This window comes from Telopea speciosissima, chromosome 6, assembly GCF_018873765.1.
Source record: "Telopea speciosissima isolate NSW1024214 ecotype Mountain lineage chromosome 6, Tspe_v1, whole genome shotgun sequence".
Classification (NCBI taxonomy): Eukaryota; Viridiplantae; Streptophyta; class Magnoliopsida; order Proteales; family Proteaceae; genus Telopea; species Telopea speciosissima.
The window spans coordinates 63,132,148-63,251,342 of record NC_057921.1 but is presented as its reverse complement, the minus strand read 5'-3'; the positions used below and the strand labels follow the sequence as shown (position 1 = coordinate 63,251,342).

At 37.8% G+C, this 119,195-nt stretch overlaps 12 protein-coding genes, 2 non-coding genes and 1 pseudogene across 15 annotated transcripts; 7 read left to right on the top strand and 8 right to left on the bottom strand.

The window, feature by feature from the left end:
- The first annotated feature begins 17,384 nt into the window (after positions 1-17,384).
- LOC122664417 (UMP-CMP kinase-like) lies at positions 17,385-27,376 on the top strand. Its single transcript, XM_043860219.1, has 9 exons — positions 17,385-17,539; positions 19,293-19,346; positions 19,896-19,950; positions 24,397-24,514; positions 24,619-24,775; positions 25,427-25,507; positions 25,627-25,734; positions 26,145-26,204; positions 27,254-27,376. The coding sequence occupies exons 1-9, from the start codon at positions 17,474-17,476 to the stop codon at positions 27,266-27,268; spliced, it is 714 nt and encodes a 237-aa protein (XP_043716154.1). The 5' UTR covers positions 17,385-17,473; the 3' UTR covers positions 27,269-27,376.
- Positions 27,377-30,462: 3,086 nt separating this feature from the next.
- LOC122664416 (glycylpeptide N-tetradecanoyltransferase 1-like) lies at positions 30,463-35,157 on the top strand. The gene is made up of 3 exons (XM_043860217.1): positions 30,463-30,481; positions 30,642-30,750; positions 33,531-35,157. The coding sequence occupies exon 3, from the start codon at positions 33,555-33,557 to the stop codon at positions 34,863-34,865; it is 1,311 nt and encodes a 436-aa protein (XP_043716152.1). The 5' UTR covers positions 30,463-30,481; positions 30,642-30,750; positions 33,531-33,554; the 3' UTR covers positions 34,866-35,157.
- A 1,703-nt stretch (positions 35,158-36,860) lies between these two features.
- LOC122664418 (ycf20-like protein) lies at positions 36,861-40,059 on the bottom strand. Of its 2 annotated transcripts, none has more exons than XM_043860220.1 (3): positions 39,913-40,059; positions 39,293-39,494; positions 36,861-37,338 (listed from the first exon to the last, which is right to left on the bottom strand). In XM_043860220.1, exons 2-3 carry the CDS (start codon positions 39,478-39,480, stop codon positions 36,864-36,866), a joined length of 663 nt encoding a protein of 220 aa, XP_043716155.1. In that variant the 5' UTR covers positions 39,481-39,494; positions 39,913-40,059; the 3' UTR covers positions 36,861-36,863. The 2 variants fall into 2 exon arrangements, with proteins under 2 accessions (XP_043716155.1, XP_043716156.1); XM_043860221.1 differs by having other exon boundaries at positions 39,895-40,048.
- A 1,815-nt stretch (positions 40,060-41,874) lies between these two features.
- On the top strand, positions 41,875-47,864 carry LOC122664736 (protein GRAVITROPIC IN THE LIGHT 1-like). The gene is made up of 3 exons (XM_043860701.1): positions 41,875-42,011; positions 42,647-42,696; positions 46,430-47,864. Exon 3 carries the CDS (start codon positions 46,492-46,494, stop codon positions 47,755-47,757), a length of 1,266 nt encoding a protein of 421 aa, XP_043716636.1. The 5' UTR covers positions 41,875-42,011; positions 42,647-42,696; positions 46,430-46,491; the 3' UTR covers positions 47,758-47,864.
- A 4,881-nt stretch (positions 47,865-52,745) lies between these two features.
- Positions 52,746-53,581, top strand: LOC122665088 (21 kDa protein-like). The gene has a single exon (XM_043861154.1). The coding sequence runs from the start codon at positions 52,782-52,784 to the stop codon at positions 53,379-53,381; it is 600 nt and encodes a 199-aa protein (XP_043717089.1). The 5' UTR covers positions 52,746-52,781; the 3' UTR covers positions 53,382-53,581.
- A 5,874-nt stretch (positions 53,582-59,455) lies between these two features.
- Positions 59,456-59,958, top strand: LOC122665090 (annotated as a pseudogene).
- A 6,791-nt stretch (positions 59,959-66,749) lies between these two features.
- Positions 66,750-67,370, bottom strand: LOC122666037 (21 kDa protein-like). Its single transcript, XM_043862153.1, has one exon. It carries the CDS (start codon positions 67,368-67,370, stop codon positions 66,750-66,752), a length of 621 nt encoding a protein of 206 aa, XP_043718088.1.
- Positions 67,371-69,154: 1,784 nt separating this feature from the next.
- TRNAS-AGA lies at positions 69,155-69,236 on the bottom strand. The gene has a single exon. It is a non-coding gene; the product is annotated as a tRNA-Ser (tRNA).
- A 3,621-nt stretch (positions 69,237-72,857) lies between these two features.
- On the top strand, positions 72,858-72,930 carry TRNAE-CUC. The gene has a single exon. It is a non-coding gene; the product is annotated as a tRNA-Glu (tRNA).
- Positions 72,931-73,240: 310 nt separating this feature from the next.
- On the bottom strand, positions 73,241-73,855 carry LOC122666036 (pectinesterase inhibitor 7-like). Its single transcript, XM_043862151.1, has one exon. The coding sequence runs from the start codon at positions 73,853-73,855 to the stop codon at positions 73,241-73,243; it is 615 nt and encodes a 204-aa protein (XP_043718086.1).
- An 11,087-nt stretch (positions 73,856-84,942) lies between these two features.
- On the top strand, positions 84,943-91,842 carry LOC122665084 (elongation factor G-2, chloroplastic-like). The gene is made up of 4 exons (XM_043861150.1): positions 84,943-85,250; positions 88,769-90,183; positions 90,607-91,119; positions 91,529-91,842. The coding sequence occupies exons 1-4, from the start codon at positions 84,998-85,000 to the stop codon at positions 91,694-91,696; spliced, it is 2,349 nt and encodes a 782-aa protein (XP_043717085.1). The 5' UTR covers positions 84,943-84,997; the 3' UTR covers positions 91,697-91,842.
- Positions 91,843-93,869: 2,027 nt separating this feature from the next.
- On the bottom strand, positions 93,870-99,301 carry LOC122665089. The gene is made up of 6 exons (XM_043861155.1): positions 99,166-99,301; positions 98,931-98,986; positions 97,462-97,585; positions 97,266-97,372; positions 94,292-94,361; positions 93,870-94,050 (listed from the first exon to the last, which is right to left on the bottom strand). Exons 1-6 carry the CDS (start codon positions 99,245-99,247, stop codon positions 93,971-93,973), a joined length of 519 nt encoding a protein of 172 aa, XP_043717090.1. The 5' UTR covers positions 99,248-99,301; the 3' UTR covers positions 93,870-93,970.
- A 2,250-nt stretch (positions 99,302-101,551) lies between these two features.
- Positions 101,552-103,512, bottom strand: LOC122665091 (endoglucanase 8-like). Its single transcript, XM_043861156.1, has 5 exons — positions 103,263-103,512; positions 102,685-103,185; positions 102,399-102,590; positions 102,031-102,309; positions 101,552-101,915 (listed from the first exon to the last, which is right to left on the bottom strand). Exons 1-5 carry the CDS (start codon positions 103,485-103,487, stop codon positions 101,583-101,585), a joined length of 1,530 nt encoding a protein of 509 aa, XP_043717091.1. The 5' UTR covers positions 103,488-103,512; the 3' UTR covers positions 101,552-101,582.
- Positions 103,513-107,248: 3,736 nt separating this feature from the next.
- On the bottom strand, positions 107,249-109,493 carry LOC122666035 (endoglucanase 4-like). The gene is made up of 7 exons (XM_043862150.1): positions 109,281-109,493; positions 108,794-109,204; positions 108,613-108,705; positions 108,322-108,516; positions 107,979-108,087; positions 107,720-107,883; positions 107,249-107,641 (listed from the first exon to the last, which is right to left on the bottom strand). The coding sequence occupies exons 1-7, from the start codon at positions 109,491-109,493 to the stop codon at positions 107,315-107,317; spliced, it is 1,512 nt and encodes a 503-aa protein (XP_043718085.1). The 3' UTR covers positions 107,249-107,314.
- A 2,603-nt stretch (positions 109,494-112,096) lies between these two features.
- LOC122665085 (hsp70-Hsp90 organizing protein 3-like) lies at positions 112,097-117,638 on the bottom strand. The gene is made up of 7 exons (XM_043861151.1): positions 116,720-117,638; positions 113,946-114,234; positions 113,148-113,233; positions 112,801-113,024; positions 112,626-112,692; positions 112,484-112,543; positions 112,097-112,389 (listed from the first exon to the last, which is right to left on the bottom strand). Exons 1-7 carry the CDS (start codon positions 117,605-117,607, stop codon positions 112,276-112,278), a joined length of 1,728 nt encoding a protein of 575 aa, XP_043717086.1. The 5' UTR covers positions 117,608-117,638; the 3' UTR covers positions 112,097-112,275.
- Between the last annotated feature and the right edge of the window lie 1,557 nt (positions 117,639-119,195).

Below are 119,195 nucleotides of genomic sequence, written 5' to 3'. Positions count from 1 at the left end.
GTCAAGCCTGGAACTTCACTCCGACGATATGAAATGTTCTTTGAATCCCATCATCGGCAGGTTTCTTTTCTTCTCCGGAGAAACTCTAAGGATTTATTTTGGGTTGTTGGACTTGGCTGACCGTTGATTCACTACCTCCTCGAATCAAGTTGCAGGAGAAGAATCGAAAATTTTTATTGAAGAATTGCAGAAACTCTAGTTCTTGATTTGTTGCGCTAAACTCAATCTCTGATCTCTGATTTATTTTGTCGAAAGGGCCAAACAATCAATTACATTTTCTATAATATATGATCTTATAATGTGGAGTTGGGTGGATCATGGATTAATTGATCTAAAAATCGATCTAAATTTGAGATTCAGAACCCTTGAGCATCTCTACGGGTTTAAGCACATCTCAGATGAATTTTCTCGAGGTCAAATGATCAATTGCATCCTCAATGATGTGTTATGATGTCTGACCTCGTGATTTTTGAACCACGAATTAGAGATTTAGTAGATTTTTCTGAGTTTCGGATTTCATTGATCAATCTCTATGCGTGATGGTCCGAATATATGATCGAATGTTCGTCACGAAGGTTCGATTGAAATTTACACCAGAGATGAACTAGGATTCTTGTTGTGCCTTTCAGATTTTCAGGATACCTGCAACTCATCTTCCCCAAAATCGATTGGGGAAGATGAGTTGCAGGTGTTTTTTTTTTTTTTTTTTTTTTTGTAAGGGCAATTCTGTCAGTTCAAGTCTAATTTTTAACAGTGTTAGTCATGAACTGACGGAATGGGCTTATTTGTTACCGTTTGCAAACCTCAGGGAGTACACAGAATTTTCCAAACTTGGGGGGTGAAAATATCCTTTCGTCAAACCTCAGGGGGGTATGTGTAAATTTCCCAATAATAAATGTGATGTGTAAATTAGACCTGAATTAGGTAAATAAAGTAATATTTAAAAGTCAAACTGAATGATACAAGTAAAAGAAACTTCTCCAAACTTTTTTCAAATCAATAGAGGTCTCTAATGACTGCCATAGAAGTCAAAAGTACAACCAAAGAAGACACTCCATTCCAAGCTAGCTTTCCCACGCCACTGCCAGCCGCAGAGGATCCTGTCATAATCCACATTATTGTATAATTAGAGGGAAGGCAACCATAAGATTTAATCTCAAGTAAGCTCAAGCACTGCATTTTCAATTAACCATTTAAGGCTTCTTTTTCTTTAACTCCCAATTAAATTTTGAGTTTGCTTGATCAATTAATCCCAATCAAGTTTTTAATTTGCCTTTTTTAGTTTTATTTTTCCTACTTGCACATTGACTTGAATAGATGGAAAAAACCATAAATCAAAGAGCTATTTAGATGGGCAAAAAATAAAAACAGATTGAAGAGATGATCTTGCCAAAACTACAAGTGTTTTTCCTTTCTTGGATACTAATTTGATGGATTAAAAGAAGAAAATTTTATAGATCATGCCATGTAGAGACCAGATGGGTAAAAATAATCCAATCAAATTGATTGTTGCTCTGGAAAAATTTTCAGGCAAGATCATCAAATATAGAAAGAGAGAGGGAGCTATACCTGGAGTCGATGGAGTAACAGAGGCAGTTGGCGAAGCAACAGGTGAAGATGCAACTGTAACAAGACACACAAAATTACGAATAAATAAGCTTAAAATTCTGCAAGAAATTGTTCCCGCAGTACAAAATTACAGAAATAATAATAAAACAATTCAATTCCAAAAACCAATCCGCTGCAGCGAGTTCAGATTAAACACAACAGATTTCCGACAAATCCCAATTAGGTATACAGAATAAGAACGAACATCGATCACAAGAAATTCAACGAGGCTACTATCATTCTACTAAGGTCAATCGCTCGATCGATCGGAATTCAGAAGCAGAAACAGAGAAAAATGGAGAAGAGGGACATGGGCAAGTAGTAAACTTACATTTGTCGCAAGCGGCGACAGTATTGCTCATGCCACAGCGCTGAGGAAGCTCAAGGGCTTGGGTTCTATTGATGTGGAAACTCTCCAACACGGAGGGGTCTGTGAGGAGATTGCAGAGGCACTGGAGTTGAGTGTTCACAACTTGCTTGAGAGGGGTACAGCAAGAGGCCGGTGGATTCGTAGCGTTGAGGTAAGCCTCGCATGGCACCAAATCCGCCGCACACGAATTGCTTTGTCCCTCAACCATCCCCGCTACCATCATCATCGCCACCATCATCACCATCCCAAGATTTCCCATTTTCATCTTCTCTGTTCCTCTGTAATTCTCTTCCCTGCACTTAGTTTCCCCAGTCAATTCCCACTCTCTCTCTCTCTCTCTCTCTCAGATTAACTTCTCGGAAACTTTAGGTTCTTCTTCACTTTAATATTGAATTTCCAACTGCCCACATGTGCTTTTATAGTGTTTTTTGGACTGTGATTTCTTAAACTTGAAGACCCTGGTTGGTCGTTAACGTGCCCGCCTGATACAGTGTATAATGATATTTTATTATACGTCGCTACTATTGGAAGGTGCAGTCGTGCAGGGCCCACGTGAAAATAAAAAAATTTTATAAAAAAAAAACGTTTCAACAAATACTCCAAGCGGACCCAATTGGGATTCAGATCTTCTACGGCCTTGAGAAGAGTGGCCATCGTCCTGCCTCGTCTGATGAGCCTGCCACGTGGATATTTCTATATCTAACGGCTAGATTCAAACTGGGGTAATTAATGAGGGTCTGAAACCTTAAACCAAAACCAACCACATTGAACCACCCACTACCCACTCGGTTTTGGTTCATTAAAATAAACAAACCCCAATCGTGTGTACATCCATCTAAATCCCCAAAAAACGAAAGCCGTCAGTCTGCAACTCAAATTTTCTTCTTCGTCACTCTTCTTTCCCGTCGCTCTGCAGAACTCCTGAGGCCCAACTTTCTGACTGAAAGATAGTTAACATATGCGGAGAAGGAAAGGTTCAGAGAGGGAAAGAAAAGTAATGTGCACTGAAAGTTCAGAAGAAAGGTTGTGAAAGGGGGAAAACAGAGAAAGGGAGAGATATAAAGGAGATGGTCGGCGAGAGGAAAAGTGGGTGGGTTCAAGTCTTTTGAGACAGACAATGCAAAATTATTCACTACCAATGCTTGCCAATGATGAACAGTGGGAGGCAGATAGGAGATTCCTGTAATTCTTAAAGAGATTTCTGTGAAGCTTTGTTATGTGACTATGTCAGCAGAAGAGCTCAAATAAGGACGGTGAAGATTTGAGTTGCAGATAGGAGATTTCTGTGAAACGTTCGTTTGACCATTTCTTCTTGTTATTATTATAGGAAGGAAACTTTTCTCCATTATTAAATATGGGTTTTGACCTTTTGTGTTTGCCATCGTTTCCATTGACCCTTTCTTTCATTCTCAACTTGAGATTATGGAGTATGGAGTGTATGTCTCCTCTGTTTTCCCATTCTGTTCTCCACGGTAACTTCCCCGATGTTACACACAAGCAAATCGCCGGGTTTCTCCATTATTAAATATGGGTTTGGGCGGTGAAGATTTGAGTTGCAGACGGGCTTTCGTTTTTTGGGGATTTAGATGGATGTACGCACGATTGGGGTTTGTTTATTTTAATGAACCAAAACCAGGTGGGTAGTGGGTGGTTCAATGTGGTTGGTTTTGGTTTAAGGTTTCAGACCCTCATTAATTACCCTAGTGTGAATCTAGCCATTGGATACAGAAATATCCACATGGCAGGCTCATCAGACAAGGCCAGACGATGACCGCTATTCTCAAGGCCGTATAAGATTTGAATCCACCCAACTGCCATAGGATCACTTGACAATGGACCTACACGCTCGAAGGTCCAAACCACTAAAGACTTCTGTTGATAGATGTAGATACAAGACAAGAGACTAGTATTGTATATCAGAAGACTTGCCGTGTCTTTTGTAATTATTAGTTATGGGAGAATGTTCTCTGTGTCATAGCGTAGGCTGTGTTCATACACATGGGCAGTCTGTGCAAGGGGTAGGGTGGTCATTGCGCCCACCCCCATGTGCCTGAATGCAGTCTGCGCTACAACACAGAGAACAACACCCCATTAACTATATAAACTCATACCTGTCTTGTGTTTAACAGAAGTGATTTTTAATATATAATAAAAAAAAAAGTGATTGACCAACTTCCATTTACAACTTGTGGAATTGACTAATGAGCAAGCCCAAGATACCCCAAAATTAGGAGAATATCCCCTCTTGAATACTACTAAACCCTTCTTTCAATTAAAGGGATTAATGTTAATTTGGCACAAATGTTAACTTGACAGGTAAAAAAATAAACAGAAGACAAGTAATATGAGAGAGAGAGCCAAAATAGAAAACCAAAATCATTTGGTGATGGTTATTTTCAAAAAATAAATAAACAAAATCATTTAAGTAAGGGATTTTCTTATTGGCACCTCCTAAGGTATCATATATAACTAGTAATTTATTTACCAAAAAAATATATAATTAGTATTTTTTTTAAATTTTTTATTTAACAAATTTTTTCAATGAGGGTAAATCTTGTCATTTCACATGTCTTTAAGTAATGACATGTGAAATCGTTCCTGCCACAAAGCATGGATCCATAAAATGCACATTTAACTATTGACTTGACTTAGCAAAGCCAATCACTACTAATCACTACTATCCTTTTGGTCAATAAAGGGATAAATGCCAATTTGGTACAAAATATCAAGTTGATAACTAAAATTAGGTAGTGATTGGCTTTGCTAAGTCAAGTCAATAGTTGCATTCATTTGTCATTTATTTATTGGAAGGTTTATTTATTGATTTATTTAGAGGTTTTTTCTTCTTCTTTTTTCAGTAAAAGATTATAGGGTGTTGCTCATCTATGTGCTATTCATGCTGTTACTATAAAAAATATTTCATTTGAAGATGGTGAGGATGCAAATACATATAGTGCCTTTAACTCAATTTAAGTTGAAGAGACATATTCAATGGTCTGTTTTTCCAATAAATGTTGGTTATATTTCTTTATGTTATTTATAACTGTAATTGTTTTCTGGGGTTCTAAACCTACGTACGTGCCTGTGAATCTGTGATTTCGTTTAGTATGAAATCTGAGTAGCTGGAGATCCTCTTTTTGAGAGTTTTTACTAATAAAAATATTATGTGAAAAAAAGGTATTCATGCTTAAATGGAGTCTTAGGATTCTTGCACAGACATAAAAAAATAAAAATATATAATTTCATTTGTCAATATTTATTTTCTATTTTATTGAAATAATTGTCAATATAAAGGTGTGAAAACTAATTGAGAAATATTTAAAAAGTTTAAAGAGAAATAACCAATTAATAAACATGGAAAAAGCCCAATATATAATAGACAATACAATTAAAAAACACATGGTCCAGTCAATCTTACACATGGAATGACAAAAACATCATATATATATATATATATATATATATATTATTTATTTATTTCGGGGGAGGAATAAAAACCATCAACTTGTGTTGGAAACAGTGATATCTCAATCAAATGACAGTTAATTTTTTTTGTTGGTATTTAACAATTGACAGTTACACTAACAGTTTTATTTAGCAGTATCGGTAAGGTAATTCGGTATCACACGACATGTATCAGTATTGATATCAATAGCGACGCACTTGTAACATTTTTTAATCCATTTCACAAGGGTCATATGTAATTCTATAGCACTATTACTATTTTGAGAAGTACTTTTTGTTCGGGAGTGTGGCGTAGCTATTTCTCTCCATCTTAAAAAAAGGGGTAAAGATGTCTTTTTATATGAAAATGAATGTGGTAGACTTGTAAGCCAGCATTCCTGGACAGAGTTCGTTTTCTCTACTATTATATATATGGGAGAGAGTTCTTTGTCCAGGAGTGTGGTCTATGCAGCACTCCCATGAATCTATCTCTCTCTTCCTCATATGAAAAGACAGTTCAGTCCCTTTGTTTTAAGAAGGAGAGAGATAAATACATGGGAGTGCTGATGTAGATCACACTCCTGGACAGAAAACTTTCTCCCTCTATATATATCAGATCAGTGCAAGTTGAAGTTTTTGAACAGAATAATACAGGAGACCTGATTGTATTATTCGAGCTAGGAAGTAACTCAGCCGTGTCAAACTTTATTATTGTTGGCACTTTTCTGTCTGGGTACACTCTGAGCCGACATACTAGTGGGGTTTTCTTTTTTTAATGGTAAAAGACATATTAGTGGTTCATTCCACCAAATTCTGATATAAACACTTTTTTTGGATGAAACTGATATAAACACTTTAATATGTTCCCAAAAAGACCCCAAAAAAAATATATATCTTTTTTTTTTTTTTTTATTTATTTAAGGATTGATTTTCTGTCGCAAATCGTAATGGCATGGAACCGCCTGGTTTACAAGCTTAGAGATGGTGGTAAAATCGTAGACGACTTATGTTGAGAAAACTGAGGCTTCCATTTAAACGATAAAGAATCCCAAAGGTCTTGGGTAGAAGATCTATGTGCAACAATAGCAATATCAAATGAATAGATCTCCACTTAAATGTTGTACCTATAAATGAGAAGATATGATAATTGTGAGTATTGGATATCAAGGAAATAATGTTGATTTGTAATATGTCAATTTTCATATCGAAATTTAATATATTTTCTCATCTGTATGTATATTTATTTGTGTATTTTTATACATCTTACAGTAATCTTTGATTTTTTTAGTACATTTGTATTGTCGCTTGCCAAACTCGGATTGGAGTGAAATTTGACATGTGAATTCTAGAACTTAGGTCAACCTGTAAACATAATTTGAGTCCAAACTGAATTGTCACATGACAGTCATTGCAGGGTGCACAGATCTTCTTCTGGGTGAGGGCATGTAGACTCTCTGAGCCATCATACACCCCCTCACTATAATCTTTATATTATTTTTTTAGTAAAAAAGAATATATATACCAATTGCATGTGAATGAGATCCCATTCATTGAGGGTTGGAAGAGGATGGGAATGGGTATCGAGATTTTAAAACATATTAAAACCCTAGGATGATGGGTGAACCGTCATTTATGGGTAGAGGAAAACTTTGTCCAATAATAAATGTGATGTATAAATTAGAGCTGAATTAGATAAATAAAATAATATTTAATAGTCAAAATGAATAATACATATTAGAAAAAGGAAATCAACCCTTTTCAAATCAATAGAATGGACAAAGGGGAAGGAAGAAAATCCGCAAACAAACAGAATTCTGGATTTAAAGCACACAGAGGTCTCTAATGACCGTCATAGAAGTCAAAAGTACAACCAAAGAAGACACTCCATTCCAAGCCAGCTTCCCCACGCCACTGCCTGTCATAATGCAAATTATTGTATATTAGAGGAAAGACAACCATAAGATTTGATCTAAAGTGAGCTCGCATTTTCAATTAACCATTTAGGGCTTCTATCTTTAACCCCAATCAATTTTGAGTTTGCTTGATCAATTAATCCCAATCAAGCTTTTAATCTGCCTTTTTTAGTTTTATTTTTCCTACCTGCATTGACTTGAATAGATGGAAAACCATAAATCAAAAGGCTATTTAGATGGGCAAAAAAAAAAAAAAAAAAAAACAGATTGAAGAGATGATCTAGCCAAAATTTCAAGTGTTTTTCCTTTTCTATTTTTTTTCCTTTCTTGGGCACTAATTTGAATGGATTAAAAGTAGGGATGTAAATGAACAACCAAAAATCCGAATCCGATATGAATCCATATCCGTTAGGGGTATCCGTATTCATATAGAGATATCCGGGGAAAAAAAAAATCATTCGAACAAAAAAATCTGATTACTTAATAATAAAAAATTAAGTAAACAATAATCTTGAGGTTTTTTGAAGATTCAACACGTTCTAAAATATGTGGAAAAGATAATCATGATTTAAGAGATATAGATTGAGAGTGAATTGTATCCATCTGCCTTGGGGGAGGAAAGTTCGGGTTACACAAGGCAGAGATGTAAACGAATGGTTGAAAATTCGAATTCGAATCCATCCAAATCCGTTTAGAGGTATCCGTATTAGGAATCAGTATCCGAGCCAAATCCGATCCATTTACATCCCTATTTAAAAGAAGAAAATTTAATAGATCCTGTCATGTATAGACCATAGTTGAAAAATCAGGTTTTCTCACTCAACTAGTCTTCTAGAAAAATCTAGTGATTTTGCCTGGTCATACCTGATCAAAGTGAGTCATGTTTTTAAAAAAAATTAAATGCAATAAATATATAAAAATTAGTAAAAAAACCAGGAAAAAAAAATGAGAGAACCAGAAAAAAATAATAATCAAAGAATCACATATCAATGCATTTTGAATTTATACCATTGAACAAGAGAAGAGAGCGGAGAAGTTGAAGGTTTCTCACTGTTTTAGAATACAGATTTACTATTTTACTCATCTCAGTTTTAAGTGAACCGATTTTATGATTTTTTAAACTCAATGGAGTTTGTCATTACTTGGGTAAACATATCAAGTCTTATTTGAATCGGGACGATTTATCAACTAGTGTCGTCATTTTGTCATTTTGTACACTGACCTATCATCAAATATAAAAAGAGAGACAGAGAGAGAGGGAGAGACAGCTGTACCTGGAATTGTAGGGGGAGAAAGCGATGGAGTATAAGAGGCAGTTGGCGAAGTTGCAACTGTAACAAGAAACACGAAATTAAGAATAAAAAAGCTTATAACTCTGCAAGAAATTCTTCCCGAAGTACAAAATTATAAGAAATTCAATGGAGGCGACTATCATTCTACTAAAGTTAATTGCTCGATCGATCAGAATTCAGAAGCAGAAACAGAGAAAAATGGAAAAGAGGGAAATGGGCAAGTAGTAAACTTACATTGGCTGCAAGCGGCGACAGTATTGTTCATGCCACAGTGCTGAGGAAGCAGAACAGCTTGGTTGCTATCGATGTGGTAACTCTGCAACACGGTGGTGTCTGTGAGGATATTGCAGAGGCACTGGAGTTGAGTGCTCACAACTAGCTTGAGCGAGTTACAGCAAGAGGGCGGTGGATTCGTGGAGTTGAGGTAGGGCTCGCATGGCACCAAATACGCCGCACACGTATTGCTTTGTCCTTCAACCAATCGTGTCATCCCCGCTACCATTACCATCGCCACCACCATCACCATCTCCATATTTCCCATTTTCATCTTCTCTGTACGTTCCTCTGGAATTCTCTTCCCTGCACTAGTTTCCCCAGTCACTCTCAAACCCAATAACTCTCTTTTGGGGTTCTTCACTTTAATATTAAATTTCCAACTGCCCACTTATCCTTTTATAGTGTTCGTTGGACTCTGATTTCTTTTAAACTTGAAGACCCTCATCGGTCCTTAACGTGCCCGCTAGATCCAGTGTATAATTATATTTTATTAAACGTCGCTATTAAAAGGTGCAGGGCCCATTAAGAACCGGGCCCACTAACTAAATAAAAAAATAAAACTCGTTTCAGGAAATACTCTAAGCGGCCCACCTGCGATAGGATCACTTGACAATGGGCCTACACGATCGAAGGTCCAAACCACTAAAGACTTCGGTTGATAGATGTAGTAGATACGGGTCAGGAGACTAGTATCGTATGTCAGAGGAATTGTCATGGCTTTTGTGGTTCTTAGCTGTACAAAACCTTTTAATTACCTGTCTTTAGGCTTTAGCTGCAATTTGTGTTTAACAAAAGTGATTTTTAAATATATAAAAAAAAAAAAAAAAAAAACACAAAAGTGATTGACCAACTTCCATTCATAACTTGTGGAAGTGACTAATGAGCAAGCCCAAGATACCCCAAAATTAAAGGGATTTATGTCAATTTTGGCACAAGTATCAACTTAACAACTTAACAAGTAATATGAGGGAGAGAGAGAGAGAGTCAAAATAGAAAACCAAAATCATTTGGTAATGGTTGTTTTCAAAAAATAAATAATCAAAATCATTTAAGGAAGGGATTTTCTTATTCGCACTTCCTAAGGTATCATATAATTAGTAATTTGTTTATCAAAAAATATATATATAATTACTAATTTTATTTTTTTTAATCCTTTTAATTAACATATTTTTTCAATGAGGGTAAATCTTGTCATTTCACATGTTTTTTAGTAATGATTTTTTCATAGTATCTCCTTTTGCAAACTCTTTTGGTCAATAAAGGGATTAATGCCAATTTGGTACAAAATGTCAAGTTGATAACCAAAATTATTAGGTAGTGATTCCTTTTATAGATTGGCTTTGCTAAGTCAAGTCGATAAATTGCATTCATTTGTCATTTATTTATTGGATTTTTTTTTTTTTAATATTTATTGGTTTATGTAGGTTTTTTATTTGGGGGGGGGGGGGGAAAAACATTTATTTAGGGTTTACTTGAGACTACCACAAGGGCAACTTACATTTTATGTCAAAAAGGAGAGAAAAAATAATAAAAAATTTATATCTGAGAAACTTATTTATATTACTTAAATATCACGAGTGGGAGCAAGGGTTTGAACATAAACCTATTTCATATGATGAAAGTGGATGGCGAATTGAGTGTCGCTTGTCTATGTGCTATTCATGTTGTTACAATAGAAAATATTTCATTTTTTTTTTGGTACAAATAGAAAATATTTTATTTGTAGATGGCGGAGATGCAAATGCATATGGTGCCTCTAATGCAATTTTAAGTTAAAGAGACTTATTCAATGGTCTTTTTTCAATAAATGTTAGCTACATTTCTTTATGTTATTTATAACTATAGTTGTTTAATAGGGTTCTAAACCTACATGCTTGTGATTTCGTTTCGTATGAAATTTGAATAGCTAAAGATACCTTTTTGAGATTTTCTAGTAATAAAAATATTAAGTGAAAAAAAAAATTATTCATGCTTGGATGGAGTCTTAGGATTCTTGCATAGACATAAAAAAAATATATATATATATATAACTCCATTTGTCATTATTTTATTTTCTATTTCAATGAAATAATTGTCAATATAAGGGTTTGAAATTAATTGAGATATATTAAAAATATCTAAAGAGAAAGGACCATTTATAAAACATGGGGAAAAATCCTATACATAACATGGTCCACTCAATCCTACAGTTGGAATGACAAAAAAATATTTTTTTTTTTAATTTTTTTGTTGGATAAAAGCCATCAATGTGATGGAAATGGTGATATCTCAATCAAATGATTGTTACCAGTTTTATTTAGTAGTATCGCAAGCATGATACATATTGAACCGATATCAACGATATGTATCAATGATATCAGTATCGGAGTACATGTTATATTTTTCAATCTATTTCAAAAGGGGCATATGTACTTCTATAGCATTATTACTAGTATGGGAAATAGTTTTCTGTCTTCGAGTGTGGTGTAGCTATTTCTCTCCTCCTAAAAAAAGGGGGTTGGGGTAGAAATGTATTTTTCATGTGGAGAGAAAAGAGAAAAATTCATAAAAATGTTGGTGTAGGCCTTACTCTCAGACAGAGATTTTTTTTTCCGATTTTTTTTTCCTACTATCATATATCACACCAGTGGAAGTTAAAGTTTTTAAACAGAATAATATTAGATATTTGTTTGTATTATTCGAGATGTGTCAAACTTTATTATTTTAAGCTTTTTTTTCTTGGTACGCCACATATATCTATATATATATATTTTGGTAAGAGGTACGCCATATTCACTGTGAGCCAACATATTAGTGGTTCATTCCTCCATCAAATTCTGATATAAACACTTTTTTTAATATAAATCCGACCTGTGATAACACCAGCTGTACCCAAAAAGAAAAAATGAAAAGAATCTTTTTGTTTTTTTAAAGGATTCTTTCCCTCCACTGGTTAAGGTTGAAAATACTTTTTCGCAGTCCAATTTGAAAGGTCAAGAGATTCTATTTTCATCGTGGCTCTCCCTCTGTCTCTTGTTTGTTGTACTTATCATGGCTTTCTGTCGTAATGGCATGGAACCGCCTGGTTTACAAGCTAAGAGATGGTTGTAAAGTCGTAGACGGCTTCTGTTGAGAAAACTGAGGCCTCCATGTTCGACAGAATGCCATAGTGGTAACGAAAGAGGCCCTGTGTACATTGTGAGATTTCCATTCCAAAGGCATTACGTAGTCAGTGGGTTGGTACCACACTGCTTTTCGCTGCAATCATTAAGTCGTTGTTGCGAAGAGACAAAATGCATATTCTCTAGTGAACGGGACACCACTTCTAAACTTTCAACCTTCAACGTTGAGTACTTACTGACTACTGAACATGAGATGAGAGTCGAAACGAGACGAGACTCGATCGAGGGTAAGCATATCTATTTTCTGTTCACTCTTGATTCAAAATTTCAACTTTGGGCTGTGAGGTGTCATCGCCGTTGTGAAAGACTGACATTATCGCCGTTGTGGAAGACTGAAATTTTCCCCCATGGGAACAACTTTTTCTACAGCCTTTTAAAATCAATACGGGATTTGTGGGTTTTTTTTATCGCATGAAATTTTGCTGTTACACTAGTAGAAGGAATGACAAGGCTGGCAGCCAAGGAAATGGAATCTTAAGAGATGTTTTAGAAAATACTAAAACCTAGGAGGGTATTTATGAACCCAAAGGGGAAGTGGATTATTCTATTTCCTTGGTTGCTAGCCTTGTAGTAGTAACATTCCTCCTATGGGCGTAGTAGCAAAATTTTTTCCATTTTTTATCTGTTCCATTTCCCCCAAGTTCCTCTAATAGAGGGGGGTGGATCCCACCCGAGCAATGTGTTTGGGCAGGAGTAGGGTGGTCATTTTTACCCCCCCTTTATTACAAGAACTTGGGGAAATGGACCTGCCCAAGAAATGGAGCAGATAAAGGTCTGGCTTTGTAGTTAATCCAATTGAGTGTTTTCTACACCCAAAAAAAATTAGGCCCCGTTTTGTTTGTCAAGGTGGGAAACTTATGAGGGTGAGTCTCACATGTTGTGGGTTGGGTTGACAAAGAACGGAAATAATGGAATATGCATTTTGTAGTGCAGTGGGATATACTGGAAGAGAGAGGAAATGGACAGGGGGTGAGATTCTATTGGAAAGAAAAGAAATAGGAAGAAGAGAGAGATAGACTCAAAAATAATTTTTCCGTGAATAATGCCAAAGTCTTTGAAAGTGAATGGGGTGGGAATACGAGGGGTGTCACCTCACCTGACAAAATAAATGCATTTAATGAGTTTGTTTGAAAAATTTTCACCCCATGTATCCAAACACACACATCTTTGGTATTTTATGGGGGAAAAGTACATTTTTCCCATCTCTTTTTGACTATCCCACTTTTATACGACAAACAAACGGGCCCTGAGTGTTTTTAGAATTCTCACGATGAGAGCGTTTCCATGGGAAAACGAAGGAAAATATCTTTTTCTTCAATGGAGATGGTTAACTGTTTCAACGCCCCCAAAACATCTATCGAGAAGGACCACCTATTTGTACTTTTGTACATGCGGACCACACGAAGCATCCACACCACAATAAAAGCAAAAATTACCACATCGGGTGGTGTGATACCTCTGACTTATGGTAGACTATCTCATGCATGGTTGGATCATGAATCACCATGGAAAATTATCTGCTCCATTTCCTGCCCGGTCTAGTTCCCCAAGTCCCTCTAATAGGGGGGAGATGGATCCCACCCAGGTAGCGTGTTCAGCAGGGATTGGATGGTCATTTCCACCCCTCTAGTAGAGGGACTTGGGAAAATGGAGCAATCACCACATGGGGAGAGAATCTGGACTTGGAGCAAGCTTCTACTAATGATATCGTCTCATGCGCTGCCATTGATGTGGTGTCGATGATTCCTCATACACTTGGCAATATAAGGAACCTTTTCCCTTGTAAGTTTTTATTTTTTTAATCTGAGTTGACCAAGGAAGTTTGAACCATCGTTGGTACCTAATGCTAGTTAACAAACCCTCTAAGTTGGCATGAAGGGTGTCAAAATCAAATCAAAATTGTTTATCAAAGTTGAACCAACCATTTACACCGGAACTATGAAAACCTTGATATAAAATATGAGACGGTTTAAGAAACGATTCGATTTTCATTTTAGTCATTTAAACCGTTTAAATCGACTATTTTTTCTATTTATATATAAAATAAATAATATTTGAATCAGACTATATTTTGAACGGAAATCAGTCAAACTAACATTTAAGGTAAGGGTGTTAAACGGTCTAGTTTCGTAAACCAGACCGTTTAACTAAACGATCTCATAATCAAAACCTGGACCGTTTAGTAAACGATTTTTAAATGGTTTCGATTAAATGGTTCTATACGGTTGTACACAGTTTCGGTTAGACAGTTCTATACACATTTACTACTCTATTTACTAATACTAGTTTTTACTTAATAGTTATTACTTATTACTTACTAAGTTAGTAGTTGCTACTTGCTAGGTATTGATTTTTTGTTTATCAAAAAATAAAAATAAAAAATGTTAGATTTTTAAACGGTTAGACGGTTTGGTTATAATCGATTTTAATTGGATTATACGGTTTGAAACCGTTGAATTAATCGGTCTAAATTGAACCAAACCATTTAAATAAACAGTATCATTTCTAAAACCATAATCGGACCATTTAATTAAACGGTATGTCGGTTTCAGTTTAAATGATTCGATTTGGTTTCGATAAACGGCTTTGGTTTGGTTTTGACACCCTTAATTTGAGGTGTGTCTAAGGAGGCAGCCAATGACAAAGGTTGAGCTAATTGGCATAGATGATTTCCATGGTGATTGCAACATGATATAACGTTATTTCAGACTTGTACAAATAAAGGATGAAAATCAATGATAACATTCACTATGCGAAGAATCCAATCATAACATCAAATCACCTGATTGAAGAGATTCTCTCTTCTTTCCAGTGGTGCCTGAAAACTTTATCCAGATGAAAAAAATGAAACAATTTGAAACCTTATTCTGATTGGCACTCTAGTTGGGTTTTATTTATTTCATCTTTAATTTATATTTTTGGGTAAAGTGTTGGGGATTATATTTTGGTAGCATTCAAATTAATCTGATCTTTTCCTCAGTGATCGGATTAATAAAAAGGGGATGAGCTTCTAGTTCAATGGCAAACCTCCACCCAGCAGGAATGGAATAAGTCTAGAGAGTCTAGGGTTCGACTCCTAAACCCACCCTTCTTGACATATAGTAGCACCAGTGGATATAATAAGTATGGCCTTATGCCTCTGTGTTGGCTCCTTGTGGGTCCTTCTCTGGCTACAATGTAGGCCTAGCACCAATAATAATAATAATAATAATACATCCTGACTTACTTGAGGGGTATGCATTAAAGAAGATATTTGTAGGCTTCAAACTCATATTGATCATAAATTGGATATACACAATTACATATATCCCTTATTCTTAATCCTTTCTAATTCATTTGAGGTGTAAAAGTAGCTGAAGTCTACCACTTGCTCACTTGGTACTTAGGACTGTACAAAATTACCACTCCAACCCCAAGATGCACTTTAAAATTCAATTCAATTAAAAGATCCCACGCGTGCACTTATTAGCCCTTGTGCTAGTGCAGGCGCTATGCGACCAAACAACAATCTCTTGCCTTAAATAATTTTAACTTTTCAGCACCTCTCGCATGATAGAGCACTACCAAAAATAATAAAAAAAGATGAAAACCTTTGCAAATATCTTGACCGAGGCTTTACAACCCGAAACCAAACATGGGATTGGCCTCTCCCAATCTAAAATCCGAAGCTCAACATAGGATTGACCTTATTAGGATTCATCTAAAATTTTATACAAATAGAATCTTAAAGAAGAGGCAAAAAATTGTCATTTTTTATTCTTTTACTCAAAATTTGGTGCTACTTTAATTATGTTTTATTATTTTACTTCTCCAATGGTGATGTGATGGTGTGGGGTGCCAAAAGTACCCATGGCTACCAAAAATAATAAAGGAAAATATTCTTCACATGGAAGTGCAGGATGCAATCAGACACATGGGGCTGAGTGAAATGATCGCCCAGCCCATGTGTCTGTGCTCATCCTATGCCCCCATGCATTGCGATGCAGAGAACACCATCTCAGCAAATAAAGTGTAAATTATGCAGACCCCCATGAAAAATTTATAAATTACAATTTCCCCCTATGTTTCTAAAGTTACGATCCCCTACTTTCCAACTTGATTAACCCTTAAAACCATACCGTTAGTAGAATCTGTTAGTTGCTAATGATAGGAACTTATAATAGTTTTTATGACCATTATTCTTGAGAGGGTAGAATTACAAATTTATCCTTATAGTTACCCCTAATCCACCTCCGCCCTTACAAGTTGCAACCCAGCCCACCCCCAACTTCTTCAAATTAAGAGTTGTTAAGCTGAAGACGAAGAATGAAAGCTCCCCATCCGAATTCTGATGGAAAACCAGTGGGATGGGGTAACCTTGAGAGACTAGCGGTTGCTTGAAATGGAGTTGCAGGTAATCCTCCACAGTCGAGAGGATGGGGTTGAAGTTATTTAGAAGAAAGGGCAATTTTGTCACATACAGATATTTTATTACGTCTGTAATTTTTAGAAACACAGGGAAAAATATAATTTATGCATTCGTCAAGGGTGTCCATGTAATTTATTCAAAAATAAATAAAGAAACTATGTACCAAAATGAATTCGCCCGATTTCAGTTGATTTTCAATCTGGAATCGGAATTCAAATCGGGTCCAATCGATTCCAGAATCGGGAAAGAACTGAGGAAACCCTAGAAAACATATAAAGTGGGGAGGCTGATTTGAAACTGGGAGATCGAAATGACGAAATCTATTCCAACCGATTCGAATTGGAGTCGGCCAATTCGACCGATCTAATTTTCTTTTTTAATCTTTCATCTCCACGGAAAATTATCACCTCCAGTTTGCTGACCGGCCCAGTTCCCCAGTTCCTCTAATAGGGGGATGGTGGACCCCACCCGGGCAGGGTGTTTGGGCATGGGTAGAGAGGTCATTTCAGCCCCCCCTTTGTTAGAGGAACTGGGGAACTGGGCCGGTCAGCAAACTGGAGGTGATAAAGATCCCTTCTCCACAACCAGTTTTGAAACGCATGCTCGAGACTTTCTTGAGTGCCGTTTCAAATCCCGCCATTCCGCCGACACCTTTTGGCCTTTGGATCTCGCAGGATACAAACCCACCTTGAAAGCCTCCGGCCAAGGGGGGCAGTGGGAGTTGAGTGGAGCTTGGAGAGGGCCCGAGTTCGAAACCCAAACGCATGTGCGAAATATCTGAAATGTTTACCAGTAGTGTGATGTCAAAAAAGTCCACGCGAAATGCCACGCCATTTTACTGTTTTCATTTCCACGTTCCGGTTCCGCCAATTCCTACGTGATCACTGTAGCTTCAAACAACCCTCTATAGATTTTCGACCGAACTATGTTTGAGAAATCGTCTCTTCGAAAGCTGAAATAGGAAGCAAAGCGCAGAAGTCAGAGTTCCAAGAACTACCTAGATGTGGAGGCGCGTTGCTTCCCTTTCTCACATCCTTTCTCCGTCCAAATCGTCTGCTCTTCACCAGGTGCGGATTACTTTTCATCTATTACTTTTTCCTTATTTAATTGGGCGTTTTGAGCTTGTTTTACTGCAATAAATTTGAGATCTAATGTTCGTTGCGTCGATCGATCAATGATTCACTCGATGGACTAAGAATAAATCCCGTCAATAACTAATATATTCTTCAAGAATCTCTTATTGAGAAATAGAATTATACATGTGAATCACATGACTTAAAGCGCATATAAGATCCCAGTATTCTTTCATGGAGATCTCCCACTTTAGAAGATTCAGTTGGCTCTGTCCACCTTGAGGTTTCTTATTAAGAAAGATGATTCATTTTATTCCTTCTTGTACTAGAACTGATTCATTTTAAGATTTGTAAAGGATATGGTTGTCTCATGAAATTTGAGGTTTTTTCATACTCAACATGTGAACACCCCATCACCTGCACATTCCTCCTGCAACTCGAGTATTTTAGGATTGGACTGACTCAGAATTCAGTGCATTAAGAGGCAGTCTCCTTGGATAATTTCAATATTTGACCTTTTGAATTCCATGTGTTAGGTATCTGGCAAGATTTCCTGCTCAGCCTCATTAAACTAGTTGATTATGCATATTTGTCCGCAGTTCACTTCCTCCCCCCCCCCCCCCCCTCTCCCCCCAAATCTATTGGAGTATTAGAATTTTGGTTTTATCTGCTGCTGCCTAATATGGATGTTATCAGTTCTTTTTGGGGGAGGGGGTTTAGTACGTGCACTGCTTTTCCTAATCCTTTAGAGCCATCCTCGTGATTATTCAGGAAAGTGTTAAACACAAATTTGCAGCTACAGACTGAGACATGCTGCCTCTCTTCTTTAAATTCTTCACCATAAAGTGATACGTTTGTCACATAATGAACCATAAGAAAGATAAATAAACAATGTGTGAACTTACAAAAGGCAATTTTGGAGCATAAACAGTGGAATGTATCTAGTTGTGAACTTGCCCCTGTTTTTGAAAGATACAGCCGGATTTCCAATAGAAATATCAAAGATAGTTTGGCTTCTTGGAAATAGTACATTGATGGACAAACATCCAAAAAAACTGAAGTTCATAATCAACTCTAAGACTAAGGATGGAAAAGCTCTTATTTCTTTTGTCTTACTCCGTAGAAGATTTAGGCTCCTTCATCTGCCAGCTAAGGAGATCTATGGTTTTTTTTTTGGTGACAAAAAGGAGGGGAAACTTGATAGAATAGTTCTTCTTTTCTTTAAAGTAGCAAATTGGTGAAAATAGATGCAGCAAAAAAGTCTTCCTTTGGTTTTTCCTTAGTTAATTTACATGTGAATTGGGCATGATTTGCCATTTGCTCCGAATGGAACAGTTTTTATATTGGGGTATTATTATCTCTAAGGCATGCATGTACCTCTATGTCTGGCATACACTAAACTAATCTTGATGTTAATCAATGGGGAGTCCATGACAATCTTTTTGCCGCAGGCATTTAGATATTGAAATGATTTACTTCTTTTTGAAGCTCAGGTCCCTGGTTAAGTATGTAAATATTACTAAAGATTACAAGAAAAGGTTAACACACTTAAAATATCTTTATGGCTTAATTTATTGTTTGCATTTGTTGCACGATGTGGTATATCTGTGTCTCTCTATGCTTCAATATGATTCTGAATTCAAGTTGAAGTTTTTTTATTCTTTTACATCCTTTAGAAGTTTTGTTGTCTTTGAAAGCCGCCTACTTGTATAAAGCTATAACTTATTCGTTTGTGAATTTAATGCAGGGCATATGTAGACGGACAGTTTGGGAAGCTTTCACCACAGACATCATGCATCCGGTACTTATTGTTGCTTTTTTCTTATTTATTTCCAGACCTTGAGGGATATAGATTACTTATTGTGGTGGAGATAATCTAATAGAAGTTTGATGAGATTCTACGTGTTGGTTGGATGAAAATCAAAGCTTGAGCAAGTAAATTAAGTGCATTAAAAAACTTTGCCATGCTATTCCTGATGTTTTATATATTTTATTCGATATTATGTAACTTGTTACTTCTTGTTTTTTTCCTCATATGGTATAAAATTTGGACCTATGTGGCCTGTTAATTCTTATATTAGTTTAGCCACAAGGAATCCTGCAGTTCCCTTGTTTTTCATTAAAAGGATGAATTTAGCGGAAAATTTGTTTTTTTTTCCCCAATGGATTTCATGTGAATAAGATATATCCTCTTTTTCTCCTGTTAATTCTTATATTAGTTTAGCCACAAGGAATCCTGCAGATCCCTTGTTTTTCATTAAAAGGATGAATTTAGCGGAAAATTCGTTTTTTTTTCCCCAATGGATTTCATGTGAATAAGATATATCCTCTTTTTCCCTTTTGAATGTAGGCCATAGGTGGAGTTGCCTCCGAAGAGAAGAACCCACTCATAACTTTTGTCTTAGGTGAGCAGGGCATGTTGTTTGATAATTCAAGTTCAATTTGTTATCTATAGACCTGCACCTTGTTACTCAGGATTGGTGTTTTAGATGGCATCAAAGCAACTTTAGAGGCTCCAACTACCTAACTTCATAGTTCATGCATTGAGTCTTGCCTCCTTCCAGGGGTGTGTGCCTCTTAGAATCAGTGTATTTTATTCTATTCACTTATCTAATTTCTTTATATTGACTTTTTATTTCTGATGATATGTGTTTAACTGTAAACCCTGTCAAGGCTTTGTTAGACAGTAAGCATTTATCTAATTTGCAATCAAGGGATTTGGAGGCATCAGTTACCATTAATGCGGCTTTCTTAAATATTGGAATGAACCCTTTTTATTTAATAAATTTCAGTATGAGCTGATGGCGAGCATCATTCAGTATGCAAAATAGCTAAAAAGATAATTTTAAGTGGGGAATTTTATCGAGAATTGCTAGTAGAGTGTTGTGTTATCAGTATACCAATCAAATTGAAAGGAAATTTGTAAGACAACCAGAAGAGTAGAAGACTATCCATGTTTTGTGGAAAAGAATGTTGGGCAATCAATTAGTTGTTGAACTTTGCTCGTCACTGAGAGGGGGCGAATCAGTGATCCTTTTAAGTTTCCTTTTTATCTGCCCAACTGTCACTGAATGTCTGCCTTGACTCACAAAAGTCATGCTACCCATTGTTGATTTCAAGCATGTAAATGCCCACACACAGAGTTGTGTAACACACCTTGTTTCTCAACAACAGATATTCACAACCATGTGACAAGGTCTACCCGGTGTGCTCACTGCACACCCATCCTGCAAAAGAGGCACTCTATATATCCACACATACAATCCACAAACAACCACCCACAACACAGGATTTTTTACGTGGTTCGGAAGTGTGCCTACATCCACAGAACAATGCCCTAGATGGACTTCATATATGCTTAATACAGTAGACAATAGCTACAACTATTCTGAAGCTCCTCATATAGGTTTTTTTATGACTCAAATTGTAAGGGAGCACCCACTTGACAGGCTAGACAACAGTCAAAGAGAAAAATGGGCTTATAATCAATGCCCCAATACAAGCACAAGATTGGTTCAGGCTTTTAACAAGCACGTAGCTTAACCAGACAAATCTGAGTACAAGATTGAAAGGAAATGGCCAAGATATGAGAAATCTTACAACCCTTGCAAATATTTCAACTTCTGGTACTCTGGGAAGCCAAATAACTCTCAACCAAGCCTTGAATGTCTTCTTGACATGATGTAGAGGGAATATCAGATGAGTATTTGAGCTGGTTGTACCAGCAAAAGTCCATTCGGAGTGATCGGAGGTACTAAACATGAGGGGTCGAATCATATATCAAATCGAAGATCTCGATGGCTTTTTTGGCCATCCGGGCACGTTTTGAAGGCGAAAAGGCCTGCTGAAGTTTTGAAATTTGAATTTTGGCACAAAATTTTTGAATTTTGAATTATTAGCACACTTTTTGATTTTTGAATTGTATTCGCCTTTATAAAAGGTCATTTTAGGGTTTGTAAGGATCATCCTGAAATCTATTGAAAAATTGACGTTTTTTTTCCTTTTCTCCTACCTTGTGGATTCGAGGTCATCTGTGCTAGAACGATATCTAGCCCACCCTTCTTCTACTGCGTCATGACAGCTTCAAGTAGGACCCAAGCCTAATGAGGAACTTTTCTCTTCTTTTCTGACTTAATGCTTTGAAAGGTGGTGAACAAGGATTCTTGATTTGGAACTCTTCCTCTCTCAACCTCTGTTCTTTTCTTCTTCTTTCAAGCCCTAAAACCCTTTCTTAATCTTCTCTCTACTTTTCCTTAGAGTTCCAACTCTTTTGGTCGGCAAATCCCGCAAACATGACAAACCCGATCTTCATTTCCTCTCCCGTGGTTCGACCACCTTTGTGCACTTCCGGGAAAAGGCTATAACTCCTCCTCTCGATGCCGGATTGACCTAATTCTAGAGCCATTGGAAAGAAGACTTAGGGCTCTACAAATTTCATGTTTTTAGCTTCAGCAAAAGTAGAGTGAAATACATTGGAAAATGGGTCCAAAGTCACTGCATGTGCAAAATGGGTGTTCTGGACACAATGTGCTGCATCTACATTCGAGATCACAACTCCCTCATCCGTTCTCAGATCGACCCAATTCTTGAGACATTTTAAAGCTTACTCATAAGGCTGGAGTCTAGTTTTGAGCTACAACTCAGAGTTAGTGGAAGGGGTCCAAAATAAAGCTTGAAGCCGCTGGACATGCAGAAACAGTCTTCTGAGCAACTGTGCCACTTCAACTCTCCAGGCCACTTTACCTTGCCTTCACTCCAAGCTCTGTCCACCTCATCATGCCAACTCACTGTTGTCAACAGTGTCCAGCTCATACAACTGTCCACAACACATGGATGACAGTTCACTTTGCATTTGACCACAATCAGCTGGTGGCAACCGGTCGGCCAATTCCATCAACCGGTTCCCTGACCTCTGCTCACTCAACTGGCCATTTTTATTTCTCCAGAGCTCCGATTGATTTGATTCTTTTTTCCACATGAAATCTAACTCAAAGTGATACAACTTTCATGTTTGCATCTTCAACTCAGGTTCAATGTACTGGTCCCAAAACTGAGCTTGAATCTGATGCACATGCAGAAACAGCTTCTTGAAGTACACGCACCATGTCTGCTGATCAAATCATAACTTCCAACTCTAATATCGGATTGATCTAATTCTTAAATGGTAGGAAATCTGACTCAGAGATATACCTTTCTCAGGTTTTGAGCTTCCACAGATTCCAAATAACGGACAAGTCAAAAAATCCGTGAAGTTACTGCACCAACATAAACTTGCAGTGTTCCTCAGTTAACAACATCATTCACCTTCGGCAACATTACCTCATGCACTCTAGGACCTGCACCTGTCTCCTCATCATGCTAAACACATTTGTCAACTGAGAACTCATGATGATGCCAACTATACCAACCTACTGCCAACTGCTAACCAGCTCATCAGCTATGCCAACAGAGCCATCTCACTGCCACATGCCATAATACAGCAAGCCTTCACAATTGCTCTGATCTAGCCATCTTAAGAGCTCAAGTCAACTCCGAAGATTGCTCACCTGTAAAAGCTGCCACTGCCTCTACCGACTGTGCAGTCATGTCGGCCATTTTAACTTCCAAGCTAGCTTCTCACTGTAGCCTTCAACTTACAACTGCCAACTGTCATTACTGACTGCAAACAACCAATGCTTCTACACGCTTCCAGCTGTGCTAACTCTGCTCGTCTTCAAATTGACCATCCATATGCCTGCATCTCAGCTCAACTAAGTGAATGTGTTGACCATCAAGAATTCCAACACAAGCTCACTGCTCAACTGATCTTTCCAGCTGACCGTGTTGACAATAATTACAACAATAACACAATGCAAGCTGTGTTCAACATTAATGACAGCTCCACAAAACGAGTGCGGTCTAAATAAATATGTTAATGTAGATGACTAAGTAGAAAAGACAAGATTAGACGTGATTCCTAAAGGGGAACATAGGTGAAGTCCTATTGGGTGAAAGCATGAGGAGAACTCGACTTAGATGGTTTAATCGTGTTTAATGACGGACAATGACTGCCTCAGAAAGAAAACTTAGCTTGATGGAAGTTGCAAACCTAAAAGAATTACAGGTGGGCAGTACGGATGTAGGTTGAGTTAGCAAGGAAACACATGATAACTTTCGATTTTAGAGAGGATACAGTCATACAACCCTACACAGAGTGTGGATGGTGGAAGAATTTTCATGCAGCCACACCATATAGTTGGGATGAAGTTTTGATGTTTGTGTGTGGGTTTCTCATTTGTTTTTTCTAAATCTCTTGTTTTAATACAAATTTTTGGTACTTATTAAGTGGGTCATTCTGGATTGGAATATATTTTTTAGATAAAGACGGCAAGATGATAGTTTCTTTGGATTTTCAAGCATCTGAATGGACTTGAAAGTTGTTACACTTGGATGGAATTAGAGCCCAGTCCTTCTAATTGAGAAGGATCAATCAATTGCTTAATGGTAACTTGTAAGGAAATTAATTGGAGCCCCTTTCCATATTTTGTGGAATATATTTTTCATGTCCATAGAAAAATAAATCTTGAAACAGAGTAAGTTACAGAATTTTTATTAAATGTGCTTCATTGGAGTTATATATCAAATTTGCAATATTGATTTTCCTTTTGAATTTTGCTTCAGTTTGTAACCCATGACATTTACACTTTACATTTGACAGATAAAGGGAGATATATTTTTTAGGGGGGGGGGGGTGAAGGTTATGATTTTGTAATAGTACCAAAATTGCATTTGCTTGAACGATTTCTGAAATTTGGTAGTTTGAACTATTAGTAATGTACCCCCCTCAACTAAATTCTGTCCTATGTTTTCAGGAGGTCCTGGTAGTGGAAAAGGTACACAATGTGCAAAAATTGTAGAGACCTTTGGATACAAACACCTTAGTGCTGGAGATTTGCTAAGGAAGGAAATATCTTCTAATAGTGAAAATGGGTATTAAATTTTGTCGCATGTTATCTCGCTTTAGGGTCTTTTTCTTAGCATCATAGTTTAAGTTGCGCTAAGTTCCTTGATGATGATTGGGGTTTTGGTTACAGTGCGATGATCCTTGACACAATTAAGGAAGGGAAGATTGTTCCTTCTGAAATGACAGTGAAACTAATTCAGAAGGAGATTGAATCAAGTGATAACCATAAATTTCTCATTGATGGTTTCCCACGTTGTGAGGAGAATCGCATTGCATTTGAACAAATTGTGAGTCAATCTGTATTGTTCTGAATAAATTGTGAGTTATAATCTACCTGTATAAATGAGAGCTGATAAAATTATATTTCTTTACTGTATTTATTATTTTTCCAGGCATCCCCCCCCAACTCTTTTTTTTGAGAATTTGCTCATCTTAAGAATTAAGAACTGTCAAGGGATAATTAACTACAGAAGCTATACAACTCTTTACGACTACAGTGGCTCCACCTTCCAATCTTAACTGCACTTTCGGCATATCAAAATCTTTCTTAACCTCATGGAAGAATGGACTTCCAACCAATGAAATAAGATGTGTGAGTAAACAACACCCCAACCTAAGATGTGTAAAGTCAATAGCCTAGCCGTTGGAGCCTGATCCCTTCCCAGTTTTTTAAGAGGGATTGGTCCCAATACATGGGGTATGTTTTTAATTCAAGATAAAGGTACAATGTTTACACATTCATATGTACAATTTTCTTTTTTCAGTATGCTACTTTAGAACTCAAAATTTTAGAAAGCATTTAATATTTTTGAATCCGGCAATTGTGAACTTGTTATGTAAACTGATTTCTATTCAAGTTATTTGGCACTAGTTCACTTCTAGTTTGATGATACTGCTTGTTCAAAGTATTATGACTATTTTGTTTGTGGTTGTTACAGATTGGTATGGAACCAAACATTGTGCTTTTCTTTGACTGTCCAGAAGATGAGATGGTAAAACGAGTGCTAAGCCGCAACGAGGTTGTTACATTTCATAATTCAAGTAGCCATTTGCTGTTTGCTGTTTGCTGTCTAATCTCTATAGGTTTAATCATTCTCTGATTGTAAGTGTAACATTATACTTGTTCTTTCAAACTTAGGGACGAGTTGATGATAATATAGATACAATCAAGAAGCGTCTAAAAGTGTTCGCAGCATTAAATCTTCCTGTTATCAAACACTACACTGAGAAGGGTAAAGTTTACAAGGTATTCTTCAAGTCCTTTTGCTGAACATTTTTATCGGTGCAGAAGAACTCTTGTTGGATAGGGAAACAAGTCTAGTGCTATTTTGCTTTATCAATGTTTTGTCACTGTTGGTCCTTCATCCATTGAAACAGCAGCAGTTGCAATTACCAATCGTTGATAAAAAAAAAAAAAAAAAAAACTCGGACAAGCTTTATCATTTTTGTGGAATTTGGTTGCTTCGCAGTAACCCTATTGTGACAAAGTGGTCATGAGTTCTAGTCTGGAAACAGCCTCTTTGCGAAAGCAGGGGTAAGGCTGCATACATTATGGCCCTCACCAGACCCCGCAGTAGCGGGAGCCTCGTGCACTGGGTAGGTCCTTTTTAATATTTATTTCAGTTTTACAATAACTGATAAAAAAAATGTGTGCAGATAAATGGAGTAGGAACAGCAGATGAGATATTTAAACAAGTTCACCCAATTTTCACTGAGGTATGCTCTTTCCAATCCCTCGATATTTTATTTTACAAAATTCGGATGTACTTGTTGATGCAGTCAGTCAACCCGGATTCTAGTTAAGGAATCAAAGTTCAAATTGTTTGCTCCATAGACCCAGATATGAAATATTTTCCTGACAAACCATGGGCTAAAATCGTGCTGGTTTTTATATTCCAGATGCCTGCGATATGGAAAAGAAAGAGAGAATAAAGAAGAAAAGAAAGAGAAGAGATAGAACAGAAGAAATCAGATCAATGGGGAGAGAGAGCAGAGAAGTCTTCACGCACGCACTTTCAAAATTTCTATATCAATACTAATATATAGGGTAAGTGGTTACATATTTATAAGAAAACAAAAGAAAATCTTCTAAATTTAAAACTTTTAGACAGCTAGACTAAATTAACAAGGATTCAAAAATACTCGACTAATTAGAGTTATTGAAGCCTATCTAAATTTTCTAGATAACTAGGGCCCATACTCAACTAACCAAAAGAGAAATCTTCAATGACTAAATCCAACTGCATTACCTAGTGGATCCACTACTAATTAAATATGAATTTTGTGCACCAGTTTATAATTCAACCTATTACAAATAAGACCCAAAGATTTAAAAACCCATACCTAATAAGTATCAAAATAGTACCAATTTTTGGACTGCACCGGCATTACTTGTTCAACTATATGGGATGGAATGGTAAAATTAGCATATACTCGATACAATGATAATTATCCATGGTTTATATTGCTTTGTAAATCACATATTGTCTTTTGAGTTCCTAAGGTCAAATAATTCCTCCCTCTAATAACTAATGATCATGTAGAGGTATTATATTATAGTTTCAGCTACCCATGTACAAATGTGCCACCACTGACAGGTTGAAGTTGATACTACAGTGGCACATCATGGTTTTTCTTCCAATGCTTTATGTCTGTCTTATGTCAAGTTATCGGTGAATCCATGCTCTCCTTGTGAAAGCATGTAAAGCATTACCTTATTTTTTATATTCTAAGGTCAATGACTCAAATTTTATATCCTTCTGCAGCTGTTTGTTAAATGAAGGAAATTTGGAAACGAGAGCATGAAGAGAAGCGGTAGATGTACCCAAGGGTTAGGACTTTTGATCCTAGACTTTGATTGGAGTGCCCCTGCCGAGATGATGCCCTGATGCTGACTACACCACACCGTTTTTGCATTGGAGAAAGATATCCTAACCATGTAATAACCCAGCTGACAATGTAACACTTGCTCAATGCCTTTCTTTTTCTACAAATAATGTTGTTTCCCCCAACTTCCTTCGGTCTGGAGACCGTTGTTGGATGTGGAAACTATTCCATAAAGTGAATTGAAAAAAGTGGGTTCTACCAGTGCCTTGGTAATCCAAGGACTTTTCAAAAGAAATGCAAAGATTGCAATGCCAAGAACAAGAAAAAGAAATAATCAAATTAATTTTCTCTCCAGATACATCTTTGTTAACATGAAGGACTGCAGAGATCTTCAATTTGACTAAGAACATAAAGCTGTTGAAGAGTAACCTCAACAGGTTCTTTTAAGGAGAAGAACAGGGACCATTTACAATTACACTACTCCTAAGATAAAAGAAAATAACGGATAAAAGATAAAGATAAATTGCAAATTGTTTGATTGATTTGTGGATCCCTTCTTCATCGTCATCATCACTTATATAGTTGTAGCTGTCTATCTCTTGTAGTCATTAGATGGTTAAGTAACTTCCCATCTCCATCACTTCACATTTGAATTTAAATTTGAACACTTATAGGTGGTTATGTAATTGTATATAACTTCCTTCACCACCTTCCCACTTTGTTGTTTAAATTTCAAAAAGGAATCCATTACATGACACGTGCAATGCATGGCATTGAAGTATGCATGGTTTTTCGGCCATTGACTATTTTCTAACAGTTTTTGGTCATGATCGTTTTTTCGATCACTAATTAATATAATAGTCTTGACTGAAATATATTTTGGTCTATTTCTCTATTGACCGAAATAGACTGAAAATGAGGTGTAAACAAATGTATACTATAAGAGTCATTACTCTTGTTTCTTACTTTCGTTGCTTTCTTGGTAAGTTCTTTGAGATTGATTTTCATCCCTCTCTAAGACATATTAATAACCATAGTTTTAAAAACCAGATTGTGCATTGAACCCAAAAGGTGCCTGCTACCCCTTTTTCCCCAGGCTTAACATGTTTGATTATGGTTTTGAGTATTTTGATTGGACTGAAAAAAGAGGCCTGATTCAGTCAAAGCTGGCTCAAACAGCCAGATCGATCTGGTTTTCAAAGCTACATGGATTACAAGTGGACCCCCTGGCATAAAAGGTCACACGAACAAGCTATTAGGTAATATAAGACGGGAATTTTTATCCTCCTGATAAATTCATGTCATCTGTTGGCTGGTTAAAATGGACGCTCTGACCTCTCGTGATAAATTCAAGTTAAGAGAGTACGGTCTTTTTTTTTTTATGTTTTTTTGATAGGTCAAACGACTCAAACTAAGAAAGTCGTTAACGGTTAACCCCGTCGATCGTTTCCCCTTCCGGATTCCTCCCCTCGCAGTTTGCTTCTTCTAACCAACCTAACCCTTTCTGCTGCTACATCTCCTCTCGCATCCTCCCTCTCCAACACCTCTCTCCACAACAAGACATCGATGATCCTCTCTATTCTTCTCTCTTCTCTCGTCCTCTCTCTCTCTCTCCCTTCACCCAAACCCATTTCCCTATCGACCCTCTCTCAGTGCTTCTACGACTCGCTCTCCGCTTATAAGACCACCAGTTACTGCACTTGGTCCTTCCGTGTAAACCCTAGCAGCGATAATCTCCAACCCCACCGACGCCTACGTCATAGTCCCCCAATCAATTCTCTCTGTAACTCTTCCTTTTGTCGCGCATTACGCCCCGAAGGAGTATTCTCTCGAGCTTTGATTTTTAACCCAAATTCTTCCAAGGTCCGTTTTTGGTGGGCTTGTCTTCAATCTTCTGCCGAGAGGCTTAAAATCCCTTGGAAATATGGGGAACGCGCGTTTCGGTACTGTAACCATGATAATTATATGGAGATGCAAAATACAATAGTAGGATTCCCTAAAGATAGGTATCTCTTTTCTTTCATGTCTAGGGTTGGTTTATGGTAAACTTCGACATTAAACCTGGCCAAGCCAATGTTAGATGAGCGCCAGCTGGTGCCAAGCCAATGATTGATGTTGGACGGACTAAGTTGGCTGATTTGTTGCTGGCATCGGGGAATCGTTATCCCCTCCAATTCGTTGTCCCCTCTAATTCCAGACATGGGGGTAGAAATGACCACTTTATCTCCTGTCAAAAAACACTGCCCAAGGTGGGGTCCATTTCTCCCTATTAGAGGAATTGAAGGAATTGGAGGTACCTGCGAATTAAAGGGGACATCGGGATTTTTCCTTTCACACTATCTCTCTCTCTCTCTCTCTTTTGCTCCTTACTTGATATCTTTGTTTGCCTTAATTTCATTATGCTTTTGAGAGTTTCTTTGTGAAAGGCCTTAGGGGTTGTTTTATCTTGAAGGTTGATTCTCTTTTCATTGCACCATAGGGGGTATGCGGACTACGATCTTAAGGAGAGTGACACGACTTAACCCCACCAAGTTTTGATTGTGACGTTTGTGTTCTATATCTCTTAGTGCTCGATTGTTCATGGTTGTTTCATTCAAAAGAATTGAGTTTTATAAGATTAGTTCTATTTTCTCAATTATACATTCCAACAATTCATAAGATGGTAGTTCTATTGAGGATAAAGAAGTATGGTTTCTTCTAATTTCTCCCTGCCCCCATGAAAAGGTGGAGATCCCACCCAGGTCAATGCTTGAGCGTGCGTTCCCATTGACCAACGTGCATGTGCAGGCTCTAGAGGCCTAGACAGTGTTCTCTTGCCTTACCAATATATTAATCGGTCCAAAAACAACCCTAATCCATTTGATGGCGGGTTACACAATACCCAAATTTTATCAAATAGGAATTGCAATCTTATCATGGAAGATTCCATCTCAACGGCTTTAACTTGATGATATAATAACGCAGTATGTTACACGCTCCTGGTGGAAAGGTGTTGGCTAACAGAGCCGGCAAGGGCATTGGGCTATATTGGCCGATTCTAGCCAGGTCTTCCTACGTATTGGGCATTTGGGGGCAGTGTTTTAAAAATCGGGATCGGATCGTCCTATTTTCAACTAGTGGAAGTCACTCACGCCAGGAGCATGAAGAGGCTCTTCTTGCTGGCAGGGGTGAGCACTTGGTTCTGTTCTTCATGTCAATTTGTTCTTCTAGGGTTTCATATCAGAGAAATTCGTCCTTATTATGCTACTCTTTTTTATTATCAATTAATACCTTAAATTGTTGGCAGTGGTTTTTCCTGATCTGTAATCTGGCGCTTTGTCTGTTCAGGTTTAAGATGAAGATGTACTTCAACTTCCTATTTGCTCTTTGATAAACGCCATTGCGTCCACTCAAGGGTCTTCTTTCACTTCTCTTGAAGCTCCGATTTTCCACCAAGGTTAATAATTCTTTTTAACTCTTCTGGGTTTTCATCCAATTGGGTTTAATATGTGGGTCATTTGGGTTGACGGATCTGAGTTTCTTGTTCAATTTGGTTGGTTTCGAGATTAAGTTGCGTAAATTTCGTTAGATCCGGACTGGAATTTTTGTATTCTGCTTTCTTTTTCTCTACTTTGTGGTTTTTGTTTTGATCACTATTGGATTTTTCAAAGAAATGGGGTTCTTTTAAGTGTTTGGGTAGTCCATGTGGGTTTGATCTTATTTTAGGGTTACTTATTCTGTGAATAGTTACTGTGACCATTGAAATTTCTGTTGAATTGATATAGATTCTTGCTTGATTCAGTGGGAATAAACTAATGAACCCGCTAAGTTTACGTTTCTAAGTTCAGACTCTGAGCAGCGAATGGTTGACTTGGTAGTTTTGTAATTTGTGCACAACCGATGTCATTTCTGGTGGAAAGAAGTTCTGTAACTGCCATCAAACTAGTATTCAAGAGCTTCTGTTCTGGGCACTCGTGGTGCTCTTTTTATATGGACATTTGCATCAAGTGTAGTATTTTTTGTCTTTAGATGACTAAGGAATGGGCTTTCATGAGGCAAAAACATCAATTAGAACGATAAACATAAAACCTCTTCCTTTTTCTAGTAGCAACAAGTAGTGTGGAATTTAAGTAATAGTTTTTTTTTTTTTTGATAGGTAAATTTAAGTAATAGTTTGCACTCAGGAAACACCTTGTTATTTTTTTTTCCAAAATGCGAAGGAATGGGTGATGGAAGAGCTTATGGAGCTACTAAGTTGGACTAGATTGTATATGATAATCAAGAAAATGTGGGTTAGATTTTTTCAGTACAGGCTTTATAAGGACTGGAGAGCTTGTTGTATCTGGATGCTAATTAAGGTTAGGTTGGGTTAGCATGTTATATGTTCCACTTTAGTGTGGGTTTGACTTGTTTTGTCTATTAACCATAGTTCAAGAACTTGGCAAAATCTAGCTGAAATTTCGGTGATTTCAATATGTCTGAGATGAAATACCACATGAATCAGGGCTTCAACACTGTTTCGGTCATTTCAATCATGTCTACATTGTAGACAAAAATGCACTGTTTCAGCGAAAATTTCGGTCGTGTCGGTTGTTTTCCACCTGGCAAAAAATGCACTGTTTCTGCGAAATTTTGGTCAGACCAAAACAAGACTGAACCCTATGTGGTAAGGTAGTGTAACCTTTTTCGTGGGGTTACAAACTGAATTTGTCCTTGAAGAGCAGTGAGATGGTGACCTCTGTTTCATGGTCTTGTTCAATATGGTAAGGTAGTGTAACCTTTTTCAACCTATGGTGATACGTTGTTCAACATATGCTGTTCCTTTGTACTCAAAAGAAATTATTTCTTTCTCATGGATCCATCCATCCATCAAACCATGTCTATATTTACATGTTATTGACATATTATGGGTCAATGTTTTCTTGATTTACTGTAACAGGTCATCAATAATTTTCGGAATGTTGGTGTTGGTGATGTCTCAATTTTTTCCCCTTTATTTAGTGTATATAGGGATAAAAAAATGGCAGCTAGGAGCCCAACCCCGCCTAGGCTTGAAATGGCAAAAATAGGGGCTGTCAGGGTCAATCAGGGCAAGCCGGCCCAACCAGGGTCAATCTTGGCTGGGCTGGGCTGGGCTGGGCCGGGCCGGGCCGGGCCGAGTTAATGGGACCTAGGGTTGGGTTAGGGTTTTGGAAAACCCTGCCCAGACTGGCCTGTTGCACCCTATTACAGATGCTATTTTGCCCATTTACTGTTTGACTTGACTTATGTTTCGGCATCACCTAGCTATATGCATTTGGATCTGTTCTAGGGGAAGTGGCTAACCCAATTTCCTAGCATAGATGGAGGAAGCTTCAATTCTATTTTTCTTCATTTACTTGTTTAATAGCTGTCTTAAAATTGAAATATTTAGGATGCCAGGCGCCTTGTCTGTTATGTCGAAATTTTGTTTCTGTGATCTAAAGTATATCATTTTTTAATTGCATGAACCTCCTAGACATAGTGTTTGTCAGGACTGTTGCATGTTTGTCCTTGAGATTTTCAGTTCATGCTTTAATGTAACAGTAACAAAAGATGGAATTCTTTGGACAGGTTCCCTAGTGACTTTCATTATTGCTTTGACATAACTGTAGTGCATAGTTGGGATTCTTGGGTGTTTTTCTTGCATTTTTTTACTTGTTTTATGAGGGTTGTACGCTCGGATCCACTATCTCACATGTCATCCTATTCTTCTTTCTTTGGAAGATTGAAGAAAGAAATGAAATAATTATGCTTGCCAATTGCTAGTATAACTTGGTTGTAGCACTTGCACTCATGTGTCTTTGAGTTGCTCTTCTCTTTGAAGTATTCATGTGTATTATTGAATGTATTCATAGTAGTAGTGGAGGACTAACATAGGCTTATATAATCCTAGTGAAAGCCTAGCATAATGAAGGTGATTCCTTACCCTACAGCAGCAAGCATGCTCATCCTCCCTTCAAATGGGTTGCATTATCGGTTGGGATCTGGACACTCAGATAAAAGATTTGCAAATTAAAAGGACTTTTGTTTGTGGTATCAGTTCTTGGTAGTCAATCTTCTTTGTTTACATAAAGAGTACTTTATATACTGGTTGATTTTGTTTACTGTTGAAAATGCACTTGTTTTTTTTTTATTTGTTGAGTTTTTCAGTAGTCTTTGATCCAATTTGAGCTGACTTACTTATTGTTTGAACATAAAATTCTCGGTTTTCTACAGAACTTTTCTGGATTGATTATTGAGATGGTTGGTAGCAATTCTTCACCTGGTTCTCCTGCTGAGAACCCAAACCCACAGCCCAACTCTGATGTGAATCCACCTCCCGAGAATGATAGCTCAATTGATGACGTAGCCCGAAGAGTTCAAGATTCACTTTCTCTGGGGAAGAAACACAAGTTCTGGGAGACCCAACCAGTTGGTCAATTCAACGAACTTGGAGACACTAGTTTACCTGAAGGTCCAATTGAACAGCCAACGCCCTTATCTGAAGTTAAACAAGAACCTTATAATCTTCCGAGTCCATATGAATGGACCACTTGCGACATTGACAATGAAGAGACCTGTACGGAGATTTACAACCTCCTTACAAACAATTATGTTGAAGATGATGAAAACATGTTCAGATTCAATTATTCAAAGGAATTTCTTCGATGGGCTCTTCGCCCTCCTGGTTATTTCAAGAGTTGGCACATTGGCGTCCGTGTTAAGGCTTCAAAGAAGCTGGTTGCTTTCATTACAGGTGTCCCTGCAAGGATCAGGGTCCGAGATGATGTTGTTATCATGGCCGAAATTAATTTCTTATGTGTTCATAAGAAGCTTAGATCAAAGAGGCTTGCACCTGTTATGATTAAGGAGGTTACGAGGAGGGTCCACCTGGAAAATATTTGGCAAGCGGCTTATACTGCAGGAGTTGTTCTTCCAACACCAATCTCAACTTGCCAATATTGGCATAGGTCGTTGAACCCAAAAAAACTTATTGATGTTGGTTTCTCTAGACTTGGTGCAAGGATGACAATGAGCCGGACGATAAAGCTTTATAAGTTGCCTGAGTCAACTGTTACCCCAGGGTTCAGGAAAATGGAGCTACGTGATGTACCTGCTGTAACCCGATTGCTTAGGAACTACTTGAGTCAGTTTATTGTTGCACCGGATTTTGATGAGGATGATGTCGAACACTGGCTTCTTCATAAAGAAGATGTTGTGGATAGCTACTTGGTTGAGAGCCCAGATACTCATGAGATTACTGATTTCTGCAGCTTCTACACACTTCCATCATCAATATTTGGTAACCAGAATTACTCAACTCTGAAGGCTGCTTATTCGTACTACAATGTTTCAACACAGACTCCGTTTCTTCAACTGATGAATGATGCACTTATCGTGGCAAAACAGAAGGATTATGATGTCTTCAATGCATTAGATATCATGCACAATGAGTCTTTTCTAAAGGAACTGAAATTTGGGCCGGGTGATGGGCAGCTCCACTACTATCTGTACAACTATCGGATAAGAAATGCATTGAAACCATCAGAGCTGGGGCTTGTCCTCTTGTAGTTTGGGCTCAAAATGAGCCTTGATTTTTACGGTTTGGACTAGCCATATTAGTTTTGATATTTGGGTGTTGAATCCTCAGTGGTTGCTTTAATCTCAATTTGTTTTTATCTTTTCTTTTTTTTCCCTTGGCAACCTGGAACGAGATTTTTCTGTGCATGTAACAGAGTTTTGAGGCATTTGTAATCTGAGATGCTTGAAACTATCATGGAATGTTAGAGCGCCTTTGCATCTGTTGATGGAACTGGAACAAGGTTGGCTTACAGAAAATACTTCCTGAACCTTTTGCTGTAAACTTCTCTCTGCTTGTTCTTTCTGTTTCAGAGGAAAACTCTACACTGAAACAAACGGAACCAAATTAGGTATTATAAGTACATAATATCATTGAGTTTTATGTGGTGGATTATCACTTTTGGTGTTCATATAGCCTTAGATGTTTAAAAATGATTTCTCATGGCATATCTGTCGAGCTTATTCTTAAGGATAACAAAGTGAGTCGTTTAATCCCTAATTCATGTCAGACTTTGGAGAAACTGAACAGATTTTACTACCTTAAGCACAGATGGATCTATGAATGGCACCCAGTTGGGCATGGTTATATGTAAGAATACTGATGTAGACATTGCTGCTGGCTGGATCTTTCAAGCTTTACTTTCTTATTTTCATGAAAAAGATTTACTCTGTTCAGTCCTTTTAATTATACCCTTGTAAATCAGGGATGAGGTGAGCAAGATGAAACTGTAGCAGGCACGGAGGGAAAACATTGAGGACAAAAATTATATAAATCAATAGTGCAGTTGGTGAGCTGTGGTGCGCTTCATGCCCATGCTCACCAGGAGGTCTCAAGTTCGAGTCTCTTGGTGGGTACCAATGTATACAACTAAGTTTGATCCCAACTAATTGGGGTTGGCTAAATGGATCCTTACCTTCCAATCAGCTCTATTCAATTGATACAACAACTAAGCTATGTATGCCTTTCCTCAATACTCCCATCTGATATATGTTAGTGGTTTTCTAAATCCACCTGAGTTCAAGAACTGACCCAAATGAAGCCTGTTGGACGCGCTAGTGACGGGTGTTTTAAATCCATGAGTTGATGAGCTGACCCTGGGAAGCCTGCTGGAACCGTGAACTAATACCCCAGCTGGTTAAGATTTCACTTTGTAATCAGGTTGTGGTTGAGCTGTCCACCCGACTGGCCGACTGGCATGATTATGGTTTGTCCTTGGGTTGGGTCTCAGGTGAAGTTCAAATGTATTTGAAGGTCTGCATCATATTATATCATACTATTATACGAAGATATGAATTAACTTTATATTGGTTGGTATGTTTTTCAAATGACAAAAATGCTCTTCATAATTAAATTATCTTCTTCCAACCTCCCTCAAAATATGTTTACTGGGGAGGAGAGAGATAGACACAGAGGGGGAAGAGAAGGGGGGGGGGGGGGTATCTGTTGGGAACCTCAGCTGAAAGGATTACCGCATGTACCTCACTCAATAGCATTCAGCATGTGAAGCAGGGGTTCACCCAAAAATGTGGTTTACATGGTTCATTCAGTGCAGAACATAACTTATTCAACATAGGAATTTACACTCTTTTCCCCCCGATAAGAAGGGGGGGAAATTACTCAACATTGAGTCCAACTTCCATGCCATAGTTCAAATTGTTTATCAGTTTTTTGATCAAGCTGTCATGTCCAAATCCTTCCAGGTAAAACCTGTGTAGACTGCCAAGTTTGAGTTGTAACCAAGAGTTGGAAAATCCTGCTCCTGTGCAATTATTGCCTACAGTTAACTTCAAACAAGGAAGAAGATGACATTATTGGGGACTACTCAGAAGCCATTTGGGTACTCCACTGATCTTGCAACAGAGCAACAACCCTTCCTGGCTTCCTCAAACGCTTAATGGAGCCTAAACAAATCTCAACTATCAGTAAGCCCAAGTACCACAATGCCTAAACCCAAAAGCATACACACCAACTTTAAAAGAAAAGAATTGTCAGAAGAATATGGAAAACACATCTTTATCAAAATTGAAGGGATTACATAGCTCGAGAACATTATCCATTTCATATTTAAATGCATCCAAGAAAAGACCTAAGGAAAGCCCAGCCTTCCAATAATTAAACACAGTGACCAGGCTCCTGACCTTTTCAAGTAAAGGAAACGAAGTCCTATACATGAGGGCCCCAATCCCCTCCACAACAACCACTGCCAAGCCAGCAGAGAGAATATCCCAATCACCTGTTTGCCCTATGACAGTGGCAAAGGCAGTTGCACAATAGAAGCCCACCAAGAAAAATAATACCTTCACTGGAAACCCTTTCTTCAATTCCTGAATTCTTGCATTTAATCTGATTCGGAAATCTTGAATTGCTCTAACTAGTCGGGTCCCACCATTGGTGCTACTTTCAGAAGGAGGCTCCAATCTGCCACCACCGCCCATACTGCTCCTAACTGACCAGACTACCCTCCTGATCAAATCAAAACAGAACCATCAAATGATGCATCCACAAAATTTTCGATAAGAAAGCACCGGTGTTTTTCCCACACAGAAAAAAGTAAAGAGCTCTAATTCATTTCAGAAATTTCTAGGATATCATCTTAGCAATTATTTTTCAAAAGAATAAGAAATTAGAAGCAGCTCGTATATGATTAAGGACCTCTTTTCATGACAATAGATCTATCACAAGCAACTTGTTATCTACCAATGTTCATAAAACTCATAGCAATGTGTCAATTTTATATGGCAAGCTAGGTTAAGGAATCATTTGGAGTTTTCCGAAGGTGTCATTTAGTTCTTAAAAATCACTGGCTATAATATTACTTGACAGGAAATATACCTATGCCAATAGATGCAAACCTAAATTCTCTAAAAAGATCTCACCTTTAAAATTTCAACATCAGATCTGAAAATAATGGATCAGCAGCAGCATGGTGGAATTGTCTGCGTTCCTTCAACCAGTCAACTTACATTCACTAATTACTTACAATTAATGGAGTGCTGTGGAATGGAGAGCAAACGTGACAGAGATTAATAATAATTTAAAAAGAAGAGTAAAAAGGGTTCATCTTTTTATTGAGAGCAAGAGTTGATAATCTAATAGAGAATCTGTAAAGCTGTATAAATGACCAAAGGGTGCACAATGTTTTACATGTTTTAGTCATTGAGTGGAGAATGAATGGTGGTTTCTTGGATTTTCTGTGCAATTCACAAGTTAATTCAACTGCTTCAGTTATTTTATTTATTGCCGACTCAATTTCTTCAAATTGAGAAGATCAACCAGGTCTGTTACTTTGGAAACGATGGTCAGTCGAGCCATTCAATTTAATAACCAGGGAAAATGCCTGAGTTTGAGTCTTGAGAGCTGTCACTTTATACAAAAAATGCCAAAGGTTAGGACTGTGCCCAAAATCCCCTCCCAGGACCCCCCCCAAAGGCAGGACTAGCACTGAGTAATGGCCCCTTTTTGATGAGTGTAACATTACTACTCTTATTTGTGTATCCCCTTTAATAGAGTTCCTCAAACAGCAGATTTTCCCCCCCTCTCCAGTAATCCTTTAACATCAGTATTACGTACATTTTTTACAATCTCCAAGCACTCTTGTATGAACCAAAGAACCCATACACTCATACAGACCTAGAGCCTTGTCTTTGCCAATGTAAAAAATTGCATCTTTTACTTCCTCTGCCTCTGATATTCTCCAACCATTTTATTCCTAAGTGATCTGATCCCCAATCTAGTCCTACTGTAGAGAGCACTCCTCCTCCCACTGTATAAAGTTTCTCAAAATAGTCTAAGTCCTCTCAATCTGCTTTTAACCATCAATCCCCATATAATCTACCAAAATCTTAGACATAAAGGTATGCCATCAATGAGATACATGCTTCCCCACTCAGATATTCTCATTTCATGAACTCCCCAGCATTATCCCTTCTAAAGACTAGGTAAGGACTTTTCAAATGTTGTAATGGAGAGAAAATACATGAATATCCCCAATTCAGATAAATCATTGACAATCCCATCATTATTGTTCAGGAAATGGTGCAAAACTCGGTGCAAAACTCTATGCTCGTCTACTGGAAGAGTGGTCACTTCACATCCTTCATTATTTATTTCTGTTCTTCAATGATTGAAACTACTCATATGTTTCTATGTTTTCCTTCTGATTATAAGTGAATTTTCATATGCTCCTTCAACTTTGGTGTGCTAATAATGACAACTATAGAGATATGTATAAACTTCCACATGACTTGAGGAAATAACAGATTTTTATTAGAATATGATACATCAATCAGATTGCATCCTTACCATATCCAAGCAGCAGATGCATAGTTAACATGAACATACAAATTAAACCATCATTTGAAAAAAATGTATTCTGCTTGAAAAGATGTGGAAACTGTCCAATCCACTGTAGGCTTACTTGGAACTGTAGACTGAAGAAGGTGGAGTGGCACGACAGACAACAAGCTGAGGGTACAGTTCCCAACTGAAAGCAAAGGCATTCCTGTGAAGGGCGTTGACAACTAGAACTCTTGATCTTAAGCACATGGGAGACAGACGATTGGTATTCCTTGCAAACTTTGGTAACAGAGACATCTTCGTTGCCATTACAAAAATTCAACCTGCAGCGAAAATTGGTCCATATGAACATGTGTATTAATTTGGAAAGTAAAGTGACAAAATGCATAGAGCCACAACTATCGCTAATGCAATACACTTGATCGAAACTTAAGAAATCTTTGAAACTTTGTTACCTTCTCGTAACCTCTACCATTAAAGCAGGAAATCCAAGCGAATCAACTCGTAAGCCGATCAAATAATTTCAATTTTTTTTAAGTCGACTCGAGTTATTTAGCTAAAAGAGGAAAAAAGTGATGACTCCCACAATAGAGCTTTGGTGGGTTCTTGCAGAATTATTGGATATTCCCAACAACTAAGTACTGAACTAATCCAGATTCCATGAACAACAGCTATGACCCATGGAATTTCGTGAAGAAGAAAGGGAGAGGGGGGATGGCTTACAAGGATTTTAGGGCTTCCCTTTTAGCTTGTATACGCAGGTTAGTCAGTTCTTGTTCTTGCTACTTTCTTTATACATCTCTTATTCTTCTGCTTACTTGCCTGACCATGGCGGACGACGGTTCCTCAGCTCTTAGTTCGTGGCCTCGCGGATGAAGGTCTTAGCCCAGAGATGGGTGGATGGGTTTTAAAACGCGGAATCGGGAACGGAAGCGGTCAGTGCCGATTCTACCGCTTCAAGCCGATTAAAATCGGTAGATCCGAAGAATTTTCCGACCTCGATTCTGTTGTTTTTATCTAGGAGTCGACTGTATTGAATTGTCACGATTCGGGATCGTTGACCGCCAATTTCGATCCGAGTCGGGCGATTCCCACTCCGATTTGGATTCTTGAAACCGTGCTGGGGGCTGAACTTCGTTCTAGCTTTTGATTCTTAATTTGCAAGTATGGGTCCTCCAAAAGTAGATTGCCAAGGATGCACATCAGGATGATCAAATTTTCATCCTTCCTGTCTAGGGAAACAATAGGGGAAACGAAGATGGTACTTTGCAGCAAGGATTCTGGTTTTCTACAATGTTGATGGAGCCAATGTCGCATTGTGGAAGGTCTAGTTTAGAGGAGCAGTCCGAAGCAAGACACTAACATCTTTAGATGGGTTGAAACTTGAAAGAGGCGGGAGAAAAGTATGATGATGAGTGGTTGATGAAGAGAAGAGAACTGTTTCCACGCTACTTGATCGCGTGGATCTTGTGTCTAGACATAAGAGCACATGACATTATTACCCCCAATCTTGAAATCGAAAATCTCATCCATATTGATGCCCATGTACACTTTCATTAGCCCCCGTGTTGTAGGGGCCATGCGACCAGGCAATGATCTCTTTTTAAAAACCCAAAAAGTATCTTTCTTTCTCCCAAAAAAAGGAAAAAGGCTAAGACACACCACCACTAAGCTAACACCCTATATTTCTCTCTCTCTCTCTTCCATATGATGCTTTAGAATATGAACCATAACGAAAAAGGGGAACGACAAAAAAAAGGGAGTTATACAGTACGTGTTTTAAACGGTAAAAATTATAAACGGATGGTCAAATAAAATGCTAAAAAAAACAAAGAACGGTAAAAAATGAAAAACAGATAGTACGGATTTTAAATGTTTATATTTTAAAATAAGGGAACAAAAAAAACGACACTATTTTTATATAAATTGAGGATTTTTTGTTTAAAATACATGCATTTATTTTCGGTATTTGTGCATTAACCTTGAGTGAAGGTGATATCATAAAAAATGTAGCTTTCAAGTCATATTTACGTCGGTGAAAGAATCAGGCCGATCAGATTTCGGGAGAGAGATATGGTCAGTTAAGTCCAAGGTTTTAAAAAATGTTAAAAAAAGAGAACATGTTTTAAACATGTTTAAAACGAAAATGCTTGATGTTTACCCTTTTTTACCGTATGTTTGGGATGCATATGGGGAAGGATCGGGATTGTCTCCAAGGAACAGGGAACGTCCAAAGCGCTGCCAGCCGTTGGGCTGTGCCGCACACATCCTTAGACGTGTATCGAAATGTATGCGACACAGCTCAACCGTTGGATGCCCCTAAGAGCACTGTGGGCGCACGGAATTTAAAACGTTTTTGGCACCAGTGGTCCGGACTCCCCGTTAATGTCGCTAGCTTACCGGACACGATGGTGTGCCTATCCCTGATTCCCTTCCCCCCCCCCCCCCACCACCCAAAAAAAAAAAAAAAAAAACACATTATGAAAACATTAGAAAAGGGTAAATCTTTCCTTTATAAGCAAAGGGAGACTGGAAGAGACAGAATTGTCTGCGTAGTGCATACGCTTTCAATTTGGTAAAGCTGTAGTCGTGTACTCGTGTGATCGTGTCTCACCTGTGTGTGTTTTTCTTTTTTGATAAGATCTCACCTCTGTGAGTTGGTTGATAGATTTGGAAGTTTCGGACCCCTTTTTAGTCATAGATTCAGTCTTTTTCCAGTCTCACTTCTGAAATGAGCATATAAATGCAGCAAACTCGAAACAAGGGAGATTCAAAAAGTGGAGAGAAGGATAAGAAGTTGAAACACACATCATCTCCTGAAGCGAAACCCTAGGTTTCTGGTGAGCAACTCTTGTCTTTCTTTCTCTAAATTTATATTTTGGGGTATAGAATTCAACATCTGCTGAGGATGTTCAGACTTCATAGTCCAGGCCGGATTATACGCTAGTCTCTAATTTATCTGTGTTTAACCTTTCCTCAAGTCATTATCTCTAAAGATTTCATAGCCTTGAAGTATTTGGGGGTCAAATTATTTTTTAGTCATTAATCCAGCTGAAAATGAGCTCTTTCAGTTTGTATGGATCCGCTCGACTCGAGTGCTTGGGACATTACATTTTATCGAATGTTGTTTTAATCACTGCGTTGAGTGGGTCAGTGCCTCGAAAATCGCTTTCTGCCTTTCTTCGACTAGCACGGATGAAGTAACGAAGAGCTTCTGTGAACCTAACAGATTATTACGTTACTGTACGGATTCGTCCTTTCTAGTGGACTTGCTTTATGAACTCTGAAGCAACTAAGAGTTTCTGTAGAGTTTTTCAAAAATGTTTTTTTTTTTTTGGGGGAGGGGAGGGAATAATGGATATGAGTTGGTTACTTTGTCGCATTTGTTTTACGTTAATCATGTTGTTTAATTATTTAGAGATATGGTTTGTGACAACTAAAGTCTAAATTTCGTTTCTTTTGTTTGGGGTTCTAGGGTATTATGTTTGCTGGACATTTATCATTGCTGGCATGCGAGCGATATAGGCAAGTGATTCTTTTCCAAGCCAGTGTTTTGACATGTATTTGCAGGGAGTTCTATTGGTTTGAATATTTTTATCTTCTAGAAATGGTGTTGTGTTTAGATTGATGAAAAGGTCCTCTGCTTCACAACACTTTTGTCTCTTAGATTGATAAAAGGTCCTTTATTTCACCATACTTTTGTTTTGCATAAACCTTTGCTATGCACACTATTCTTTTGATTTTCTCACATGATTTCTCTGGTGGTTCTCACTAATATTAACAAGAATTTATTATTTTACCAGGTAGTTGCTTTTCCTGTTCATATCCCTTGTAAAAATTTTTCACTTAATAAGTTTGTATGACCATTGGCTACCTTTTCTGGACTTTGTCTCAATATATCATGGCCATCTTAGAAAATGAGCAGTTTCATTTTGCATTCAATCATTTTATGTGCTTGTCTTCACATGTTTCTTCCAATGCCATGTTGGCTTCAGTCTCTCTTGATGAACTTCATTTTAGTGCAGTCTGCTGCAATTTAATGTTTTCTTCAATCCTCAGAGATTTTGCTGGAACATCTAGCAATTACATGCAATTCTGCCATCCTGCAACCTTATATAGACATTAACCGTGCTAATGTAGAGTAGTCATTTTAAGTTAATTGATAGTTTAGTCTTGAAAACCATCAAACACCCCCTCAAAGTTGATACGTATAATGCTTAAGTGGCTCCTGTTCCCTGCAAAAATTATTCTTCTCTTTCATCCATAGTGTCATTTTTCCATACTTCAGCCAGTCCCATTGATGCAGATAAGTCATATTATGGGCTTATTTATTGGAAATAAGCTTTGGATGGGGTATGTATGCATTGGGCCTTTGATTCCTTGTGTTTTCTTTGTAATGGGCCACTTTAATGAGCCTAAAATGTGGTTACAAGGAAGGCATACGGGATCAGGCTTAGGAGTAACTTATTTTCATTCCTAGGTTAATTAATGTAATGGGTTTTACTTTTCTAGGTAGTATTGATTAGTCTTTTTGTTTTCCTAGCTAAGTAGATATTGTCTTTGGAAGCCTCTCCCCATGTCATGGGAATTCCAAAAGACCATTTTTAGTTGGTCATGTATCTAGCCTTTGGAATTCCTCCCTTTGTTTTGGAATTGGAAATGTTGACTAGGATGTAATCAATTGAGGTCCATCCTCATTCATCTATAAATTGAAATCATGGATGAGCTCTCAATCATCCAAGAAAAGTCCAAGAAAAGTTGAAATATGACTACTCTTTTTTGTGAGAATTTTTCCTTGTGAGATGCCAGAAGGTTTGTGAGACTCAAGCGGGGTCAAGGTGGGACTCCGACGGTTGGCAATCACTGGGACTCTGGGTTCCACCTATCTATCTTCATCTTCAACTATCATCATCCTCATCATCTCGATCATCCATTTTCATCACCATCACAATTATTTTATTTTAGATCCGGATAATATTCTCTTCTAGAATTGTCCTGGTGTGATAGCCTTTTTAGGTTACACCTGACTTTATCCCCATCAACTGGCTTGCCTTCTCGATCGTCTAAGAATTGACTTGAGAATTGAGCTTCGCCGCACCCCGTTAAATGCTTCACACCTTTGGCAATGGCCGATTCCATCTTGTATATTGTGGGCCCTATCCTCGTTGTTTATGCTATCTAAAGCAGCTCAGGCCGATTTTGTCTACTAAACTTTCGCTTAATTTCTAATGAAATCATGGATGAGTGATGCAATCATCCAAGAAAAGTCTGAAATGTGACTACTCCTTTTTGTGAGAATTTTTCCTTGTGAGATGCTAGAAGGTTTGTGAGACTCAAGCGGGGTCAAGGTGGGACTCCGACGGTTGGCAACCAATGGGACATTGGGTTACACCTATATATCTTCATCTTCAACTATCATCATCATCATCCTCATCATCTCGATCATCCATTTTCATCCCCATCACATGTATTTTATTTTAGATCCGGATAATATTCTCTTCTAGAATTGGTCCTGGCATGATAGCCTTCCTAGGTTACTCCATCCATGTTCAAAGTTTTATTTGCCTTTGATGGTGTTGTGCTTTGTTACACTGGTTTGGGTGTGAGTGGGTATGTTTCTAAGTGCTGGATTTGTTTTACTACTAAATTTTAGGCTAGGAGGACTCTACTAACATGGATTTGGCCACTGGGGGATGGGTACATGGAAACATCATAGATAACAATTATCTCCAATTTCCAAGTGAGCGAGCGAGTTACCAATGTGGAAATGTTCATCATTTGTCTATGTGATTATCAACATGTATCATGACATGAACCCCAAAAGTAATATTGTACTAAAAATCTGCAACGTGGGAAGTTAAAATAACATGAACTATGTGGCAACTCTTATCATTGTTTTAGCAGGGCAAGGTCTGGATTGGCCATCTGTCAAATTTCGGACTCAAATTTAATCATTTACCCTCCCATGTTTGTCATGCATCACCATGTACGGCCGCAGCCCTCTCCATAATCCTGGATTTTCCAGTGCTTCCCACTTGGCAAACTATATTTGGATCCTTTGGGCTACAACTTCACATGTGAGCAGGGGGACCTTGAGGAGACACCTATTCGCAAAATTTGGGCCCCAGATGTCATTCCACGTGGCTAAAAAGGGTGGGTCATATAGAGAAGCTTCTCTTCATGACTGTGGAGGTAAGTTCTCCTCCCCTCTTTCCCCTTCCTTTTCTCGTTTTTATATTTCTTCTCTACTGGTAGAGGGACCTGGTCTAGTACAGTGAAACCTATCGTTTGGTGGGTAAAAAGAAACCAAAATATAGCAACTTCCCAAATAGCATCATTGATTAGAAACTCAGAAAATAGCAAATTGCCAGAATTAGTAACTAGAAAAATACTGACCGACAGATTTAGAAGGTAGAAAATAGAAACTGAAATTGATATTAGAATCAAGGGACAGAATTTGAAAGTAACTGCAATAGCAAGTCCAGATTTAGCAAGTCCAAAATCACTTTCATCTGTGATTTTCTTTTTTCATTTCTCATCTCATTCCCCATCCTTCTTTTCCCATCTCTTCATCCCCCTTTTTCTTGTTTAGACCTTAGTTTTCCCTACTTTGTTTTGTTGGATCAATGTAGCTGACCCCATTAAGTTGGGGTAAGGCTGAGTTTTTTGTTGTTGTTGTTGTTATTGTTGTAAAAGATCAAAAAGTATGTATGGCAACTAACCGCACCTACAGAAAAACTTATTACATTTTTGGGAGAAAGAACGCCACCCGGTTGTGTGCTGTGGCGTGTACCTGTACACAGACACAGCCGGTGCGAATGACTAGCCCACCCCTGCCTTTCCATGGGGGCGGGGGCGGTCAGTTCGCGTTCGGGTGTGTCTGGGCACAGGTACATACCACAGCACACAACCGGGTGGCATTCCTTTTCCCTATATTTTTATACATGAACATGGTAAGGTCTTGTGGAGGAATGGAGCTGTAAAGGTGTTTTCTTCCAGAAACATTCTTCTTGCCTTCTGACAAGAAACCTCACGATTGTGGGGTTGTGAAGGTGCTTTTGACATCATTAGGGCTACTTATGCTATCCCTCCTCTTTTGATTTCTAACGAGTTTCTACCTTGTCAAAAGTAAAGCAATGAGTTGCTCCCTATGTCAACTCATAAAATTGAATGGAGTTATTAAAACTCCATGATTCTAGTTAATCATTAGAACTCTTTCAAGTCTAACAGATGCATTCAAAACTTTGTCGCTTTGCAGGTTAAATTTTATTGGCGTTCTCTTTGAAGAAAACCCGAACTTCACCTTCAGAGGAAGCAACTATGCTACCTACAGGATCAAAAGAAACCCAAATCCGTGAGAGCAACCAGAAGGTCCACCCTCAACCCATTGAAGAAACCATGAATCAGAGTCAGGAACCTGTGGATGCCCTGATATCCGAAATATTTTCAAACATTTCCTCTTTAAAATCAGCCTACATCCAGCTCCAAGCAGCTCATACTCCTTATGACCCAGACAAGATCCAAGATGCTGACAAACTAGTAATTGCGGAACTCAAGAACCTTTCTGAACTCAAACACTCATTCAGGGAGAGCAATCCCAAACCTGATACTATTTCTCCTCAGGACTCCCGTTTAGCTGCTGAAATCCAAGAACAGCAGAATCTGTTAAAGACCTATGAGGTAATGGTGAAGAAATTCCAGTCCCAGCTGCAAACTAAAGATTCTGAGATTCTTCAATTGCAGCAGCTGATTGAAGAATCAAACCAGAAACGGGTGAGACTGGAGAAGAAGCTCCAGTTCAGGGGCTTGCCAGCGAAAGAATCTGAAGAATCAGGAGATGATAATGGGTTCTTCTCCATGGACTTGACTCCAGATCTCTTCTCCTCAGCTGTGCCGAATGCTTACAGAGCCATCCATGATTTCTCTAAGCCATTGATCAACATGATGAAAGCTGCAAGATGGGATCTTGATGGAGCAGCCAATTCCATTGAACCAGCAGTTGTTTATGCAAAGAGGGCCCATAAGAAGTATGCGTTTGAATCCCACATATGCCAAAGAATGTTCAGTGGGTTTCAGGACAAGAGCTTCTTGGTCAAATCAGATAATCTGACAGTAACTAAAGAGGGATTCTTCCAACAGTTCCTGACCTTGAGAGCAATGGATCCCTTGGATATTCTGAGCCAAAACCCCGATTCTATTTTTGGGAAATTCTGCCGCAGCAAGTACCTCCTGGTTGTTCATCCAAAGATGGAGGCTTCTTTCTTTGGGAATTTGGATCAAAGGAACTACGTGATGGGTGGTGGGCATCCTAGGACACCTTTCTACAAGGCTTTTCTGAAACTGGCCAAGTCTATATGGCTTTTGCATAGGCTAGCAAATGCTTTTGATCCCAACGTCAAGATTTTTCAGGTTAGGAGTGGGAGTGAGTTCTCAGAGGTTTACATGGAAAGTGTGGTGAAAAATGTGGTGCTGGCTGATAGCAATCAGATTCTTAAGGTTGGTGTCATGGTTATGCCTGGTTTTTGGATTGGGGGGAGTGTAATCCAGTCCCAGGTTTACATCTCAGGCATGAAGAGTGCTGAATGACTGGCCTGGCTCTGAAGTAGAAATCTCCATGGGAAATATTTATGTGTGCATGCTTTCACTTTCTTTGTAATATATCTTTGCAGTTGGAATTGAAATGTTCAGTTATCAAGCTTCTTTTCAAGAGAATTTGAATTGCCTTCCATTCAGTCTCCATATGGGTTGCAAGGGAAATTAAAGGGTAGGGAAATGAAATTTTCGAACCCCAAAACATGAACTTTCATAATTGTTACCCTTGTGTGATTCTCCGAATTGTTTCATATTTGGTTATTATTTTTTGGGAGAAAGAACGCCATCTGGTGGCACCAGACACTCAACCCCTGTGCTCTTACGTGGGCGTGTAAAATGATCGTCACACCCCTGGTCATTTCTGGGGTTTCAGGGGATGCAACGGTCATTTCGTGGCGTGCGTTATGCGATTGGGTGGTTTTTTCTTTCCCATTATATTACTTTTTGCATCCAAACTCTTGGATTTCAAAAATATAAAATAAAACTGACATCTAAAATGTATAATTTGGGTATGTTCCAAAAGATGAATGATCCAAACTTGATGACAAGACAAAGCAATGTATTTTCTTGGAATATGTTGATGACAAGTTTAGGTACTTGTTATTACATCCCATTGAAAAGAAAGTAATTAGAAGTACAAGTGTATTTCTTTAAAACTAAACAGTTGAATATTTACCATTTATTGAAAACCTGATCTCGATTCAGTCTTTCACCCAAGGTACAAGATGATGACGGGGAGAACTGCAAGAAAGCGATGATAATGTTTGCATAGATGGCACATGTGATGTTGAACAGGGGGAGCGGCCTCCTCAACAGTCACCAATCAAATTTTAGTTGAGAAGATATACATGAGAGTGTCAATCGTTTACTAAATATATATCCACCACATCAGTATATTACCCTAATAGATGCAGGTGAATTGGAATGCTTTGAGGAAGAAAATATCTATGAATATAAAATTGAGTGGTTAAAAGTTATTCAAGAGAAGATTGATTCATTGCATAAGAACCACACTTATGATTTTGTAAAGCTATCTATAGGTAAAAAAGCACTTGAGAATAAATGAGCATTCGGTGAGCATTCGGGTTGAAGACTGAGAACAACTCACGACCGAGGTTGGTTGTGAAGGATTTTGAGCAAAAGAAAGATATTGACTTTGAAGAGATTCTCTCTTGTAGTGAAAATGTCATTAATTTAAGTTTATTGGGTCTGACAACAATCATGAATTTATAAATCCATCAATTTGAAGTGAAGATAACTTTACTCTAAGAAGATTTGGAAGAAGAGATTTACATGAAACATCCAGCAGGTTTCAAAGTCAAGGTTAACAAACACATGATTTGCATGTTAAGAAAATTTTAACAAGCACCAAGGCAGTGGTACAAGAAGTTCAATTCATTCTTGGTGGATCATGGGTATAGCAAAACAAGACTAGATCATTGTGTTTTGGGGATTTGGATCCTCTGCGATTTGGAGTTGAGTGGCCATCATGCTTCGCTCAATTCACAGGCCGCTACGTGAAAGTAATGTCGATCCAAGGCTGACTTACCAACATGGTTTTAAAACTCGGCTTGGCTGAATTCTGTGATTCAACTTCGAAACGATCGATTCCAATTAAACCTAATTCTGAGAGTATAATAAGTCTGACTGAGTTAGGCCGAATCAGAGCGAGTCTGACCCATTCAATTCGGTATCGATGGACACTGATCTTGTATCCCATTCAAAGTTCTAAAACCTTGCATGCTCAAATTAACGTAGCAGAGAGGTATCCAAGTGATATCCAAGGCTTTACATGGTTTTGAAACTCGGATCAGAATTTGTTGAATTGCCTGAGTTAACTTTAGAATCGATTGGGGCCAATTCAGATTAAACCTGATTCTATTCTATGCATACTTAGTCTGACTGAGTTAAGCTGAGTCTAGCCAATTCTAATCGAGTCCAACCGATTCCTGGCTGATTCAACTCAGTATCGAATCAAAATCAAATGAGACAGATCCTTACCCGGTTTCAAGTTTTAAAACTCTTCTTACGTAGGACATCTTTCTACATTAATTAAATATTTCTGTAAGAAATAATAATCTAATTTCTTGGACAATACTGAGGTTCACTTGGAGATGGAAGCCATTAGAAGATAAGCGTCTTGATCGTTTTTGTGCCAAAAATAATTCACTTTGGGTACACGCACCAATACATTCTCTCAATTATAAAGCAGTGGTGATGATGTTGATGATTTGGATTGACAATCACACCAAACTAGGCTACCAAACTGCCAAACAGTGCTATAGCCTGAAATATCACAACTTTGAGTAGATGATGGAGACTAGTTTTAGATTTTCATTTGTCCTATCCGCTTCTCCATTGATTTTATACTAAACACAAGAAGCTTGCAGACAATATGAGAAGAAATTGGAAAGAAATTCAGAGAATTGAGGTCCATTTCTTCACTGTTGGTGAAGAGAATCTAACCATTAGGGGTTATCCTAAAAAAAGAAAAAAGATCTAAACATTGGGTTATTCCCTCTACCACTATTGTAGGGTTCCGAAATATCCTTGATATTATTCTTGTCCATTCAACCATCAAAACCTGTAAATTAAAAGATTCTTGTTTCATTCTGGATGAAGGGAAACTCGGTCCAACTTTGAATGGTTCAATCTTTTCCCAAGAAAAGAAGGATGAGAGTTTGCATGTCAAGCACAAATATACCTTGGTGTACAGATCAGGTCAGGTGAAACCCAAATTTTAATTGCAGGTATACCCATTCTCCCTTACTTCATGTGTCAAATTTTAAGTCCAATTTGAACATCAATATCAAGCACAAGATTAATATTGAAAACAAAAAGAAATCTTAGAGCTATTTTAATTGTATCCATTTTAAAATTAAAATAAAATTAAGGTTAGATTACCTCAAGTACTCCAATTGGATAGGAACACATCAACACAATAGCTAGTGAGAACTAGTACGTTAACCAAATTTCTACTGCGACAGAGTAACAGTTCCCTAACCTTAAATCCTTCCACAATTCACAGCTCTAATATGATAATGGTGATCGATGAGAGTGGTGGTGGGGGAGTTGTCGGTTCCACACGCTTCTGCTTCTGCTTCTGCTTCTGCAATCCAAAACGATGATCAATGTGAACAAAGTCTATTACGTTGTTAGGCCATCTCTGTCGGCTTTTTGGACAAAATGAAAGAAAAAGACACTCAATCCTCACGTGATTTCGTGCCACCATTGCATTATTGAAGGAAGCATACATTTCTAGATTTCATTTTATAATCTCTACAGTACTCTTGCTCCTTAAGTCCAAAGTCCAAACAAATCCAAATAAAGTCTCTCTGTACGTGCTCTTATTTTGTTTTGTAATTTTTTTTTTCTTTGTGATCATCTTAATGCTCCCTCCACTCTACCTTAAACCAAGGAGATATTTATGTTGGTGTTGGCTTATAAACTAGTTGTTCTAATCTCTTCTATTTAATTATTTTTTTTTACTATAATAATATAATGGAAAATAGATCCCTACATTGCTCGAGTGCAATTTCAGGCAAATGAGAATCTTTTTTGAAATCTAACAAGAGGGGTGTTTAATTATAATAGAATAGATCATCTCCACATACCAATAGATGAACGTACATCTTAGAGTAAATCACATTTTAATGTTGTTTCCATAAAAATCCCTCCTTTTTTTGTAAAAGGTAAAAATAGGATAAATGATTGGCTCTCACATGTCCGTTCACCTGTTGGTACTTACAGAGAAACTGAATTCCATTTATGATATATCATCCCCACCCGTAATATAATAATCAAAGACTTAGAGTGGAAGTTTTTAAATTATATAATTTTATGACAGTTAAGTCGACTAAGTCGGTCAATTCTACTCTCTTTCTAAAAGTAGTTTACATAGTAATCTTCATCCATTTTACCAAAAAATAATAATAATAATAATAATTTTCATCAACAGTATGTGCCCATGTGGTATTTAGTAATGTGGCTCAACATTAAATTTTTTTTTAATCACACACATTCACACTGCATCTTTAGACCAAGACTTATAGGGGGCTTAGCGACCTTTATAAGAGAGAGAGGCTAAAGGCTATCAAGAATCGAGATACAACTACTTTAGAGTTTGGAGGCATGGGGTTATGGGTTCACATAGGCTGATAAGATTCGCTTGGGCTTTGCGAGGAACAAGCATATCAGAGCAAGTAGCAGCCGAATCTGCAACAAAGCTAAAGCACATGCTCAAATCCCCACCACCATTTAAATCTCTTAATTTGGACCCACATTTCTTCTTTTTTTAACCTTCAAGTCTTGAAAAGTATGAAAAGCTTAGCAACAATGGTGACAATGATCATATCTCCTTTTCTTATTTCTTCGTCATAAGAAAACATAAAAGGAGAGAAATACTCATTACAGGACTCAAGAGTACATCCTCTTCTTTTAGGAGAGGAGGGTTGGAGCCTTTTCAAACGAGATTCTGCATAATCTCGTTTTAATTTATGATGCTCACCGTTATTATTGAGGAGACTAAAGATAAAATTCGCTTTTATAATTGAAATTGTTAGGAAATGGGGCTGGCTGGACAATATAGTACTATACTTGGAGTGCAAATTAATGAATTTAAGACTACGTAAATGCTTTTGTGGTACTAGGCTTTAATTGTGTCCAGTTTGCATTGGATGCGCGCTTGGCGGTGTAAAGCTGTGTGAACAATAATGACCAATTTGACCATGGCCCATCTCTGTGCGAAATGTCCAAAAGCTTGGGTCATTTTAAAAAAGCTACTCACTTTTACTATTCTGAAACCTGAACAAAAGAAAAATCAACAGTTTACGGTAAAATATATAATTGAATTGAATAGGGCACAGGTGACATGACATGGGCATGTGACCCCCACCACGGATCTGTAGATCTATCTTTCACTATATATATAAAAAAACCCTCAATCCTCAAACCCTCAAACCCTTAACCTTGTCTCAAGCAAATCCAAGCATCTCGGCCACTCAGATCCAATCTCAAGCATGTCACAACTGACTGCCCTTTCCTTCTTACTACTCCTCTGCATCTTCTGCTTCGCCGGCACGGCCAAGTCTACCACCGTTGGCAAAAGTTCAACTTCACTTGGATACATCAAGACCTCATGTAGCGCTACTCGCTACCCAACTCTATGTGTAAAGTCCCTTTCAATTTATGCCAACAAAATCCAGCAAAACCCACAACAATTGGCGGAGGCGGCACTGACAGTGAGCCTCAACAAGGCCCGATCTGCCGCTGCGTACGTGTCGAAGATGACTCGAGTGAAGGGTTTGAAGGGCAGGCAACGCCAAGCTGTGAAGGATTGTGTGGATAACATGGGAGACACTGTGGATCGCCTCAGCCGTTCCATGAAAGAGATGGGTCAGACGGGTCGATCGAGTGATTTCTCATGGCACATGAGCAATATTCAGACTTGGGTTAGTGCTGCTCTGACCGATGAGAACACCTGCTCCGATGGGTTTGCAGGGCATGGCATGGATGGGAATGTTAAGACTGCTATTAGAGCCAGAATCCTCAACGTCGCTCAAGTCACTAGCAACGCATTGGCCTTGATCAATCGATTCGCTTCCAAGCACCGAGCCTGAGTGCTTGACGCTGAGAAGCCATAGCTTCAAAGTATGTTCTAGGAGTTGTGAGTCTAGGCTTAATCTTAGTTCTGGTTTGGTTTTTGGTCTTTTATTACTGTTTGGTATGGATGCTTTAAGTATCTCTAAAGTGAGTGTATATGTAAGCAAATGTGACCTGTATATGTTAAATATAATGCTTTTGATCAAGCTTTTAGCTAGCTTTGTGTGATTATAAAAATGGATTTGAAGCTCTCTCATTCAATTTCACACTTCAGTGTTTCAGACAAAGGGGGAGCTGAGCTTCTATTTCCCTAACCCAAGTTGAGGAGGAAACACTGGATAAATTGTAGGTAACAGAGAAGGAAACAGAGAAACCCAAACAAAAAAAAAAAACAGGGGATCTCAGACATCTCAGAGTGGTTTCAGACTCAATTGATGGTTATTGATTTTATGGATCACATGAGTTAGGTTTTAATGAGGGGAGACGGGTACAGGGACATAAAGTGGGTTTTGTGGAGCAATGAAATGAGCCCTTCTCCCCTGTCAGTGAATTAGTCCTAATTTTCAGAAACATGAATTGGATCACTCATCTGTAATCTGTATCATTTCTGCATAGTGACATCCTTGGCTTATAACCCCACTGAGCAGTGACCACTGTAACTATTGGTGACAATTTAAAGTAGGAAGTCCACTTATTTAAAAAATTTCACCATTAATTAGCTATTTAGCACAGCAGGAAAACACTCTATAAACTTCTGGTAGTGGTGGTTCAGAAATAATGAAGGGGAACACTTTAGATCCACTAGAGGTATGGACGCCACTGTCACAATTTGACCAAATCCACTCATCTTATCGGTCCCACTATCAAGTTTAGGTAAAATCCTGTTGCAATTTGCGACTTCTTTCCACACAATCCTTTCCTCCGACTTCCTATTAATTTCTTGACGACTTGGGTTTTCCTCACTTGGATAGCCGTGATTCACGGCAAAATTTCGTCGATAATAAAGACCCTAATCTTAAAAGAAACCAGACTGAGTCTTCCTCAAAATACATTACGTAGTTTTTGGGCAAATTGCATTTGGGGTACGATTCGACATGCGCTTTTCAAATCTGCTGACTTGGGTGACTCAAACTTAGTCACGGCGAGTATATGTATCTAGTGCACAAGGTTCTCGTTACTACGGGGTACGCAATCTAATCACAGCTTCGCAAAAAGATTATTTCTTAACTCAAATCAATGACCACTTGATTGTAATGGAGCAACTCTACCGTTGCACCAAGGTCCACCCTCAGAAGTAATAACATAATTGCATGATAAATAAACAAAATGGTTAACATTTCGATTCTAGAAGTTGATCAACACTCAAGAGAATTGATCCTTGCATGCGCATGTGCAAATTTGGATATGTTTGACCAGGAAGAGTCTCATCATCTGTTGAAAGAATTGGAGGTCTAACCTCATCAAGGACATTTTTAACATTTTCCTTCTTCTCCGAGATAGAGAGAGAAGCTATGGTTGTTTTTTTGTAAGAAAAAACGGCTAATATTAAGAGCGGAATAAAAATTCTAGGGATTTATTAACTTATGGTTTGAATAGTATATGACCTAATAAAAAAATCAGATTCGGTGAGTTTCACATGACTCAAACAAAAATACCAAATCAATGAAAACTCACTTATGGTTGTTCCTTGTAAGAAAAACCGGCTAATATTAAGAGGAATAAAAATTCTAGGGTTTTATTAACTTATGGTTTGAATAGTATATGATTAGACTCGGTGAATTTCACATGACTCGAACAAAAATACCAAATCAATGAAAACTCACTTATTCGAAAGTGGTCTAGTCGTTCTTAAACTTCGGCAAATCTTCACGACTTTTGATCAAATTTCATTATTTTGATTTGATTCAGGTGACTCTTCCAAGCCAAAAATTTGTTTTCCAACTATCCACCTCCGTAAGGTTCAAGAGAACCCTCGCAAATTACAGCCCCTTTGCTGCTTCTCCATTGCCTGTAACTCTGCTTTCCTCCCCTACCCTTTGATCTCTCTAGCACCCCTCCCTTGTCGTAATTCGCCACCTTTTGTCCCCCCCCCATCGGTTGCCGTACCCCACATTTCTTCTCTCTCCTTGCGCACTCACTACATCTCTCTCCTGCGCTATTTCTCTGTCCTTGCTCACTCTATCTCTCCCACTCTGTTTCTCTCTCTCCCCCCCCCCTCTCTCTCTCTCTCTCTCTCTCCCTCTCTCTCCCTCTCTCTCCATTCTATTTCTCTCTCCCTCGTTGTGGATGAGTGCTATATAGATGAGTCAAAGAAAAGAAGATGAGAATGGAGGTGAAAGAGTATGCTAAATGGAAATTTATCCTCTCAAGTGCGGTGCATTGCTTAGTGCACCACACTTAAGAATTCAACTGTCCATCCTACACTTGAAAGGATAAAAAGATACCATTACTCATGTTTTTATGATTGAATTCTTAAGTGTAGTGTATTGGACAATGTACCGCACTTGAGAGAATGAAAATCCATACCAAACATAATAACTATGGGTAAAATTGAAAATATGAAAAGAAATGTAACCAAAAAATAATATTTATAAAAAAGAGTGAGGTACCTCAAAAAACAATCTTTTTGAAACTTGAGATATTAGTTTTTGTAAATGTTAATTACCTCAAAAGTGTAATTTACCCTAGGGTTTTTTTGGGGGTTTGGGGGGGGGGGGGGGGGAGGGAATGGTAGTGTTAACTCATGTCTGGGACTTTATTGCATGTAAATATCCCCTAATGATAAATTAGACAAATAATGATGAGACTAACAAAAGGATCTCAACCGTTCAACTAATGCAAAGGTTTTTAAGGGTTATATTGAGGGAATGAGGGACAGCCCATTTTGCTTCTGGCCACAAACTGGACACGAGGGAAGAGACAGGAAAGATCCCATGGAAATTAGGAAATCGTTTTCGTCTTACGATATGAAGATATTCGTGTGAAACAGTGAAAAAGCTCGAAAGCGAAACGCTAGAGATAAAGATGGAATTGGAAACGAAGCTTCTGGAAGTAAGATAGATGGAGGACTCAATAATCGTGACACTGTGACCCACCCCCTTCCCTTAACTATCCAATTTCTATCGTTACGTTTAGAAGAACCATAAATAAAAAAACATAAAAAAACTGTCGTTACATTATGCTTGAGGCACCCCAATTTTCAAAATTTATGTTTAGTGTATTTTTTCATATTTTCAACTTTGCCATCCACCACCGCCATAGGCCCGTAGTTGTAAAATCAAAATTTTTTGATTTGATTTGTCTTTTTCAAAATCTGGTGACTGAATCAAACCTGATACGGGCAAGTTATATATAAATATATAGGCCAAATGTGTTTTTTATGCCGGGGGCACAAGCTGCACCTAGACACATGGGGGTGGGTAAAATGATCGCTCCACCCCTTGAATGGTACAAATATTCTGCCTATGTGTCTAGGCGCAGGCTGTGCAGCTGTGCTGCTGCACATAGAACATCAGCCCATATTTTTATTATGGGAAGTAATTTTTTGTCCGAGAGTGTGGTTTATGCCAACACTCCCAATGTGTCTATATCTCTCCTCAAAATAAGGAGACAAATGTCTTTTCTATAAAACCTAATACGATGTGGAGAAGAATGGAAATCACAAACACAATCACACAATGTGCACAAAGATTTATGTGGTTCGACAAGGTTGCCTACGTTCACAGTGAGATGAGATCCATTTCACTACCAATGGAAAATAGGATTACAGTCACCCGTTCCTCACGTTTTTCTCAGATTTTCAATACAGAGAAAGAACTCTCGCTACAAATTTATAGCGAAACCTTATACAAAAAATTACCAAAATACCCATATAGTCCTTAAATGTGTCCCCAAAGACTCCACACACCAATCCATCATCAGAAATCAAGACACCAAATCCTTAACATTTTCATATAGGGCAGAGAGAGATAGACTCATGGGATTGCTTGCTTAGGCCAACATTCCCAGCCGAGTTCTTTTTTCCTTTCATTAGTTATTTAATATTTTCTTTTTTATCTTTCTTTGAGTGGGGAGAGAATGAGGCTATGGTTGTTTTGCAAGTGAATAAAATAAAAAACCAAAACCAATATCGAAGATGAAAAACAAAAATTCTAGGGTTTTATTTAATTGTAAACCATAACTTGGACCTGGTCTGATCATTTCTTAAATCTTGACAAGTTATCACTTGTATCATGATGCTTGACCAAGTTTCATTATTTCTTCTCGACACGAGCGGCTTGCTTGAGCCAAAAATGGTTTACCAACTATGTCGACCATCTTAAAGCTCAAAAAACACCTCGCCTATTGTTGCCCCTCTTGTTGCTTCTCCATTGCCTGTAGCTGCCCCTACTACGTACATGGATACCCACCACCATTGCATGCATGATGCTCCACTTTTTGAATCCCGACTGTCTGCTGCCCCTTCCCTGCCTTCTAATTCCTCACGCACCCCTGCCCTCTACTCCCTTCCACACCTTCTCGCTCTCTCTCTCTCTAGCGAAATCTTTGCATTTCTTCTCCACTCTCTTTCTCCCGGCTCATTTGTTGCATCTCTCCCCACCTGTTGATGGGTGTTACCATAGATGAGACAAAGACAAAGAAAAGAAAAGAAACAGAGAATGGAGATGAAAGAGAGAGTGCCAAATGTAAATTGGTTAGTACCCAAGGATCGGTATCAGTCAGGAATCCATCTCTATCAATAGCGATATGAATTGACAGATACGATCAATCCGATACCGATTCCTTGAACCCATGCTTACGATATGAATGTGAAAGGTCGAAATCCAAAAGCCAGAGATATGGGATAACGATGGAATTGGTACCAAGAAAAGACAGTCAGAACTCAGAAGGACCCCATCCTGTGGTGTTCTGCGCTGTTAAGTGCACGACTCTCTGTGAGACTGAAAACGAAACGCTAGAGATAAAGATAAGATAGGAAAAGAAACTCCTGGAACGCTGGAATTGAAAATGAAAAAGAAAGGGAGAAAAGTGATGACTGGGGAAGGGTGTGACTCGGGAAGGTTAAGGGATAGGTCACCGGGATCATTATCACCTACAATTCTGATAACATCAGATCAGAGAGTGAGACTTTTGTTCCAAGGCCCCCACATGTACTCTATTTCGTTAACGGCCTTTTTGGCTTTTTCGTTTTTATGTTTTTTTTTATCTTTTATTCACCCGGCCACAATATTCTCAAATGGAAATGAAATATATGGGATTTGATTTTAAGGAAGGATGGTTATTGGTGTTACAAATGATTGTAACACTTTTGGTGGGGCTGGGTTGGATCCACATCCTCTACTTCCAAAGTGGCGCTTCCATCCTACTTCTGTGCGCTACAAAGGCGCCAGTTAGACTGACAACAATCTAACGATCAATATTGCAGGATTTCAAATTAAAATTAAAACCACATGGGATTTGTTTGAACCCACCTTAAACCTAAACCCAAAACCAAACCTATTCGACCGGTTCAAAATTTTCAAACCAATCCATTTCACTACTCTCAAACTCATTTGGATTCCGCTCTTCTTCTTCTATGTCGAGCTCTGAAGGTGAATGCCCAAATTGAGCTTATCCATCTAAATCCCCAAAAACCTCCATTGCTCCCTTCCTGCAACGGATGAAAGAAACATACAAGCATCACTTTTAAAACTCTTATCATCCAGATTGTGGGCTTTTGAAGATCTTTAAATCTCTCTGTGGGTGTGAACCTTTATGAGAATTTGAGAAATATAAAGTGTGTTTAACATCCACACTTATGAATGAAAGAATCCATGGTGCATCAGGATTTCAACTTTAAACTTTACCACTGAGACTTCTCTCCCTCTTCGGATTTCTACCTCAATCTTCTCCGTGTTCTCAACATCTTCAGGAGCTAAAAAAGTTGCAATAGTTTACAGAGACAACTCCTAACCAACGAAATTTGAAGATTTGGGCATTCTTTAAATGATAGTTACAATTTAATCCAAATAATCATTTATTATCTGTAAAAGAACCGTTGAATGATCAAAATCATGGCCGACAAAAGCAAGATTCATCGCCTCCATTTAGGGTTTCGAACGATTGATGGCAAGAGTTAGAGAGGGGGAGTAGCAAGGGAGAGCCGCAGCCATGGCGAGGATTACGGTTCACGAGCTCAGAGGAAAGTCGAAGACAGATCTATTGAACTAGTTGAAAGATCTGAAAGCAGAACTTGCTCTGCTCCGAGTTGCGAAGGTCACTGGTGGTGCACCTAACAAACTTTCCAAGATCAAGGTGGTTAGGTTCTCAATTGCGCAGGTCTTGACTCACAGAAGCAAAAAGCGGCTCTGAGGGAAGCCTACAAGAGAAGAAGTTCCTGTCGGTTGATCTTCATCCGAAGAAAACCAAAGCCATTAGAAAACGCTTGACTAAGCACCAGGAATCCTTAAAAACACCTTAGGAAGAGAAGCAACAGAGGTACTTCCCAATGAGGAAGTATGCCATAAAGGTGTAGGGTTGTATGAATTTAGAGACCGAATTGTTACTTGCTTTGAAGAATACAAACTTTGGAAGATCACTCCCTTTTAGTTTTTATTCAGAGAAGCTTTCTTTCTTTTTTTAACCAAAAAGAAAAAGCAAGATTCATCGCCATGAAATTTTAACCTTAATGCACTCGAATGTGGATGGGTTTATCTTTTCTTTTTTTTTCGTTTCCCATTATTGGAATTTTCTACCGAAGAATTGAATCTAGATTTTAGAAACCTAACCTTTAAGTTTTGGAGTTTTTTAATTTTCCTTCCATTGCTTCAGTGTCTTGCTTCCCCAATCACTTAGTCTGGATTCATCTCCGTTATACTTGCCATTTGAACAAGGGTTTCAAAACACGGAATGGGGATTTTGTTTTTGGGGATTTAGATGGATAAGTCGATTTGGGCATTCACCTTTAGATCGAGCTCGACGGAGAAGAAGAAGAGCCCGATCCGAACGGAATCTAGATGAGTGTGAGAGTAAGTGAAAAGGGTTGGTTTGAAAATTTTGAATCGGTCGGATGGGTTTGGTTTTGGGTTCAGGTTTAAAGTGGGTTCAAACAAATCCTTTGTGATATTAATTTTAATTTGAAATCCTACAATATTGACCGTTAGATTGTTGTCAGTCTAGCTGGCGCCTTTGTAGCGCATGGAAGTAGGATGGAAGCGCCACTTTTGGAAGTAGAGGATGTGGATCTGGGCTGAGTTGAGTCGTATCATCAATCACTCTCTTTAAGACCTTGGTTCTTCCTCATTGTGTAAACCAGTGTGAATCATCATTATTATTAAATTTCTTTTTCTAGTCCGGGTGTACAGTCTACGTCAACACTTTCATGTATCTATCTCTCTCCTCCTCAAAACAAAGGGAAATAAATAGCTTTCTTATGAGAAAGAGAGAGATAGACTTATGCTGCCCACACCCCTAGAAAGAGTTCTTTTTCTCCTTAAATAAACCAAGGCAGCATTTTATATGCATTTCAAATCGATTTGGCATTGTCGGATGATAAAATTAGTTATTTTATGGCTCAAAAATGCAAAATAAAATGTATAATAAACACACCCAAATCTCACTACTGTAGAACATCCAAGTAGGGGATGGGGATTTGAAGGGAAGGCCAATGTCCAACACACATCTAATGAATAGGCTGGCAGGACGATCTATACGTTAACACACATCCCAATGTGGATCATGCCAGCCCGTCTTGGATGTGCGATGGAAACCCTCCCCTGTTCGAGAGGATTCAAGTCCGGTTGAAGGTGGGGTGGTTGTGTACAACACCTGACGCACTGGACCGCCCAACATTGTCTTCATGCTCTAACGCTGTTAAGGTAGGCCCCAATGTTCCTGCCTTTGCCAACCCACCTCTCAGTCGTCGCCAGCATGATGGAATCTTTTCACTTGCTCCCCTCCTCAATTCCGAGAAAACATTTCAAACCATAACTCTCATCACAAGATTTTGAAACTACGTTTTTACAGATCCCACCAATGTATTATTCCATGCAACAAAGTTACTTGACAAAAGCAAGAATGAATGGCCACACAATTTAGGAAAATTATCTCCCCCAGTACTACTGACGGGGTGCTGTGGGCATCGTACGGCATAAAATATTGAGGGCGATTAAGATCCTATAATTTAAGCATTTCATTTTCTTTTTTCTATTCATCTTCTCGGTTGTCTTTGTTGGTGCCGTCGACGTTGACGATGGTGGGGTTGGCTTGACGTCCATCATCCAATCGATGAGTTCGGGAAAGAGATTGGAGTACAGGATTGTAGCTGATAAAACATTGTGGGAAGGGAAGGAGGTCACAGGGGACGAAATTTTGTTGCTATCTTGTAGTACCAAGGAAACGGAATAAAAAAAAGGGTATTTTGAAATACACTATAACCTAGGAAGGTATATGTGAACCTAAGGAGAAGCGAATTATTTCATTTTTTTGGCTGCAAGCCCTAATAGCAAGAGCATTCTTGTAACTTGGGTACCAACAAATTTTTTTCGGATCACCTATATATGGAGGGGGAGTTGCAATACAGAGGAACTAGGGAGATTGAGATAAAAACATTCAACGATCGAGATTTGATACGAGTGGTATTAGTTGAATTCAATCAATGTCTTGTGAACTTACTTCTCATTCACACCGGGTGTGGTCTCATACGTCAATAGTGGGTCTCGCACCACCCTTTGTGTGTGTGTGTGTGTGTGTGTGTGTGTGTGTGTGTGTGTGTGGTGGTGGTGGTGGTGGTGGTGGTGGGGATATGGTAGGAATCGTTTCCACATGGGAAGCGAATCCAAACCCTGACATTTTACCCATTTTCTATTACACATTTGCAAATTTGATTTGTTAGATTTCTCTAACAATTATTACTTTGGAAAAGAAATCCCTTAAAAATTTTACAATTTGTTTTTTTTCAAAATTCAAACCCAAGATTCAAAGCTAGGGTTTGGTATTGTTTTACCCAAAATAGAAAAAGGATTGGTATTGGATGCGCTAGTGAAAATCATTAAATAAAACCTATACATCACATACAATCTTAATAAAATTCCCACAAACTATATTTTATAGGTTCACGTTTCCTCGTCGCTAGGGGTTGATATCGACAATAAATCACCAAGTTGGACATCGATTTGATAGCAAAGTCTGTATTATAATGCATTCGAGTCGTAGTAATTATAGTATAATTGAAAGGTGTACTTTTGTCACCAAAAGTGTTCCTCTAAGAAGTTGTAAATTTTTGTTATCAAAAAAGTTGTAATTTTTTTTAATTGTCTTTTGTTTTATTCTTAAAAATTAATTAATGTGAAGTTAAAAAGGATTTAAAAAAAGTTGAAAGTGTTTTAAAATAACACTTGGGTTTAATTTAGTGTGATTTCTATTTCAGTTTGAAAGGATGATTTCTATTTCAAAAAGTGTTTGGTCTGATTTTTGCATCTTATTTCAGTGAAATAGAAATCAAGTAGAATAAAAATTCTGAAATAGTTGAGGAGTTGATTCAGAATTTCTATTTCATTTTCACTCTTGCTCTTCAATGAGCACATAGTTAATTTGATGGGTAAAATAGTAATTTCATGTTAGAAATAATATATCACCCTTCTTCTTCCTGTAGTGGTCTCACCACCATCCCACCACCATTGCCATCATTTCCATGTCACCACCACCACCACCACTTCCACACCACCGTCGCCGCCGCCACCGCCGCTATCACCACTATCTTTCCCAAAGAAATATAGAGAATCTATTCTCAAAAATTGAACTATCAAATAGTTTTTTTTTTTTTTCTTGAAATATTTCATATTGTTCTAAACAAAACTATTTCAATTTTTCATTAAAAACCTATTTGTTGATTTATGTCATAAAATCAATTCGAAATGAAAATGAAAATCATACCAAATCTAATCTTAATGCAATATTTATGTGAAATGATAGGATTTACTCTCATTGAAAACAAAAAATCCTAAACTAAAAAGATTTAAAATATAATTTTTTTCCACCGACATTGATTACAACATTATTAAAGTTTGGAGAAAGAATTGTTAAGCAGGTGGCATTGGAAGCACATCAGTAAGGAATACTAAAAACATTTCTCAGAAGCCATTTCATGAGAGAGAGAGAGAGAGAGAGAGGGTGGGTATGGCTCAAGAACCTTTCTTTAAGTTGGGCCATTATTTTCCTGGCCCTACAGTATGCTTTAAATCTCTCTTTTTCCAACACCACATTTTACGGTTTTTTATAAAACACCACATTTTACTAGTCATCTGATTACTGCACGTGAGAGAAAAGGTGGACTGATGCGTTTTTTCAAAAAAAAAAAGGGATCACCAGTTGTGACGGCAATCTAGATTGTCTACGGCCTGCCTGCCAATAGTAGTCAAAGCAACGCCCTGATGAGGTACAGTGCAATGATCGTCTTACCTCTGCCTGACACCTTGTCCGAGCGGGGGTAAGGCGGTCATTGCACCACACCTCATTTGTGCGTTGCTATGACTGTTACGGACAGCAGGCCGTACAGGATTAGGGTTCCTACTACGGTTGGTTACACATACAGTGAGCAAAGGTTGTGTTGTTCAATAAAGGTTTCCTTGGAAGAAAGAGCATGAGAGAAGGTTGGATCAGTTATCCAATCGATAAAGACATGGATTTAGGAATCGGTATCGAATCAGTCGTATCGATTACTACTGATATTGGCCGTTGCAAATATCAGTACTTTGTCTATACTGGGAAAGTGGTTTAAAAAAATATAAACGAATACCATTATCAGAATTGAAGGAAAAAATGGTCCGATTCGACCAATCTGTATCGATATCTGTATTAGTATTAGTGGTGATTGATGCCGACACCATACAAAATCCCTGAAGAGTGAAGAGAGATGCAACTAGGTAACTTAGTTTTATTACGTAATCATGATTAACACATGAATAATATTCTTGTTATTTTGTAATTAATTGAAGTTACCTATTCACTTCTTCTCTAAGTATTAGATATCATGGGTTTAAGGACAGATTTGGAACTTTATACTTTCGATTTGAGCCCCATGGCCATGAAAATAGAAAACCATCGTTAGGAAATAATCCCACATTCATTAACTCTTGGATCTTGAATGACTTCATATCAATTGAGCTTCTTCACTTAATATTTGGGTTTTTGAGTTGAATATTTCATTATAGTATTAGAGCTATTAATTTGAGAGATTATCAAACTTGATCATGAGAAAGAAAGAAAAAAAAAACATATTATTTTGTTATCTGCGGAAAGAGAAATATAGGGGTGAGGTGCTCATAGATTGACCATAAAGCATCTGTAGAGGCTTATGTGCCTCGTAAGTCATAATTTTACAATTTTTAACTGTTTTAGATATAAACTAGCATTAGAGTGACTAAAAATAGTCTCACATCAATGAGTGAAGGAAAGGCCATGGTCCTTTTTAAGGACTGGAGTCCTCATTCTCTCATGAGCTCTTTTAAAATTGTGACAACTTTTCACTACAACCATATGCGGTAATCATATTAAAGAAAAAGAAAAGAAAAAGAGTTGTACACAAAGCAAATGATTTTCTTGTGACAGAAAAGTACTCATACTGGCTATGTACTCCTAAATTTACCATGAATGCTAATATTTTCATGGGAAAAGGGAAAACGCGGTGTCAGCTTGATGATTTTTTTGAATTGGATTCCTTTACATGTCCTTTCACGATCCTCCCCGGGGCCCATACTATCTGTTTTCATTAAATACTCTCTTATGAGGATAAGATTCATCATCCCTGATTAAGGATGTAAATGAATAGTCAAAATCCGTTTCTGTATCTCTATATCAATTTATCATTTTTTGAATCCATCTGAAAACTAAATGGATACAGATACGGATACGCTATAATTATCTAAAAAACTATATTTATATGTAAATGAATAAAATATTCGATCCGTATCTGTTTAGCATTATTCGAATTCATCCGAAAACTAATCAAATGTGGATGCAGATATAATACTATTCGAACCGAATCCAATCCGTTTACATCCCTACCCACGACACCTATTAGTGGGAAATCATATGCTTATACTGTTGTGGGGAATTTCTTCGCTATTTTCATGAATCCAACTTAATTGTGGTTAGATGGGATTTTAAAGGTACCGTCGGCCTTTGTACAATTGGGGAAGAGATAATTATGACCATTGATTTTCTTCACCGTGGGTAACCAAATAATACCAAAAGGCCTTCTTCTGACAACTCCACTTGTTTTTTTTAAGGAAAGTTTCTCAAGGTCATAATTAATTATTTCCCCTCCCCCTTTACGAAGCCCTGATTGTACCTTGGAATCCCATTCATCTACAATAAAGATAGACTGGTGAATAGGATCTCTATCTTTTTTTGTTTTTTTAAATGAAAGGTTACCCTACTTTTGCAATGATATTAGTTTTGAAGTCGTAAAAGTGATTTAGGCCCATAATCTTGTGCTTATTAATTCCCCCTTATCGTTTTCATTTTACAAGGATAAATCTTATTGTAACCTAGATTGGTTACTTTTTATCCTTTTAGTATATATAACACACGTTTTTCACTAAAGGATGGAGGTGCCCTTACAATAACTCTTTATCTTAAAGAACTTTTAAATTAAAACAAGAGGTAATTAAAATCAGGTTCTAAATACAGATTAAAATACTCTTCAAATTCCTTGATCCCTGAGTGTGGTGCAGTTTCGGGTTGAGAGGTCGACACCTGGCAGACGTGACATCCAATGATTTGAAATCGATTGAACCAGTTTTTACCTTTCTTCTTGAGCTTGACACCATTCATTATCACGCCTACCTGGTGTCAACCTCTCAACCCTGAACTACACCACACTCGACGATCAAGGAATTGGAGACATTTTTTCCCCTCCAAATACTTGCTTTCATTTCTAGAAGGTGCTAAATTCAAAGAAATATTCTCTTCATGATGAATAGATAAGTTTCTTTATTTTTAGTAAAATAGTTAAAGTTCTTGATCACCATGAGTAATCGAATATTCTCAATATCAATTCATGCCTAAATAATCAAATTATAAGTTATTGCTGCTGCTGCTGCTTCTGTTTTCCTAGTTTGCCTATGTGGAAAAATTGTTCTTGATCGATTAGAAAAGAGAAATGTCTCTCTTTGTTTTTCTCTAAAGGTGTTTGGATTTCAACATTTATTGAATATCATGATTTCAAACAGAGAAATTGATTGTTCTTCAAGTATATATTGGAAAAAATGTTCAAATTGGATGAATGGTCCAAAGGTATTCCAATCCAAATCCAAACTGATAGGAATATATATGCAGATCTGCACTATACAGAAAGAACAGAGACAGATAAATGGAAGTATTACTTAATTAGCAATAGATGATCATCAGGATCTGGTAGAGGGGGAGTGGGCTTTAGACTTGGACTTGTAGTTCTGGGCGAGGCCATCAACGATTGCAAGAGCATTGCTGGTCAACATTGCAGTATTTGTAACACTGTTTCTGATACTCTTTTCCAACTTCCCATTACCATACCCACCCATTCCTTCCATGCAAGTGTCTTCGTCCGTCAGAGCAGCACTCACCCATGTCTCTACACTGCTTAACTTGAACTCAAAATCAGAACCCCTAAGAACCTTCATCTCCTCAATAGATTGTTTCAGCTCACAGATTGCATCTCCAACCTCATACACGCAGTCTTTAATGGCATTCGTCTCGTTGATCAACAACCCATTTGTGTTTGACAGCTTTTTAACCAAGGCCGATGTGTTCTGGGTTGCGTGCAGGCTTACTTTCAGGGCCACTATAGCCAGTTTCGTCCGGTTTGTTCCAACGGTGCTTGCGTAGGGAGAGAGAGAACTGTAACACAAGTTGGGGTACCTAGTGGATGAACAGCAAGATCTGATGTAGTTGGTGTTGCTACATTTGGTGGTTGTGGTGGTGGTGGTTGCAAAGCTGCTCTTCATGCTTGAGCTCAATACCAGAAGAGCAACAATGGCGGCCGCCATTAGAGCATAGCAGGAAGTTGTAGATCTAAAGCCTTTCATCTCCATATGATCCTCACCTAAAGATTCACAAGATCAGGGATGAACATGTCGGTTGAGGAAGGGACGAACCCTATTTATATGGTGGTGCTCTTGGCTCTCACCTTGAACAGTTAAAACTCATGTGTGCTTTGTATGATGGGAGCCGTCACTAATCAACCGGTGTGTCAATCGGTCGGTTTGGGTCCAATTCGGTCCAAGTTGAATCGGTTTTGGTGTGGAAAAGGTGAATTCAAAACCAAACCAATAAGGAAAACTTCAGTTTCGGACCTTTGGTTGGTTTTGAGTTCTTATCAGGTTAGTTCTGGTCCGATTTGACATATATGTGCAAAAATTATGATATTTTTTTTTATAATGAGTTTCGGCCTGGTATTGGATTCTTTAGGGGTAATGTCGTTTGGTTTTGATCCGGTTTTTCATCTGATTTCAGTTTTGAATTCGGGTTAAGCCGATCCAATAAAGATCGATTAGGTTCGATTCGATTCCACTGGTTCGGGCTAGGTTTGGACAACCCTAGGTGCTGGACCACTTCCGTGCATGGTGTGATACGATTGGATACTCTGACTTTAGGAGAGGAGTAAGATTTTAGTATCTGTGGTTTACCAGATTATTAGGATTTTAATTCTGAGACCAACCTAACATAATAATGATATGGGGAGATCAAGAATGAGGAGGAGAGTGGTTCAGTGCTTCCAGGTTTTATGGTTTGATGGGAGACGTTTGGAGCCCAGATGGGAGACTCGTGTCAAAAGTCAATTGTCAACGCGCATTGGAGTAGCTGTCTTAGCAAAACATTTCACGTGTTCTCTGCATTATAGCCACTTCGCCAGGGGGCCAGAATCTGAGTTTCAGAAGAAAATGTGGAAGCCGGAAGGGAATGCGTTATATGTGGCATCATAGATGGCTAATCATGTGGTAGTCTTGTGTTATCAAATATGCAATGCATGCCTATCATTATTTTAATATTTTTTATTTGCTATTTTAAATAAAAATAATAAAGGAAAAAGAACTTCATCCCCGGAGTGTGACCTACGGCAACACTCGCATGAGTCTGTTTCTTTCATCTCTATATGAAAAGACATCTATGTTCATTGTTTTGAGGGGAGAGAGAGAGAGAGTGATAGGCACATGGGAGTGATAGAGTAGTTGATATTTCCGAATAGAAAATTATTTCCCTAATAATAAATTCTACTAGACTACCAAATATAGGGAGAGGAATTTTTATCCTATGTTGTTACAGCATAGCACCATGCTGTAACAACAGAGGATAACGATTCATAGGGAAAGAGAGTTCTAAATGGGCCTTGAACTACCTCATATGGGCCTTTGGAAGAATTCTTTCGATCTTCTCAAAATTGTATTTACCTTTTTCCCCAAGAAGACATCTATAAATCAATTCCCCTTAAAGAAAATTTTAATGTTAAAAACAAAATATATTAATTAAATTTATAAGGTTATAAGAAAAGGTTTTTTTGAGCAAGCCATAATGGGGAGAGCATGCATCAATGGGTTATAACAAAACGATATTGTACAAAGAAGGGTAGCAAAGTCATTTCATGTGAAGAGGAGAGAGATAGGCATAGAAGTGCTAGCATATCCTCCTCCCTTAGGTTAGAGAATCTTTTCTCTAAGATTATTTATTCCAAAAAATAAATAAATAAAAAAGAAAAAAGAAAAAAGAAAAATGGTATGGTTGTTGATTGCTTAGACTTCCAATAATGGTGTTAAAAATTGGGCAAAACCAAAAACGTGAACGGCAGGATTCGAACCTGCGCGGGCAGAGCCCACATGATTTCTAGTCATGCCCGATAACCACTCCGGCACGTCCACCGAGATGAATAATAAATGCTAAATAGAATAATTGACAACTTATTAACTCTTGTTTGAGAATTGAGTAGAAGACCAAATCGGTCGTATCTTCAAGAGAGTAGTTTGTACTTAAGCAATGGGTATTGCTGTTTCCATTGTGAAGGGGGAAGGAAATTGAAGAGGTATAAAAAAACACTCAAACACTGTGTATTTGTTCAATACTTCAAAAGCTCCACGGAACACTTTAAATTAAACTCTTTAATTTATTTCTTATTGGAATAATCCAATCTAGTATCCATACATTAGATCGAGTCCTATTAAACACATAATAAACACCAACCTCCAAGTCTATTCCTCAATAGATAGCAAGGCCAAAGCTAAAGCCAAACCCTGTATTGAATCTTTATCTTTTGTGTGATGAACCATCCAAACTTGATTAAAATTGACCTCTTCGTAGGTCCAAACAGTGTTGTGGGGCTTTAAGTTCGGCATTGTGAGTTGTGACATGAAACGTGGTGATGTGAACAATTCATTTGAAATCTTGTCTGTATCCTGCAGTACTCATCATGCATCCAAAACTTGGTAGTTAGGACGAAATCCTTCACTTTTAAGATCCAGATCCTCTACGGCGCGTAGTCTGTAGCGGTTTGTGCAACATAGATTGAGCCATATATGCAAAGACCACCTTACCCCTGCCCAAATGCCTTACCCGAACAGAGGTAAGGTGGTCATTGCATGTGTGACCCAATATGCACCGCTACGGGCAGCTGGGCCGTAGACGATCTGAATTGTCACTTTTAGAATTAAATTATGTTTTTATCCACTTCACGTGTATCATCACTTCAGACCTAAAAAGCCGTTTTTATCATAACTTGGGGAAGAAAGCCTTCAGTTTTACAATATTCGTTTTATATTCTCTATCATGTCGATCACTTCAGACTAAAAGCTATTTTAGGATCAAAAGTTAACACAAGACGGTTGAGTAAAGGCTCTCTTTCTCTTTCTTTTAAGTAAACTAATACAAATATCTAACCTAAAAAACAAAAACTAATTCAAATAGCGTTTGTTATTTACTCTTATAAATGTTGAAATCGATCTCTGTCCCTCTAAGACTTGACAGCCCAATTAAACCTTTGTCTCCTGAATAGTTTCAGTATTCAATTTCGAGAAGCAACCTCTCCCAGTTCACACCCTTTCTTCTCTTCCGAAGCTTGAAGAACTGTTTAACAGATCCCTCCCTTTACGTATTTTGCAATTTACTTTCTTTGTCATCCTAATAAATGAAAATTTTAGGGAAATGATTGGATTGAGTGGTGCAAAAATATTCCATAATATTGATAAAGGGAATGAAACTTAAAGAGTACCACAGAAAAGGACCTAATTGACTGTTGGATCAAGAGAACCTGTTGGATTTTAATTGTTTTTAGAATTATTTATTTAAAATATTGATTTTTTTTTTATATGAAAGAATTGTTAGAGGGTTTTGTCTTTTCTAAATGGACAGCTAAGCGATTAATTGATGTTATTATAAAAAGACATGTTTGAATGATCATGTCTTGTGAAAAATATATGGTGTTTGGACATGTCTTTTGGAGTCTCTTCTTCTCCTATATATCGAGAAGAAATTTAGCACACTTTTTTACTAGTTTTTTAGATAATTCCAATTTTGTTTTCTTTATACATTATTTTGTTTATGTTTAACTTAGCACAATTTTGAATTATCCTAACGTGACCCTGTAAGCAAGTGTAACGACTATTGAAAGAGCATGTAAGATTGTTTTATTTTGGAGATTGATTCTCAAGAACCCGGTTTACACCATAAAGGCATCACTGATGGCATGACTCAGCTCCACCAATTCTATAAGTTTCTCCATGTCTTTTCAGAATCGTGACATTGTATATGATGCTTGTATTTGCCTTCATCAAGCTCGGTTTGTTTATGATTCAAAGAATATATTCTATTTATTTTGTTACATGTATTTACATATAAGATGGATATTTTCAACAATTCTTAATTAAGACAATAAAATTTCTCAGGTGATTACAATTTTGATTACCATATGACAAACCCATTAAAAGTTTGTCAATATTAAAAATAGATTGATTTTCTCTCATAAAATTTGGTTCATACATGTGCGTACGTGCCTTGATTGATTAGATAAGAAAAGAATCCTTGAAATGGTAATAGAGTGTGGAGGTTTCTCATTTTTTTTTCTTACTCTCAAGAATCTACTAATTCAGTAAAGATAGTAGTTTTCAACAATTTTGGACCATCTATTGGAACTCTCTATTACTAATTAAGTGGAAGGAGATATACTTTATTTCTCTAGTTACTATTGTATTAAGCCTAAAGGATTGAGAGTAAAGAGGAGCATGGATACAGTCATAGGATCGAATTTTCCTTCACCCGTGATGAATGAAATCTCATTCACCGAGGAGGGGCGGGAGAGAATAGAAATATATATATCAAGATGATATTTTGAAACATACTAAAACCCTAACTTGGAGGAGTTTGTGAATCGTATTCTATAGGGGAGGAAAACTTTGTTCTTTAACTTTTAAGAGAAGATAATCTGAAACAATTTTGTTTGTAAGTGTGAATGGGTGGCATTAGTCTATAGACCATATCATTTCAACCTCATGGTCCTCATCACGTTACTAGTTGATGGGTTCCTTTCAAGTTTCAATAATAGTCTCCTTTACCCCAAAAAAACAAAAAAAAAAAAAAATTAAAAAAAAATGTTTCAATAATAGTTAAAGGACTAGTTAGAACCGCCCCAAGATGTAATGCAACAGATGGATGTGGGAACACGCATGCATAAAGCCCCCAACCTCTTCAATTTGCTTATTGCATGCAACAAATGTGTTTTGTCATTATTATTGATATTCTTTTTAGTTTGTCTTACTGATTTGACATTGATGCATTGGTTTTATATTATTATTTTATACATAAAGGCTGCATTCTTAACCATTATTAAATCCTTTCAGATTACAATTGTTTTGAAGTCGAATAAGGAGATCTTAATTAGATCAACTCATAATGCAAGGTATTTATTGTTAAATCAGAAATTGTTTTCTTTAATATATATATTTAAGGATCGAGTTTCTCTCCACCCACGGTGGGGGTGGAAGAAGGCGGAAATGAGTATCGAGAGGGTATTTTAGTGGAGAAAAACGTTGTCTTTTAATATATATGTTGCATCATCATATTCATTGATAATATGTTCAATGATTAAAACTTGGAATTGGATTTAGAATGGATTAAAATCAGTCCAACAAATGAGGAATCGATTGAAATCAGCCAAATATGCTTTATCCTGGATTTTGGAAGGGGTTGGCCAAGCTGAATCAATCATAATTGGTATTGATCTTGGCGAATTTCGATCCAAATCAACTAATAATTTAGATTTAAGGTCATTATGGCGGTGGTTAGCTCTCCTAATCTGTCTTATTGACCAACCAATTTTGAATTGATTGATTGCTTCTATTCTTTAATCCCTGTTTGGTTTAGTTTTAAAAACTATCGTGGTTGGACTGTGTTTTGATCATTACATGGGTTGAATTGTTAAATTTTATTAAAATCTTGGATATTAATTATAAAATTAAGTTAAGGTCAAATATTTGATCCATATTCAATATCCTTCCGTTGTAGTCTAGTTGGTTAGGATACTCGGCTCTCACCCGAGAGACCCGGGTTCAAGTCCCGGCAACGGAATTTCATTTTGTTCCTCAGAAATTTCACTTCATTTTTTCAGTCTCCAACTCTCCATAGAAATAAGTATCTCAAGAAAGAACTCTGCAAATAAAATCTTTGTACAAATTAAGAACACTCAAGGTCAGAATCCAATTCAAGATACAACTCCTCCATACATGCATAGGTAGTTAAGGTTTCAAGCTATATACACAAAACTATAAATACACAAATAAACTATTCTCTCATATAGCTTTCAACTAATTATTACTTACCATATTCTACACCATATATCTTCTTACACATCTCTCTCTCTGCATAGGTAGTAAGAAAATCATGGATGTTGTTGATCAGTTTGATGCTCATTGGCTTGAGTTGAAGACAACTTATTAATTAGAGCCAAGGCATTGCTAGTAAGCTGAGCAACATTCAGAATACAATTCCTAATTATGTTCTTGATATTTCCATTCATGGCGTCTCCTTCAAATCCATCCATACAAGTATCCTCATTTGTTAAAGCAGCACTAACCCATGTCTGTATGTTGCTTAATTTTTGATAGAAATCAGGACCAGATAAGTGTTTCATCTCCTTCAAGGATTGTTGAAGCTCGTCCATAGAATCACCAATCATCTCCACACAGTCTGCAACAGCTGCTGCTTCCCTAGGACTCATTTCATTTTCTTTTGATAAGCTCACTACCCTGTCTGAACTCGATCGATCGCTCCTTAGGCTGACCTTGAGTGCCACTTGAGCCAATCTTCTTGGACTCCCATGAACACTGGTAGCATAGGCAGAGAGTGTCTGGAAGCACAAATCTGGATACAGAGTCACTCCACATGAAGTCTTAATGAACTCCATATCGTCCCCTTGGCCTGAACAAGTTTTCATGTATGAGGAGATGCTTAAGAAGAGACAGAGAAGGGCTACAGAAGTTGCAGAACCTTCCATTTCTAAAGGAATGATTTTGGAAATTAAACTACAAGTATGGATTATTGTGAGGTGAGGACTGAGGAAGGGATTTCTCTCCCCTTTTATAAGGGAAAGGGAAGGGAAGGTGTCCCTAGCTAGCCAGCTAGCTTGTTTGGTCTCTGGCACTGTTGCAATTAAGGGTGATGGCATGGAGACACACATCACATGCAGTGATGGAGGTGAGAAAAGGAGAGAAAGGGATAGAGGATCGATCTCTGTAATGTAAGTAAAGGAGAGCCCTACAAGTTGTGGACTCCTCAGAAGATAAGGTTGAACCACCTTTTTTATCAGTTAATGTAGTTATTCTAATATGTGCACTAACTCATCAGATGGCCCATATATAACCCAAATTCAATATCTAGTGACATGGCTTTTGGTCCACACGTACACCACTATGTATAGGATCTTTGTCCCCTCCAGTTCCCCAGTGCCTGTAATAAGGGGGTATAATGATCACCCTACCCCTATGGCTTTCTTTAAACAAGCTTAATTATGTTGTAGGCCATGCTCGACCTGAATTAACCTTTTATTGGGGTTTAGTGTTTCTTGTATTCTGTGGGTGTATATGAAATTTATATCTAGATCGGGTTTTGGGTTCATTATATATACTCAGTAAAATTATAACTATAAGAGGATTATGATTTTTAGGGTTTCTATCTATGCATGGAAAACCTTGATGGTGAAAATTTTTCTGACTTGATAATAATAATGTGTTCATGCATATCCAATAAATAAAATAAATAAAAGAATCTCTTGATGTTTCGTCCGTAGTCAAAAAGTAAATGGATGGCTATTAACGTGGATTATAAGTTATGAATTAGTTTAGATTGATGCAAATTAGGCAATATTAATCTCAATTGGGTTATCAAACTAGAACCACAAACCATTGCGCTTCCTTATCTCTACATGGAAGGTCCTCCTAGCAAGAGCAACATTTCTTTATCTGGTGGGGCATCAGGGGGCATGGATATATTATATATATCTACCATGTAGCAGTTTGGTTGGCAAACAAGCTCTGTGGGCATAACTTCAAGTCTCAGCAGTTCAAACTTGATTATGTGTTGGGATTAAAGGTCTGAAAGTTTTTTTAAAAATCAATTAAAATTAAGACAAACGTGGGTATTAATACTAAAAGATCCATGCATGATCAAACACACAGTATTAAGGACAGGGTGCTCAAGTTCTTATAAGTCTTTACATCGAGCTATGTACTCACATCTAATGTGGGATCGGTTGCTTTGGAGTTGAATCCTAACAATTTCTCTCTTTACATGGGAACTGAAAATTTCACTTAGGGATTTTTGTCACGCCCTAACTCTGATGCCACTTGTTGTGACTCGAGTAGAGCTCACTGTTAAAAATTAGTTGTTAAGGAAAAGATGCCCGAGTCCTTATAAATCTTCATGTCGATGTAGGATCGGTTGCTTTTGAATAGAATCCCAATAATTTTTTTCTGTGTACATTACCGGTGGGAGTTAAAAATAACATTTGGGTACAATCATAAGGTTAGGGAAACTTAGGAACTCAAGCCCGCCCTAAACCTGGATAGGGCTTGTGCTTGGCTTTTCAGCCTGCATGGCAGACCTGGGCTGGGATTTTCAGGCTCGAGGCCAGCCCGTCCCAACCCTAATTATTTATATAGGTGCATATTAATTAATTACATGTTACGTGTTAAGCCTTTATAATTATTTTCTAAGAAGCATTGAAGTTGATGATGTCTCATTTTTTTTATTATTATTTTTTTAGTTCATATAAGTCATAAAATACCCAAAAAAAAAAAAAAAGAGTAAATCAAGGCCACTCCGGCCTTGGTAAAATCAGGGCAACCCCGACCAACCCGGGCTAATCATGGTCAATCAAGGCCGGGAATGAGTTAGCCAGCTAGGGTCAATCAAGGTCAGTTCGGCCCTGGTAAAATCAGGGTCAACCCTGCCCAACCAGGCGAGTATGCATAGTTTCAATGAATCGAGCTCTTATCAGTTCAAAGTGTCATCACCGAAGATGTGAATGATGTGTTTTGTGCTTTCCCTTCCATGGAAAAGGTTCCGAAGGCCCTAGCTAGCATGGGTCCTCTGAAATCACCCGGCCGGATGGTTTCCCTCTCCTCTTTTTTCAAAAATTTTGGATTACTACCAAGGAAGACCTGTTCTATTTTGTGGCTTTTCCCGGATGAAATGAAACGTACATTTGATTCATGTAGCAGGAGAAAGATTTTCCATTCCTTAGCCGGAAAGATATGTGGCCCTGAAAGAGGGATTAAGTGGAACATAATTGACGGAGGTAGAGTCGTGGTAACACTTGTTTATTTCATATTATGGATCTTAGCTCCTTGGAACAATATGCTACTACTGAAACATAGAAGAATTGAAAGACCTCTTTCATGAAATTAACCATTTCATTTATTTTAGAAAGAAATTCTTTTCAACTAAACAAATATGGCATGGTTACAGGAGTCTATCATAACGTTAAGGACATCCTGACATAACTGTCTAGGTGAAGTAGCGACCTAAAAGACCATACGAAACGATACATAGATAAGAAAATCACTTGTGAGATCCAAGTCATTCTTTTTCGGGCGATTATCTGTTGGCCTAGTAGACTAGTAGTCCCTAGTCCAATCCAGTCCAACAACCTAAGGGACCAAATGTTAAGTTCCAAGCCCAGCTCAAGCGCCCAACCTGTCAAATTGCCACCGGCCTACCCAACTTGGAAGTCCACCTGTGACGGTTGGGTACTGTAAATGGAGGATAGGAGCAAAATACTGGTTTAGCGAAAGACGAGGAAGTGGATGGCGGAAAGATATCAAATGGTAATTCTGCAATTTGGATTTCAAATTGGATTTAAATGTCAATTGACATTTTTGAACTTTTCAGGTTTATCGGATGAGTGGGTAGAGCGGCTAGAGCCAAGTGACTACACTCGAAGCAACACAGGATGCAAAGGAATTTTTATTACCTGCGGTTTCTTTGTTCGGTACGGTTTTCTAGTGCCTCTAATAAAATGGGGTGGATCCCACCCAGGCAATGTATTCGGTTAGGGGGTAAAATAGTCATTTCAACCCCCCTATGAGAGGAATCGCACAATTGTACTGGTCAACGAACCTCAGGTGATAAAGGTCACCACGTATTTGTTTATTCACATCCGCACAAAAGAGAAAACTAGGGCTGTAAACGGATCGGATTCGATTCGGATAATATTATATCCGCATCTGCATCCGATTAGCTATCGGACGGATTCGGATAGTGCTAAACGGATATGGACACGGATACGGATCAGATATTTTATCCGTTTACATGTAAATATAGCTTTTCATATAGCTACAGCCTATCTGTATCCGCATCTGTCCGAAGCTTTCGGACGGATTCGGATAGTGCTAAACAGATACGGACACGGATACAGAAACGGATTTCGGCTATTCATTTATACCCCTAGGGAAAACGTATATCCGGATCCATAATTCCAGTAAAACTAAGAGTATTTGGCAAAATCTCTCATAGGGGTGAAACACTGGTGGGGTGGGGTTGGGTTGGGTTTTTAAAACCCCAGCCCAACCCTGAATCCTCTTAGCTCAACCCAACTAGGCCTGAGGTTCGGCTAATATATCTCAGCCCAAGCCCAACTCTATCAGGCTCAGCCTAACTCACACCGGCCTTAATTGACATAGAAGTGACAACCTCTGTAAAATGCTCCAAAAGAATGGAGAATACATGATTCTTTGTTTGAGTCCACTCCCCATTACCCAATCTGATCTTCAAAAGCCCTTCTTTTTCTGGGCTTGGTTTCTTGAAACATACCCAGATTGTGTTGGATAAAGCTGAAATTCAACCTAATCCAATCTAAAATATAAGCCCAACCTTTTTGAGCTTGAACCTTCTAGGGTTATCAAATTTCAGCATGAATCGGTCAGATCGATTAAAATCAATCGATTCAACTCAATTCAAACCAAACTGAACTGATTTAAAATTATTGGGTCAACTTCTGTCTAGTCTGTTATGAAATTGATAGAATCTGAAACTGATCGACCGATTAAAATAGACCAATCAAAATTGATGAAAATTGAATCTGGTAAGAAGTCAATATAGGTAAAAAACAAGAAGAAAAAAAAAAGAACCCAAGCCAACTCTCTAAAATACTTAACCAAATAGGACCAAAACCGAATTTCGACTTAACGGTTTATGTAATATATATAAAATGTACGAGGCATATATACCATGGCCGAAAAAATACAAAGTCTCAAACCTCCATATTAATCACATAAAAACCTAAATGTTGGCTCCAATTTTCCTGGGTGGCATTGAATGTTTAGGGACTCCAGGGGCTAAAAAATATGCAATAAGCTAATGCTTTTGATTTGATGAAGAGGTATTCATGTTTACCTGAATTGAAGCTTTTGTGTGACAGTGTTCGGATGTGTTTCCTTTAAAAAAAATTTTTTTTCGTATCTCACTGGTGAGATATACATCTTACCGGCGAGATGCTAATAATTTGAACTACATCACTTAATTTGAAATTTACTTTGACTTTTAATGCCCTACCGACTTATACCATTAAATGTCCCATATAAAATATATGAGGCATACAATGGTTAAAAAAATATAAAGTTTCAAACTTCCGTACTAATCCTATAAAATCCTAAGTGTTGGCCGCAATTTTCCTAGGTGGCATTGGATGTTGGGGGCTCCAGGGGCTGACCAGTGTGCAATAAGGTGATGCTTTTGATTTGATTAAAAGGTATTCATGTCTACCTGAATTGAAGCTTTTGTGTGACAGTGTTCGAAGGTGTTTCTTTTAAAATAAAATATCTTTCATATCTCGCTGGTAACATCTTACCGACGAGATACTAATACTTTGATTTACATCACTTAATTTGGAATTTACTTTGACTTTTAATGTCCTACTGACTTGTGACATCAAATGTCCCATATAAAATGTACAAGGCATATCATGGCCGAAAAAATACAAAGTCTTAAACCTCCGTACTAATCATATAAAAACCTAAATGCTAGCCGCAATTTTCTTAGGTGGTATTGGATGTTTGGGGACTCCAGGGGCTCACCAGTGTGTAACAAGTTGATGCTTTTGATTTGATGAAGAGGTATTCATGTCTACTTGAATCAAAGCATTTGTGTGACAGTGTTCAGAGGTGTTTGGCTTCTGAAAAAAATTTCTTTCGTATCTCATCTCACCGGCATCTCACCGGTGAAACGCTAGTAATTTAGACTACATCACTTAATTTGAAATTTATTTTTACTTTTAATGCCCTATCAACTTGTGACATCAAATGTCCCATATAAAATGTACGAGGCATTCCATGATCGAAAAAATACCAAGTCTCAAACCTTCGTACAAATCATATAAAAACTTTAATGTTGATCCCAATTTTCTTGGGTGACATTGGATGTTTAGGGGCTCCATAGGCTGACTAGTGTGCAATAAGTTGATGCTTTTGATTTGATGAAGAGCTATTCATGTCTACCTGAATTGAAGCTTATGAGTGATTGTGTTGAGAGGTCTTTGGCTTCTAAAAAAAATTTCTTTCATATCTCGCCGGAGATATATATTTCACTGGCAATAATATGCTAATAATTTGGACTACATTACTTAATTTGAAATTTTCTTTGACTTTTAATGCCTATCAACTTGTGACATTAAATATAACATATAAAATGTACGAGACATATATATCATGGTTGAATAAATACCAAGTCTCAAACCTCCGTACTAATCATATAAAAATCAAAATGTTGGCCCCAATTTTTCTGGATGGCATTGGATGTTTGGGGGCTCCAGGGGCTGACCGGTATGCAATAAGCTGATTCTTTTGATTTAATGAAGACGTATTTATGTCTACCTGAATTAAAATTTTTGTGTGACAGTATTCGGAAGTGTTTCTTCTAAAAAAAAATATCTTTTGCATCTCGCCGGTGAGATGTACATTTTTGGGGTTCCTAGGGCTGACCAATGTAGAAGAAGTTGATGCTTTAGATTTGATAAAGAGGAATTCATGTCTACCTGAATTGAAACCTTTGAGTGACAGTGTTTAGAGGGGTTTGGAAATTAAAATTTTTTTTCTTCGTATCTCGCCGGTAAGTTGTACATCTTACCGGTGAAATGCTAATAATTTGAACTACATCACTTAATTTAGAATTTATTTTGACTTTTAATGCCTTACCGACTTATAACATCAAATATCCCTTATGAAATATACGAAACATACTATAGCCGAAAAAAGACTAAGTCTTAAACCTCCATACTAATCATATAAAAACCTAAATGTTGACCCCAATTTTCCCAAGTGATATTGGATGTTTGGGGGCTCTAGGGGCTGACCAGTGTGCATTAAGTTGATGCTTTTATTTGATGAAGAGGAATTCATGTCTACCTGAATTGAACCTTCGTATGACAATGTTCGGAGGTGTTTCCTTAAAAAAAAATTCTTTCGTATCTCGTCGGTGAGATGTACATCTTACCGGCAAGATGCTAATAACTTGAACTACATCACATAATTTAAAATTTACTTAGACTCTTAATGCCCTACAGACTTATGACATTAAATGTGTCATATAAAATGTACATATAATGGCCGAAAAAATACAAAGTCTCAAACCTCCGTACTAATAATATAAAAACCTAAGTATTGGCCGTAAATTTCCTCGATGGCATTGGATGTTTAAGAGCTCCAGGGGTTGGCCACAGTGTAATAAGTTGATGTTTTTGATTTGATGAAAAAGTATTCATGTCTACTTGAATTGAAGCTTTTGTGTGATAGTGTTTGGAGGTCTTTCCTTTAAAACAAAATATCTTTCGTATCTCGCTGGTGAAAATATATCTTACTTTCGAGATCCTAATAATTTGATCTACATCACTTAATTTAGAATTTACTTTGACTTTTAATGCTCTAGCGACTTGCGACATCAAATATCTCATATAAAATGTACGAGGCATACCATGGCCGAAAAAATACCACATCTCAAACCTTCGTACTAATCATATAGAAACCTAAATGTTGGTCCTAATTTTCCTGGGAGACATTGGATGTTTGGGGGCTCCAAGGGCTGACCGGTGTGTAATAACTTGATGCTTTTGATTTGATGAAGAGGTATTCATGTCTACATGAATTGAAGCTTTTGTGTGACAGTGTTCAGATGTATTTGGCTTCTGAAAAAATTTTCTTTTGTATTCTATCGGTGAGATGTACATCTTACTAGCAAGATGCTAATAATTTGGACTACATCACTTAATTTGGAATTTACTTTGACTTTTAATGCCCTATTGACTTATGACATTAAATATAGCATATAAAATGTATGAGGTATATATACCATGACCGAAAAAATACCAAGTCTCAAACCTCCGTACTAATCATATAAAAACCTTAATCTTGGCCTCAATTTTCCTGTGTCGCATTGGTTGTTTGGGGGCTTCAGGGGCTGACTAGTGTGCAATAAGTTGATGTTTTTTATTTGATGAAGAGGTATTCATGTCTACCTGAATTAAAGTTTTTTATGACAGCGTTCAAAAGTGTTTCCTTAAAAAAAAAAAAATTCTTTCGTATATTGCCGGTGAGATGTACATCTTACCGGCAAAATGCTAATAATTTGAACTACATTAATTAATTTGGAATTTACTTTGACTTTTAATACCCTACCGACTTATGACATTAAATGTCACATATAAAATGTACGAGGCATACCATGGCCAGAAAAATACAAAGTCTCAAACCTCCGTACTAATTATATAAAAACCTAAGTACTGACCCCAATTTTCCTAGATGGCATTGGATGTTTGGGGGCTCCAGGGGCTGACCAGTGTGTAATAAGTTAATGCTTTTGATTTGATGAAGAGGTATCCATGTCTACCTGAATTGAAGCTTTTGTGTCATAGTGTTCAGAGATGTTTCCTTCTAAAAAAATATCTTTCGTATCTCGTCAGTGAAATGTACATATTACCGGCAAGATGCTAATAATTTGAACTCCATCACTTAATTTGAAAATTACTTTTACTTTTAATACCTTATCGACTTATGACATCAAATGTCACATAGAAAATGTACGAGACATACGATGGCCGAAAAAATACCAAGTCTCAAACCTCCGTACTAATCATATATAAACATAAATGGTGGCTCCGATTTTCCTGGGTGACATTGGATGTTTAAGGGCTCCAATAAGTTGATGCTTTTGATTTGATGAAGAAGTATTCATGTCTACCTAAATTAAAGCATTTGTGTGACAGTGTTCAGAGGTGTTTGGCTTCTAAATAAAATTTCTTTCGTCTCTCGTCGGTGAGTTGTACATCTTACTAGCGAGATGCTAATAATTTGAATTACATCACTTAATTTAGAATTTACTTTAACTTTTAATACCCTACCGACTTATAACATCAAATGTCCCATATAAAATTTACGAGGCATACCATAGCAAAAAAAATACTAAGTCCCAAACCTCTATATTAATCATATAAAAACCTAAATACTGGCCCCAATTTTTTCGAGTGAGATTGGATGTTTGAGGGCTCTAGGGGCGGATTAGTGTGTAATAAGTATTTGTTTTTTATTTGATGAAGAGGTATTCATGTCTACCTGAATAGAAGCCTTTGTGTGACAGTGTTCGAACGCGTTTTCTTTAAAAAAAAAATTCTTTCGTATCTCGCTGGTGAGATGTACATCTTACCGACGAGATGTTAATAATTTGAACTACATCAATTAATTTGAAATTTACTTTGACTGTTTATGGCTTACCGACTTATGACATTTAATGTCCCATATAAACTGTACGAGGTATACCATGACCGAAAAAATATCAAGTGTCAAACCTCTGTACTAATCATTTAAAAACCTAAATGCTGGACTCAATTTTTTGGAGTGACATTGGATGTTTGGGGCCTTCAGGGGTTATCTGTGTGAAAAAAGTTGATGCTTTTGATTTGATGAAGATGTATTCATGTCTATCTGAATTGAAGCTTTTGTGTGACAGTGTTCGGAGGTGTTTCCTTCTAAAAAAAATTTCTTTCGTATCTCGCCGGTGAGATGTACTTCTAACGGCGAGATGCTTTAAGAATTTACTTTGACTTTTAATGCCCTATCGACTTATGTCATCAAATGTCTAATAGAAAATGTACGAGGCATACCATGATAAAAAAAAAATACCAAGTCTTAAACCTCCAAACTAATCATATAAGAACCTAAATGTTTGCCCCAATTTTCCTGTGTGGCATTGGATGTTTGGGGGCTCCAGGGGCTGACTAGTATGCAATAAGCTAATGCTTTTAATTTGATGAAGAGGTATTCATGTTTTCCTGAATTGAAGCCTTTGTGTGATAGTATTCAGAGGTGTTTTCTTTTAAAAAAAATATCTTTCGTATCTCGTCGATGAGTTGTACATCCTACAGGTGAGATACTAATAATTTGAACTAATCATTTAATTTGAAATTTACTTTGACTTTTAATGTCCTAGAGACTTATAACATCAAATGTCCCATATAAAATATATGAGGTATACCATGACAGAAAAAAAATACCAAGTCTCAAACTTCCGTACTAATCATATAAAAACCTAAATGCTAGCTCCAATTTTCTCGGGTGACATTGGATGTTTGAGGGCTCTAAGGCCTGACTAGTGTGCAATAAGTTGATGCTTTTGATTTGATGAAGAGGTATTCATGTCTACCTAAATTGAACATTTTGTGTGATAGTGTTCGGAGATGCTTGCCAACTAAAAAAAAATTCTTTCGTATCTCGCCGGTGAGATTTACATCTTATCGGCGAGATGTTAATAATACTACCCCATTTAATTTGAAATTTACTTTGACTTTTAATGTCCTACCGACTTATGACATTTAATGTCCCATATAAAATGTACAAGACATACCATGACTGAAAAAATATAAAGTCTCAGACTTCTGTACTAATCATATAAAAACCTAAATGTTGGACTCAATTTTCTTAAGTGACATTGGATGTTTGGGGCTTTCAGGGGTTGACCAGTATGCAATAAGTTGATGCTTTTGATTTGATGAAGAGGTATTCATGTCTATCTGAATTGAAGCTTTTGTGTGACAGTGTTCGGAGGTGTTTCCTTCTAAAAAAAATATCTTTCGTATCTCACCGGTGAGATGTACATCTTACTGGCGAGATGCCAATAATTTGAACTACATCACTTAATTAGGAATTTACTTTGGCTTTTAATGCTCTACCGACTTATGACATCAAATGTCCCATAGAAAATGTACGAGGTATACCATGGTCAAAAAAATACCAAGTCTCAAACCTCTGTACTAATCATATAAAAACCTAAATGCTAGCCCCAATTTTTCTGGGTGACTTTAGATGTTTGGGGGTTCCGAGGACTGATCAATGTGCAATAAGTTGATGCTTTTGATTTGATGAAGATGTATTAATATTTACCTTAATTGAAGCTTTTGTGTGACAGTATTCAGATGTGTTTGACTTCAAAAAATAATTTCTTTCGTATCTCGTCGGTGAGATGTACATCTTATCGACGAGATGTTAATAATTTGGACTATATCACTTAATTTGATTTTGTTTTGACCCACTAGTCAACTACTAACCCAAATCCGAATCAAACCAATCGATTGACACCCTTACGGCACCACCTCCGGATCTTTATCCCCTCAATTTGCTATTCTTCAATTTCCTCAATTCTATCTAATAGGGGGTGGAAATGACCACCCTATTCGTTGTCCGAACACATTGCCCTGGTGGGATCCACCTCCCTCTATTAAATGGAATTGAAGAAATTGATGGATAAGCAAATTGAGGTGACAATTTTCCCACCACCTCCTCCATTTTGTAGGGATTGCACACTTCCCTAGTTGTGCTGTGAAAGAAAATACCCAAAAACGTGAAGTAATAAGTAAATAAGAATTACGTAAGGTAGTTTTATAATTTTGGTATACAAGTTGAGCGACCTTTTAGATCCCTTATCTTTATTTCTATTCCATGTTGCTCGTATCCATTCAAATAACCTCTTACCAAAAAAAAAAAAAAACCCATTCAAATAACCATAAATAAGAGGGGAATAGCCTGCGTTAGTTTAGTTCTCGTTATCCCTAAGAAGGACGAGAGCGGGAGAGCGGGAGAGCGGGAGAGCGGGAGAGTAGATGGACACAGCAGCAAAAATGGGGGCGGAGTCTATGAGAATAAACGCCTCTGCTCCTCCTTTTCGCAACTCCACTAGCTCTCGGAGGCATCTTCCTCTCTATCCCAATCGGTTCATGGGCTTCAACACACTCCGTCGCCCTTTCTCTTCCTCTGAATTGTTCGGAAATGTTCGTCTCAGGTCGAAGCATTTGAACCTTTCAGCTGTTCAGGAACAGAAGAGAAGACTCTCCGTTGTCTCCATGGCTGCTGACGGTCTGTTTCTTCTTTTATGTTTTGTCAAATGATTGATTTCCTTGCTTTTCTCTGTCGATTGAGGCTTACCCGTTGACGAATTTAGATGAAATTGAATTCTTTTTAAGGAAATATAAATATTTGAAGGGATTTTAGAGCCTACTTGTTGCTTGTTGGTGCATGTGGTCGGTACCCTGGTTGGTGTACCATTTATTGCTTACTTTTGTTCTCCGGTATTGCTTCGAACACTTGGGGTGTCTGATTTGTAATCGTCTTCATTACAATCATAACCTTTTACCGTTTATTGCTAATAAGTTCAAATTGTTTGCCATTGTATTTTTTTGTTTGTAAGTTGTGAATTAAGCTTTACAGCTGAACTTGTTGATGTGCGTAAGTGAAGTATGCAGAAAGATACTCAAATTATTGGTCATAATGCTAGAAATTGATATAAGGTTCCAGACATGTAAATTATCGATCTATTGTTAGTAAATATTGATACTCGTATGGTTTGTCGGCTACTAGCTAGAGTATAGCTACATATCAAGAGAGAAAGATGAAACTTTGTCAGTAGCCCAAATAACAGGGGTCGGATAAAACTTAAATCAACTCAGCCTTATCCCAAATAACAGGGGTCGGATATATGGATTCTTATTCTCCAATCAGCTTTATTCAAAGTCATACTTGTTACTAGTCCCAAGCTATGCATGTCTTTTCTCAGTACTTATCCTAGAGTCATTTTAGGCCAATACTTGACTCTTTTAGCTCCTTCAATCTGAATCAAATTACCCCTCCGTAGTGGGGCACTCAAAAGCCTCCGTTGCACATATCCATGCCACCTTAAACGACTTTCTCAGTACTTATCATGTATCGGAACTACTCCGAATGTGTTCATTCTTTATTTTATCTTCTCTAGTTTTACCATCCATCCATCTTAACATCCTCATTTCAGCTACACGAAGTTGGCTTATATATTATTTTTTCACTATCCAATATTTGTTGTCTGTATAACCATCCTATAAAATTTTCCTTTTGAGTTTTAAAGGAATACACCAATCACACAACACTCTGGATGAACCTCTCCGCGTCTTCCACCATATTCTAATTATTTGTGCAACATCATCTTCTATTTAATGATTGAACCTAGGTACCTAAAATTTTAACTCTGCGGTATCTCCTTATCATCCATTTTCGTCACCCCACATTCAGTCATATTGTTACTAAAGTTGCACACCATATACTTGTTTTTGTTCTCAACAACAACATAACCTTATCCCAACTAAATAGGGTCAACTACATGGATCCTTGCTCTCCAATCAGCTTTATTTGAAGTCATACCGGATACAAGACCTAAACTATGCATTTCTTTCCTCACCACTTTAAAGTTAATTTGGGCCTGCTCCTGGCTCTTTTAGTTCCTTCAATCTGAATCAAATCACTCCTCCGAACTAGAGCATTCTAAGGCCTCTGTTGAACATGGCCATGCCATCATAGGCGACTCTCTCGTAGCTTATCATGTATCGGAGCTACTCCCAACTCAGCTCTAATATGGTCATTCCTTATTTTATCCTTCGTAGTTTTTCCATACATCCATCTCAACATCCTCATCTCCGCTACACTTAGTTTATCTATATGACACTTCTTAACTGCCCAACATTCCGCACCATACATCATAGACGGTTGTATGACAGCCTTATAAAATTTCCCTTTTAAGCTATAAAGGAATACCCAGATCCCATAGCACCCCGGATTCATCTCTCCACTTCATCCATCCTATTTTAATTCTCTGGGCAACATCGTCCTCTATATTGGCTTCACCCATACTTGTTTTTTTTCTACTTGTCTTAAAACCTTTAAATCTAAAGTAGATATCCATAATTCCAACATTGCATTTATATCTGCTTTCGTTTCATCCACCAAAACAATATCATCAGCAGAAAACATATACCAAGGATCTGATCTTGAATGTCCCTAGTCAGCTCATCTATGATTAATGCAAACAAATATGGACTTAGAGCTGATCCTGATATAATCCAATTAGATGCATTAAAAGTGGGAAAAATAGTAGCCAAATCTTTCTAACTAGAACGGCTGATTAATCTATCAACTCTTCTAGTTTGAAAGTTATTAAATATTCTTTTCTCTTTTTAAAGCATGTGTTTACTACTAATAAATCATAAGCTACAAAAAACTATAAAACTGAAGTCCTCTCCTCATTCTTATCTCCAATACCATATCCTCCATGAATTCTTTCATAACCTCTGCTATCTCTTCCAACATGTCCATTTAGATTTCCCCCTATAATAATCTTTTTTTCTTTGACTAATCCCTTGAACTAATCCATCCATTTGTTCCTGAAATTGTTTCTTTGTATTTTCATCTAATCCGATTTGGGGTGTGTAAGCACTAATTATATTGATTACATATTTGCCTAACACAAGTTTAATGGATATTATCCTATCACCAATTCTTTTAACATCTACAACATCATTTTCAAAATCCTTATCTACTAGTATTCCCTCCCCACTTCTGTTATTTTTGTCCCCAGTATACCAAAGCTTGTAGTCATCTAATTCCTTAACTTTTTTACCCTTCCATCTATTCTCTTGTATACAAGCTATGTTAAATTTTCTTCTTCTAATTATATCTATCAATTCTAGACTCTTTCTTGTTAAAGTTCCTATGTTCTAAAATGCTGATTTAATTCCATGCTTTTGGGCTAGTGTTTTTACCCGCACTTGTCCATGGTTCGAGAACCCTTGCCCACTTGTCACTGCAACCGGGTGCTGAAAAGATTTGTCACTTACAGGGGATGCCCTAGCTAATCCTTGCTCATTATCCACGACACCTGAGTCACCAACCCTTCTCCTTTATCCGGGCTTTGGAACCAGCGGCATAAAACACCGGCAGAGTTGGCCTTGTATATAACTATGGTTTATTAATTTTATTGTGACATGTACGTACTGCATAATTTGAAATTTAGGTTGTGCATATCAAGTCATTCCTATTTTAAATCATAGGCTAAATAGGAATTCTGCTCATTCTACTCTTTTCTTTTTTTGTTTTGTTTTGTGGGGGTGGGGTAAGGGGAAGGTAACTTTTTATGTAGCATGGACTGTGTATCATCCATTTCTCAAAAATATGTACCAGTGACCTTACACCTGCATGCATCAGCAACATTATCCATTTCAATGTGGCCATGCACTGCTATGTGAACCACATAATTTGAACAAGAGGCAGTAAATGGAAGAACTGGCCAAAATTCATCTGTACAGCGATAAATGGTTAACAGTAGTTGCTGCACATTTGAAAAGTAAACAGAAATGGAATTGTAACATTAGTTGTTGTATTTGTGACAGAAGATTAAATTGGACTTTATGTGGTTCATTATCAAAGATTATTTTAAAGTTGTATTTGTGACATAGAAAATTAAATTGGACTTTGTGGTTCATTATCAAAGATTATTGTAACTTTTTGTGTAGTATCTGAAATAAGGGAGATTTTTTTTGGGTGGCCTTTTTCTTTCTTTTTTGTTTTCCCAGATACCAAGCGTAGTGTACCCTTGAAGGATTATCGCAACATTGGAATTATGGCTCATATAGATGCAGGGAAGACTACGACAACTGAAAGAATTCTCTACTATACTGGAAGGAACTATAAGATAGGTGAGGTACATGAGGGGACAGCTACAATGGACTGGATGGAACAAGAACAAGAAAGAGGGATAACCATTACTTCAGCTGCAACTACCACCTTTTGGAATAACCATCGGATTAACATCATTGACACTCCTGGTCATGTTGACTTCACACTTGAAGTGGAACGAGCTCTCAGGGTCTTGGATGGAGCTATTTGCTTGTTCGACAGTGTTGCAGGTGTGGAACCTCAGTCTGAAACCGTTTGGAGGCAAGCTGATAAATATGGGGTCCCTAGAATATGCTTTGTTAATAAGATGGATCGGCTTGGGGCTAATTTTTTCCGTACAAGGGACATGATAGTCACAAATTTGGGTGCAAAACCTCTGGTGCTTCAAATACCAATCGGTGCAGAAGATAATTTTCAAGGAGTAGTTGATCTTGTGAAAATGAAAGCTATTATTTGGTCAGGAGAGGAACTTGGTGCAAAATTTGTTTATGAGGATATTCCTGCTGATCTTCAGGAGTTGGCTCAAGATTACAGAACCCAGATGATTGAAACCATAGTAGACTTAGATGATAAGGCTATGGAGAGCTACCTAGAAGGAATAGAGCCTGATGAGCAAACAATTAAGAAATTAGTTAGAAAGGGAACCATCTCAAACAGTTTTGTCCCAGTTTTCTGTGGCTCAGCATTTAAGAACAAGGGGGTTCAGCCATTGCTTGATGCAGTGGTGGATTATTTGCCTTCTCCACTTGACTTACCAGCAATGAAAGGGACTGATCCCGACGACCCAGAAGTGACAGTTGAAAGGGCTGCAAGTGATGATGAGCCATTTGCTGGATTAGCTTTTAAAGTCATGAGCGATTCTTTTGTGGGATCCCTTACATTTGTCAGAATTTATGCAGGGACGCTGACTGCAGGATCTTATGTTCTTAATTCAAACAAAGGGAAGAAAGAAAGAATAGGGAGACTTCTGGAAATGCATGCAAATAGTAGAGAGGATGTCAAGGTAGCATTAGCTGGTGATATTGTTGCTCTTGCTGGTCTAAAAGATACTGTCACTGGTGAAACACTATGTGATCTTGACAAGCCTATCGTCCTTGAACGGATGGACTTTCCTGATCCTGTTATTAAGGTTGCTATAGAACCCAAGACCAAGGCAGATATTGATAAGATGGCAGTTGGACTCATCAAACTTGCTCAAGAGGACCCATCTTTCCACTTCTCAAGAGATGAAGAGACCAACCAAACAGTTATTGAAGGAATGGGGGAGTTGCATCTCGAGATCATTGTGGATCGGCTTAAGAGAGAATTCAAGGTTGTCTATCAGCTACTTCTTTTCCATGATCCAGTTATCAAGTTAAATTTAAGTTGGTTTTCACTTTTGGGCATCTCAAGGATCTTCTTTGCATTACAAACTTTTTTTTATCTATATTTTCAGAAAACAAAATAAAAATGTTGATTCTTGAAAGGATTTAAGTTTTCTGGGAAATTGATTTTAATTTAGTATTCTCACATAATTCTCAAGATTTTTAAGGTTTTGATGGCTGCAGCATAACGAATGGAAAATCGATTTGCTTATGTTTTACACGTTTTCCTCCCCCCCCCCCCCACCAAAAAAATAATAATAATAATAAAAAAAGTGATTCATCTTGCTAAATTATTCGAAGGACGAACTCTCTGACTATGCATTGCTCATTAGATAGGACTTCTCACAAATTATCTTTTGGTTGGCACACAGGTTGAAGCTAATGTTGGTGCACCGCAAGTGAACTACCGTGAAAGCATCTCTAAAATCTCAGAAGTGAAGTATGTGCACAAGAAGCAGTCTGGTGGCCAGGGACAGTTTGCGGACATCACTGTAAGATTTGAGCCCATGGAAGCAGGTAGTGGTTATGAGTTCAAAAGTGAAATAAAGGGAGGTGCAGTGCCAAAAGAATATATCCCCGGAGTGATGAAAGGTTTGGAAGAATGCATGGGCAATGGTATACTTGCAGGCTTCCCCGTTGTTGATGTGCGTGCTGTGTTAGTCGATGGCTCATACCATGATGTCGATTCCAGTGTCTTGGCATTCCAGCTGGCAGGTAGAGGAGCTTTCCGGGAGGGAATAAAGAAAGCTGCTCCAAAAATGCTGGAACCCATTATGCAAGTTGAAGTTGTCACACCCGAGGAGCACTTGGGTGATGTAATTGGCGATCTTAACTCAAGAAGAGGACAGATCAACACCTTTGGTGATAAACCTGGTGGTCTCAAGGTATGTATAAATCACTTCTCTTCTCCCCCAACCCACACTCCCTTTTTATCATACTCTTTCATAGAACTTAGAGTCAACTTCCTTGGGCTGCAGAGTTATGCTGTTAGTATTTAGTCCAGGAAATCACTTTTTCTTTCCTCCCATTGATTTTCTTTCTGAACATCTACTGCTAACAGTATTAATTAATTGGATAGCTGTGAACAACTTGTAAGCATCCAACTATGTCATCTCCTGCCTAGAGCTCTATGTGCAATCCATAGAGTGGAAGGGTCTCTTATCCCACCTATTCACCATGGTTGCTTGATCCTTATTAACATATATGATAGCACATTAAATGGGATAATAGGTATTCATTCCTTCATTTCTGTATGGACTTTCTCTTTATTATGTTTGATTGGGAGTAATGCAGGTGGTTGATGCTCTGGTACCATTAGCTGAGATGTTTCAATATGTGAGTACGCTTAGGGGAATGACAAAAGGACGTGCATCCTACACCATGCGGTTGTCAAAGTTCGATGTTGTCCCTCAACACATCCAGAATCAGCTCTCAACGAAAGAGCAGCCAGTTGCTGCTTAATTCCATTTTATTTCACTCCACTCAGCAAGCTCATTATACATAAATTTGTTTTTTGGTCTGTCTTGGTGTTCAAGATCCAAGATATTACTTTGTTTGTAACCATTTCATATATTGGAAATGTAATTATGATTTTAAGAGGAAATAGATGAGGTTGACTTTCAACACGAATGTAATGAATGTAATGCTGTTCGATACCTCTACTCAGAAAGAGAACATTATAGATTGTAAATGCATAGAGTCAGGTGTCTCAGCCATCCTATCCTACTTAATGTTGCAAAATTGTTATCTATTCTACTGTTTAAATATGCTGAATTTGGATGATAGTTCTTTTCAGTGCATGCAGATTATTGATTATTTATCGGTACAACCAGTTTCTCTAAATTTTTGAAACCTGGGAATAAGGAGCTTTTCATCCATGACTCTAACCTTGCCTTCAAACTCAAATATCAGCAGAAGTCTACACAGATGTGGGAAGGAGGAAATAATAATCCTACTTTAATGATGTGAGAGGCTAATAGCAGTAAGGGGGTGTCAGCCAGACTCCGGCCAGATGAAGGCTAGGATGGTATGAGTTAACTTGTAACAAGAAACCGTGGCAGTTTAGCCAGCTTTCCGAGGATTAATGGTGTGAACCTAGGTTTAGCAATATACTAACCAAGGCAATTTAGCCAGCTTTCCGAGGAATGGAATGGTGTCAAGCCAGGTTTAGAAGTATACTAACCAGGTTCTTGGTGAAAAAATTGCTCAGTGCAACCTGCTATGATTAGTTAACCTTGAGCTATGAGCCAAAAACCAGGCAGCTGTAGGCACGTTGTTGGGTTGGATCCATAGTAAATTTAAAGTTTTGATTTAACTAGGCGTATGATACCTCATGTTTCAGATATTATATTTATGGTGGTTGTTAATTAGTTCAACTTAAAACCAAATATATTTACAATTTTATCATGATAAATGAAATCATTTTATTATTATTTTTTAATCTTTTAGGGATGATTTCTATTTACAAGGTCTCATAACCAATCAATCATGATTGACCAAATCATTGATACGAATAATATCTAAGGGTAAAATGTGGTAACTTTTTTTTTTTTTGGTAGAAGGGTAAAATGTGGTAACGCAACCCTAAAATCATCTCCTAAACTCACACCCTTATTTTCAACCGTTGATTTAAAAAATCAAAATTTCATCGTTCATTCACTTCACCGTTTATCAGTCATTATCGGTGAAGCAACTTTATCCTTTCAAATCTAAATCTATCCTACCATTCTCTCTCTCTCTTCTCCGGCAGTGACCCTTTTCATCTCTTCTTCTGCACAGATGAAGCTGCTTGAGGAGGCAGCAGTGGCTGCGACGGTGGTATTTACAAATAAGTTCTTATTTAAGTTTTACTTCATGATTCCTCTCTCTTGAAATTACCAGTAAAGCCCTCCTTGCTAGTTTCCTATTCCAGTTTGACCCCTCACTTATTACTTTACATTTAATTTGCATCCTTGCTTCTACCCAAAAAAAAATAATAATAAAATTTTGGCATACTTGCTTTAGAAATTACAAGAGTGCCACTAATTTTTTTAGAATTGAATTGTTTACCCTGGGCCCATAGCGATCCAATTTAAGGTTATTGAACCCTGGACCTGCATCATAAGGGGCGGGTGGGAGAAGGGGGGTGGGGAGATTAAGGGGGGAGGCGAGGGGAAAACAAGGGGTGGAGGCACAAGGAAGAGGAGGGGGTGAGGGTTGCAGAGGGCAATCCAGGTGTTGTGGGGGCACCTGGTAGGGAGGGGAGGTAGATGCAGGGCAGGACAAGGTGGGCTGGCAGGGAGAGGAGGGGCGGGGGTAGGGCGGCACAATGATGGAGGGCTATCCTTGAGCCAGGAGGTGAGATGATTGGTCGTGGACAAAATTGAAAATTTGATTTTAAGATGAACCAGTTAATAAGGAACCCCAAACATAATATTTGAAACACGAGGTAGCTCAAACCTAATTTTCAAAACATGGGGTTCTCTATCCTCATAGCTGGAAACAGCCTCTCTGCAAAAGCAAGGTTAAGACTGCATACATTATGACCCTTTTCAGCTTTAATTTGGGCGTTGGTACCTTTACTCTGTCCAATAAAAAATGTTAAAAAGTTATTAACAACACTTCCGAATAGGGAAAATGCCTCAGTGCTCAGGCAATCCATTGAAAAGGAAACATATTACAACTACTCATAGGGAAAATGCTTCAGTGCTACAGTTGTCAAAATTCCTCTCTGCAGTTGGAAATTACAAGCATTGATCAGGAAGCTCTCTTGGGAGGAGACATGTTGCAAATGAGTGAAACTGTTGTACTGATTGTTATTATCTGAAGAAGCACACCTGGTGGAGGAAAAACATCGAAAAGGATGAGGACAAGTAATTTAAAGTTGTGTTTGGTATGCATTCTTGAAATGCATTCTAGGTCACTTCAGCATTCTCAGACAAAAAAAATAACTATTTTATCATTCAAGAATGAGAAATCGACCCAGAATGCATTCCAAGAATGCATACCAAATGCAGCCTAAGTATCTCAGTAACTGTTATAATACGCATATACACCATGGAAACGTATTTAACTCACCAAGCAAAGCACGGCCAGACTCGAGAAGTTCCAATTTGTGTGTTGCCCAGGCACTTTGATTTTGAATAACCTGAAGAAGTTTCCGATGAATTAGTCTGTTTATTTAGGATTTCAAAATCTGCAATGTCCTTCATAAAGAAAATTCCCTATATAATAGAAATAATGATCTGACATTTCAGTCTTATATCACAAACTGTAGTATAAACATCAGAGACAAAAGATGCACAAAGGGAACAGCATACAACTATATTCTACTTTCTACCACTCCAAAGTGGCCGTTCAGTCCCATCCATGAAGTACCGAAAAAGAATCAGGTCCAAAATGGTACAATTGCTTGCACTCAAAGAACTTCAACTCCTTCTGCAGAAAAATTGATCCCGTTCATGCATTCTTTGATCCTCCAGCATCATTACAAAATTCAACATGAAAATGATGCAGTACAAAATGTAGTTCTTCCCAAAGTCAGATTAGTGACTACCAATCAAAAGATGCTTAACTACTAGGATTCAACTAGAACATTGAAAGATCAATTTTTAACATATCAGGTTAATAAAGTTCAGATATAGTGCTTATTAGTTTAAAAGAAAAATATCCAAGGGTTTCTTATCATAAAGTTTATAGCAGATTATTAGCTTCAGGATTTACCTACAAGAATAGTTTAAGAGAGTTAGGATCTATGAGCAAATGGAAATGAAAAGACATAAGAAATGCCTAGAAGAATAGCATGAAGGATGTTAATGGTGGTTCTCCAAGCCACAGCTGTAGACTAAAGATACTGTCATTACACAAGGCTATGTATGCTCAAACTGAGTATAGAAATTTAGTTGATGCAAGTAGAGGATGTTTTGATCCTCTTGATGTTTAGAAATGAGATAATTGAGGGAAATCCAGAGACGGGAACTTGAGATCGGCCTTGAACAATGAGCAAAAGGACAAATGGTAGGGGTGAAGAGGAATGGGTCCCAACAAAATTATCTAGAGGACAAAGTGTCAGTTTATCTCGAACATTGGATCAGCCATGTGAAAAAAATCTTTAAAATGTAGGAAATGTGAGATATGTATGGTTTTTTGTGTGCCTAGAGACAGGTGATATCATTCAAGTATTCAGACAAAACATTGGATCATAATTAATTGTGGAGGTGTGTAGAGATGAGTGCTTTCTTTACTGTCAGTGATTAGCATTTCAATGGGACTGTCTGGGCTCATAACAGAGCAACAATTACACTGGCACAAAGCCCAAGGAGGAATAATGGAGATAAAAGATAATGACTAGTAGATGAAGTAAAGCATAGAGTTCTAGAATTCAAGGACCTCAAGACTAGATCTAAAGTGAAAGAAATAATATAGATGATAACTAGAAGATATGCTCCTTCAATAAAAAAAATCAGCATCTTGTTAACAACAAAAAAATCAATGAAGAAATGACTCCAGCAATGAAAACACATGGAGAACCGCACCAACATGCAATAGTTTCGAGACAAAACTGATCTCATTCAATATATTCTATACTCTATAGTTAAATGGTAAGAGCTGCTATTCTTTACCGGCTCCTAATTTAGTTCAAAGTCACAAACCAAAACCACTGGAAACGTTTTACTTGTTTATTTAAGAATAGATTAAGGGTTAACCTTAGACTTCTAACCTTATTATGGTAACAAATACTCTCATCATACACAAATAAAACATGATTAAACTGATCTAAAATATTTAGGATATAAAAGACACCACATGATACTATACAGTTATACTTGGGCAAGAAGCCAAGAAGTGAAGCCAACCCATTATTCTTCAGGAATTCGTGGTAGAAAACCCAAAAAATCTGGTCTCAGGTTTTGTTTTATCAGCCATATAGATGTATCACACTATAGAGGAGGTCACTCTTAGCTTACTACCCCTTCCTGAGACTTCTTGTGGGACCTTGGGTGGCCCACATAACCATGTTGGGCCTTCTTCGGCTGACAGCAGAGGCTTTTAAGCAAAGCAGCTCATTGATGGAGATGAGACTTCTCAGAAATTTTAAAAAGGTCATCTTGTTTTATCACCGGGGAAAAAAAAATCCCATCTATATGACACAGATTTAGATTTCATATTCTAGCTGGCAGCTAAAGGTTTTCAAGCACAGCAGTCTCTTGATTGAGTTGGCTATTATCAGAAAGAGTAAAAAGGCTATCTCTACATTACACAGGATTAGACTATAAGTTCTTTGCAGAATCACACTGAAGTTCACTGCTATTTCATCATCGAGAAATTGAGGGAAAAGGGCCATCGCTTATAACAAGGTCAATAATTTTTAAAGCCTACAGACTGTTAATATCTGTATCTTGACAACGATATCTATGAGAAGAAATCTTGGAAAACAAGAGTTTAATACATTTTACCTAGTTAAAGTACAGATGAGGTCAGCGAAGGAAACTAAAATCTTACATTACTCTACCAGTCGTCATACACAGTTATGTTACTTTAATAATCAAGTTGAATAAATACATTAATCTTTAAAGAAACTTAAGTCCTCCATTTTCTTATGATGAATTAGCAACCATGTTAAGATATGGATGTCAGATGTTCTGGTATAAAGTTCCCAAACAGGTCCAATTAAAAAAGGCAGGACTCTATTCCAAGCAATCCAAAAGAGTAATCACCCAGTAAGGGAATTGGAGCATTCTAAGCTCCATTAGTAACAAATTTCCATCGTGAGGGTTTTTCCTTTTGCACCAAAGACTCCATCAACAAATGGATGCTGAAAAAAAAACTCTAAAATTTTCCAAATATGACAAAAAAAAGAGATTAATTTACTGAAATAATGCTACTCGTTTGTTTCAGCACATCCGTTTTCATTGTAAACTTAAAAATCTCAAGAAGCAAATGGGCAACTATCCAAGACTATGACCATTTATTGAAGCAAAACCTTTATCCCTTCTTGAATAAATAAGAAAATTTAAACAGAGACAAAGAAAGACAGCATGAAACCGGTTACCTCTAGAGAGATGCCAGTTCTAATGACACATGCAACTGAAAGAAATGCTGCGATAGATGATGTTAACATGTAGGCTCGTAAGAAACTCACTTGACTGCGCCTACGACCTGCCAAAAGAAGAAATGATTAGCATAAAAACATATCCAAAATCATGAGATAGGTCAAACAGATAACATGTCTTGAGGTTGTAGCAAACCTAATTCTCCAACTATGAGAGAAATGAAACCAAATGTTATAGATGAAACGGCAAGATTGTTGGGACCCTCCTGATCTGATGCGGATAAAAATGCACAAACCACGCCAATCACTTGAATGACAGCCTGCACTAAAGCAAACAAATTCATATCGTGAAAAAGAAAGCATCAAAGCTGAAGCTGAAATTTAGGGGGAAATTCACTTGCAGAAAAGAGCAAACAAAACAAACTGGAAAGAAGATTGCATGGACCGAGTCAAGCACAGGCAAAATAAACTCCTACTCAGAAGTCAAAATTTGATCTTAAGATTCAAATTTAAAAAATGTACCGGAACCAAAAAAAACTATTCAATCCTAGATTTAAACTTCACCCCCAAACGGAAAAAAAAAAAATAGATCTAGAAATTTACATTTGTATCTAAACTCTAAATCCATCTTGTGATTCAAGTTGAAAACAAAATCATTAAGGGGTAAGAGAAGTTGATAAACATGAATCTGAACATAAACTTTTCTTGGTGTCCTCCCCCCCTCTTGTTTCAATAGCTAATCAATGCCTGCAACCACAAAATATAACATCTCTAGCCATATCTGTATGATTGTCAAAAAAGAGCCCAAACTAGAAGGTACTCGAAGCCCAACAAGGAGGAGAATATATTTTCGTTCCCAATTGCCCTTATAATTTCAGGGTTATTCTTTTCTTCACGTTAGTCTCAACTGCAATTACCCCCCCCCTTTTGGATGGTTGTAATTCAAATTCTTTACATTCTGTCAACACAGATTTGTAATAACCATGAGAACATTTTGCGCATTCAACAGAATTAAGCTATATGTATCCTCACATTTCTATAGTCCCAAGCTCTTTGATTGCTAATACCATAACTTGGCAAAATATTAAGTGTTTTTGTGGGCACGGTCCAAACAAACTCATCCATATTCAAAACTCTTCTGTAAGTCGGCATTATAATTAGGGTACATTTAGTGGTATCTATAAAATTATAAAAAGTATGATCCAAATGTACTGAGAGAACAAGAAATGGCATACAGCATGTCCAATAAGCATGACAAAACAATGCATTCAAAGAAATCAAATACGAAATTGGGTTAAAGGATTGAGCGCATAGAGAGATTGAGAGTGAAACAAAGAATAGGTATATCAGGACGAGCAGAGTTTACATAAGTGACAATTTCAAGTTTAAACAAGAAAAATTGTTCCAATTTCTCTAAGCACTTGAGACTACAGATCGATCAAGTATGAATTTTCATATTCTCTTGGAAGCTTGTTTAAGTCATTAACGATTATCAGCTCAGAGCTAACGATGACTGATGATTCCACAGTCCAATGCAAATGAACCCCAACCCCCCCCCCCCAAACACACACACACACACAACGATTTTACGACCAAATGATAAAAGAAATTTAAAAAGGGTGTGTGAGATTACCAAAAAACAATAAAGAGATAACCAAAAAGTACCTGAATTACGATCAACACATAGAGTCGAGACTTTCCCTGAGCAACTTTCGTATATCCTATACATACATACCATACATGAATAAATCCGTTAAATAGAAGGTGATTTTACTTCTACAGATAAGAGCACCCTAAAAGGCTAAAACGCTAAAAGGAACAAAAATGAGAAAAAATCTCAAGTTGAAAGAGAAATAGCCTAGATGAAGAATGAAATTGTGAACCCATTGTGGTGGCTTACTTGGATCGACGACCATGCGGTAGGAGAAATCTGATCCGTCTGTGCCGGACGGCCGTCCCAATGCAGATTTTCTCTGTTGCATTTTTGCCTAATCTTCCTCTCCTGCCTTCTGATTTCCCCTTCGCCCAGAGTTCACACAAACGCCACCCGCTGCTGCGGCACTGTCTGCGCCCGAGATAATTGGTACTCTGTAATAAGAGAACGCTTTTCGCTTTTTTATTTTTTATTTTTCTAATTACACTATACTCCCGGCTCCCCTGAGACATACCTTATGTTTAGACCCACCCTTGTATTATCAGTAATTACAACCGTCCCCTATTTTGGGGACGGAGTTTGATATGAAATGCAAATGACTCTTTTACCCCCACTAAATCTCAACAAACCCATAGATGTTAAAAGACTTCAATTTTCAATTTTTTTTTGAAACCCGCTTCCCCTTCGTCTCCTGCCTCTTGCCTGAGATTCAGAAAATTATCCTCTCAGGTTCCCTGTCCGATACAATTTGCTAGTGCCTATAAAGACCTCACCTAGGCAGTGTGTTCGGGTAGGGAAAAAGGTGGTCATTTCCGCCCCCTATGAGAAGAACCGTACGAACTGTACTGGGTAGGAACCTGAGAGAATAAAGATCCCTAAAATTCTTCGCCTCTTATAACTTGTGTCTTCAAATGAGGAGCTGGGCTCACATAGATTCCATCTGATTAGATGGAATCCACTCCATGTGGGTCCCATAGAATAGATTCCATCTGAATGGTTGTGAGCCGTTCTTGTACGTGAACGTGATCCTGGCTCTCAAATGAGTAATGTTTCTTTCATCCTTCATCTTTCAAATTGGCCTCCTCTACACTTCCAAAGACAAATGCATCCTCACATGCAGCAGATGATACATCCCCATAATCTGGCTTTTCGGCAGCAGTGAGACAGAATAAGAAGACACCAACCATCAACTCCATGCTCTGGTATGAGTGTGGATAAAGATTGACCCCTGATGGTAGGTAAGATTGAGAATGCAGCTAAATCACCATTGGACGGGAACTCCTCCATTGTCAATGGTAGACACCCCAGATGCAATTCCAGTAGCAACTGGGTGATATGGCCAACCTTTCTTTTTTATTTTTTATTTTTGTTAGTTTCTTACTCTCTATACACGATCTTAAATAGAGAAAGAGAGAGTAGAGAGACAAGAGAGTAAGAAACTTACAAAATAATAAAAAAAAAAAAACTCATATTACTTGATGAGAAGCACTTTACATAACACAAAGAGAACTTACAATACCAGACTTACATAGAAGTTACTTCAAACTCTCGTACATAAGGAGTTTATAAACTCAAGACAAGAGAAGAAAAATAAAGAAAATGGAGCACTAGCTTAGTGCATTAAATGAATAGTGGAGGACATGAAGATGGTGAGAGACAATGGAAGACTACACATACGCTCTAATACCACAAATACTAGTATTTCTTCTAGATGATAAGGGTTTACTTCCTCATCACTATGCCTAGTGAAGTATAATGCTTCATTATTTGCTAAATGGCAGTACATGTTCATGTGATAGAAGACCCTAACTGCATACATCTCATTGACCAAATTTGAGTCCAAAATAAGCAAGTTGCCCAAACTCTCATTCAACGTTTTAATAAAATTGTCAAAATACCATCAAATGGAGAAGAATATAAAATACAAAATGACGTCTTTTGTAATTTTATCTATTTCCTTTGCTTATTTTAAGCTGAAATTGCACATATTGAGATGATTGATTGATCCTATATCACATGGACTAACTCATGTATTGTCATATGACAAATAATGAAGAGTTATACTTCACTAAATATATTGACGTCTAGAAGGACCTATCTCATAATGTCATTTATGCTGGGAGTTACATGAAGAAAACAAGCTACGCGGATGGGTTTCAATCATTAGTTGTAGTAAATCTTTTGTTGTCATTTCTACGGATTTAGGTTACCCAGGAAGTGCACAAGAAAAAGAGCCCCGAGCCACTGTTGAGGGACATCAAAGAGCAAAATAATTAAGGGCCGAAACCGCCTTCTAGACTGAGAGTCAAAACATGGTTGACTGTCACCCAAAAAAAAAAAACAATTCCCAGCAACGTGATGGATCACAAATTCACAAGCGAATCACTTCTTATACCAAAACGGTCAAGGATTAATGAGCAAAACTGTTGTGATTAGTGCCATTGATGAGCACTTATGCTTGGTGTTATGCTTTAATTTTCTCTTTTTTTTTTTTATTCGATGTTCATGTACTAGAAAGTTATATAGAGGAATAGACTATAGAGTTCAAATTTCTTTCCACGATATTTGATAAAAGAATCGCAGCTTTTCACTATTATTAATGAAGGTATACATATAAATAGAACATTCAGCCAAGAAAGAAAGGTCGGAGCAAATCCATTACATTAATTAATATTTATGTGAGCTTTGAAGAAGGCTAATACACCCACAAAAGGTGCATTAATGTATGTGGTGGGCTCTGATTGTACAAACAAGTATCGAGAATCAGGGTATGTATCATTAGGGTAAGGTCCTCCAACTACAGCTCCTATCAACCAATTGGGATTAGGGTTTTCACTAATGAAATATGGAGTCCCTCCTTTGCAGTCGATGTGATCTGGATGTTGATCCATTGATGGTAAAGAAGAACCTCTGTGATGTATCTTCTCTGGAAATTTCTCCCCATATCCTACCATGTATGACATATTCATTGGATTGTTACCCAGTATGTAATCCACCTAATCCATTCCAAAAATCCTTTGTACGTTAATTTTCATTTCACACAGATAGAAGATGATAATTTAAACATACTTAACTTCTTAGTTAGTTAGTTCAATCTTATGTCTAAATTACCTGGCTTTTGACAAGTGATATGAGCCGATCCGAATTCGCAGTGATGTTACCACACTTGACAACAGCATTGGTCTGGTTCAATTGATTAGCATAAACAAGGAGGAGAAATGAAATGGCAGTTGTGTGTTGCAAGTTGCTTCCTCCTGGTTTGAATAGAAGCCCACCTGGGGAGTAATTGACAATTTTTGTTGGTGATTCTGGAAGTATTCCGCAGACGAAATTGTCAGCATTCCAATTGGCTGTATTGACGAGGGATTCATTGTTCCTCATCTGTGAATCCTACAAACCAAACCAATGTGGAACTATAACTCTATATAACTCTGGATCAAAACAGGGAATACATATATATATATAGTATCAGAACTTACAGTAGAAATGAGAACATTGATGCCAGCATCTTTGTTGTCCCACCCAAATTCACCTGAAATAGGACCTTGTTCATTATTTGTAATATTTTCTTGGTGGGATCCCATTGTGTGAATGTTCTCTACCAAATAGTTGCAGTAGTATGCGTTGTTAGAAGCCTTGCATAACCATGCAGCTGCCCAGAGCAATTCATCCTTCAAAAATCAAATTTGGTACATTAGGCATTAATAACAGACTATATTTGGAATTCATATATCTAACAATTGGGATATGGAATTAATTTGATACCTCATAGCCACTCCAATCACAGTAGAAAGGACAAACCCATGGTCCAAGGCTATCATTGTATGATCCTCTGTTTCTGTCTGCAAAATCAAAAACCTCCATGGCCCTACTGAGAAGCTTTTGAGAGTAGGAAGGGTCAGACCATCTATAGATAATGGAAGAAGCAGCAAGTGCAGCAGCGGTCTCCCCGGCGACTTCTGAACCAGGGCGTTGTTGGGTAACATTATAGACGGTTCGAGGTGTGTCCATATCCTCAGGCCTTTCCCAGCAATTATGATCGGCATAAGGATCACCAACTTGAACAAAGACAGTTCCTTGAATGTTTGTGGATTTAAGTAAGTAATCTGTTGCCCAACGGATTGCTTCATTGGCATGTTGGAGTTCCCAGTCCATAAACTCCCCAAACTCCAACACACTCCAAGCCAACATTGTTGTTGAGAATGCCATTGGAAAATTATACTTCACATTGTCACCTGCATCATAGTATCCTCCCACCAAATCCACCTGAAATAAAACTGGGTTTTATTAGTTTTTGGAGGCAAAGTTACAAAATAAAATAAAGATGTGAAAGTAAAACTTACTCCAAATTGAAAACCATCCTGGAGAGCAGAGTTTTTCCTCCAATTCATTCGTTGGGTAGAAGGTAACTCTCCTGAACGTTGGCCTTCAAAAAATAAAATGCTCTTCGCCAAAGCATCCCCATAATCATGCTGCTTACCTTCTCCACAAGCCACCCTCAGCATCACTATGTCCCCAAACAACAACAACAACAACAAAAAAAATGAGGCTAAACCACACCAACCCATCTCTCTCTCTCTCTCTCTCTTTTTTCTTCTCCACCTTTCCGAATTTTAGCTACGTATGTGTCTAATATATATAGCCTATCTTATTTTTGGTAACTATAGCGTTATATTTTCATTAACTCACTACATTTTAGGTATAGGAGTTACCAGCGCTCAGACAGGGGTAAGGCAATCAATGCACACCGTCTTGTGTCTACGTAGCACGGCAGGACGGACAGCCATAGAAGATCTGGATCCGTGGAGTTTCTCTCTCTCTCTCTCTCTCTCTCTCTCTCTATGTTTTAGGTAAGTGAGTTATATATACGTTGTTTACGGATTTGGCTCCTGTCCTGCAGTGGTGGGAGCTGGAGCGTCCAGCCCTTGGAAACCACCTAAAAACAGGGGGTGGGGTGGTCATTTCACATGTGGACCCCAGGTGGGACCCACCTGTGAAATGACCACCCCACCCCTATTTTTGCTGTCGTTTAGCTGGAGCGTCCGCTGGGCTAGACACTCCAGCTCACGCCACTACAGGACAGGAGCCAAATCCACTGTTTACCCAAAAAAGAGAGTTGTATATATGCTAATTTAGACTCTTTCTCTCTCTCTCTCTCTTTTCCTTGAATACTTTCTTTGAATGGTGTAATAAATCCATTCCATTTATAATAAGTTAAATGATTTGATTAACTCACTGACTACATTTTAGGTATAGGAGTTAACTTTTTTCATTCTCTCTCTCTCTCTCTATGTTTTAGGTATGTGAGTTGTATATAAGCTGTTTACCCAAAAAAAGAGAGTTATATATAAGCTAATTTAGACTCGCTCACTCTCTCTTCTTTGAATACTTTCTTTGAATAGTGTAGTAAATCTATTCCATTTATAATAAGTTAAATGATTTGACTATCTGTAATCTAGTTCCATCATTGTATACTCCTTGTAAAAGTAAACTGTTCATTACCAAAAAAAATAAAAGTAAATGTTGCATTAATCATGAGGAAAACGTAATTTTAAACATGCTCATGATTGGTTTACCATTAATTACCAGATTACCAATTTTTGCATTCCCCTCTAGGTGATAAGCACCCATTTAAAGTATACTAGAATAGAGAGACTCAATGACCCTCACATAAGCGAATGACAAATCATTACAAACAAACCCAAGAGAATTTGCTTCCAACTAGGGTGTCAACGGGCCGGGTTTGCCTTAAACCCTAGCCCAACCTAGGGGCCTTAACCTAAACCCAAGCCCAACTCAACCTTGCCAGGGCTTAACATACGCTCAACCCAGCCTGACTCTGCCAAGGTTTAGCCAAGCCTAGCCCGGCCTTGATTGATCCTTAAAACAAAATTTGAAACTTAGTCATGATTTTGTTAATGACTTAATATCTTATCAAATATGGTAATTGAATTTGGGAAATTTTCCCTTTACCAATGGTGAAGGGTTCACCCACGGACCTAAGCTCATCAGTATTGCTAATACCCATCCAAATACAATGATGGTCATCGGTGAAGGAATTCCTCCTTCATTATGACTTAAAGAAAATTTGGTCCATTTAATTTTTTAAATGGACTTTTTAATCTAACCATATTTTCATATTCAAAGCCAAGTGATTGCCCAAATGATAAGTTTGAAGTTAGCTACATAGAAACTATTTTTTATTTTTTTCATATTTCTAATTTACATATTCAAAGCCAATTGACTTGACCAAAAAGTAAGTTTGAAGTTAGTTACACAAAAACTATTGTTAACAATTGACCCCAAAAAAAAGGTGTTTGGTTCCTAAACTAGGGGATTAAAAAAAAAATCCATGCACACTTATATTTGCTATATGGCAAGTTAGATTCGTTGAAATTTTATGTCAAGTTTTAGCTTTAATAGAGTTTGTCAAGTGGTCAAATAAAATCTTTAAAAATTATGGGGATTCAAGAGTGGCGGAGTACCAGCAATAAGCATGCATAGGCATATACATGGGATACATGCCAAAGCAGGAAAACTTGTTTGATTGAATTAGGCTATGAAATTTGATATGTGATTAATTTTTAGTATGTCTTCTCTATCCAATGGTCAGAATAGTCCATCACCTTTCGACGTGACACAAATAGGTATAACGGACAAAGTATTTTTCCTATATATACCCACTAGACGAAGGAAATTTTTGCCTTAATTTCCAACTATACTCCTATGATGTAGTTGGAATAAAAATAAAAAAATAAAAAAAATTATGTACCCTTATATGCAAGGGAGCGTGGCTAGAGGAGGGTGAAAGACCATGAATGAACCTAACTTTGATACCATATTGAAATATCTATTCCGTCAAACACTTAAGTAGAGAATCCCAACTGTTATATATATGAAGACATTCAAGGTCCCAGAGTTAGACAATATGGGATTAATTCCAATACGTTGGGGGAATAAAGTGAAAGAAATGGAAACTTCTCTCGTCTCTAAACACATTCTTTTTGTTACTCAACCATGTTCAATTTTCATCAAAGAAGGGGTTGTTGACGCAATTCCTACATTTTATTTTTTACTCCCCAACCTTCCCCAATAGGGGTGTTAATTGTTTGGTTTGATCCGGTTTTGATCGGGCTGAATCAATTTCAAGCTGATACTACGCCAAGCCAAAGCCGAACCGGTAAGGTAGGTAAGATAGGTTTCACTTTTGATCTACTTCGGTTCCTGTTCTGACATCTCTTTTTTTATCGGGTTATTATCAATTTGATATCGGATTCAATCCGGTTATGTTTCCGCTTTCCAGGTGTATAGGTCAAAAAAAAATTAATTGATTTTTTTTTCTTGTTATCGGTTTTTAATCATGTTTTTCGGATTTGGTCCGTTTCCAGTCCAACCAGTTCGGGCTGGAATTTGACACTCACATTTCCTGATAAACAAACAAAGGCACCCTTTCTTTGTTGTTATTTTTGTTGCTTCCAACCATAGTAACAAGCATAAATAATTTTTGGGAACTAGTTTTCTATTCGGGAGTGTCGCCTACGTTAGCACTCCCATGTGGCTATCTCTCTCCTCCTCAAAATAAGGGGGCAGAGGTGTCTTTTTCAATGGGGAGGAGAGAGATAGACTCATTGGAGTGCTGGCATAGGCCACACTGCCGAACAGAGAACTTTCTCCCATAATTTTTGGGAGAAAGAACGTAGGGGTGTAAATGAATAGTTGAAATCCGTTTTCGTATCCGTGTCCGTATCTGTTTAGCACTATCCGAATCCGTCCGAATGCTAAACAAATGAGGATGCGGATATGGATAGGCTATAGCTATCCGAAAAGCTATAATTACATGTAAACGGATAAAATATCCGATCCATATCCGTTTAGCACTATCCAAATCCGTCTGATAGCTAATCGGATGCGGATGCAGATATAGTACTATTTGAGGCCAGCCCTAGAAATAAAGCCACCTTGTTGTGTCAGATACGCGCCCCTATGACAGGACGCACGAAATGAGCACGGCACCCCAAGAATATACACTGGTAGAACGCTTCACGCAACAACCTATGCCAATAACTCATTGAACGTGAGGAAGTAAACTGTCTTGTCAGTTCCCTTAACTCAAATACTTGCTTTTACCAATCAGCAACAGTGATAACATCAAGAAGAAGAAGAAAATTATGGAGACAATGGAAAAAGATAACACTGTAGAGTTAAAAAAAAAAAAAAAAGACAATTCTTCAATCTTGCTAGGCCATTGCAGCGTTTGTCCTTGTTATGTACATTCTACAATCATGGCAAAATTGCCCTTCTTTCCCAATTTGAAGGACTACCCATCACTGTCTACAAATATCTTGGTAACAAAAAATGAAATTTTTAATGAAGAAATCAGGAGCAAGAAATCTCATCACAAGGGATTTGATTTGAAGTAGGCTAAAAGGCCAACAAAGGGTGCATTTATGTATGTTGTTGGCTCCGATTGCACGAAATTTGGTCGAGAATCGGCATATGAATCATCTGAATCAGGTCCTCCAACAACAGCACCGATTAACAAGTTAGGATTTGGGTTGTTGCTTGAGTAGTAAGGAGAGCCACCTTTGCAGTTGATCTGCTGTGGGTGTTGATTCATGGAAGGCAATGAAGATGCTCGATGATGTATTCTCTGGGGAAATTTCTTCCCATAACCCACCATATATGACATATTTAATGGATTGTTTCCCAGTATGTAATCTACCTGCATCAGTTACACATGATACATTGTAGAAATTACACACAAAAAATAATCAAATTGGAACATGAAATGGGCCCAAACCTGGCTTTTGGCAACTTGTATAAGCCTAGAAGGGGAGGCAACAATGTCACCACAATGAATGACTCCATTGGATTGGCTCAAATATCTGCCATAAACTACAAGGAGAAAAGAAAGAGCAGTTGCATGTTGCATATTGCTTCCACCTGATTTGAATAGAAGCCCACCTGAAACACATTTTCAATGAGTTCAATTGGGAAATTTTGAAATAATTATTAGTCCATTACTTCTGGACTAGAGAATAGGGGGAAGTGAATAATACCTGGTGAGTAGTTTACAGTTTTCATGGGTGATTCAGGAAGTACCGTGCACACAAACTTGTCCGCATTAGAACGAAAAGGAGCAGAGTAATCAGCCTTAGACATCACTAGCTGATACAACAAGAACAAGAAGAGAATTGAGTTTCACTAAAAAGGTGGAAGTACTAATTCAACATCGGTTGTGAGTAGCCCGATGTGGAGACTTATAGGTACATAGATCCCCTCTCCTTAATGGCTAGCTGTGAGGATGAGTTCTACCCAAGTCCCTAACAAGTGGTATAAGAGTCAGGGCATGCCAATGGCAACCTGGTGTGCCTATAAGAATTGAAGTCCGAGAAGATCTACCTTTGAAACGAGTATATTAAGGCCAGCATCCTTGGTGTCCCACCCAAATTCAGCAAAGCGGCCACCTCCATAAGCATAATCTTTATTTTGTACCACAGTTGTCTCCAAATTGTGTATATTGTTTAAGACATAATTCCAGTAGTATTGTGAGTTACTAGCCTTATATAACCACGCAGCACCCCACAGCAATTCATCCTGTAAGGTATGTGATGATCATGTTAAAAAAGATCTACTCAGAGAACTTCAAATGGTTTCATACTTGAGATTTTAGTTGAAAGTAGTAAAGCATACATGATAACCACTGTAGTCGCAATAGAATGGACACACCCATGGCCCAAGACTGTCGTTGTATGATCCTTGGTACATGTCTGCAAAGGTGAAAACCTACATAGAACAACACAAACATTTGATGGAATTCATGTCTATGGAGAGAAATAGAATGAGAAAAGACATAATAAGGCATGTCAATTACCATCTCAGCCCTTTTGAGAAGCCTAGTGGAGTATTGGGAATTGTAGGATTTGAACACTAAAGAAGAGGCAGCAAGGGCAGCAGCTATCTCTGCAGAGACCTCCGAGCCAGGGTATTGTTTGCTAACAGCAAAAGGGGTTCGGATGGTGTCCATGTCTTCAGGTCTCTCCCAGCAATTGTGGTCTGCATATGGATCACCCACTTGAGCAAAAACTAAGCCTGGGACACTTGTGGCCTTAAGCAAGTAATCTGTGGCCCATCGAATTGCCTGCAACGCATGTTTCAGATCATCGGTATCCTTTGACTTGCCAAATTCCAACACTCCCCAAGCTAACATAGTTGTCGAGAAGGCCATCGGAAAGTTAAATTTCACATTGTCTCCGGCGTCATAGTAGCCTCCAACCAAATCCACCTGTGATAGATATAGGGTTTCAGGACACAAAGCAAAGGATTTACAGACAGAGAAAGAGACAGAGAGAGAGTTTTACACCGATCTGGTGGCCATCGAGAAGAGCAGAATCCTTCCTCCAAGTCATTCTTTGGGTAGAAGGTAGCTTCCCAGACCGCTGGCCTTCAAAAAACAAGATACTCTTTGACAATGCATCTGCGTAATCTGGTGAAGAAGAGGCCGCCACTCTCACAACCATAGCCGCCGTCGTAACTGAAAACAACCACCAAAATGAATTTGATCCTCGACCCATCTCTGTTTTGTGTGTGTGTGTGTAGACCACAACCAACATTCGAATCTATTTATATATGGTCCATCGATCCATTATTCCATGTATCTTTCCTTCCTTACGTAGAAGGGAAAAGAGAAGAGTACAAGGCACAGTTGGCATTTCTACTCTTTTATTTTCTTTAGAAGATGAAGAAGTAAGAAGAAAGAGAAGGAAAAAGGAGAGCCAAGTTTGTTGTTATCGTAATTCTCGCAAAGAGTTAGTTACAGTGTATCTCGGCTATCTTTTTGTACCTGAATCTGCCGCCTCCGTTCTCTACTCTCCAGTCTCCACTCTCCATGGTCACGTTTTTGAATTCCTCTCTCTGCTCAAGTCGACCGTCCTATCTGCCCTCAACTGGTGCCATAACGGCTTGGAGCTTTTGTCAGTTACACTCCAAGAGAAGGCTCAGAATCGGTCGTCCCCCAATGATTTTAAACTTGGAATCCAATCCAATCCAATCGGTCGCTGCCATCGGATTGGAATTGGAATGAATGATTTTAAACTTGGAATCCAGTCCACCATCAGATTGGAATTGGATAAAATCGATCCCAGAAAACTTTAGAATCGGTTCCTCAGATTCAAAACTCAATGATCTATCCCCAAAATCCTGAATTTTTATCCGTTGTTGTACAGATAGCTACTGTACGCATCATGCGATGCAGCAACGACCATATGTGCACAGCAAATCCCATTGTGCAAACATGGCCGCTGCTGCATCGCACGATGCGTACAACAGCGGCTGCTATACTGGAGCGGCTAAAGCACAATCGGCTGCTCTAGAATGGCCAGAATCGAGATTATTCATAATCTATTCTGATTTTAAAACTTGCCACCCTCCCAAAGAAAACAAAAATAGTGATAAACATATTTTCAAAATCAAAACCGAATCAGTTATTTCAATTTTTCTTTGATTTTCAAATTAGAAAAAAAGGGAGAAAATAGTTATACATTCTCGCTTCACTTTTACATTATTGAAATTATTCAAGTCTACGAGGCTTAATAAATAACTATGTTTTTTTATGCATCATATAATTGTTTGGTGGTCGTGCAATTCCTACATCAAAACGGGGTCAATAAGAGTACACACAAGGGTATAAATACTAATGCAATTTTTTATTTTAATAAATGTTGAGTGATATGGAATTTTTTATTTCAATAAAGGTTGAGTGATAATTTTGCATGCTCTTATGTCCAGGTGATGCTTGGTCACACTGCAACAATCTCTTGTCCTAGGCCTTGATTTATTATATTTACTTAAGTATGAAAGTAGAGTTAATTCTATGAGCCCCCCCCCCCCCCCCCAAAAAAAAAAAAATTATCAATGATCAAAAAAATATCATCACTATTTTGAAATAGATTTGATTTTAGTAATATTTCCCTCCTGTCTAATCAAAACAATTTCTTAGATCTACATAATAAAAAAATAATAATTACAATACAAATTTACAAGAATGTATAAAAACGTCAAACCTATATGTTTATTGATGTAGCCATTTTACCCTTTTCAATCCATATACAATTTTACACTTTACAACAATTTGTACAAAGAGTTTTTCCAAAATATCGTGAAACTTCCTCGAGAAAAAACAAAACAAATTGATAATTCGAGCTTATCTAATCATCTTCCAAAACGTCATACTAGGCCTCTCTAAAAGTGTATTACAGAAGGGAAAATGATATCTTACATAAGATTTTTTTCTGTTTAAGGGTTATAAAGGATACCTTTTACATAACATGACTCCCTTATCTGTTTCTGCTTTTGAGACACCGAATGATAGCTACAAATGGGCTTTAGAAATTCATTAAAAATCGAAGAAACGATTCAATTTCTTTGGTAGAAGAATTAGAGAAGTGAGTGGAAAAACACAGCTAAATTTAGAGCAGAGACCAGCTAAAATCAGCATGACACCATAATTGCTTCTGTTGGAAGATAAAAGAGGAGAAACTGAAATATTGTGACGGGCCGATTACACAAGTAGGATGTGAATGGATAAACGAAATCCAAATCTGAATCCGTATCCGTATTCAGTCAAAGATATCCCAGAAAATAAATTCCAAACACTTCGGGAGCTTGAAAGTTTTTGAAATTTCTAACATGTTTCAAAATATGAGAAAAAAAGAATCATGATCTAAGAGATATGGATTGAAAGTGAATTGTATCCGTCAGAGAGAAGAAAGGTAGGGGTGTAAATGAATAGCCGAAATCCGTTTCCATATCCGTATTCATATTCATTTAACACTATTAAAATCCGTCCAAAAGTTAAACAGATGCGAATACAGATAAGATATAACTATCCGAAAAACTATATTTACATGTAAATGGATAAAATATCTGATCCATATCCGTGTCCTTATCCATTTAGCAGTATCCGAATCCATCCAAAAACTAATCGAATGCATATACAGATGCGGATATAGCACTGTCCAAGCTGAATCCGATCTATTTACATTCCTAGAGGAAGGTTTGGATTACACAAGAAAAAGATATAAATGGATGGTCGAAAATCCGAATTCCTTTAAAGTTATCTGTATTCAGTCAAAGAATATCCAGATCCGATCACATCCGATCCGTTTACATCCCTAATCAAAACCACAAAACTTAATAAAATTAAAGGTTACTTCAAAATTTTCAAAAGAAAATCCCCAAGGAATCCATATAATCAATTACACAATGTGGAGTGCCAATCAATGAGCTGAACACTTCACGTTTATACTCCACCATCTGTCCATATTCATATATCCATTCTTCCCTCTTGAAACTCTTTTATCTCATCTGAACAATCCCTGCACTGATTAGCTTCTGTATCTTGTGCATTACTTGTGGATTCTTCAAGTGTTCCTGGGCTCCACTTGGGTTCTCCTGGAAATCGGCCAACACCTGCCCACCAAGAGTGTTCAGTAAAAAAAAGGAGGGGAGGGGGAGGGAGCAAGAGTTGTGCATGTTTCTATCTTCATTGATTATGTATGATTACCTGTCGCATAATAGGATCAGACAGTATATTCTGTATCTCTGGATCTTGCATTGCCTTAGCCTGCAAAATTAGCTTAGATTTAATACCATTCCCAGCAGAAGCCTTATAACGAGATTAAGAGAGGGCAAATAACTAAACTAACCTGTCTTTCTTTCAATTCCTCTGGGCTTATGTCACCACGGTTAGTCTTGTTGATCTGCTCAACACACCTGCATAAAATTTCAGAGACAGCATGGATGAAAAGCCACCAGTCAAAACACAGACAACAGATGAAGCAGAAACATGTATAACACAGAGCAGTTAAGTAGGTGTAATACCTGCGCACACCATCCAGCAATTCCTGGTTCTTGGGGTCATGTTTCAGCCCCTCCTGGTACGTCTCCAATGCTTTGTCATATTCCTTCATGAAGAACTGGATTGCACCTTTCCTTGTATACCCTTTTGAAAAGGTTGGATCAAGTTCAATGCACTTCTCTGCATCTTTCAATCCCTCAGGCATTGCCCCCAGCTTTGTGTAGCATGCTGCCCTGTTACTGTACACCTGGAAAACAGCAAGTAGGCAAGTGTCTTAGTTTTCAGCAAGTAATCAGATGCATGAATGTCTTGAGGTGGTCGTTGTATCTCATTGTTCTGCAGTTCAGCACAGAGATAATTTTCTCATTACCCTTGGATCTTTTGGGTTCCTTCTCAGAGCTTCTGTGTAATGTTTGACAGCCTCTGGATACTTTTGCTGCTTGAAACACTCGTTCCCTGTTCAAGAAAACCACCATTTTAACAATACAAATCAGTCATGGAAAAAGAAACCTTAAAAAGTAAGCCCACAAATTAGATAGATAGTTTTCTAACTTCAGCATCAAGTCTGCATGGCGAGTGTGTGTGAGAGAGAGAGAGAGAGAGAAGAACCCAGCTCATCAGTTGAAGGTCCCACAAAAAAGCCATGAGAAACAGGTTGGAGTACAAAATAACCAAGAGCACCAAATTTTCAACTTGCTTACATACTTCACATATGAACTTGCCAAACCAATAACAAAATAGTCTGTAGGTTATTAAATAGATACCTCCTAACACCCATTAAGTTTTAGCAATATAGATCACTACAAAGTCATGCAGAATGGAAGTTCAACGAGATAGGCTAAAACAGGAACTCTCATTTGCTATTGGTCTTGCAGATCCTCTTCCTCTGGGCTCTGAAATGGAAAAATTGATTCAGCATCAAACCCGGGATTCTTTCCCGGGTTAAAAGAAAGAAAACCCTTGCCTGTTTGTAATTTGGTTTGGAATTCTAAGGAACAAATATATAAGACAAGCCATCCTGAATACAGAAAATGCTTGCAACCGAAATGAGCATCACTCCTTGACCTCATAGTTAACTACTTAAATCAAAGTAAAATAAAATAAACAAAAGAAAATACATAAACGAAACAAGTTTTACCAAGTTATCTAATACAACTTGAGAATATACCTTTCTCACGCTCCTCATCTGCTAGTTGCGGATCAAAATATTCTAGCTGCTCAAGTTCTTTCTTTGCTCTCTCAGCCTCATTGAGCTTTTTCAGTGTGTCTGGATTACGATGTTCGGTAAGAGCTTTCTGGAAGGTCTCAATTGCAGGCTCATAGTCCTTTGAACATTGTGCCATCTTCACTAAGGCAGTTCCCTTCCTAGTCAATGCCCTTGCAATCATCTTAAAGTCTGAGCGCAGCTCCCTGCCCCTCTCAACAGCTTTGTCACAATCTTTGATGCATTCATCATACTGCGCAGAAAATCAGAGACAGGTTAGACAAGCAAACAATGATCAAAGAAGCACCCAACACCAGTTCCTGGTATTAGGGTGTACAAACTGACAAATCCATCATATGAATGGAGGAATGACCCAAAAAATGAAGTCAGAAAAAAAGCAAGAGTTGGAAAGGACAAAATCACTTAAAACAATAAAAAAAGATCCAACATATTGACTAGCCAGCTCATACATGAACATACCACACTGCATAATCTTTATCATCCTTGTAGAGCTAATATGCCAGCAGCAGTAAGAAATATCAATTACAGCTAACAAAGAGCTGAAATATTGGAAGAAAGATGGCCTAGGTTGCATTATCAGCGTAGGCGAACCAAAGTGGAAGAACTGACCAACAAAATCAACATACACTTGTTTCAACTTCAAACTAGTAGCAACTATATAATTGTAAAGCCGTGCAACTATAGAAAACCAAAGCAAGGGCATAAAATTTTTCCCAAATATAAATCTTCAACAATTGACCATTCTAATAACAATAATTGGTAGAGGGTTCCCCATGATGTCAGCATGCCACACCAATGGTTGCCCTGAAAAAGGTATCATCCACAAAGGGACAACATACTCAAAGAAGGAGAGAAAATAATTAAAAAAAAACCTACGTGAGAATAAAATTGCCACTCTAGCATCATGGGGAAGTTTTTCCTAACAACAACAACAATAAATCGATTTATCTATTCAGAAAATTATTTTTACAAATGCCTGTTTCAAATTTAGCTACAAGAAAGCCATGAAAAGATAAGTTAACTAATATTTTTATTTGAAATATCAGTTTCCATTCCCATCATAATAGTTCTAGTCCTTCGACCATTCTAATGTTTGAACACTACTTCTAATCATCATAAATGTAAACTGTTTCTTGTCAAAGTTGCAACTGTTACAAAATTTAAATTTTTTTCTTACATTGCCAACAAGGAGGATAAATTTGACTACGAAATAAAAGTCAACTCTGTCACTCTGTGCAGCCAAGTTAACCCTAGCTACTCAATAAGAAAAATTTATTTCTAAAATTTGTGTGGGTTAAAAAAATGTTGTGTCAACATATTGACTTTTTTTTCTAATGCAAAAGCTTTTGCTAACAAATTTATCTTGCTTTCAAGTACAAAGATTTCCCCTAGCTAAGATAGTTGAAACTAGAAAAAGATGGAGGAACAAAAGGAAATTAAGGCATGAGTTTAGTCATTAGTGTAAAATCATGTGTTTATGTGATTACTTACTATTGGAAAAATGTAAATTAATATATATGAAGGAATTTAATCCAGAAGTAGGACAGCCCCATCTCTATAAAATTTCGCCTCACAACACTACATGGTAACTTGCATTCAAACTTGAATCAACACTCATCTATTCTTTATTGGGTTTTTTTTTTTTTTTTTTGGGAGGGGGGGGGGGGGGAAGGGAAAAGATATTGCTTTGCAGAATCAAAACCAAAGTAATACATACTACGGAGACCAATCCCCATGAATCCAACCATACTTATAAAATCAAAACAAGCCCAACAAGACAAGTCTCAAAACACATAGCTGTCGTGGAGATCCTCTGCTTAATATTTGCATGAGGAAAGATCTTTCAAAAGGAGAAAATATCATTCAACTAGTTAATAATAACATGGTTGAACATATTTGATTTATCTTGAAATGTTTATATTACAGTCATTCACCATCTGTCTATGCCTCGATTTCCTAATGCTATCCAAACCCCCCTCCTCCCAAAAAGAAAAAAAAAATACAGACATGCATGGATTAAAACATTGCACGCTACTTCTTTCTTGTATGGCAATTTGGATCATTGCTCACAAATTTCCGTGTTAACACAGCTTATTTTAGAGGAAGCACTCCACTACTAATATGGCTGAACTGTTTTTGTTAGAAAAAATGAAACAGTTCCGCAAAAAATACAAAAGAATCGTATCCTTCCCACATTATTTAACAGAATTCAACAGGCTTAAGAAAAAGAAAAAGGATAGAAAGTGCACATTGGCTGCACAAGAGGAAATAGTTAAATCAGGAAGTAATTTTCCACCCCAACAGAACTTTATACCAATCCAAGATTATCATTTGAAACCTGGTTTACTTTTGTTTAGTATCAAAACTATATTTTTCTATATACGTTATCAAACCGTCTGAAAGAAAAACGATCGTCTCTGAAAAAGTTATGAACTGAAGAAACCGAAGTGACAAAACAGGTATTATATTCTATTCCACAATTATATATATACGCTGCAACCATACACTTCACAACCAGATTAAACCCATCACCACGAAATTCATTGCAAAAGCATAATAGAAGTCTGACCACATTCTATTTTACTACCATCCGACCACATCAGTGACTGATGAGGGAGATCAAAAGATATCAAAGGAACAACATTAATGAACAACTTCCAACATGTTAACAAAGAAAAGAAGGCCTTCCAAAGTGTTAACACAGAAAGGGACCATACCTTTCCCATCTCCAAGTAAACAGCCGCTCTGTTTGTGAGGAATGAAATATCTTCATCATCCAACTCCACTGCCTTACTATAACGCTGAATTGCGGTCTCAAAATCTTTCTTTTTATAAGCCGCATTGCCAGCCTCCTTCTCCTTCTGTGCCTGTGCCTTCCTCTCCCTTGCTTCCTTCTCCTCTTCAGGAAGTTCCATCGGCTCAGGCTCTGGTTCAGGCTCCGGTTTCTTTGTTGGCCCAGGGGCTGGTTGCTTCTTTGGCTCGGGCTCCGACTCTGGTACCTCCATCTCTTCTGGCGTTGGACCCCTCATTTGAATGTTAAGCAACACCCCAAGAGCTTGCATCATCCTCTGATCCGTCAAGTACATATTAATATTATTAGGATTCCTCTGCACATCTTGAATCATCTTCAAAAAATCAGGCTGCTGAAGATAGCCCCTGGTCTTCGGATCAGCCGTCAATTTGGCCCACAGTTCTGGCCCTTGGAAGATATTTCCGAAGGGCGGAGACGAAGACGGAGGAATACGGGATCGTGAAGCAGAAGACTGAGCATCAGAAAGACCAGATTTCAAGGCTTCATTGTTGGGGTCGACCTCGAGGCCCTTCTTGTAAGCAGCAATGGCTTCATCGAAGCTGCCGAGGCCAACATACGCCGCTCCGAGGCGACTGTAACCCTTGGACCAGTCAGGCTTGAGTTCGACTGTCTTCTTCGCATCGGCAAGCGCTTCATTGTATTTGTGAAGGGAAGCGTAGGAGGCAGAACGGTTGGAATAGAGAACATGGTTCGCAGGGGCTAGATTTATTGCTTCGGAGAAGGACTGGATTGCTTCTTCAAAGCGCCCGGCTGAGAATGCCGCGTTTCCCTTTGCTTTAGCTTCTTCCGCCATGGCAAAGCCCTAATTTTGCAAGATAGAGACGGCTTTCTTCGTCGGCTTCTGAAGAAGGTAGAGAGGAATTTTATCGTCCCAAAGTAAGAAATTTTGGTTTTTTATACTTACAGACGACTCTTTAACTTTCTAGACAGTTCGTGCGAGGAAAGGGGAGTGAGGAGATGGATTTTAAGGAGGAGAATGGGACGAGAGAGTTCTAGGACTACTCCGATTTCCAACTATGGCTCTGGATTCTGGAAAGTTCGGGAAGTCGTTGCAGAGAAACTGTTTGCCTCGGTTTGAAAACTCAGAATCGTCTCGTTAGACTCAGTGACTAACCGAGTGTTAACCGCTCGATGTCTTGGGCAGCTCAAATATTCAATCCATAGACCTATTTTTGACAAGGGTCTTTCTAAGCATCACTATGCCTAGTGAAATATTATTTGTCACAATGGGTTAAAAAGGTAGATACCTCCTAGGGTTTCTCTTGGTTTAAATGATTCTAGTTATTTTAGACTTACAGAAACGTGGAGTAGAATGCAAGAACTTTTTTTTAGAACAAAATATAAATTTAATTAGATAAAAAGGTATTCACATCTTCAACAGGAAGAGAATGTTGAAACTTGAAACCCAAATATGTTTTAAGAATAAAGAATAAATAAATAAATAAAATAAATGCCACCCAATTTCACACTCAAATTTGCAAAACGGACATAGACTGAAAAAGATCCTATCAATCCGGGCAGTTGGGCTGCATGTGCAGCACTAGAGGTGAGGCGGTGCGCATTGACCGCCTTACCCCTGCTCGAGCAAGGTGCTCGAGCAGGGGTAAGGCGATAAATGCACGTCGCCTCACTTCTAGCACTGCACATGCAGCCCAACTGCCCGGATTGACAGGAGTCGAGTTTGACATAGACTTGAAACTTGTGAAAAATGAGCAAACTCATCAGAAATTGGAAGGCCATCAACCAAAACTCCACAAAAATGCTTTGAAGCATGGAGGAAATTTCAATTTCCATACAAAATCTCCAATTTTGACAAGAAGAGGATATGCAAGATCAGATTCAACCAAGAAATTTTTTTTTTCTGGTAAAGATTTAACCAAGAATGTCACAACAACCCGCGTTAAAATGGTTTTTAAGTTGAGAAGGTAATATAGAGATGCGTATTTACCTAAAAAAATATGGGGATGCAACAGACTTGGCCACAAAACATGGGAATAAAGAAAAGGTTAAATCAATATTCCAACGACGCTAACGCATTAGCTCATGAACATAATGAAATGTGATATTTAAATGATATGATGAAGGAATTCAAAACCTCTATTTGCTATAATATTTATTTTTTATTTTTGATCACAAAAACGTTTTTGATTACATTTGATATCAATTATCTATCTAAAGAATGATCTAGAACTGGGCCAAACACGTCAAATTTCTACCTACACATGGAAATGCTATATCAACAATCCAAGTAATCACATGCACTTCGTTTTTGTTTTTTTTTTTTTTGGGGTGGGGGTACTGGATGATGGTGGGGAGTATGCACCATTATGGAAGTCCTGCATTTTCAACGTTTTATTTTCTACTTTTTCACGAAATCTACT

Coding starts and splice junctions, on each gene's coding strand:
- LOC122664417 (XM_043860219.1), top strand. CDS start 17,474: ATGTGGAGGCGCGTTGCTTCCCTTTCTCACATCCTTTCTCCGTCCAAA. Junction 19,347..19,895: donor CCACAGACATCATGCATCCG/GTACTTATTGTT, acceptor TTTTGAATGTAG/GCCATAGGTGGAGTTGCCTC. Junction 19,951..24,396: donor ACTCATAACTTTTGTCTTAG/GTGAGCAGGGCA, acceptor CTATGTTTTCAG/GAGGTCCTGGTAGTGGAAAA.
- LOC122665085 (XM_043861151.1), bottom strand. CDS start 117,607: ATGGCGGAAGAAGCTAAAGCAAAGGGAAACGCGGCATTCTCAGCCGGG. Junction 113,234..113,945: donor AGATGAGGAGCGTGAGAAAG/GTATATTCTCAA, acceptor TTTCTTGAACAG/GGAACGAGTGTTTCAAGCAG. Junction 112,544..112,625: donor AGGAATTGAAAGAAAGACAG/GTTAGTTTAGTT, acceptor CTAATTTTGCAG/GCTAAGGCAATGCAAGATCC.
- LOC122666035 (XM_043862150.1), bottom strand. CDS start 109,493: ATGGGTCGAGGATCAAATTCATTTTGGTGGTTGTTTTCAGTTACGACG. Junction 108,706..108,793: donor TTCTCAAAAGGGCTGAGATG/GTAATTGACATG, acceptor TGTTCTATGTAG/GTTTTCACCTTTGCAGACAT. Junction 108,088..108,321: donor TTAATATACTCGTTTCAAAG/GTAGATCTTCTC, acceptor TTGTTGTATCAG/CTAGTGATGTCTAAGGCTGA.
- LOC122664736 (XM_043860701.1), top strand. CDS start 46,492: ATGCTACCTACAGGATCAAAAGAAACCCAAATCCGTGAGAGCAACCAG.
- LOC122666037 (XM_043862153.1), bottom strand. CDS start 67,370: ATGGCGGCCGCCATTGTTGCTCTTCTGGTATTGAGCTCAAGCATGAAG.
- LOC122665091 (XM_043861156.1), bottom strand. CDS start 103,487: ATGGGTTGGTGTGGTTTAGCCTCATTTTTTTTGTTGTTGTTGTTGTTG. Junction 103,186..103,262: donor AGGATGGTTTTCAATTTGGA/GTAAGTTTTACT, acceptor GTTTTATTTCAG/GTGGATTTGGTGGGAGGATA. Junction 102,310..102,398: donor TCAATGTTCTCATTTCTACT/GTAAGTTCTGAT, acceptor TTTGGTTTGTAG/GATTCACAGATGAGGAACAA.
- LOC122664418 (XM_043860220.1), bottom strand. CDS start 39,480: ATGGCAACGAAGATGTCTCTGTTACCAAAGTTTGCAAGGAATACCAAT. Junction 37,339..39,292: donor TCTTCAGTCTACAGTTCCAA/GTAAGCCTACAG, acceptor TGATTTGATCAG/GAGGGTAGTCTGGTCAGTTA.
- LOC122665084 (XM_043861150.1), top strand. CDS start 84,998: ATGGACACAGCAGCAAAAATGGGGGCGGAGTCTATGAGAATAAACGCC. Junction 85,251..88,768: donor TGTCTCCATGGCTGCTGACG/GTCTGTTTCTTC, acceptor TTGTTTTCCCAG/ATACCAAGCGTAGTGTACCC. Junction 91,120..91,528: donor ATAAACCTGGTGGTCTCAAG/GTATGTATAAAT, acceptor GGAGTAATGCAG/GTGGTTGATGCTCTGGTACC.
- LOC122664416 (XM_043860217.1), top strand. CDS start 33,555: ATGGTTGGTAGCAATTCTTCACCTGGTTCTCCTGCTGAGAACCCAAAC.
- LOC122665088 (XM_043861154.1), top strand. CDS start 52,782: ATGTCACAACTGACTGCCCTTTCCTTCTTACTACTCCTCTGCATCTTC.
- LOC122666036 (XM_043862151.1), bottom strand. CDS start 73,855: ATGGAAGGTTCTGCAACTTCTGTAGCCCTTCTCTGTCTCTTCTTAAGC.
- LOC122665089 (XM_043861155.1), bottom strand. CDS start 99,247: ATGCAACAGAGAAAATCTGCATTGGGACGGCCGTCCGGCACAGACGGA. Junction 94,362..97,265: donor GAACTGGCATCTCTCTAGAG/GTAACCGGTTTC, acceptor AAACTTCTTCAG/GTTATTCAAAATCAAAGTGC. Junction 94,051..94,291: donor GTCTGGCCGTGCTTTGCTTG/GTGAGTTAAATA, acceptor TTCCTCCACCAG/GTGTGCTTCTTCAGATAATA.